Source organism: Colletes gigas, unplaced genomic scaffold (assembly GCF_013123115.1).
Source record: "Colletes gigas isolate AHSC1104 unplaced genomic scaffold, ASM1312311v1 Colletes_gigas_Sc00004, whole genome shotgun sequence".
In the NCBI taxonomy this organism is placed as follows: domain Eukaryota; kingdom Metazoa; phylum Arthropoda; class Insecta; order Hymenoptera; family Colletidae; genus Colletes; species Colletes gigas.
The window spans coordinates 2,686,916-2,805,010 of NW_025106633.1; the positions used below are offsets into that span (position 1 = coordinate 2,686,916).

At 43.7% G+C, this 118,095-nt stretch overlaps 5 protein-coding genes across 8 annotated transcripts; 1 reads left to right on the top strand and 4 right to left on the bottom strand.

Moving 5' to 3' along the window:
* Nucleotides 1-7,617: 7,617 nt before the first annotated feature.
* LOC122405207 lies at nucleotides 7,618-30,689 on the bottom strand. Of its 2 annotated transcripts, none has more exons than XM_043409757.1 (4): nucleotides 30,376-30,689; nucleotides 16,311-16,440; nucleotides 13,901-13,999; nucleotides 7,618-9,261 (listed from the first exon to the last, which is right to left on the bottom strand). In XM_043409757.1, exons 1-4 carry the CDS (start codon nucleotides 30,382-30,384, stop codon nucleotides 9,236-9,238), a joined length of 264 nt encoding a protein of 87 aa, XP_043265692.1. In that variant the 5' UTR covers nucleotides 30,385-30,689; the 3' UTR covers nucleotides 7,618-9,235. The 2 variants fall into 2 exon arrangements, with proteins under 2 accessions (XP_043265692.1, XP_043265691.1); XM_043409756.1 differs by lacking the exon at nucleotides 30,376-30,689 and adding an exon at nucleotides 29,993-30,073.
* Nucleotides 30,690-46,961: 16,272 nt separating this feature from the next.
* LOC122394838 (angiotensin-converting enzyme) lies at nucleotides 46,962-105,101 on the top strand. 3 transcript variants are annotated; one of them, XM_043391985.1, is made up of 13 exons: nucleotides 46,962-47,093; nucleotides 50,155-50,391; nucleotides 51,725-51,883; nucleotides 52,395-52,491; nucleotides 53,996-54,139; nucleotides 54,530-54,721; nucleotides 54,807-54,904; nucleotides 55,403-55,572; nucleotides 55,673-55,797; nucleotides 58,114-58,456; nucleotides 89,374-89,514; nucleotides 100,249-100,415; nucleotides 103,387-105,101. In XM_043391985.1, exons 2-13 carry the CDS (start codon nucleotides 50,158-50,160, stop codon nucleotides 103,530-103,532), a joined length of 2,016 nt encoding a protein of 671 aa, XP_043247920.1. In that variant the 5' UTR covers nucleotides 46,962-47,093; nucleotides 50,155-50,157; the 3' UTR covers nucleotides 103,533-105,101. The 3 variants fall into 3 exon arrangements, with proteins under 3 accessions (XP_043247920.1, XP_043247918.1, XP_043247919.1); XM_043391983.1 differs by lacking the exon at nucleotides 46,962-47,093 and adding an exon at nucleotides 48,749-48,878; XM_043391984.1 differs by lacking the exon at nucleotides 46,962-47,093 and adding an exon at nucleotides 48,754-48,961.
* On the bottom strand, nucleotides 60,000-61,421 carry LOC122405494 (proline-rich protein 4-like). Its single transcript, XM_043410290.1, has 2 exons — nucleotides 61,410-61,421; nucleotides 60,000-61,214 (listed from the first exon to the last, which is right to left on the bottom strand). The coding sequence occupies exons 1-2, from the start codon at nucleotides 61,419-61,421 to the stop codon at nucleotides 60,000-60,002; spliced, it is 1,227 nt and encodes a 408-aa protein (XP_043266225.1).
* Nucleotides 65,893-75,719, bottom strand: LOC122405094 (titin-like). Its single transcript, XM_043409595.1, has 4 exons — nucleotides 75,660-75,719; nucleotides 72,164-72,368; nucleotides 71,004-72,031; nucleotides 65,893-67,227 (listed from the first exon to the last, which is right to left on the bottom strand). The coding sequence occupies exons 1-4, from the start codon at nucleotides 75,717-75,719 to the stop codon at nucleotides 65,893-65,895; spliced, it is 2,628 nt and encodes an 875-aa protein (XP_043265530.1).
* Nucleotides 81,358-83,692, bottom strand: LOC122394839 (proline-rich protein 4-like). The gene is made up of 2 exons (XM_043391986.1): nucleotides 83,577-83,692; nucleotides 81,358-82,640 (listed from the first exon to the last, which is right to left on the bottom strand). Exons 1-2 carry the CDS (start codon nucleotides 83,586-83,588, stop codon nucleotides 81,540-81,542), a joined length of 1,113 nt encoding a protein of 370 aa, XP_043247921.1. The 5' UTR covers nucleotides 83,589-83,692; the 3' UTR covers nucleotides 81,358-81,539.
* Nucleotides 105,102-118,095: the final 12,994 nt, after the last annotated feature.

Below are 118,095 nucleotides of genomic sequence, written 5' to 3' on the forward strand. Positions count from 1 at the left end.
GCAATAAACGCAACGGTTACGTTGCTTGGATGGATAAAAAGAAAAAAAAGAACCCGTCAGACGGGCGAGGCGGCTACTCGAAGGCAGGATTGAAACACGGCCCGAGGTACCGACCATCAATATCAATTCCAATCGAATTACCTTTTCATCTCGTTCCTCGCGCGACACATTAATAACGATCTCGGACGACGGGGTACACGAGTAGCGGCTCGCGATCGGGAATGGAACGATCGACGAGATTCCGTGTTTCTTATCGCGACCGAGGGAAATAATTACAGTGTCGCGGGGGGGCGCGGGGGCCCAGGAGCCCGGGACATTTTTATCGGCCCGTAAACGTCTACTCGCGACGAGATGGGGTCGACAGCGTCGCGGGGAGATTAACGATTCGGAAAGATAATTTCGGTCCGTTCGACTGACTACGCGTAAAAAAAAGTGGCTCGAAAAAAAATGGCCCGATATCGGGTCTCTCCTCCTGCCTCGTCCCCTCCGTTCTTGTCGGCGTCTTCCAACCCCCCGTCGAAGGAGACGCAGCCGGGAGAAAAGTCTCGTGAACTTAATTCACGAGACAAATGGCGTCTCGCGGATTTGCCTGCAAAATTCTCAGAAGATGTCCGGAAATAAGCTGCAGTCTTTCTGCAACACGGTTTACCGAATTAATTATGATCGCCTCTTTGAGAGTTTTACGAGAGAAGGTAAGCAAGGGTGCTCGAAAACAGGAAATTTATTTATTTATATTATCGTATGGATTCATAAGAACTTGACAAAAATTATTCAAGTAAAAGTATGTGTAAGATGGAATGAAATATTCATTTTCTCGATTTATGAATCATGTTGCTAGCTGATTTCTGTGAAGATGGAGGAGCGAGAGATATTAAAAGGGCGTAGATTTACATGGACAGTCGATAGGTTACGAGGCGTTTAACGATAAAGTTTTCGGGACGTTTCGGAGTAATTACTTCTTTGGAGGTTCGTTCGTTAGGAACTGGCCCTTCGTCTAGACCCTAGAGACGATCGTCATCCGCGAGCACGAGTTCTCGTAAAAGCCTAAAGGAAGGTAATACACGGACACGGGCAGCAATAAAAATTCGTCGCGTCGAGGGAGAAGAGACGAGGCTCACGGCGCGGAAACTACGATAATGGCTACTAAAATTCAACTAAACGCTTGCGAGACGCTGCCGCGCTAATTGCCGTCGTAAATTTCTTTTCCTCCGATCGAGGCTCGTCGAAACGGGACCACGGACGAGTTCCTATCGATTTCCACCTTTACGACTAAAATTTTACTTCTAAAAAAGGCCGACGATAGAATAATTATTTGTTAAATAATGTATGAGAAGAATAGATTCGATTAATATAATTTACAGTGTAATAATTTCTCATTCTGAGCAAAAAGAAATATTTTCATTTTTAATTCCCGCCGCGTAACTTTGAGCAGTTTCGAGTTTCGAATCGGCCCCGAAACGGCCGTTAGATCGACGATGCAACGCGAATCCTTTGGATCGTTTCGAACCGCTCTTGCGAACTGCCTCGAAGTGCTCCTCGGAGGATTCGCCAGTCGATTCTCGTTTGCCGCGCAGAATCGAAACGTGAAATTTTCATAATGTCGCGCGGAAAAATATTCGACGACGGAGAAATCGCAGATTTACGCGTCTGCCCGTTCAACCGTAATACGAATCCTTTATCGCGGGATCCTCGAGAATGTGTAGCTGGAGAAAACTAGAATATGCATTTGTGAAAATTAGCAAATTTATTTCACTGTAACGATGGAAAAGGAATAGGTCTAAATAAAATTACTTCCCTTATTGTATCACGATTACTGAAAATATTCCAACAAATATATGTAATTGCATTCTGTAGGTGTTGCTTTTCATCGCCAACGAAGTATACTCCATTTAATGGCGGAGCAAAATAAACTGCGATTCTTCGTAAAGTGGATAAAAGTCGTCGGGGTATCTGGAACTTCCGGCGTTCTCAGTACGAAGAGTGGATGCAGGTACCCCGATGCAACTTCGCGGGAAGAGGAAAAAAAAGTGTTTGCAGCGGAGCGTGGAAATTTTCTCTTTCACGAGTGTCTCGTCGAATGAGCTCTCGTATAAAGTTTGTCAAAGGGTGATCCGCGCCCTTTATTCAAAGCGATCTATTTAGTCCGAGCTGGTAACGACGGTATACCGTGCACGCGACGGCTAAACTGCTAATTAGAGGGCCAGAAAATTGCCAGTTTTTAACGTTGTATTTATTTTCTGATTTTATATTTATTTTATCGCATTCTACGCGAAAGTGCTTCAAACGCGCGGGGGGGTCTCGACGACAAAAATCACCGCGTTTTAGTCGACGGAACGTGCTCTATGAAGTAATCCCGATTATCCTTCTCGCGTTCCCTTTCGAGGACTCCGCTTTGCGAATATTCAATTAGACTAGATTGCAGAGTGGATTCCCTTTCTTCGTCGAAACGGCAGCTGTAAACCGTTCTGACGTTCAAACTTCGAAATACTTTGCTTACTTCCGGCGCATCCGCGGAGTGCTCTTAACAGGCATTTGCATCTCGCTGGAATATATTTTTGTTCCAACCCCTCCCCATTGCGATACTCGGCAGGGATGAAAGTTTCCGACGAACGTCTCGATTGCCCTCGAATAATTATTTCCATAGTAAATTAACGATTGTCTGCGATACGAGCCCTAACGTCGTTTTATTCTATTATATTCTACTGAGAAGAATCCTAATATAAAATTTACACTTTACGAAGAAACTCGTATACTGTCCATCAACCTTGGGATGCTAGAGTAGTCGAAGTGCAATTAATTGGAAGGTAATTGAAACGGAATCCAATTTTCGATACTATAGGTGACAGCATCGATTCAACGAAAGATCTCGAAAGATTTCGACGGTGAAAAAGCGAAAGGGAAAGAACCGAATCTATATTTTCGCAGGCTCGCGCGGGAACCTTTGAATAGACGCGATAAGGATCTTATAACCATGCAAGGGGACGCCTGGATGGATGGCAGGGTGTTGTGAAATATAAAGTAAACTACCTGACATTGTCGCGATACGAAGAGGCGCATCGCCGCTTGAATATTGATGCACCCGGTTTCCGAAGGGAAGATGAAAGGGGCTGTTCTCGCTGGAAGGTTTTTTAATAATGAATTCGAACCTTCTTCCTCGCGGATTTTCTCCCGGACGCCCGAACGATGCCTCCGTTTCTCGGGCCAGCCCCCCTCCGTTTCCTTTGAATGCGCGGAACGGAGGCAAAAGGATTGGTATTTAAATTTTCTTCGGACGAAGTGCCCCTAAAAGACTAAATTTCGTCTTTTCCAGCGGGAGGAAGTCTCCCACTGCAAACAAGAGACGCCCGAAGTTTTCCTAAAATGGACGTAATCGCGTCAAGGGCTTAAATCGCCGAGACTAGAACCACACATCTGACCCCAGAACTGACTGATGGGCTTCGTCGTTTCGCTAACGTGATTTCATGTCGTCGACCTGACGGGTAGCTGTCGGTCTTCCAGAGCGGCCATTTTTAGAATTCAGGCTAATCAGAAGGAACACTGCTCCGCGATTCTAGCCCTCCTAGATATTTGAAATTCTTCGATCTCAAACAGTACGAGAATCCACCTAACCGGACGATTTAAAGTAAGATCGAGTCGATTTTTTGCCGCCAAAAATGATTCAGCACCTCCAGGGTTAATAAAATATTGCACAGCAAGCGGCACCTGTTGGCAAACAGCTAACAGTGCTCGTCGAGATCACGTTGGATCAATATTACGAGACGATGGTAAGAGAAAGGCTCGTGTATACTCGGTTCGAATCTCCGCTACGAACTCGCGCGATATTTCGCATGTATTTCAATCGAGATTACCCAGATTCCACACTGAAAATCGAGAAATTTTCAACGAACAAAAATAGCTATGGAATTTTTAAGCCACGTTAATATTTCTGATTGAATGTTTCAACGATAGCGTCGTTGCTCTTCGATCGGTATTTTCTTTCGGAAACGTTCCCAGCTGTCTGTTCTCTTTATTTTATAAATTTCACTTTAGATTACCCTTCAATCTGGCAGTCAGCCACCTGTCAGCGGCGCAAGGATATCTATCGACGTTTCCAGCGAGCAAAGTATTGGCAGCTTTCAAGCAATTTCGACACTCTTCCCGACGCGTCGATTCGCACGAAATGTCTAGACGAAATCCTCGCGATCTTCATAGTCGCAGTCGATCGATTTCTCGATCGACAGCTCATTGTCTGGCGAACAATGTAAAGGAACGAACGGCGGGCGTTTCTGGAAACGAGATCGTAACGAAATCACTTGGCTGTTCGATGCATCCTCGAGCGCTCGTTCTCCGAGCTCCAGCTACATTGAAATTCGCGTGACACTTTGTAAAAATAAAATTCAAATATTTTGAAGCTTTCCAGCTCTTTGAAGAGCGCAAACCTAAGAAGCAGACCGGATATTTCGACTCTCGCTGGTGCCAAGTTCACGGAAAACACGAATACTCGTTCTCTAAGGTCCCCGCTGACGTTGCAAATCTCTCGTAGATAGATAATAAATTGCGACACCGATTTATTCGTCGGTCAATATTTTCAACGGCTAGCAACACGCTCCGATAGCCATGTGGTTTGCGGTTTACGCTGGTCCACGTGCGATTAATTTCGTTACGTAACGATACTATGATGTGAGGTAATGAGGAAATAACAAGTTCGCCGCGATAAGAGACGAGTTTAGCGACGTGGGATTGCGGATCGATTCACGGCAATTTTGAAACTGGTTCCGCCGGTTCGCGGCAAAAAGTCCGCTTATTGCAAGGCGCTGCAACGGAGGTGAAAATAGAAAATGCTCGCCGATTTGTCCGGTAATTTAAAGGAGCAATAAACACAGACCGCGAGATGCAGCGCGGTAATTAAGTCCTAACCGGTACGGAAAAACAACTTGCTATTTCAAATAACGAGTGAGATTAATTTCACCCGAAATTAAAAACGTCTAAGCAACCAAATTAACGAAATCAGATATCGACAGGGAAGTCAAATGTTCCGCGCGTTAATCAAGCTTTTAACGAGGATCGGAAGTAAAAATATGATCCGTCGAAACGCCTTTCTAAAGCGAGTTAATTCCGTATTAATCTTTAAATTTCTTTACTAAACAGAGAATTGTTATTATTACCGAAGCGAAATCGTAGAGTCGAGGAGGAAGGCTGGGGAAAAATGTTAAACAGGACGATAACGAAGTTCCGATCGACGTTGCCGCACGAATTCGAGCAACGAACAGCGTCCTGACGTCGTTAGCTCTCGCATAATCCGATCGGCGAAGTTTGTCGGGGCCAAACCGGCTGTTTACTTATTCGACGGGCTTCCGATAAATTCGTTTCGCTGGAAACCACCAAAATGCACGCCGGGCGATAATCGATTGGGCATTTGTTCGGTAGACTGGAAGCTACCGATACCAATTGTAGAGCGCCTGTACGAAGTATGTGGCGATAGAGGGTGGCCCACGGAAAACGTTCCGACAGCTCGGGGAATTATGTGGGCTTTATAGTCGAGACACGAAACTGCCGCCTGTGATTGGGAATTGTTGCTTTCCCTCGCGCGCCTATCTTTCGTTATTAACCTCCTATTTTTCCAACTTTGTCTCGCTCTTACCAACGTAACCACGTCAATTTCGCGTAATTGTATCGACTTCCGGCGTATCGCCGTTCGGAACCTCCGTCGCCCAGGAATCGACGAAATCAAAGGGAAAGCAACGGATCTTACGTTATTTCACGGATATTTAACTTTTCAAATGCTAATTCGCCATTTTTCAATCCGCGATTCGACCTTAAAACGACGTCGCGTGTCCGTTGAGACCTCCGGGAAGCTTCCATTAAGGATTTAAGAACGAAGAGGGAGGAAGGTGAATAGTAATTTCCTATTTTTGCATTTGAAATAAAATCTGCGGAAATTTATGTCGAAATTGATCATTTGAACGACAAATAACGCGAGTGGTAATAGAAATAATTCTGTGTGGTTCGTTCTGAAAGAGACGAAGCGCGCGAGTCGATGGTCTCGAGATCGCAAGTAGATACAGACGTTGTTAGTCAGACGATCTAGCGCGGCGAGATCCCTCGCGAAGGAAAAACATTTATAATTAAGATCACGGTGGTTTCAGCCGAACAAAGTGGAGCTACGGTAAATCTTAATGATCCAACGAACGCCTCGTTAATCATTTACGAGAGAGATTAGCCCCGCTGACTCAGCCATTAGCTTTGTGTGACAGTCGGAGAACGGCGTGTATTTCGTTTCCCGCGGGACGGAACGACGTATTAACGTTCTCCGCACGCTTTCAAATCTCCTGCTAAGCCTTCTAATTCCGGACCCGTTACTTTTTGCGACGATAAGGGTGGAGTCGTGGCCACAGCTCCTCGAGAATCAAGGATCTTTGTTAACCTCGAGGCTGGCCAACGACAGATGCGCCAAATTGGAAACCAAAATTCGTCTAAAATATCAGGCCATTCAATAAGTCTGGGTGGACTTTTGTAACAAATACAATATTTTAAATCTTGATGGCCTGATGTTTTCAAATTTTTTACCCACTATGATGCAGTGCACGAAGTGATAACCAAATGGAGCAATAGCTGTAGAATAATGTATGTACGACGGGATTTATCACCAAGATTCGCGTAAAATTTTTTTGATATTTCTGACGCAATGAAAAATTATTTTGTTTGCATTTTGGACTTTCTAAATGACCGTAATATTTTCACCACGATACCACCCCCATTTTTCTTTATAAAGCAGAATTATTATTAATATTATTTACCTGCGTTGTAAGGCCTTGGTGGCACGGGCCCAGAAACTTGTTTGCAAACGTTTATGGAGGAATGCGATTGTGTATCCGCGCTATGCATAGATGGGAGATTCAAGGATCAGTTTTAGAAGGAATTGCGAGTCAGCCTGCGCAAGGCCTGCACGTCTCGCAGCACAAACGAAAACAGAGCGATTCTACATGCAAAAATGAACGAAAAACGTAGAATAATATTTTTTCGAACGAGTTATCCAGCCTACGAATCTCTGCATTTCCAGGTCGTGTTTCTATGCGTATAAATTTAATTATGCGAAAGTAATATTTCTGGTTATAAATTGTTGCTTAAAAAACATTTACAAGCGCAGTAGACATTTATAGCTGGACTTATTGCATGGACTTTCGACCGAAACAAGTTTTGAAATTTTCTCGTAAACAGAGACCCTTGTACGAAAAAATGTTATTCAATGGCTTAGATTTATTTTTAATACTTTAACGGCCGCCGTCACGAGTAAGTGACTTCACCGTTTCGGTCACTTATTTGTCGAGATTGTCGAGGGCTTAATAAAATTGATATTCGTATGTTTTCGTAATTCTAAGACTGAGTGGAGGTAAACATTTGCATATTTATAAAATGTCAGAAATTTAAACTGTTTTCGCGTGAAACTTGCGGTCATTAAAGTGTTAAATCGCCTGCCTTTCAGCTGCAAAACTTACTATGGGACAATCTTTTTCGGTAAATAATAGTACTGAATATGCACTACAAATACAACCACAAAGTAAAGTATGATACACGAGTTAAATAGAGAAGGAAATTGTAAACATCTTCTGTACCACCCTCGAAGTATTCATTCTGTATAAATAAATCGTATAATTTCTATCAATGTTATTATTACAACCTGTATTTAATATATTTAATTTTCTATTTGAGCCAGTCGAGAACCGCAGAATTAAAGGCGAAAGATCCTCTGTTAATCAACCGAGCATCGAAACGCAGACTCTAGATTAGAAATATCGACGCGCTCGGTTGCCAATGACTCGCTAACGATCATTATGCCCGATAATGCCTAACCCTCCCCCTCGTGTCGGATTCCGGTGTTTCCGATACACCCGTCGTATCAATTATCAAGCAGACTTCGCCGCGATCATGATTTCGCCGCGGAATTAATTTCCCCGTGGATCGTTGCGCCCGGATAATCCGCGCGTCGTTCGTAATTACGCTAACGAGATCGCCGCTCAGCGTCTTCGATAATCGGAGGCAATTACTTCACGAGCATAGTCACGATGGACGTCCGTTGTATTGCTAGGCATAGTTTCGCCTCGAACGAATCGAGAGCGGCCGTCGAAGCCGCATTAACGTCGAGAACTTTCGCAAGCGTCGCTGAAAATGTGAGCCGATCGCGGCTGCATCGATCTCCCGCCGATTTATTGGCCTGACCGTGTTTCTTATTGTAATTGCTTCTTACTGTTTTGCTTCTATTGTATCACGGATTTCCATTCCTATATTGTCCCAGAGAAAAGTAAAATCGTCAGAAAACATGACTAGACGTTACGTTTAATATTTCTTCTGTAACGTGTGTCTTCGCTAAATAAATTTACGAATTTATCTGCAAGACGTCGATAACTGACCAAAGTTTATCAAAATATCGAAGAACAAATGTTCCTTCCGGCGAAGCATTCGACGCTCGCATGTGTAATTTTCAAGTACAGCCGTAATTAAAACGGTTGGGCACGAGCTCGACCGAGATCTAAACGGCCGAGGCAGGCATGCGTGTCAATGCAAATCGTGATCGAATTACGGAAAATCAACCGACCGTCGAGGAAAAGTATCTTTCATCGCGATACGGCGTTCCATGATCGACGATCCCGTATCGCGATAATGCAACACGTATTTACAAGATTTTATATTCACTTTTGGGGATCGACGATCGACGTTAGGCTTCGCTGGCCTGTTCGTTTCGATAAAACGCTATTTCATCAACGTTGAGTAGCAAACACTGAACGACGGACCTTTTTAATCGATCGTGGCAAACTGGTTTGGATCGACATCGTTTCGTAAACAACGAGTGTCTGGAGGAAAATTCAACAACTTCTAACGACCCGAATTAATTGACGGATTGTAGAGAGAAGAGATAAAAATCGAAATTATACTGTACCAACGCTTTCGTGAACCGCTTCGTACTTAATGGCTACAATTACAGAAATATATTAGGTATATATATTAGCTTTGCATCTCTGTATACATAAATACTGTTAAAAGCGTCCTCGAGTACCATTAGAAACACGTTCTAGCACTCACACGCTAAAAATTCTTGAGCCACACACTGTATGCGAGCACAGAATTCTTTTCCCCTGAATTGCTCCATTCGAGGATCCTCGATAGCTTTCTGGGGACTCTTTGGATCTGTACTGCTTCCCATCGATGACGCTCGGTCCTCCACCTTTGTCATCGATTCCCTTGCGATGCCAGTTATCCGTTAATAATAGAAGTACCTGTAAAAGGCTGCAACAGAAAATTACACACATTTGTTTATTAGTTAAAATCTTTAGTACAAGGGCGAGGTTGGACAAATGTATTTTACACCGTCTTTATTAAAATCAGAGACATTTAAAATAGAGGTCCACTATTAAAATCTCGAAGCACTTTTTCTCGACATTCTACGTTGAGAAGCCTTTCCTTTCTAACAGAGTCTTCGTAGCCACGAAGATTCCCCGGTAAAGGCGAGATCCAGCACGATTTTCATCTACGATTGCTTGGCTAACTGGCAAACTCCCGTTTCCGCGAGTAATCGTCGGGACACCTGACCGCTGGTAATGAGAAGTCAGGCCCGGGACCACTTCAAAGCCGTTAATTACAGGACCCTCGTCACCGTGCCTCGACGCCCTTCCCTCTCGTCATCTCCCTTTGATTGGTAAGTGCTCGGTTTTCTGGCCGCTGGGCTCCGGGTGCTCTCGCCGCGCGCCAGCCCGTACGCGACGCTGACAATAAAGTTAACCGCGACGCAAAAGGGAGAACCGAGTAAGTTCCATTAGGGAGCCCAAGGGGCGTTCGTAAATTTAGGCCCCCTCGAGGGTGGCGGGCTCGCGAGAGTGCTCGTTCTCGAGAAGGGCTATTTGTTGCTCGCGTCTCTCGATGCTACGGTTGATTAATTTTTCAGGGGGCCAACTTTCCAAGATTATTGTTTTCCCTACTTTTGCATTTGCCCGACTCAAGAATTCCACGCCATTGTCTCATCGTTATTATCAGTCTTTCAAAGCACTCTTCGGATCAACTTTAAGAATATTCTTTAAACAAATGCAATTTTTACCAATCTGTTTGTACAGTTAAATTCCTCGCAAGGAAATACAAAATTCATCCCTTTATGCTTCTCCTATATTTCTAATAGTTCGCGAGATACTCGAGAATTCACACCTTCGACATGGACGATAAAGAAACAAGTACAGGACAAATATTTTTGGTAATTTTGCAGAATTTCACGTTCCTTTACGATTGGAAGCAGTACGCTTGGTACGATAGGTAAAACTCTGTCGTACTTTCTGTGCGTTTCGAGCTAATATCCCGTGAAGCACTTAGCAGAGATGCTCCCGAACGGCGGAGTTCTCTTCTTAGGGAGCATCCCTGGAAATGAAACTTCGTTTTTCACGCCCTCCTTTTCGACCCCAGAGAAATTTCCGGACAGGAACGTCCGGAGGGTAGCGGCTCTTTGCGCGTCGCCTAACTAAACGCGGATGGTCGAGCACGAGCCTCGTTCAAGGTTACCGTGAGCTTTGATTTCTGAAAGCTTGAACGCGTAGAAGAATCCATGGAAACCCTCCACAGGTTAAACATTAAAGCTTACAGCTTTATGTCAGAACTATTGCTACGATGGTCAGGAATTTCTAAAAGAACGGCAGTATTTGTTTGCTTGTATTTCATCGTTAACACGACGAACAAGATGGAATCTAAATACGTCTGAATATGTCTGAAAAATAGACGCGTTAACCCCGTGGTCTTCTAGTTCGAAAGATATTAAAAATATTAGCTAGCAGCAGGGAACAATGGCTACCATATGAAAGTATCTTCCAACGGATCAGTGGCCTGAGTTTAACGTGGCTTCTTAGTCCAAGATATTAAGATAAACGAGCGGCGAATTAAATAATGCTCCGTACTCGCGTTATCTGCCTAGCCAGCGAGCTAATCTCGCGAATTATCTCGATAAAGTAGCGGTCGTTTTCCAACGACTTTCGGCCCCGACGTGGGTTTTAACGCGGTTTCTTACCCTTAGAGCGCCGCGACGTTAATCACCGCCCGGTGGCCGAGATTTACGTTCCCTCGCGTTGCATTCGCGAGCATTAACGAGTATAAAACCGCCCAGAGAGATATACGATGTACGAGCTCATAACCGACGCGCCTCCAAGATTTATTTACGCCTCGATCGACTTCTGTGCTCGCCGCGATCGACTGAAAACGCCACGGTACCCGGCGGCCATTGTTCGCCGCAGTTCGAGCGAAATGCGACCGCAGCTACGAAAACTGGTTCCCGCCGGGAGAAATCGTCGATAAGAAACCGAAGAAGACATTTTTCTGGAGGGACCAGCAAGTCTTCTCTCTTATTTCGTTTCGTTCGTATCGAAAGTTTAATCCTGCGAACAGGTGTTCCGAAGTGAAACGGTCATTTATTTTGTTCGTGCGATTTTTTCCCCCCGAGAAAAACTGGAATATCGACCAACGCTCTTAATTGGCAATCCAACACGAAAAATCTGGGTACATTAAAACGAATTTGTACCTGTCGCATTTTTATAGAGATTTTTATGTCTCGGTGTTTGCGGTCCTTGAAAACCAGTTTCCTAAACGTTGCTACTTTCCCGAAAGGCTTTCAACTTTTGCTGTCAAAGGATCGAATGCATCTCGAAGGAATTTATTATCGAAAAATCCTACGAACGAAGCAAATATCCGGGACAAAGTCGTTCCGTCGGGAAAACGGTACAAAACGGTAATTTAATTTGCCGTTATTACTTATAATCACGGTGTGTGTCTCGTAATAATTCAAAGGGCAGCGGGTTTCGCGATCGGGGGCCTGTTTCTCTTAAATTATCTCTCGACCGCCTCGTTTGCGCGACTACGAACGGTCGGACGTTGGCAAAATTATGCGCGAAACGACCGTTAAAAATTCACGACGGATTAAATAACCGTTCGTTACGATTATTTTAAATTATATTACCGTTCCTCGTTACCAAAGTGTACGCGTACCGCGCGCCATATTATATCCTTTCGCGTGAAAGGCGCGGCGAAATGCGCGCAATGGATAATTCGTTAACGACGCTGACCCACGGTAAAGCGAGCAACGGTAGCCTAATGACGTGCAATCATGCATGCTCGCGATTATAAATCCTCAATTTACCTCCTACGTGGACCCTGGGACCGAACCCGCCTCGTCGTAAAAACCACGTAACATATTAAACGTTACCCGTTCGAGGCGGAGAAAAATGCAAATTGAATTTCACTCTTAATTTTACTCGGCGATCATTTTTTTTCGCTTAAGCGACTCGCAGATTTTTACGGCGGTATTTGGCGGAGAGTAATAATTATTTATGAAACGTTCGACGCGTTTGAGAAACGCTTTTCGCGACGGGTGAGAAAGTGCAAAGAAACACGGCGAAACAAAGAGTGGCGAACTTGACCGTGACAGTTCGGACGATGGAAGTCTATTGACCTCACCGGAAGTCCGATCTCAAGGTTCCGAAAAAGAGGCGACCTTGTCGTCGACCCGAGTGACCTCGGAGCACCTGTTACGCCACGCGAAGTGGTTCGAGTAAGGTTACGCGCGCAAACGAGTTTAAGTCACGAGGCCGACGAAAACACTTTCACCGACCCGCCATAAAGCGGTTTCGCCTAAGTGGATCCCGCCAAGGCTGACTCTTCTTCGAGGAAACCGGTATTCCCTGTTCGACACCGCGAACCATCTACCAGGAAATCGCGGCTGGACGAGGATCCAGAAACCGAGGCTACAAGGCCCGCCATTTCCACCAGGATTATTTTCTGACGCGATTTACGAGAGAAAATACTGCTATCTCGGACTTGGATCTGTTCGTTCGTCGATTATAAACCGTAAGATATAGTGATTGATATTCCAAAGAGGTTCTCGCGTACTCAACCTAACCTTCGTCTTACTTATTAACGACATTTCCGCATGCAGTGATTTTCCACGTTAATTTATCACGTGTAAATGCATAAAGCTAGTCTATGTACAATATATACAAAATTATTATAGTCACCAAGAAACTGGAAGCTCGTATAGTACCATAGCAAATGACTTACCTTTCTCATCTTCTCTGTCTTATGTACAAAATGTTAACAACACAAGTATACGAATTGGAGCAGACGTCCGGTCTATTCAACCGTACGCTTCTTAGCGCGGATTAGTACACATATGTACATCTTATTAGTAAGTACGCGACAGGTTAGCGTTAAACAAACACCCTCGTTCTTCACCAGTGACTTTTGAAATCTACGCGGAAGGTCGCTTTCGAGTGACAAGAAGGTTGCGTTACTCTTTCTCGTAGGCGTTCGTTAGAAGTTCGAGAGGATGGGGATCCTCGTCCTCGGCGGGTTCACGATCGCGAACAGGATGGGATCGTCTTTCGCGGAAACGATCCAAGGATCGAGCGTGTGGCCTCCGCTCGGATCCTGGAGGCGGTTGGATTCATTGACATTGTGTACGCGAACAGTTTATACCGATTAATCAAGAACGTGCATGCTCGACGGACATTTAAATTAAATGTCTTCGAAGCGTAAAAATGGCGAGATTCAGGATGAAATCGCGTGACGTTCGATCGACGCAATTGCGTGGCTTGTTTAACCAGCTACGAAGATACGATAGAGTAAACTGGGACAGGGACGGCTGGATGATTCGACGTGTGTGGCAACAAATAAATAGCGTTTTATTCACAAGTTAAGTGCACAGGGCTGCGAGAGGAGCCGCAGGGTTGCGCGACGGTGCTCGGGGTTAGTTCTCCGACCCACCCCCCAAAAGTTACTCGTCGCCTCAGTGAGTCTTTGGTGGTCTCTCCTCTCGTATCGCTCTTTTCGCCCGTTCTTTCCTCGCGCGAACGGAAAAAAGCGGTCGCTTATCCCGCCGCTCAGAATCCAAACGACGATTTACCTGGGTTGGGTGGCACGAAGCCGTATCCGCTCGCGCCTGCTACCACTCCGCTCGTGTCGGCGCTGTTCGGCGGCGGACCGGGCGGGAACAACACTGGACCTGGCAATGGGAACGATTATGTAGTTTAAAATCATTCGTTGGTCCATGATTTTCATGTAACGATACCATTTTGTCGAAGAAAAGGATGGGAATATGGATCGTTCTGGTCGATAGAGCAGTGCCTCCAACGAAAATATTTTTTTTCATGGTGGAGGAACTTTAGTACAAGTAGAAACAGCGATTAATGGACAGACGCGGCAGGGAAGCTATACTTTCTTTTCGACTTATTTTTGAACGCAGAATCACTTCCTTGTTTAATTGCAAAATAAGGTGCAACGATATTTCGCTTTGCAAGCGTCCCGCGGAACGGTGAAAAAATTAGTAGAATGATTAATACGCCTTGGCGAACGGAATCGGCTCGAGTTGCATCAGACGTCGCGCGAAATGTTAAACGTCATCCGTCAAACGGTCCAGCGAGCGGTCGGCGTCGTGTCGTGTTCGCGTTTCCGTCGGTCGGATTTCAATCTTCTCTGGAATTTTAATTAGAAGCAGTTCGTTCTTCCCACGAGCATTACCATTTATGAAAAAATCATAAACGTTAACGAGGTCTCGGTAACGACCTGTCAAATCGCGATCTTTTCAGCCACCGTTTCGCCGCTTGCGGAGATCGCGTATCGATGAGATCGCGCGTGAGTTTCAGCGACCTCGATGACCCGTCTAGATCGCGAGCACCGGCACTCACGCGGCCGATCTTTATCGAAACTTGCACGAGCAAATCGTAGATCTGCGCGGGACGAATCGTTCCGGGACTGCTGGATCGTTTACGCAAGGATCGCGAAGCCGGTGGCCTTCACGGTCGTTGCTCGAGCACGATCGACGATCGACGCGATCCGAGGACCCCCGCGACGACCTTTCCTTCCTCGATCTTTCGTTGCATCTCTCTTACGTTGCCTCTGCCGGTTCTGCTCGACGAAGAGGATCGTGGAAAGGAATCGCGATCCAAGTTTTCGAGACGAGGTTGAGTCACAGGGGAGAAAGATTGAAACGCCGTTGGAACGAATGACCTAACACGCACGCTGGTTACGAATCGCCCGGTTTCAGCCGCAACTCGCCGTTTTGTCAGCGCCACTTTCCCGGTGATATTTATTGTAGGTGAGTTTGAACTTGGCACCCATTCCGGCGCACGTACGCTCGCGCCGCATTCCGCTCGATCGCAAGGACCGCGTATCCTGGTTACGTGTGCATCGACACGTGGCACACAGTAAATGTCAGATCGACGGAACTAATTTTAGAATGCGAGAAAACCCGGGATAATTGTCGCATCCAGACGAAAAAAGTTTTGAACTTGGATAAATCGAGATACTCCCTGTTGATCTCTTCGAGCAAAACAAGTTTCAGAAAAGTATATGTGGCGGAGAAACGAGCAACCAGTTAGTTAATTGACCAATTAATTGAATCATTATACCGCGAACGGGGCATCAAAAATAAACTCAAAATATAAAATATATTATATGTTTTGGGAAAATTGATTTTCAAGCTGCTTCAATCTTGTATGTGAAAATAGAAAACTACTCTCATCTGACAGATGCATCTACGTTATTTAATAGACATTCAATTTGCTTTCTGACTGAAATGATCAAACTAATAAGGACTTTTCAGGTAGAGAAGCTGAAACTTCGTTCGGAGATTATGTTTCCTGGTTTCCACAAAGAAGAAAAATCTGAACCGATCATTACCCATATTCCTGGCAGGCCAATTAACCAGCGATTAACCGATTCGTAAAAGATCGAAGTCTCGAGCACGGTGGTTCACGTGTGCATCGAGAAATCGGGCCAGAATCGATCTCCCGCATCCGTAAGCATGAACTTTCTTCTCTAAACGAACGCGTTAGGTTAATCGCGAGTCCCCCACAAATCTCCACTGTGGCTACGGTAAACCTGTTCCGGTAAAAGTGTTCACGTGTTCGCGGAAACGCCATGGAACCGATATAGAGATTGTCATCGTTCCTTCTTCCTCCTTCGTCATAATTTCCGCCCTCGATTTCGCGATCACGAGATCCGGAGATAATCGGTCTCGTTTACAGTCGCGTCATGCTTCAGTGGGAACGCTCGCAGAATTTAATTACCGCGTAAATTCGCCGGGGGTCCGCTGCTCTATCAACTAGCAAACATAATCTATAACATTAATACTGGATTCGAAGATAACGCAGAATCTGGGCGTACCAACTTATTTGCAGACTCGAATGGTATCGTTTATCCTAAATTGGTGAGGTGAATTATTATGGGTGTGCCTTCCAAAGAAGTTTGTAAGTGGAAAGAAAAAATAATGGAGTATTCAGGGTATCGACGATCGAGGCGATGATTCTACGTACCCCTGTTCGATCGTGGATCCCGCATCCCGGCGGATTGCCTGAGATAAGGGCCGAATCCTGCGAAGAGTTGACTATAGTCCTGGGCTGAGGTCACCGCCAGGACAACTACAACGAAGGCCAGCAGAATTTTCTGAAACGGAAACATCGATTCTATTAATTCGAGGCAAACTGCACCTGCGACTCTCCAATTACAGCATCCTCCGCTCTCGCGAACGGTTCTCTCCTAATCTCCGAGCACAAAATGTTACCCCAAAAACGAAAGTCGAAATCGTTCCGCCCGTAATCACGCGTTCCCGTCCGACTTTAATTAAATCTCGAGGGAAAATCGCTACGGTTCACCGTGGAAACCGCTGGAAAGTAGTTCGAGCCCCGCTGAACCGGAAGCGCCGCCGCGATTAATGCGGCGAATTCCGCGCTGCGGCAGGGAAAAATGATTAACACGACGCTTCGTTAGGCGTGCTCGAAAACGCTCGTAACGGGGATACGGTAACCTCGATCGAATGATTGACGACCGACCAGCCTCGTACACAGGGTGTACCCGATCGAAAGGGCAACAGTTCTCGAAAATTCGACCCTTATTAAACAGAAATCTCAACACATATTCTAATTTTTGCTGTTGGATCAACACGTAACTAGGAGAATTTCTAATCAATCGCTTAAATCTAGAAATTATACAGACGATCGATGGTCGAAATATTTATATTAAATTATGCATGTTCGCAATATCTAATGTATTTTGTTCGTTGGAATTTGATGTTTCTATATATACGTTTGATACGAGTTTCGTTCAATTGCGAATGAAATTCCCTTCCGTTTGGTTCCACCCTGTATAGCCACCGGACGGGGTGCAGGACAATTTTTACGAGCGGTTCGTTCGTTGGTTAACAATGGACGAGGATTTATGGACCAATAACCGGGGAATAAAATCAGCGCTCGAAGTGCTCATTTAGAGGCTGTTAGTTCCCTCTAACGTTTCTATTCGATCGAAACCCGTCGCCCGGAATGCGAGCTCCTCGTAAAGAGTTACTTAATAAATTAACAGGGATGAATTACGGTGAACGTCGTATACAACTCGGAGCACGGAGAGGTTTACGAGCCACTGTCTCGTTGAAGTCTGTTAAATATTTCCATTTTTAATCGATTCTTCCGTCCAGCAATCGGAGTGTTTCTAATTTTCACACGGAGACCTTTCTCTCGAACTTAAAATTTGATTGCTAATTCGAAGACCGGTTACGAAGCCAATCCCCGAGATAAACAATAAGTTAAGAACGATATAATCTACTCTGTATCGTAAAATGTACTTCTCTACGTTTACTTTCTTCCGAACGTGAGAGAAATAAAATTTTAATTGCCTTCGAACGGAATCGAAATCGACGAAGAATTGCGACACGGCCCCAGTTTCTCGACGTTTCCATCGAAGGGGATACATTAAACATAAATGCCATAAAGACAGTTTAAACGCGTTTCTGTTCCTGTCTATCCGTATATAAAATAAAACAGTAATATAAAGAATTTTGTATTGCATTATTATTCTAGTTTCTAAAAGGGTCTAATTGTTTATAGTTCGAAGTATCGATAAGCAAATATCCCATTGCATTCGGAGGCGATGAAATATTCTCGAGGCGTTATCTGTCCCCGAAACGGCTAAAATGGAGGCTCAGACTCGTAAAGACGACGCCGGGTCGAGGATCGATTCGGAAAATCCGATTTCGAGCCGTAAATTTCAGCGCGTATTCGCGCTAAAGCCCGGAGCAAAGAAGGAAATCGAGAAAGGCGACTCGAGTCCCGTCACGCGCGAACGAGATCCTCTCGTTTTTCATCGAGTCGCTTCCCGTTACGTAAAACCTGATGAAATCGTTATGCCACTTTGCGATTCCCTCGTCGCGGATTCCAACGACGTTACGGTCTTGGGAACAGAGATCTCCGTGCCTAGGAATAATTGCGCGCTCAGATCACGCCGATTATTAACCACGCCAGAGCCAGTCGCACGCGCGTTCATTCTTCTATCGGTTTTCTGCATTGAAAGCAAGGTGAGCCACGTCATCGCCGCGCGATTTCTTTCGCCTGTCACACAATGTCAAGGCGATCAATTGCCGTGAATTACGAGCACCGCGATAACAACCGCAATAACAACGGAAGATATCGCGTAACTTTCGTTGTTCAAGTTTCATACATTATCGTAACATTTGAAAATGTTCCGAGAAGTCTCGAGTTCCGTTAGAGACTGGTCACGAGGTCGATGGAATTCTAAATGAAATTTGAATATTATGTCGACGGATAACACGGAGCTGACCGATTGTTTAATTTCGGTCTCTGTTAATAAATTCGTCCCTGGGATCCAATTAAAATACTGGGCGGGTTGCATAAAATGAATTCGCGTTACACGCCTGCTGCGCGAATCGAGTTACGGCATGGATTTGCTTGTCGCAACGGTAAAAGATGTTGTTCCGAGCGGCGGGAACGACAGCTTGATGATAAGTCTACGGCGAGCACGAGCGCGGATCGCCCCGTTGATTGGCACCGGCATTAATTAGCGATCCCACCACGGACAAATAAAGTTGTAACCGTGCAATTTGCGCCTCCGGATCGCGAGGGCGGGGAGAAGTTACCCTCGAAGCGCGAACGTTTTCTTCGAATCGCGAGAGGCCCCTTCGAAGGAAAATGCTAATCCGTTACCGGGAAATACTGAATTCCGGAGGCATTTTCTGGCAGCCACGGGAAGCACCGGAAGGCTGAATCGAGGCAACGATTCTAATTATTGATATTAGTGATAACAGAAAGAAGGAAGAGGCGATGACCACTAAAATATCACACGAAACAACTTTGCATCGAAACCCAAATGAAACCAATTCTACAACGACAATGTCAACTATCCCACGCAATGTTTGTAATATCAAGTTTGAAAGAAAAATCGATCCACGAAGCAAATTCGAAATTGCAGAGACAAGTATTTCCGACGTCTGGTTACGGCGGAGACGGAAACGATTAAAATTGTTTCGTGGGACCGTATTGTTCCCATTGGCTCGAAGGGTGAAAACGTGGAAGAAACCGATTCTCCGAAGCTGCTTTTGTGGAGAGTCGGTTCGATTGTGGGTACGAAGGCACGAGGTCGCCCACAAACCGCGGCACACATGTGCGTGCACCGTGACGATAGATCACGCCGCCGTGATATCCGAGCCAACGCGCGCCGATGATCGCTAGGAAAAACCGCGGCACGTAGATCCCTCGAGGTGTGCGTGTAATTTATGCCCCGTTGCGAAATAATTGTAAACAGTTGCATATTTGCCAGGGTGAAGCGCCTCGAAACGCAGCGGGGAACCCGAGCGGAGGTAACGAGAGAAGCGTAACTCGACCAACGTTTTCCACCGACGAATTAATGGACTTGTTCGAGATTGATCAGAGTCGTTTTATTAAGGGGTTGTTGTTGCCTTTCGGAGAAAGTTTTCGGTGAATGGATCGTTGCACCACGGGTGTGATTTTTAGCTCCGTGTCGAGCGATTGGCCAACGTTCGACCGGTTCAAGAGTCTACGAACACTTTTACCTTCTCCACGCCCACCCGGGCGAATATTTTTGGTGCAGTTCGAGGGGATATGGATCTACGAGTTCGCAATAAACTGGAGTCGTTGCGCAAATTTGATGTTTAGAGCGAAGGGGATGGAGAATAAGGATTATCGGTTATGTGAATTAAGGTTTCCACGCCTGGTTTTACTCTGTTTCCTTCTTATTTCCTGTTTCGATAATTATAGAGGCAAACGACTGGTGTTGCTTTTGAAATCATTGGTATCCCTGTAATAGATGCTTGATAACTATTTGGAAATATAGAGCAGTTCGATAATTGTCTTGTTATTTTTTACGGAAAAGTACGTTTCAGAACTTTTGCTTGTTTTCGAGGCGTCGAACTGTTTACTTTGCTTTCGTTTCGTTTTCCCTCAGCCGTCTCTCGATTTCCTTTCTATTTAATAATCAATGAACAACCGTACCGATCTGCCCAGCGCATAATTTTCCTTTCGTTTCGTGCAGAATCGCCCCAGGATGTTCGATTTCGCTCGTTTCCTGATAACTTTCGACATTCCTTGTTCGATACCGCGAACCATCGAAAGTGCACAAGTTTTGTTCCTACATTGTTCGGCTCGTGATAAGCATCGTAGCCTACTGAGCGTATCACGAAGCTTGAATAACGATTACTTTCTCTGATAATGATCTCGATTATAAGTTACGATGGTTAAGCGACCGAAACTACCGGAGCATCGTAACAGTTCCTCGCCGAACGAAATAAAGGAAAACGAGTTTAGCCCGAAAATATTCTTTCCCTCCGACGTTTTAGATTTATGAAATCGAACGGTAAAAGGTCCGACCCTTTAACCCTCCGTTGCGTAACGTGCTCGATCGAGGACCTAATCGAAGCAATCCGCGTAAAGTTCATCGAGGAAATTCTCCGCGATTCATGGTGTTCCTTATAGGGACACGTAATAGAGCAGGTTCGGTTGCTCGTTATCTAGTTTCAGTATTAATTGATTCCTCTCTCGAAAGGTGAAATGAAATTCACCCAACATATTAAAACATTATTTTAACTGAAGTTTATCCGTCTATTAACTCTTTTTCTTTTGGAAGTAGAAAGACGGAACCTAGTGTTGTGAAACAAAATTTTCAGAATAATAAATACGTATCTACCGTGCCAAACTTGGAAATGAAATTGGAATCGACTGAAATAGATATTTACTGATCAAATTTTGATCAATCCTGACGAATCCTTCACCCATCACGAGTTACGAAACGATCAACCGCCCAAGGGATAGGGATCTATCGAAGAGCCAATATCCCAGGTGACAACGAACGCGTTCAAGGGGCGTAATTCCATTAGATCCAAGAGAAAGGCAACTTCCCGTCGACGCAATGATCTCTCGATCGTTGCGTACGCAACGGGACCCCGTCGAGTTTCGAGTTTCGAGTTTCTCCCTCGACGTGTACACGCGTTGCTTCTCGTGCACATTACGCCCGATCCATTAGATCGCGTAGCGAAATATTCAGTCAAGTGCTTCCGCGTTTAAAGCCAAGAGAAACTGCCCATCCCTCCTGCTCCAACGTTCGCTCCAACGAGCATTCTACGTCATTAATAACAGTCGATGCAACACAGTTGCATCTGAAAACCGGACGCGGGTTGCGTAACGGGAAAACGCAAGCGTCGATGAACGGGAAGTCCAGCGATTTTCTAACGTGGAAATCTCGACGAGTTTCCGGTCGCGGCTAATTTCGCGACACCTCGAACGCAATGACGTTGCCCGAGGAAATTTTCGCGCGAAATCGACTCGTTAAATCGCTGCTGCGTCGGTTTCATAAGTTTCTCTTTTTTACGGCCACTTTGAGCCGCTATCGAAATCTCGAGGACGAAATAAACGAAAAATTCTCTGACTCGATCGGGGTTTCTTTTTTTTTTTAAGGATCGACAGGTTTCACGAAGGATTGCTTAACGAAAATAAAGGAGCAACGATTATTCAATACAGCATTTCTTCGTTACGTGTCGATTTCCATTTCGAGTATTTAATATTAATACGAGAAACTTCGGAGATTCTTGAGGTTCTTTCTCCTCCGGAGAATTCGCTCTACGAGACTGGACTCGTTTTTCACTGATAACAATAGTGCACAGAAGTCTCATGGTTCATTTGCATCCGTGTCTTTCGTCGCGCTAACTGGAATGCGAATACGAGCACTTGGGACGCCATTGTCACAACACGCCCACATCGTGTCGACGGAAAATGTTATCTGTTTGCTTTTACTTTTGCTGCCATGGTGGCCGCGTATGACGGTAGCCGTAAAACAGTAATCGTTTCGTCGTGAAACTCGTTTTTTTCTTTCAACGGTACGCATTATTAATCTTTCGAAGCGGTTACAAAATTGAAAACGTTAGGCAGGTTTCCGCAACTTTTCTTTTGCAGTCGAGTTACGAGACTATTAAAGTTGAGCTTGCACAACGCTATGCATCGGAGCTTCAACGTTGACGGATGATGATATAATAATAATTAAATTCAATTTTTAATTGATCTGGCAACGGGCAACTCTTCTTCGTTTCGACATTTTCGGATCTCTATCTATAACTGTACATTGTCAAAGTGTTCACTATTCATTAATATAAAGTGTATTTATTGTGTACAGTTTGCTTGTCAAATTATTCGAATAACTTCCAATCAAAGGTGTAATGTTTAAAAGTTGTATAGTGATTTTTAAAATACTTTTATTAGAGTGGTTGAGGCAAGTGGTTTTAAAGGACAATCGATAGTGTTTCCTATGGTGTTTCAAATAGCGAAGGAAATGATTTCTGGGGCCTCGCGGTGCGATTGTGCAAGATGAGCGATAATCGAGGTCGGTCGTTGAGAAAATTCGACGGAATGCGCTCTGGGAACGAAACGACGCCACTCGAACGAGGAGAAATCACTATCGGCGTTACGGAATTCGTTAATCGAGCCGGGGATACGAGAGTTTGCATAAATTCGTCATATTTCTTTTGCTTTTTTTATGTAACGGCTTTTATTCACCATATATTACCCCGGAGGATTTGTACAATGGCCGCGTAACAATTTCCGAGGGATATTAAGAAAATACAAAGAAACAAAGGGGCCATTGTGACGTCGACGATCCAAGGGTCCATTGTTCGACAGGAAGTACCTTAAAAGAACGCTTGTGGACGACGCGACGGAACGTTACTTTAAGTAAAGAAAATCCAGGGCCATTTTCTTGACCCTGTAAGAATCGGATTCGTGGTCTCTGTTTCTTCCGGCGATTGTTGGAATTTCTAAGACTTTTTAAAAACTCTTCTTTTCTTCTCGATAAGTGAGAAGTTATATAAAAAATCTACCAAAAATTTAGACTTTTTTTTAAATGACATATTCCACCAGTGGTCATAAATTACTTGATATCAATGATTACAGATAAAATAGTCAATAAATACTATGACTAACGTGCTGAAAGGTTAAAGGTAGCCAAGTGTGGAAATCACTTGGTACCAGATATGACAAATGGCTCTGACGTACACTAAGTATTCATACTCATTTGGCTATTAATTATCTCCATATACGTAAGTTCCATTAATACACTATTGCTTTGTCGTATAAAGAATAATATTAAAATACAACTTTATTCAGCTACTTGTTTCGAAAGAAAATCAAATGTTACAATAGCGAATCGTTCCGAAAGTGCGTTCAGTGAAAGTGCGCATCTCCGATTGCGATTTCATAGCGAGCGCGTGTCGCGGTTCGCGCAATTCTCGAGTGCTTAGAGATTTCGTGTTTGGCGACGAGCCAGTTATTACGAGAAAATAGGGCCAAAGGTGTTGGAAAACGAACCGTCTTCGTAATTAGAAAGTAGAACGACCAGCCACTGCACGTGACCATTGAATTTATATCGGTTCTATTCGTGCAACGCTTGTAAAATTATCGACCATTCAAGCACACGCAACAGGTATTGTGTTGAATACCTCGCAACACGAAACAGAATATCGTATCTGCGTGATAATTTGCACACACGGTTTGTAAAGAACGGCTTGCAAAAGTTTCGTGGATGCTTTGGCCAATCATCGACACTTGCGCAACGATCCACGCTGTTCGTTACAAAGTATACGAAGCTTTATTTTGAAATTGAAACATCGCGCGAAAGAAAGTCCTGTATAATTTTGCCTATGACTAATAAAAAAATCTTTTTTTTTTAAATGGAATTTTGTTTCTTGTAAATCGAAATATACAGAATTTTATATCTTAAAATATCGAGGAGCAAAATTTTAGCTAATATCAATCTCTGTTAAATTGTATAACTGGCGGGGAAAGTAGAAATAATCAATTTAAATCAGGCAAGCGCACATAACGTATTCTAGTGAGTATCTATTTAGACTCTCGACGCGTCTACTTAATGATTCATTTAACCTCGAACACGAGAACTTCCTTTTTTATCGACGCCACTTCCGATCCAATTCTATCGATATAGTAAAGAGTCCAGTCGGACAGGTTTCGTGGATCGATCGATACACTGCGAACTTGTCGATTGATCAACTTTTCTCACAGAGTCGAAACTCGTATAATCGTTGAAAACATTATGTCAGTCGCGTGAAAGGGGTAAGCTCGTTATCGAAAATCGAGAAAAAGGAACGACACTTCCGAACGTGTCGTCACGGTTCGACGATCGCCGGGAAAAGTAAAGCGCGGCATTTCTCCGTCGTCTAGGAACCGAGAGAGCGGATACAGAGCTGAAAATCGCCACCGTTCACCAGGGGATTTTTCTCGACCGATGGTTTCGAAAAGTCGCAACAAGTTTGCGGTAAACACGACCGAAAACCTGTCCTTTCGAGTCGAATTCGTTTGCCTGGCTGCGTTCGACCACCAGAGTAGATATCGGAGTAGAGACTGGTACCAGGAGCCTTCTAATCAGATTTCATTCAGATCGCAACGATAAAAGTTAGAAATGTCATTCACGATGCAAAAACTAATTGTCCACCTTTCGAACGCATTTCGACGTTGTTTCGAGGGGGGAAACAATAATACTCGAAGTTTGAAATTAGAAAATGTAGTAATTATTTTCTCTGATGGATAGAGACAGTGAAAGAGTCACTCTTGGCAAATATGGGTCAGACAGCAGACCATTGCACAGAAATTAATTGGTAGTTCGCGGCATGTTTCTCGGTGCAATAGAATCGTCGACCAACCGCGCACGATCTGAATCTGTGAGTTAGAAACAACGTTGGAAATATTCTTATACATAATTCGAACGCGATCTCATCAAACAAATCAAACGATTTTAGTTTCCTGTTTCGAAAACCATCTTCGAAACATGGATATTCTTGAGGAATAAAAAGTTACTTGCTAGACTTTCCAGAGTCTCGGTATTATCTAATAAACTAACATCGTTATATCGTATGAGGCAACGCAGAGGCTCTTGGAAAGTCCGACTAGCAATTTTTTATCATAACAATTTATCGATGAAAAAGTTTGCCCATTTCAACCATCATGTATTCGTAATTGATCACTGGCAGGTAAAGAGAGAGTAAATTGGGAGAGTAAATGAAAAATGTACGATGAAATTTGTTCGCGTAAGACTTCTAGTTGGAGAAAATTGGAATTTAAAAATTCGTCTGTTGCGCGTACACTTCGACTAACGCGTCTGTCTATTACTCGGCGTTTCCACTTGTCTTGATGTTTGCAGTCGTTAACGGCGCTATGGTATTATTCATGTGCCTGTCATAATCGGTTCTAACTTGTTACGAGATAGTAAGGTCAATGGAACGCAAATGATAGCGTACCACCATCAATGTTCACCAATACCGATACTAGTAGAAATATCGAGTAATGGACAGACGCATTAACGCGAGTCAGACTGAATCACGAATCGGGTGAATTCTCAAAAGATGTCAATTGCTGCAACTCTGGTTTCTTTAACGCGTTCACTGCTCAAGCAATTTTTAAATGCAGGGCTACATTTTAGCGCGATCTTGATCACGCGAGAAGATAAATGAGAAAATCGGGTATAACGATTTTGTACGATCCAATAAGATAGAGAACATGTGCAATAGATTTTCGAAGAATAGAAGGAAAGACGTTTCGAAAAACAAATTCCTGAGGTTGGTTATTTTTCTAACTCTATTAACTGATTAAAATTTTTAATAGAAGATTAAATATTCTCCGCCTTGTGACGAATGGCTCCTTGTGCTATCCTAGCGTGAAAAAAGCTTCGAAGACGGAAAGGTCGGCGAATATCGCGAACATAATCCCCGCCTACGGTTAGCATAGAGAGCCACGCGAAACAGAGCTTCCACACTGGCGTAACCGCGTGATTTACGGGTGGACAGAAGCGCAGTTACCGTTTTGCCGATGAGGAAAAACAAACGAATGATAAAACGGCGATGAAATCGGCCTTTCAACCGTATGACTAATCGGGCTCGGTACGCCGGCACGCGGCACTAAGCACGATTTATGTGTACCGATGAATCGTTCACGCACAACAAGCGGATTCCGTTATTTGGGGAAAACGCGCGAACCGCGTCAGACATCCGCGATTTATTCGCGAACGTTGCAATCACGTCGAAAGCTCAAAAACTCCAAGAGAAATACAAGCATCCGTGAATTACAGCGTCTGGAAAACTGAATTTTTGAATCGCGAGAAGACTTAACCACGTAATGCATTTATTTTTTACTTTGTTCCCAATTTTTTTTCTCTGCAATGGAGAGATTATTACCACGTACTGGCAAAGAAAAATAACGGGCTCGTGGAACGTTGTCGCGCGAAACCCAAGCCCGAGGAATTTTAATGCAAGAACTCCACGAGACGCCTTAAATCGCGAACGAAGGATACGACCGCAGAACTCGCGTGTCATTCACGCACCAGATCCCTCGAAATCGGTTAGAAATAGTAGAGGATTTTGCTGGTGGCACGTAATGCCTCCGCAATATCGACTGTCACTTATTACACACAACACCGAAGATTTTTTCATTGGTTCCCAGCAAAAGCCGATAAACGATCGATGTAAAAGGATCTCCGTTTTTATCAGAATGCATACTATCAGCTTTGCTACTCGCTTTACATTTTTTGTCGTCAATTTTCATCGCCTTCCGCATCTATTGCCAATTACATCAGAATTTTACGAAGAAAACTTGTTAAACAATCTCTCGAGACAGGATCAAGTTGCTATTTCTAGAACCAGAAACGACCACACGAGATTTCCCCGTGTTAAATTTGCTTTCAATATCGTGTCCTTTAATATTAAAGCATCGCAGCTTTAAAATTTCTTTCGATAAATTCTGACATATAATTATGTTGTACCAACAACCTACTGGAACGGTTGCTGCAATTCTGATCAGCTGATTACTTAAAGAAATATTATCTTTGGACTTTCACATCTGGTCTGCATAAAAAAAAAATCTTAGAAAAAGTTATGCATTTCGGGTTTCGAAAATAAATGAAGATTGATGGTGTTACTACGCGCACCTGACTCTTTGATACATGAAGCATATTCGTTAGAAATTGGCCAGCTCGACGGCGAGGCGCGACGTTTCGCGGTTGCAAAATGTCCGGCTAATACGTTTTACATAACCGGTCATCGTCGTTTCGAGTCGATCGGAGCGAGACGAATCCTTGGAAAATCTCGCGACGCGACTGTGTTCCCCGGGCGTCAGTGTTTTCGCCGCTTGCTCGGCACGCTCGCGAGATTAATATCCCCGCGAATCGTTTCGCAAGAGGCTATCGAATCCAGCGATCGCGTGACCAGAACCGGAGACCGAGTTTTCATTTTAGACGGCGGTTAATGGCGTTTTTCGTGCGTGACTCCGCGAATGCTGGGACGAAAAACGCGCCGAGAAGAAATTGAACGATGTCGTTTGCAGCCTCGTTGCACAATCCTCTTCTTCTCAAGCCATTTCCTTCGAACGACAATAGGCCAATAACATTTTATAAAACGTGAAATTAATCACGCTTGATTCTCTATCTATATAACTATTGGAAATTATGATTTTTTTTATCACCCTTAAGAATCAAGCGTTATAAACAGCTTTAATGCTAAATAAATAATTTGAACAAATGTTCAGGATAGCCCAGAACACCTGAACAATCAACGCGTTATGGAGGAAGAAAATGAATAACTATGCAATTACTGGCCATAAAAATGTCAGGTTCAGCAATGACGGAGACCATTTAACGACTCGAAAGGTGCAAGGTTCGGTTGGGGAGTTCGACCGGAGGAGAGTTTGCGGTGAGTCACGAGAAGGATTTTCTTCTATTAACTCAATCGGCTGGAAATCGTCTTCCTGACAGACGCGTTGCCACTCGATGGTTGCGTAACGGTCGAGCAATCCCGTATCAGACGGACGCGTTAGTTCAGCAGCGAACGTTACGACAGCCCGGGGCAAGGACGTGGACCTGTCTCGCCGACGGCTACGATCTCGTGAATGAACCCGACGAGTTCGCGGATTTACGCTACTGGCTCGCCCGCGTGCGTTCAACTTCTTCCTGTAACAGTACTCTGCCCTGCTTATTGCAAATTAGGGATTCTTGCGAATCACCCCCAATTGTTTAGATTTCTTGTGGACGACTGCCATGTGATTAAAAACCAGGGATTAATAGTAACAGGTATCCTAGAAACTGTGAAAAGAATTAAAAAAATATCAATTTCAATTATTCTAGAACCACCCTGTGCACTCCCCCTCTAATAATTGGCAAAATCATCTTGCACAGCTAAGAAAAAGAAATAATTTCAGTAGCACCGAGACAACTAGGTCTCTCGAAACGCGTATCGAAACTTTTACTTCGAAGAGTGCTTAGGCTCTCTCGAAACCATCGGACCAGAGAATACTTCCTGACACGCGTCGTTGCCGTACGAAAACTAACAATCACGGGCAGAATTGTTTTTTCACCGGCAGCGCGCAATTAGCCGGCGATTGTCGCGATTTCTTTCGGGATCCTAATTACGACGATGAATACAGATGAGCGTACGGATAAACGAGATGCTGGCGACCGTGTACCGTGCTTCGCGATCCGAGGCGAGGCACCGCGAACGAGAATGTAGAAAGTCGCGGCATAATGCCTGAATCTTGCGTTTTGCACGCTTTTACACGGTCACGAAGAGGAACCTAAACCAAGCCGCGCTACCGCTCTCCCTTTTCTAACGACGGATGTTTATCGCGGTCAGAGTCGCTCGTAGAAGGTGTCAGGCTCGCGTCGGATTAAAATTGATGCCGCAAAACAGACCAGCAATTACCAACACCGATAATTCGCGATTAACCGACAATCGTAGAAAGTTTGCGTGAAAGGTTCAGAGTCGCTTCTGACCGATTTTCGTGATTCGCGCCGACTCGAGTCCGGATTTCAGTCAAAGCTCACCCTGCGAAATATGATCATTTATCTCCTGTCACAGTCGTTCTTGGCTTTTTTTTTAAGTCGAGAAGGTAGTTAAAATTTTTAGTCCCCCTGAGAATGGTTCGCTAAGGACCCCTAAGGTGACGCTGTACTACAGTGGGAATGAGAATCTCTTCTGCTGTGTTTACATAGCTTCCGAAAGCAGTAACTTACATAAAAGATTTGTAATACGATTAGTCGAAGTTTTTTTATATTACAACTCATCGTTATATAACGCTGCGTTTCATTCATGCAGTAACAGTGAAGACGGTGATTATATTATATTAGGATTTATCGTGATTCAACAGAGAATGAAACTGTGATTGATATTCTACCACGGATACGAGTTCAAGTTTAACTTCGCCGAGTAGAGTTCTCTTAAATCTGATTTCCATGGTGAAACATGCACTTTTGCTTTTAATTTTATATAAAACGTCAAAAACTAGGGTTTCTTTATGAATAAATTGTTCGATTAATCTTTATAAGGGACTCGTATTAAAGATCGAAACGTTTACTAAATAGATCGACTATACTTGGATCATGTATGCGATACACAAATATATGTAAAACGTTACAATGTCAAAAATTGCATGGGAGATAATCTTAAAGCGAACATGGTTGTTTTTCACTAGATTTATAAACTCAGAGCACAAGACAATGATCAGAACGATAGATCCACAGTAACCAGTTACAGAGATGGGCAAAAAGAGAGACGTTCGATAAAAATTGCAATCTGAATTATTCGATCAAGATTCTGGCCATCTCGATAACCGGAAATTCGGAAGGAGAAATGTATGAAACGAAACCGTGTTCTCACTTGCAACAGCGACATTCTGTCTTCCCGGGTCGATCTTCCGTCCGTTCGACTGTCAATTCGTACGACTGCCAACGGGCCACATTTTCCGCTGGTCGGTGTAAATAGGATCGACGTATCACCAGTCGCGCGTCCACCGATCGAACGAGTCGCGCGCGTGCCGAAACACCAGCGTTAAAGTCTCCGGCACGATCGAACAGAGCCGCGAGCCGGTTCGCGCTATCTGCTCTCGCGAAAGTCTATCCCCCACCAATTTCACCGCCCCCTCCAATTAATCGTGGCTCGAAACCGACCGAGAAAAGCTTCCCTTTCCCATCGCGATTCTCTTCCGTGGCACCGTGGTCTCTCTCTCACTCTATTTGCATTTGCGCGGGAATATTACTTACGATTCTCATGGTGTGGCCGGTGGAATCCTAACCGTGGAGCAGGTGTTGTCACGTGGCGAGCGTTCTTGCACGTTGCACCAGTCGGGCGCGAACTGCAGTCGAGTTCTGCGTTCGATCTAAACGCGATCGACGAAGCCCAAGGTGGTGGTGCCAAGCGTTTCCTCTGTCAGGGAGGGTACGTTCTCGGGTGGCTGGAAAGGAGCAACGGAGGCCTCCTGCCGGCGGAAGGTCGACGAGTAGACTCGGTTAGTCCGAGAGCAGACCAAACGGTAGCGATAAAGGTGGATCGTAGGTGTATGAGCTACGCTTGCCGAGCACCGGGACCGTTTGACGCGAGGTGGGGGCTGTTCCTGGGACTTATATGTCGCCGTTGGAGGCCGCTGTGGCTCTTTTTCCCTGCCCCCTTCGCCCCCGTGGATCCGAGCCCCTCTATAGCGGCCCTTGACGATGGTCAAGGTGAACCCTGCCTGCCGGGGACACCACGCGACCGACTGATCGCCGTACGACAGAGATCGCTTCAGGGAAATCGTGACGACAAGCCGCCTTTTCAAACGCTCGACCGCGAAATACTGGGTTTCACGTTTACAGATCATCGACTATAATTCCGAATGGACATCGAAGACTAACTTTATAATTAGTTTCTTTGTAAATTCGATATATTTAACAGAGAAAATGAACTAGTCGAAGAGTCTGAAAGCTATGTTATTTGGAACTGTTTCAATTTTAATGGAAGCATAATTGTTTTAACAAATTAAATTTGAGTACAGTAGTTCTTATCGATATCTATTCTACACACTATGAATAGTGCTTCTAAAAATTCCGAAAAAGGCGTAAAAACGAATCTGTCGATATCCAAATAGTTTCCGACAAGCTATAATTCGACATTTGGTGACTTTTCCGAAGGTCTGGCGCTCCAACTTCCTGCAATCGATGCGATTCTCGCACCTTGATTTATTTACCTAATGAAATCCACGTGTCGCGACGATTCCAGAGTAAAAAAAAACCGATAAAATATTATGCGTCGTCGAGGAGCGTAAAATCCCAGACGACTAATGTCATTGCAAGATCGAATTATCGTCGATTACCCACGCGTTCTCAGTCACCGCGATATTCACGATATCCTGGTGACGTTTCTGAACGATTATAGCATCGTGCTCTGGATCGGAATCCGGATCTGTAACCGCAATTAATGACGTCAGGCGCGGTCGGAAGAACAACTGTCCGATCGGCGAGAAATTTCATAAGAACGGCCATTGTTTCCAGAGAAATTAACACGAATCGTCCATGCCTGGTTTTAAGGAGCTTTTTCGGTATATAATTGATTTATCGCGACGTTGTACAGGTGGTTTCGATCTAAAAATACATTTTGTCGATTAGAAATAGTATCGATCGTCACAGAAAAATGTTTCGACAGAAGAGCAATTATACAAGCACGGTCGAGTAATGAAACGTTCGAACTGTAGACTGTTTCGAAGATAATTTCAGCTTCCAAATAAGTAAGTCGTTGGTAAACGAGTGAAAGTTCTCGTGAAATGTGTTCTTGACCTTTAAGGAGAGGAACTTTTAAGAATCGTCCGTCCGTCCATCGAGGATCGTTTCGATTTTCACTCGAGGCCGGCCCTCGTGAGAAAGGGCTCGATAATGGACGACGTGAGACTCGTCGCGTCGGTTTCTTGACCTTCGTTAAAAATGGAATCGCCGACCTTAACCCGATAATTAGCGTGCTTTCAGCCGCGACACGGTGCAAGGCGACCGCCCGATGCTTTCCAATACCACGGGCAACGCGCGGAAGGTTGATCCTTGAACGATCGGCGCAACCTGGATCTCCTAAATTCGATTCGTTCGACGAGGACAAGAAATATATCAAAGCCGTTGCGCGATCGTTGATCTCACCGAAAGTTGCCTGCCCGAAACGTTCGAGAATTTCTTATTTCCTTATGGTTATTATGCAACGCTATTTTAGCAACAGTGTGAGATTCGAGGCAAACAATCTCCCAAGGAATTCATAAAAAGGACAATGTTTTCTTTGTACCTGATGCCTTGGCGTGACAATAGAGAGGCAGGACAATGAAATTGGGAAAGAGATTTCTCTTGGCATTGAGAGGAATATTATATTAATATTCCGATAGATCGCAGAACGACGTTAAACGCGCGCGAATAAGCGCGTAATCCACGCCGAGTTAATTAGGAATCTGGATCGATCAGCGAATTACGCGACCAATTACCTCTACAGCCTATTCGCGGCAATTATCGCGGCAGAATGCAAACTATCTCCGGATTTGTCTTTAATTAGTACGATTCAAGACTCCCAACTTTTATCGCTGTATCGACAGAATTGGGAGCAAAGAAACTCCCCGTTGGTAAACGTTCGATGATCATCGCGTCCGAGAAATACGGAGTCTGGCGGGGTTCGCGGGTTCAAACAGCGACCAGAAACTTTTAATTAGGTTCGATCCCCGCGAACGTAGCACAAAGGCTAACGCGAACGAATGCGATCTTGCACGGCTACGATCGAAACGAGTTATTTCGCTTACGCTTTATTACGGGTAATAAGCGAGCAATCCGAAACCCGAACGTACGGTAAATTGCATCGCGGGATACGATTCAACGATCCATGATCTTGAATCAACATCCAGCAACAAGAAATAGCGGTTTGTCTTTAGATCTCTCCTTGAAACGTGCATTTCTTTTCTCGTTCCAAAGCACGAACAACTTTTAAACACAACCACCAGCGATATAATTATCCTCCTTCGAAATATCAATTTCGTGCACGAGATATCGACCGTGGCCAACGGAGCACGAACGACGGGCCTTGATCGATCGGGATCGCCCTACAGAGACACCGTCCTTCGTTGCATTTTCGATCGTCGATCTCGCTTCCTCCGGTTATTAAATTGGCGCGTTGGAGCGGACGGCAGAAACGAGAGAGAGAGACGAACAGGGAACGGAATGAAAAAGAAGAAAAAAAAAAAGATGAAGGTCGACGGTGAACTGTGCAATTACCGTGGGACGTATCGTCGTAAAATTGGAAAATTAATTGTACGGACAGCGGCTGAGAATCCTTATGAAAGTCTAACGAAGGTTCCAGTTATTCCGCGACCAGCGCGATCGGAAAAAATGGAACCCACGGTGAAACGTTCCAACGACGCCGACCTTAATTAACGTCGCGATGGACAATTTGTGTGCCTCGCCAACGTCGTCGGGTAAACGTGGCCTAACCTTATCATTAGTTAATTACAGGGATGGGGGCTCTAATAGTCGTTGCTTCTCAAAAGTTCTGGAAAACCTTCTCGCATCTTCTATATATTAATTCCACCGACTGGACCCAAGTAAGTTATAAATTTGCAAATGTAAGGCACAAATATAAAAAAAGTGATTCGACCAATCCAATTACCTCTACTCTATTTACCTAATTTAAACTGGCAAGTCTTGTCAAGAACCTCGAAGATATGTAATTCGTTGCAGATTTATAACAAGGTGTCTGCACGTGAATGCATTGTGAGGATCCCAGGTGAAATGTAGCGAGTCACTCCCTTAAAATTATACCACTATTGTGACTTCAGACTCTCGTAACGAATAATGAACGGAATTGCGATTGAGTAACAAGAAGCTATGTACTCGAGTATTGTGGAATCCTTTTCCACTATCAGACGGTGCATTCAGGTTTGCGCAATGGTTTCTCACCGAGCGATCGTAGAATCCGGTGCATTCGAATTTCCGACCGCGGATCATATTCATAGACAGCTCATTTAATGGCATAATCGACCTCGTCGCGTCGTCGCCCCTGGACTAATTCGCTCGGAAGAAGCTATCACGGACGGATAATCTTTTCTTCGACAGAATTAAATTATTAACGAGATCGTCGGAGGCGTAAATGGTTATCGATTATCGGGAGGCCTCCAACGGCGCAGAAATCATTTGCGTTCAGCCGTCACGCGGAAGAATTTTGCCCGAGTTTTCCAGGCCATGCAGAAGGTGATCAGGAACACCTTGTACTCTGATTTTGTATGTACGGTCTCGCGTTCTACTTGTCGCGGCTTTAATTGCATCTTCGGACTGCAAACGATCTAATTATCCGTGAATTGGAAATCGACGACGAACGTCGCGCTCCATTAATTCCACGGGACAACGTCCACGGGAATCCCATTAAATCATTTTATCACTTTAGACGGCTACGCGCGTTCCAACCATGACCTTTCGTGGATTCATTCGAGACTGGGAAATTTATTAAACGATGCATCGATTCGACCGAAAATAATAAGTAAATTCAGCCTACGAGGAAAAGACAATTGAAGCACGACCGACCTTGAACCGCGCATTTCTGTGGTCCTTGATACGTCGGGACGGTCTGGTGATTTATAGAAACGTCCACCAGTGGCCAGGAACTGTAACAAGTCACGTTCAACGCTCGTAGCCGAATCGTTCCAAACGCTTCTGTTCCGGTTGCGAATCGTATACAGTGAGTCAGACGCCCAGACAACTTTCTATCTCTGGCTAGGAATTTCAACCGAACAATACATTCTGCAGACGTGTTTGCTTCTACCTTGTTCGTTACCAGAACCGCGAGTTATATTTAGATTTTCGCGGCGATTCGTCGGGAGTGCAGTCTGGCACTTTGATCCGAGAGTGAAATTGTTTATACAAGGAAGCAATTGGATCGGAATTAGAACACGCATACATTGTTTTTCTCAATTCAAGACCAAAATGTCGAGTGTGGACTTTGAGATCTCGCGTCTCTGATTTGAATCTCGAGTTTTGTAATTAGAAGCAAACGTCTAATGATGCGAAAGGTAAAAATCCCATATAGTTAACGGTACAGAAAAATTGCATAACATTGCAAGACACCGACCGCGCGTGCAGTACTCGTGTTCTGCAATGGCGACGCCCGACTGTAGAAAGACGCATACGAAATTATATCTAGAGCAACCACAAGTAACTGGTTATAAATACTCTAGACATCTATTTCAGAAACGGAGGAAATACTGCATAAAACTGACGTATCGACCGATAAAAGACTTTTATCAGCATCCGCAATTTTTATAGTAATAATAAATAACAAGTACGCAAAAAAGAACCGTAAAAGTATATTTTCGAAAAAACTTTTCGCTCTGCTTGAAATATAACTGGCGAAGATTTTACAATAAATTCCAAGCTGACGCGTCCGGTTCGCGAGATTCGCAAAATTCGCGAACTTCTCGCATCACCGCCGGAAGTGGACGTCTGGGTACTTCCGTTGCAGACGAATTCAGCTCATGGACGTTCGATGCGCGTGACGCAGCGAGTAAATTACAGGTCTGTTACTCGGAAGGCGGTGCAACCCACCGAAGACGCAATTAGCAATACGAATGCACCTTTTATGAGGTCACGACGTTGCCTTCGTGCAACGGGCTCGTTAGTCGATTTTTCTTCTCCTTCGTGCCGCGACTCCTTCCAGGAAAGCTTTCGATCTATTTAACCTTGAAAACGGTCTTTTTTACCATCGCGCCGTATGGTAATTTCGTTTTAAACGTCTCAAGCAATCGAAGAAAGCAGAACCGACGAGGAAGTCGTACGAGTCGGTGTTCGTGGTTTCTCGGTATTCAAATAAATTTCGTGAAACATCCGCGAAGAATTCGAATAATGCTCGCCAATCTTCGTTCCTGCGGCATGCCAAGAGCCGATGGGATTTGATATTAGATTTAGAAGCTATTTTTAGATTATCCTCGAGGGTTCCGCGTTACACCTGATGGGATTTTATCGCGTCTCCTGGCACAAGGACGTCGTTCCAGTGTAACAACCTAATTTCCTATTCGTTAACCGAACGGAACGACGCAGAGAAAAAGCTGTATCTGGACGCAAAATTGAAAGCTCGGGGAAAAGCAATATTATTCTGACTGTATGATACATCATGTATGTTATCCCATGGGAGCGGCGGAAAGGAAGACACCCCATTGATGCATCTTTCTCATTAATTTCGCAGCCGACGCTAAACGGGACTTGCTACGATCGAAGCTCTGACGTAACGTCATCTCAGGGCCCACGGGTAGGCCGAGCTGGCAGCGAATTAACCTGATTCCCGCGTGTTATGCGATCGTGTTTTCAGGCCGCGTGAACCACGTGCATCTGCGGAAACCAGTGACTTTCGATGCAACACACGCCGCCCAGAAGAATTTCATTCGTCCTGGTCGACGAGGGTAGCTTGTAAATTCGCCAATTCCCTTTTCTTTCTTTCGCGATATTACCGTTACGATTACGATTACGATTTGTTTCGATTTAGAAAGTCCACGACTCCCGCGGAAAATCATTTCGGAATTCTCGCCCGTAGGCGACTGGTTTATGACACGCAAATTGCGGACAGAGTCATAAAGCGAGGCGAAAAATGACGGCCAATCTGCGGGAAACATTAAATCAAGGCTCGTTTCGGAGAAGATTTTTGTTTGGCCGCGCACCTTGTGATTTTAATTTGCTAAAATTCCGACGATTCTTTATAATATTAGAAAGCTTTCGAAAGCAGCTGAGCGATAAATATATACACTGTGTGGAAATTGAGCAAACGCGAAATTAGTGGAACAACAATGCGAAAATGTAAAAATTATTTGTGACAACGAGGCTAACAACGCGCTGACACTTCACGCCGCAAAAACGTTATAGCGTTCCGATCGGTGAAATAATTTGCTCGAGGAAATCGAGAGGCCAGTCCAAACTGTCTAAATTTGCGTAATAGCAAATTCCATTAGGCGTACGCTCCACCTTTGATAGAATGATTACGACAGCCTCGCGGCGGTGCATGCAGATCGCTGCAATCAAGAAATCAGGCTAGTGGCTGCAATTCCGCGTTCGAGTAAATAAGTATCCTGTCAGCCGGTCGGTCATCATAATTCTATGAAGTACATCTAATAACTGAGGAAAATTGCAACTGAGAACGTGGCGACAACAGTTTTGAAATACGGCGCCACAGTTTGTGAACTGCGTGTTAGCAACTTGCGGTAAACTGAATTTCTACTCTATCGAGAACGCTCGGAAGGAGCAAAAGGGACTTAGGCTACTTTCATAATAGCCGCCATAAGTGGCACACCATACAGAAATTGGTGGTTCCATCTAGTGACAGAATGAAAATGATTTCTCCAGAAACTTCGATCACCTTATGGATTTTCGCGGACCAATCTGACTGCCATACCGACCTGAACATACGGAGGTGATTTTAGCGTCCTCTTCACATGGATGGCGGTCAGTTGAAAAACTATTCACTGAATTAGTATTGATAGGCAACAAATGTAGTGTTGCGTAAATACATGTGAGTTGACTATGGAAGAGATTAAAATTCATTTCTGAATCTGTTGGTATACCTCATCTGTGACAATACTCTAGAATCTTTGATGAATCAATGAGAATCAAAACTAATCTAGTAAAGAAGCTCTATATTTATGATGACCTATGCAAGGCGGATCGCAGCCAATTTGCTAATATTATTTAGTTTTTAATTAATAATTGCATTACCCAGCTAAACGTGACACGATTATTAATTAAACGCTAAATAATATTACCCAGGTCTCACCACGTGGAGGTTGCTGCGAATGGAGACCCGCCCTAACCGATTCCCAACCACCCTCCATTAGTATAGATCTTTTATGACCAGCGATCGTTGGTCAAAAAAGCAATAAACGAAAGTGCAACCAACGAAGGAAACAACCAACGAAGAAAAACAAACAACGAAAGAGTTTTTTGAGAAAGAATTTGTCTCCAAATTCTCATCAACAAAACAGAGAAATAACTTAATATAGAGAACCAAACTCCTGCCTAACTATAAATCTAAATTCGTTTACATCCTACCTATCTAATCATCTAAATACATAGAAAATAGATTCTTCCTTGTTGATCATTCGACGAAGATTTCCTGAAACATACTGTTACATTTTACCTAACTATAAATCTAAATTATTAAAACATAAACTAAGCAATCTGAAACAAAATACATGAAATACATTCTTCTTTCTTCTATCTTCTATTTATCCCACGATGATTTCCTGAAACACAAATAAAGCAATATCAAACAAAATTGTAACAATTCTTAATTGTTACCTGTATAAACCTGAAACTTCCATAGGAATATACTCTGTAACAGAAACTTGTTTAATAGATTCGTAAAAGAACAAACAAAACAAAACAAGTAAAACTACAAATACTACAACTACAGGCAAGTGCAGTGAGAAAATAAAAATAGTACATAATATACGAGGTTACTTTGACTCTAAAATGTATTCGTCGCGAAATATCTTCTTGCACGTCAATCTAATGATATATTTTAATAAGTAAAGAAAGACTTTGGGTATCTTTGATATCGAAGATACCCAAAGTCGTCAACTCAATTATGAAACTGAATTTAATTATTGGAGAATGTAAAGAACAATCGGAAGCTACTAATTTGACACTCATTCTAAAATGAATATAATTATAAGTATTATAAAGGATATTAAAATTATGACTCTACTTTCGATCGATATTACGATATTTGTCATATTAAAAATTGCGGCGTGTAAAAACATCGCACGCTTAAATAAAACGCGACGCGACACGTGCTCATAAGCGTGCAGTGAGTGTGGGTATCAGATTGATCCCCCCCGGCCTTGATTATCAGAAAAGCAAGTCGCGCCCCTGACCCACGTCGATCGGACCTCTCTACGTACAACCGCCGGGTCCTGGAGGACACAAGATCACAACAGGACCCGCTTAGTACTCGAGAACGGATATGGGTCAAGGACTCTCACCGGAGGTCATTCTCTTTTCCGTATAAAGAGGAGAATATATGCGCTCGGTGAGGCCCCACTTAAGCTGAACCAAGCTGCACCGGGGTTGAAGCGGTAAGAGCTATCACACCTAATACACAGGTGTCACATGTTTCATTCTATCAAACAGAGGTGATCGAGCAAAACTCTCCGGTCCTTTCGGTCGAGACATAATCTCGGAAAGCGAGAACCAGAGAACAAGCGGACGAAAGAAAGTGAACTACTCATATATGTATATGTACTCATTATATATTCATTTTAAAATTAGTGTCAAATTAAAAATGAATCTACTATGACATTTGTCATCTTAAAAATCGCGGTGTGCAAGAAGATTATAATTTTAAGCAAAAGATACTAACTACACTTGCCAAAGAAAGTACGTATAAAACCAGTTGTTTTACCCCTTTGCCTTACGATTTAATTTCCAACTGTGCGTGCCAAAAGCGTCATCAAGGTTTGGCCCGGCAGACTTATCACTTCTCTGAGACGTCTTGTTCATGTTTGGCCCGGTAAACTCATCATGTCTCTGAAACATCATTAAGCTAAGGGGTTAAAAATGAGGTTTTTAAACACTTAAAAATGACCTATCGCCTAGCTCAAAAATAAAAATTCATGATATTGTATAGAAACAAATATAGTATACGATTGAAAACAATGTTACATTAATATATTCTGCAATATTATACATATCGAAGCAACCACATAAATTCGAAGAACAATGTAAAAGTGGAAACACAGAAAAGGAACATTCATAGTAACCAAATAAAATCAGATAGATAAATGAAGTTGAATTTACATCAAACAAACAAATAAAAATAATAAAATATAAATAAGTGGAGTGGACTTACTACTTGTTGTCAGTACATAGGGTAGTTACCACTGGACCATCTGTAAAGTAAGAAAATATTCATATTATAGCAACGTCAGTTAGGCAAGCAAGGCAAAATCAGTTCATTGAAGCGAAATTGGTATCAAACGATAGAATAAAGGAGGGGAGAGAATTTTTAAACAGTTCTTACCGTAGTCATCACCGTCCGGCACTGGTCAGTAGTGGTCAGTAGTGGCAGGAACGCGAGTCAGCACTGGTCAGTAGTGGTCAGTATTGGTCAGTATTGGTCAGTAGTGGTCAGCCATGGTCAGCGCTGGCCAGTAGTGGGCAGCAGCGGCTAGCTGAGGTCAGCAGCGGTCCCCGGTTCTCTTCTGGCCACTTGTACACTCCCGAATTCGCGACGAGACTGAAGAATTCTTCGCAGTGACCCTGCTTATCTGTCTAAGGTGATGAACGGGTAGGGAGACCAATCAGAGCCAAAGTTAAAGTTAACAGGTAAGACTGTCTTGTCTACAAAGAAACTATTTCGATTGGTCCCACCTCTTGACCATTTCTTAATCTTCACTGGACCGCTGACCTTGATGTCAACCTCACTGTTGACCACCAGTGACCATAAGCTAGTCATTGTTGATCATCCACCCATTAAAACCATTACGAAGATGAAAGCCTTCTTACGAGAATCCCCTTACAATTTGATGCATGATCTTTTTAACATTTGGTTTCACTTTGGAAGGTTGTATATCGTTAATTTTTGTCTTTTTGTACGTCAGTTCGAACAATTGCCATACGTGAGCGAAAAATTCGGAGGTGATTTAGCGTCCTCTTCTCATGGATGGCGGTCAGTTGAGATACTATTCACTGAATTAGTATTGTTTTGCGTAAATCCATGTGAGTTGACTATGGAAGGGATTAAAATTCATTTCTGAATCTGTTGGTAACGTTGCGAATGACACGAAAATGGTAATGGGGTTTCGAGATCCCAGAGAAACGGGTCGAAAAAATACATTAGGTGAAAGGTGTACTCGTATACCACGTATGTGCTTCGATCTTTTGTCCATAATCGTCTGTGGTAACAGCACAAACGAGGTATAGTATCGACTGTGGTAAATCTCAGTGTAAAGTTACCGACAGTCGATACAGAAAGATAAATTTTATTTTTCTTAAAGGTAAGATACATAGATGATACCTGATTGAAATTCTGGACTTGAATTGTTTTGTAAAATCGAAATTTATTATTTTCTAAGTCGATACGTTGAACAACTCAGAAAATCGAAATAAGAACTGCTTTCAAAACGGATTACAAAGTAAAATAAAACACAAGCTACAGATACTTGGAATTTCTAGTAAGCCGAATCTATGGGTTCTCTACTATTTAACTATCTTTACTTCTCGCTAATGATAACGAGTCATGGCGCAAAGAAAGTTATTTTCCAGACTTTCTGTGCACTGTATACATTTACGTATTTTCACGTACTCGGAGGCAAGTAGCACACAATACATAAATATTCCGTTTGTTTTAGTTTCATCGAATGAAAATTGACTTCAACGATGCATGTGCTAATATACAAGTCGCCTTAACTTTCATTTTAATTTTTCTTAAAGAGAACCTGAATCGAGACCGAAAGGTGGGAACAATTACAAATGTAATTTAGATCTTCGAAATACGGAAAGACTCGCGTTGCTCTGAGCGTTCAAAAAATATGATTAATTACAGCCACTGAGTAATAAAGGAAATCACATTGTAAATAACAAGTTATTATTATTCATACCGTAACTGCCATACCCAGTGCGAAGTTTATTCCTGCAGCGTCCTTCGCTACACTTACGCATTTCGATCCCTGCACGCACGCATAACAGAAACGATGACACAAGTTCGTGCGATTATTCTGCCACGAATTTAATTAACCGCAATTGCGATACATTTAACGAACTCGTTAGAAGTTGTATAATTCCAAAATGAGGCAAGATGCCTCGTAACTCACCTCGAATCAGTAGAGAATAAACACCTATGTCTAATTGCGTCGATAGAGGATCGCCGAAATAGAGCAATCCAAAGGAAATTATACAAGAGATAGTAATCGTTTGTACACAATAGAACATTAATTAGCCGGCTAAGTGAAGGGCCATTTAGTTGTTTGGTAAACCGTATGTAGCAAGTACACCTATCTTCCTGTTAGCGATGGCATCTGTACAACGAGGAATGATACACCTATTTGCCTAGATAGTAGCAATATTCCTTACATCCAGTAATAGCGTAATTGCATATCCGTACGATTATTCAGAAAAGCTAATTCCATGTCTCGCGGGTACTAGAGTTTCTAATTATACCTATGCTCGCATGGATAATCCAGTGCCAGGGTAACATCCTCGTAATTGGTAGCTTAGATAATTGGTATTCGGGGAACTGGCGTTGCGTTATACTTTTAGTGTCAGGAGCAAAACGACTCGTCTTAGGAACGTCTTCGAATTCTAGAAAGAAACGAATCCTCGACCATAGAGACGTCTGATGTTCGAGGATGTCGAATAAAATTGCGTTTACCCGCGTCCTCGGTTCAACACGTTACGCAACGACCCCAGGATACGCAAAACTATTCGTTGTAACTAACGATCCTTCCTTTCCCGACGATTTTATCAGCAATTAATAATTATTCTAATTACATTAACAGGCCTCTGTATCGTCGACTTTAGATCGACGATAACGCTGATCCCGGAGGCTATCGCGCCGCGTTAGATGCTGCCGCGAACATAAACACTCGATTACGCGTGTACGGTTAACACTTGGACGGTAATAACGTCTTAATCACGGTTTAAACCTCGCCTCGGTACAATATATTTCATTTTATTAATGAAACTAAAGGCTGTAAAGGATTGTACGATACCATTCATTTATATCGTGGATTGTTTAATCCTTGGCGTCGACATTGGTTCTACCGTGTTAATAATTACTCGCAATCAGACCTCAGAGAATTTTAGCAAGTCAACTCGACGCCCGATAATATAATAATAATAAATCGAATTAGAAGCAACAAAGTGTCTTCTTTCTTTATCAGGACCATCGAGTTTCGTAGCTTTGCATCGACCTCGAGCAAGAGCACGAAGGTCTCGAGGCGATCGAAGGAAAAATCGGTTCGAATTTGCATAAGCGTCTATTTTCTTCAGCGTCGGTGGCACTCCACGCGTACAGAGAGAGGGAAAAAGAAGGTTGAACGGTTACTCAATCGACGCGATTCAGGTGGATCGTATGTACGCACGAGCGACAATGCGCAATCTCGTTAATGACTGCGTAATACGGAGAAAACCGCTTTAAGTACGGACCCGAAAAGTCGTGTGCGCCGTAGCGTTACGCGATACGCAGGATTGGAAAGATGTGTTCCCGTGGCTCCTTCAACACCGTACTTGCAATTAATATATCTTTTCCCACTTAGAGTTGCGCCACCTTGCTCCCATGCAAATCACTCGGAGCTCCTTCGTTGGATAATTGCTGCCACGTCCTTCCGTTTACGGTAAATCATTTTCCCAAATCTAGCAAGTTTCATATGCATGGAAACAGTGATAAAGGGTATCGATAAAAATAAGTGCAATCGATGTCCTGTAAATCTAGTGTTAAACTTGTCAAGTCTGAGACAACGAAGAGATTGCAAGGTCACGGTTCAGCATCGAGGGAACAAAGGATTGCGAGGTCATGGTTCAGCATCTGTTTCAAACATCAACGAAGATCCCGGTCGGTTAATTGTACGGATCGTGTTACGGATCGTCCGTAATGTGTCACGTTCTCCAGAAACAACGCAACCGGAGAGCATGCGTACGAAGGTACTTACGCGCTGCTTCCTCATTTAAATTTCAAACGACGACGAAAACGAAACCAGGGAGATTGCCTTGAGATTCGCGTTTCTGCATACGATTTGTCACTATGCCCAACACGACGCGGCGCCGGTCTTCTTATTATTTTATCTTTCCTCCGTTTTGGTGTCCGTTGTCGACATTCTTTTAGTTTTCAATCCGTCTATTATTTGTTTTTCCGAGCAACTTAACCCCCTGTTATAATTATTTTGGTACGATTGTTGATCGTCATCGAGGTCACTGGTGAAAAATTTTAATGGAAGATTCTGGAGGCCAAAATAAGACGAAAATCAGGAATATCAATTTCTTAATTGAGACTTCGTTAAAGAGTTATTAAAAAATTTCAAATCATTCTGAAAAAATTATTTTCGGATGCGGGTGTCAATTACAATCATTTTTGGTGAAGAGACATACCCCCGAAATTCTATCCACTTTCTAGAAAAAAATTCAAGGTGTACAATTTTTCGACAAAATTAAAAAATTACAAATCGTTCTAAAAAAATTATTTTTGATTGCAGGGGTCAATTATAATTACTTTTGGTCAATAGACATACCCCCGAAATCCTACACACTTTCTAGAAAAAAATTCGAGGTGTAAAATTTTTCGAAAAAATTAAAAAATTCAAATCGTTCTAAAAAAATTATTTTTTATTGCAGGGGTCAATTACACTCATTTTTGGTCAATAGACATATCCCCGAAATCCTACACACTTTCTAGAAAAAAATTCAAGGTGTACAATTTTTCGACAAAATTAAAAAATTTCCAATTGTTCTAAAAAAATTATTTTTGGTTGCAGGGGTTAATTATAATTATTTCTGGTGAATAGACATATCCCCGAAATCCTGCGCATTTTCGAGAAAAAAATTCAGTACAGGCGGAACTTGAAACGTTAATAACTTTTTAACGAAGCCTCTATCGACAAATTAGTATTCTTGATTTTCGTCCTATTTTGGCATCTAGAAACTCTCATTACAATTTTTTCTAGCAGTGGCCAAACACCCTGTATAAACCCCGGTGCTCGTAAACCTTTAAATGACTATCACTGGAAATGCTATAAAATAACAATTACCTCATTGAAATATTGATACTAAAAGTATCGAGGTCGTCGTAAAAAACTGGTGTGACAGTCATCAACGCGTTGAGAAGAAAAAGTGGTTTCCGATGATGCATCGTTCGTTTGAATAATGAACCATCAGCAGTCTATATATTTTATGTATGTAACATTAAACGCTGCCCTAGATAATTAAATTTTGTCTAAAAGGGCCTGAACCTGGAGAAATTGTTAGTGTCGGTAAAAAGATAAATTTTTAAATTCGACAGATACGAGATTATAATATCGCGTTTACCGATCTCGGACTTTTCGATCCGTTTTCCTCGTAGCTGACCTCCAAGGAGGAATCTCGTGTCGACTGTCAGGTTGACGAAAAGGTGTTCCTGTCGTTTAACGAATCGACCTTGTCTTTGCACACCACTCTGAATAATTCTTGAACGCGCTCGCGTAATACCGGTAACAGGTATCGTAGCTTTCCCACGTTTCATCGGCCGGTTTATAATAAGAACGACGATTGCCGGTTTCTGGCGTGCAATTACGATTGCATCGCGATTGTCTCTCGACGCTACGTGCGGATTTGCATAGCGACGTGCGTGCGCGAAGGAAGTTTGTCGGTAGGAAGTATTTTTTTCGTGCGTCACGCGGACGTCCAAGTACGTTTAAACACCTTCGACATTTTGTTTCTCCCAGTATTATGTCAGTTTCGTTCCATCGAAAGAACAGCGAAATAAATTTCAGACATCGACCCGTTTGCAATTTCAACGTTCTTTTTATTTCGGTTACGAAATCTCCCGCATAGAAATAAACAGTCCCTTTCGATTCATTATTCTTCCAACACACGTAGCATTGTATTTAAAATAGAAGCCTCGCGCTCTAAATTACTTCTTACGGCTCCTTCTCAGCGCATTAAAATCATAATTGCTCAATTGCTTCGTAAACAGAGTGTCGTTTTGTATCATCCGGCCTCAATGGCCGACAATACACGGGCGAAGACAGCCCGGGAAAGAAAGGCAGAAAACCGAAAAGAAGTAGGTCGATGTTTATTGTAAGAAGAAAAGAGTACACCAACGAACGAAGCAAAGGAACAAAGGGACAAAAATTTGGGCCGGATGTCCTAAGAGGATCAGTCAATTTTTAACCACCGGATCTTACGTAATTCCGGGTTGTTAAAAACGCGACACTCGAGTTCAGTGTGTTTTTTAGTCAATGGTATTCACCTCGATCGATAGGAATATAATTTAGACGGAGATGGCGGGCGAAAAAGTAGGTCGATACTTTTGAGGAGAACAATGTCTGGCGAGATGCAATACTCGCGAAGAGCTGTTAGCGGCTGGCAAAGAAGGCTGAAGAAACGCACGGCTGAGCCGCGTAAACGTTCGCGTACTTGAACCCAGAATTGCGGCCAGTACGTGGGACCGGTGCACCCATTATCTCCCGATGAGATTAGCATTGTCGAAGCGGCTCGCTGGGAGAACACGGGGCGCGCTTTCAAAACTAAAACCACCTGCCACGATTGCGTACACGAGCAGCTTCTGGCTTTTACGCGCGCGGCATTGAAACCTGAATTCGTCTTGTCCTTCTCGGAGTTAATTCAATTTCGTCGAGTCGACGACGGTAATTGCAGACGGGATCGCGAAATTTAAAATAGCTCCGTCCACGCAATTTACGACGGACCGTTTTTTAAAACTCGTTCCCGCGGGTCCGTCGCGATTCGAAAAGCCATTTTTCCCTGAGCGTCGCGCGCATAAAGAATCCGATGTTACGCAAACCTGAACGGTTCTCGTTATGTGGAATACATCGTTCAAAAAACGCGTGCACGCGGTAAAAGCTTCGCCGTATCGGCTCAAGGCCTGGCGAACTGGCCTAGACGATACACCTTAACCGCGTATACGCGCTCCTCGAGAGATCATCGTGAGACTATTCTCGTTCATAGCAGGGCGCGGTTGTTTATGATTTTCATGTCGATGAATGAGCCGAGTTTAGTCACCGTTATGCATCACGCGTGGACGCGTTTCACGATCTCTACCGCGATGAAAACGAGCGCAAACCGGTGGCCGCACCGACGATCGCCTTGGACGAGACTTCAACGCGGTGAATATTGATCGATGATTTCGCCTCGCATTGTTTCCCACGGCTAATTGTTTTCGAACGTTGGAAAATTGTATAATTGACGCGGGAGGCGATAAACTGACGGAATGATCGAAAGGTCCATAACGATCGATGTTGGGATAGTCGGTAAGAAAATTTCAAACATGTATTTTTAATCGAGAAAAGATGCTTTTTCTAATCTAATCTGCATAATGTGCTGCATAAATCTTTGATCAATATCCCATGAAAATTAATATACGATTACAAGATACGAAGAAGCTACTATTTATTGGATGGATCACCTAAAAGTTAGGAAAAATGACCGAAAATTGCTTAAAAATTGTATTGATTTTTTCTACGAACAAGCCAGAATCCACGACGTCCACGCCATTACATGAAAAGTCACTAAATTATGAATCATGGTGTTCGGTTAAAGGACACCGCATACAACGGAGGATGACGATTAATCGTCTCGAAAGCTTCCCCCCGAAGACTACAATCAACGCCGTGGACGGACCTGTAATTTTACCCCGACGGCTTCCCACGTCATTAAAACTTGCAAAATTATGAATCACGATTTGAATTAAAGGCTGATACGACGGTGACACAATGGCGCTTGAATTCTCAGGATAGGCAAGTAGCCGAGAGAAGCAGGAAGCGGTGTCGATGAGATTAGCTCTGGAAGATAATTACGCAATTAGATGAACCGTCGATGAATCATCACGCTAGTCATTTTTTTTTGCCTTCGCGGATTTCAATGATCGCTTTTTCATACGCAGATCGAACTGAACCTAGCACGAACGTATCGAGGCAAACGAATAACAGATAGCGCGTGGTCGAGTCGCCCATCAAATATTTTCCCGCCGCTTTTCGCTCCACTTCGTCGTAAACTTTATCTCTGCGCATTATTTCCCTCGATCCATCATCCGCCGAGTCTCGATTCATCTTTCGTCCGTCGTTATTTTGATCGATAGCCGACCGAAGTGCTTCGTCCAACCCTTTCGGTACAAATAAATCGAACCCCCGATTGAAACGTCCTTCAAGCTGCCAATGATCCCCAGTCCCTCGAGAGTTCGACAGATCTATCTTTTACGGTCAAAACAATATCGTTTCACTGTGTAATGAATACACCGATTTTTTAAACAAACCAGACAAGTCTCCATTGCTTAATTTCACGATCCACTTTTCGAGGCGATAAATTATTTTGGTAACTTTCGTAGACCTCGAAGAGGAGTCGCGAATTAAATATTCCTACTATTACTAGATGCAAAGGAGGCGCGTGGTCGTCGCGTAGACAATGAGGCTCATTGAGAGGGGCTTGACAAGCATGACAAGGCTCGTCAACGTGAGAGCTTCTGGGGCTTTCGCAATTGGCAAGTTGGCCCTCGATTCTGTTTCCTTTTTCGTGACCCATTTCGTCTCTTTTGCGTCCTCTCTTCGTTACTAATTTATTTCTTACTTCCACAAGGATAGATTTTAACAGTCCTTGATGATCGATAATTCTCTTAGACTCCACGATCGTTAGAAAATTTATATTTATAGATAGCTCCACGCGAGCTTCGGCTGTAACAAGTTGGCCCGAAGTTAAGTGTCTCTGGGTTAGAGTTCGGGCCTTTTCCCTCCATTTTCCCGGCGTTTCCAGACCCCCACGCGGCTCCAGAGGCGTCTTGGGAGCGACGACGACACCGAGGTGTGCACGGATCCCCACCTCTCGCTATGGTTGACCTCTCCGTGGTCGCGTTCGAACCGCCACGCAGGGATAAATGTACACTTGCCATCGGCCACGAGGCTTTTAGCAACTCCACGACGAAACAAACGCTCGTCACTCGTCGTCGCGTTTCATCCTTGTGTCGTCGCAACCCGTGATCGCCCGTGCCGATCTATCGAGGATCTACCAGACAGTTCGCACCGTACCGGGGGATGAGAGGACTAGTAAGTCTCTCCCACTTTCACACGCGACGATCGTCTTTCGAGGGTGACTTTTCAGCCTAACAGAGGGAAAGAGATATCTCCAGGTGAACGTCCTGCTCGAAAGGGTGAAAAACCGCGAAAAAAGTTTTGAGGGATTCGTGGATGTCTGTGTGTTCCTATCAGGGGGTAATAGTGTACAGGGGTTTCTGAAAGGTGCAAACATTTTACCCCCTTGTGCGATCACTGTGTCTTTGTTCCTTCTGGTGGTGAATGTGAGTGGCTACTGGAAGACGCGGAAAGGGTTGACAAACACGTAAAGGCGACGCTTCGGCTAATTTCTTAAAATTAGAATTACGACTTAAATCCCTGAAGCCCTACTGCCCCCTTTGTAATCACCACTGAGTTGATCTCGATTCCAATACTCTAAAATGACTTCAACTTTTGATAGCTTAGAACACTGGTAGTCGAATCTTCAAAGGGTTGGATGGGAACACCTTTTTCTTTATCAATTTAGAAGAATGCCGTGAGAATTTTTAATACTCAATATATTGCGAAGTATTAAAATGAATAGCAGATATCCAGTGGTAGTTCCCAAAATGGTTGCCTTATGAAACACTGGTGTTTAACCCTAATATAATCATACGCATAAAGGCACGAAGGAGCAGTGAAATCTTCGTCGTATTTTGAATTGTTCCGAAGGGAAAACCGCTGGGAAAATTGTAACAAAATGGTATCGAAATTCTGTCTCAAGCATCGCGAAAAGTCAAGTTTCCCACACGTTAGTTTCGCGTGTCACGATCAGATCCAGTTAAGCATCGAACGTTCAAGGTCGCTGGATCTCGATGCGATCGCGGATGACCTACTGGCGCGAGCGAGTAGTCTTTCATGCCGGGAGGAAATACGTAACGCGAAGACGTAACACGTGACCGTGAAGTCAACAAATGAATTGCATGTAAACGGTCCGCTCGTGACGCCGTCGTGGCATGATTTATGAAAACAATATAATTTCTTACGGTAGCGTAATAGTCTACAGTTAAATTGGCCGGTGTTCTCGTTACTTTAAATTGTGCGCGGCTTCTTCCATTACCTGCTCCACTACGCGAGCGACTTTACAAGAAAAAGCGAACTCGACGAGAGCAGTTCAAAATTAATGATTGCTGCGAATACGTATTTTTTTTTCCTTGTCAATCCGAATGATAAAAATGGCTCCTCTTCGAATCACTGTCTTCGATATAATCGACGACTTTTGGTTGAAGAGGGTTGAGAAGCAATTTTAATAGCAGTAATTTATTTGCAGATCATGTCCACTTGGGTCCTCCTCGCTCTGTTCTCCCTCATTTCCGGCCAGCTGGATTTACCCTCGCTGAGGGACGATTCACGAGACAATTTCGGTAGACGATTTCCTGCTACGGATACGGAGCTGCAAGATATTTTGGCGAGACTGGATTTCCTTGGCGCCGAAAGATGCAGCGCAAACGTCGCGGGACAGTGGGCGTACGAAACGGACGTCAACGAGTACACGCAGATACAAGCGGTAAATCTTCAATTACAATAATTATACCTTAAATTACTCGTGAAAAAGTTCCTTGTCACATTGGATAACAATAACATCGTAATTTCAGTTCTGCTCTTCATTCCGATTCATAGAAAAATGCATGTTTAGCGTTCGATATTATACTCTTCATCGACACTTTCGAAACTCCTGTAACTGGGTACAATAGCGTTTCGAGGTGAACTCGTGTCCGAAATGCCCGCATGGATTTCGATAGCCGAAAAAGCGGGCCCACAGATGCTCTCTTATCGTTCTATTTTCCTTTCCAAATTATGCGAACGGTACTTTCAAGTACAGTTAAACTGACTGTGTCAATTTCGACTGCATTCGAGTCGTTGGTTTTTTCTCATTTTTCCAATTCGAAACAAAAATTCGTTCCAACGGTCGTGTGTTCCAAGCTTGCAGCTTCGTTGCAGCCGAAGCATTCAAATTTTGTTGATCGTTTCCGCCTCCCCCGTTGGGAATCGATGATCCACGTTTACATACGTGCAGCGATCATTGGACGGTATCTCGATGGAACTGCCGCTGAAGACCTCGACCTCCTCTACGAATCGGCCCGTGAGAGACCGTCGAACGTCGTCGCGCTTCCACCGGGACGCGGGGGAATCTGCTGTTTTCGCGTGCACGGGGATTTCACCGTAGCGCGGGGCGTCCTTTATTGTCCGTCGAGGGGCCGAACACCTCCGCGGGAACGGTTCCCAGCCATTGTGACGACGTCTCGAACGGTTTCGCAACGACGCCGTCATCCAGCCGAACGACGGGAACAGAAATCCGCAGCCTTCGACGCGAAATCCGCTGCCACGAGCTCGCGTGATGCTAATGACAATCGTCGGTCACCGGTGGCCCCCTTCTTTTCGTTCCCTTTGCGAATCTCTGACTGCCAATTACGAGAATTTTGCGTTCGCGAACTACCATTGCCTCGAGGTGAATTGAAAAAGCGTTCGACTTTTCTTTCCTCTTCTACGTCGTCCTTTCATTAAAAAGGAAAATTTCTCGTCGTCGAGTATGCTGGTTTTCCTTTTTCCCCGACGGGTCTTTTATCGGTAATCTAGGAAAGGGTGGAGATAGCAGGTGTTTATCTCTAACGGTAAACTAGTTTCTCGGTGATTTGCGCTTCGAACCAGTTCCGCTCGAACGACGATTGCTATGTACTTGTCATTCATAGAGTGTCCAACCTGTACGCAACGAAATCACTGTTTTAGCTATCCAGTAAATAGATCGAGGCAAATCTCTTTCTGGTCTGCGCGATACGTCACTGTTTTATTTTTGAATAATTTTTTTTAAGCTCCCTTAACGATTCCATGTTTGATTATAGTTGGAAGCGCAACGAACATACGCGGATTTTCAGAACCAGGCCTGGTTCTTGATATCGAAGATCGATAAAAATAATATCAGAGATCCTACGATCGAGCGTCGCCTCAGGTATTTGGCCGTGGTCGGACCATCGGCCCTTCCACCGGATCAGCTGGACAGGGTAAGCTTTAGAAAACACATTTTCCTCTCTCTCGTCGACGGTACCGTAAGCAAAATAAATGTAATCGATGCAACTGTGCGAGAAAATTGCTCGTACAGAGTTCAATTAACGCAGAAAAATCAGAAAGCGACCGACGCTTGGAACAAGAAAAGAAATCGAAACCGAATCTCGAGCAAAACTATCATTCGCGTTAGATTACGGTTAAAATCAGCGAAGAATATCGATAAGGGATACCGAGAACGAGTAATTATTCAAATCGGCATTTCCGTCTCGCTTTCGACGCAACCGATTTGTTTCGAATATCCGAGAAGGTGAAACAAAGTAGGAAGTAAACGTTCGAGAATAGATTTCCTTCCTACACGTAATAAGCGAGAGTGCAACAAATGCTTACGGAAACCGTACGAGAGAAAGAAAAAGAAAACGAGGGTGCAGGAAACAACGAGCCGCGATCATTTTTTTGCACGGCGAGAAAACGTTCGCGGTAACGTCGACCGATCGTTTTATTTTTCAGTATAATCGTGTGATCAACGACATGCTGGCGGTGTACAACGGTGCCAGTATTTGCGCGTACAACGATCCCTTCCGGTGCGGTCTGCGCCTGTATCCAGGTAATGAATAACGCGTGTATGTCCACCACCTTAACGAGAAATAAAACGCGATACCGATTTTCACGGTTCCCGGGCGGCGAAATTGCCTACGGAACGCGTTTAAGTATTACGCGCAAGAAAGTGCCTCTCTAATCGTAAAAGCGCGATCGAACCGTTGAATATTTCACCGACTGCGTTTGGTACGCGTTCATGAAAATTCATCGTTAATTAGTTTACCATGGCTACTCTCTGTCCAGACACCCTTCCCCCCTCTTTCCACGTTACGTTGTTTTCTCTTTTGTTTCGCGATGAATTGCCGCCGCTTTAATTGCACCGTGGATTTTGGGACGCCAAACCAACCAACGTCGAAGAATAGAAATTTGATATTCCCACACGTTTCTCTTGAGCTGACTTAAACCTTAGATATCTCTGTTCTTTAATTTGGTCAACAACGAGATGGTTGGTGCGAAAGTTAAGTCCTACGATGTATCAATTCCAAGTAAAATTCCTCCTCGGACGCTAATCACCGGCGAATGCTCGAACAAATCAGAAACTAACCGGCTACGTCGCCATTACGCAGTCGAGCGCGTTGCTTTTCGAACGCCTAAACGACGATCGTAAACCGCACGAGCGCAATCAACACCGAAAGATCATGCACCGCCGCGGCAACACGGAAGTTTATGGTCTTTCGAACAGTCATGTACGGTTTATGGTACGTTTGCTCGCCACAGATCTCATCTGTAACAACGCGAACGCGTAACACATTGCCATCGAGTAACGCGTAATCGGTCGCTTAACCCAACGATGATTTCTCGAGCTTCTAATGCGTTTCTAAAACATTTCATGTCAACGTTTTATTACTTAGTGTAGAGTCACTTTCAAGTTCTTTTAAATTAAATCCAAGATAGAAAATTCAAGACAACCGAAACTTTTGCAGATATTGAGTGGATTCTGATTCACAGGATAAGGGAACGTTACGAATCACGATGAGTTTGCAAAATATCAATTCATAAATTAAGCAAAAATATACCGCAAAAAGGGGAAAGAATTTTGTTTACCTCCAAAACTGAACAGATCCTTTCGACCAAAATCTCAGAATTTCCCAGCTGGAAAACGCGTTTCCCGCGTCCATGAAGAGTGTCTGTCACGGATCGTCGCCGACAGAAGGACGACCACGTAACGCGATTTCATTGCTTCGAACGTAATGAACCGAGGAAGGAAAAAGAGGACGCGGGACTGGGGCCTTCCTCTCGGGAGACGTCGATATTGAAACAAGAAACGCTTCCAGCCGTTTGGCGCGGTCAATTTAGAGCGATCGATGCAGCCGTAATCGCTGCGGTAACTCTCGCTTTCCATTCGAGCTTAGATCACACGCGTGTCGCGAGAAACCATCTGAGACAAATTGATCGCGCGATTATCGTGAAAGCAGCTCGAGCGCGTGTCCCGTCCCAAGTGAAACTGCTGACCGGTCCTCGACCGACAGAAAATTGGTCTCGTTCGTTCAGAAATGATGTTCCTTTTGCAGATATATCGCAGATCATGGCTAGGAGCAGGAACTGGGACGAGTTACAGTACGTATGGACGGAGTGGAGGAGACGCAGTGGAATGAGGATCAAAGACCTTTATCAGCAGCTTGTTACCTTGAACAACGAGGCTGCGAGATTGAACAGTAGGTTGAATGATGATGGGAAATCGAGTAGGTCATGATATAAAGCTTAAACCTTCCCTTTGATCGAAAGCTTAGCATCGAAGACCTCTGGTGATGGGTCTGAGTGCAGTGATAAGCAGAAAATAACTTTTATTACAGAATTTGAAGTACTGTAAATCGGGACCACGTTGAGTCCCCAGTGAACCAAGACAAGAAACAGTAGCCTTCCTACAATTTTCATAAATATTTTTTACCCAGAGGTCTTTGATAAATAAATATATCTTCAGTGAGAAATCACTATCATGTGCTACCATTTGTACGCTAATATTGACCAAAGATTTAAGAATGTATACATATGTTACGTACTGAACGTTTAGTGAAAATAATTGAAATAATTATCTCTTTGTGCAGACTTCACCGACGCTGCCGAATATTGGATGTTCCCATACGAGTCACCTAATCTGCAGCAGGATATCGAAGGGGTTTGGGAAATGGTGCGACCACTCTACGAGGAACTGCACGCTTACGTGAGGAGGAAATTGAGGGACTTGTACGGACCGGAAAAAATCGGCGCTCATGCTCCCCTTCCGGCTCACATACTTGGTACGAAGCCAAAGTTGCAAATTAAACTTGACGTGAGAAATTAACTCTTTCCAAGGGGTTCGTTAACGATGTTTGAACTCGATAGGTAACATTTGGGCCCAATCTTGGAGCAACATCATCGACATCACGCTACCGTACCCCGGAAAAACTTACTTGGACGTTACTCAGGAAATGCAAGCCATGGTAAAAAGTTACATAATTCTTGTCAAGGGAATTAACTTCGATAGCATAATGAATTCAGCGCGACGGACCTATTGTTTCCCAAATGGAATCGAAAGTAACGCGTTATGTTAAGTTATTATTCGAAAGTAACGGTGAAGTAAGCGAAGACGCGAGAAATTCTGGAGTGTTTCGCTCGCCTATTTCCAACGCGATATTTTTCTTTCTCTTCATTGTCCATTGTGAGCGGAATTTATTGCGGGCGTTGCGGAACTTTGATCTCTCGGGGATATTAAATCACAGAAATGACAACTCGAAAGTCGATCTGTTCGAAATATCTTTCTTACCCGGTAAATTACCTTTTGCGAAGCATTTGACGCCTAGCTTAACGAGCTTTGACGACTACCAACAGAGAATTATTAATTTAACATACCGTCGTCGGTCCCCAAAAATTCCGTAGTCTTGTAGAATCGAAAACTTGCACAGTATATTAGAATTATTCTTTTCATTGCCATTTCTCAGGGTTACACGCCGATAGAGATGTTCCGAATCGCGGAGGAATTTTTCTTGTCCTTGAACCTGAGCGCCATGCCGCCAGAATTCTGGAGCGGTAGCATAATCGTCGACCCCGGGGACCGGCCTCTGATTTGCCAAGCCTCCGCATGGGACTTTTGCAATCGCTTGGATTACAGGTAATTCAATGGAATTCCTCTCGTTAAACTGTTCGCGAACAATCGAGAGGCAATCGGCTTTTCTGATCTTCGTCTTAATTGGTTTGTGCCGCGCGAGCAGAATCAAGATGTGTACCAAGGTCACCATGAAGGACTTGATCACGGTGCACCACGAGATGGCACACATTCAGTATTTCTTGCGATACAGCGGACTTCCTCGCGAATTCAGGGACGGTGCCAATCCAGGTACGCTAATCAAACACTATTTCTCGTTCAAACGCACATTTTCGTTTTCCTTACTACCATACGTTCTTCAACTCGTCTGGTTAACTGCTGGACCAAATCCATGAAATTTTCTGAAAGATGATCATTCTGTTTAGAACTATTCGGAATTTGTTTCAGCTTCGTAGTAGAAAGTCACTATGTTAAAAATATAAAAAAATACACACCAATATTCTGAGTTATTCTGCCATGGCTCTAAAAATGAAAAAGACACAAGATTCGTGTCACAATAGATTTACAAAGTTTCACAAAATGACAGAGCTACTTGGTACCACCGTTTTGGAGTACCTTTGGAAGTAACATTATTAAATAAATTTAACTGAAATTAAACTGAAGATAACGAATGAGAAGTCTAAATATATGCTCAATGGCTGCAATCGTGAACGATGCGAACCAATTTGTATTGCTATACGTTCTAGATAGTTTCATTTACAGTTGCGTAAATGAAATCAATCGAGTTTCGATTTTTAGTATACTAAGTTCTTCAACGTCGTTTACCTCGAATCGATAGACCAATGATCGTCCGTAAATAGAGCGCGAGCGAAATAAAAAGTCACAATGGCAGTTTCCTCGAGAAGGAAACACTTTGTATTTGCAAGAATCGAATTGCAAAGCGTCGCTACGATTCCGCCACGGAAAAGAAACGAAGAAGCGATGGCACCGATGGACGACACGCGTTGGTTACGTAAGCGGGCCGTTCGACTTCCGGTAGGCGGTCCACGCCGGGACTTTTACGAGTAATAACGCGAAAGCGAGAGCGAGCGCGATACGGTCAACGTGGATTTGCGCGAGCATGAGCGCGCGTTGTCCGAGTGGATGTGCGAGTACTCTCCACAGTCCGTACAGGAGATCGTTAAAATATTTTTATTATGGTATAATCGCGCTTTCACCGTTCCTACGGCCGGTCGTTCGCCCCGTTAGAATCGCACTATGAAAACAAATCTCCATCGATGCCTCCGACCTTGCTTTGCTCGATTCACGGGACCCCGTAAAACCTGAAATCGACATTTTGCTCCGTAACGATACTCCACGATGAGGAGAAACGAAAAATGGGACCGTGGATGTTCAAATTTTTAACAATCTCATCAAATAATTTCACTCCTTCTCGATAACTAAAATACATGAACGATCGTTGGCTATCTAGGCTGAAATAATTGTAAATTCTGTTGGAATACTTAGCAACAACTACGTTTCGATTTTTGATGGGAATACAAACAAAAATTAGATCAATCTGACTTCACGAGGGGATGAAAATGTCAATTCCCAAGGTAGAACGTTAAGGAAGCCTGGATAGAACTTACAAAATTTTATAAAACGATTCCGACATAATTCACGCGTATTTATGTGTACGTTTCCGCGTGTTTGTAAGTTTTTTTCCACCGCACATTGACAGAAGTTGTGTGATTTTAAAGTTACGAAATAGAAGAAAGAGAAAGGAACGATAATGACTTCGGTTCCAAGTTGATGATTTCGCGTATCGGTGCGAGTTGCAAAAATTTTTATATTTGGATCGTTAAATAATACGTGTTGATCGAAGCAGTAAACTGCAAGGACTAATAAAGAAACGAGAGAAATCTGTATTTCCCCTCGTAAAGTATAAATCGATTAATTTATATCGCACAATATAAAACCCTAACCAACGGTAAAATAATCGCTTCTAATAAAAGGTCTGGTCGATGAATCTGAATCCCATCCAGTGATAATCTTTCCGGTTCTTCAGTACGTATTCGACTCCAGGCGTATAATAACATTCCTTTTGTAGACATGAATATGCAACTGCCTGCTAAACTCGCTCGCAATCAATTTGAAAGGCAGACCAATTATCTGACTTATGAATCAAGCTGTCACGGACCTGCAAAAGTTTAGACTGTATCCTGATCGATTTCGTTTCGTAGCAGCATTAGTGTTACGTTACCGTTCGGCCCTGTGGCGGAAAGATAGTTCAAACGTTGGTTTCGTAAATCCGATAGGCCAAGAATCGATCCGATTAATTGCCAGCCACTTTCCCCAATGATTACAGCGTCTGAAAAATAAAAATATTACAATATTAGAAACGGTGAAAATAAGTTTATTACTATGATCGAATGAACCCCGAGACATTAAAGTCTCTATCTTTAATTTAAGACAAAGTGAGTACTGTACTTCCCTCCGCGAATACACTTTGGATATCAAACGACCTCACGTTTATTCGCAAAAATCACGACTTTCACCGACGCGGAATTTAATCTCGCAAACTTTGTCACCGACAATGATCGATGAGTAACAATTGCGTTGACACAGGTTTCCACGAAGCCGTGGGTCAAGCCGTGGGTCTTAGTATCGCGACCCCACATCATCTACAGACTCTGGGACTGGGCAACAAATACATCGACGAATCGACAGCGGACATTAACTACCTGTTTTCCCTGGCGATGGACACTCTGGTGATGCTGCCTTTCAGCATCGCGTTGGATACATGGAGATGGGACGTTTTTCGCGGTTACATCAACAGGGAAGACTATAATTGCCATTGGCATCGTCTCATGGAGCAATATGCCGGGATCAAGCCACCCGTTTTGAGGTCGGAGGACGACTTTGACCCCGGCTCCAAGTACCACGTTCCAGCGAACATCCCGTACATACGGTGAGTAATGCTGTTTTCTATTCTTCCATGAAGGAAGATTCTAAAGTTCACCGAAAGCGTGACATTTGTCGGGTGAAATACCGTCTTCGTTCGAAGATAAATACAATGCACGACGAAACAATCACCCGGACTTTAAAGGTTGATAAAAGAGTAATGAGGTTTTGCAAAATTCTTCCATGGATTTAAACTCATCGACAACCTTTAACGAACGCCATTGCATACAGTTTCACACCGTTCGAATAAGCTAAACTGATAATCAGCAATTTAGCCACCATATTTGTAACCCACCACTTCCTAAATCATGAATTATTTCGCTGCAACGTGAAACGATACGTTCCAGCGCGTTATATAATTTCCAATGGACAAGGAAGGTTGAAAAATAAAATAAAAAAAATTGCCAACTACCGTGTGCAGTTTCTTCGACCCACAATTCGACGAGCGTATTTAATTCCTCCACCTGTTGCGATCACGACAAACGATTTCACCGGTGATATGCCCGATTCTACGCCTACTCGTGATTGGATCATCCGCGATCCCGAGAGAAAGAAGCTTTCTCTGTGCACGATGGAGGCGCACGTGCGAGCGTTTAAGATCGAACGTCAAATGTATCAGGTAACGCGATTCCATCGAATTGGAAGCGTTACGCGATCGTCGATTCGTTCGTTATCTACGACGGGTGAATGAAAGTTTCCCTTTCTTCGACTCTGACCAACTAATTGCCGGTCAGTTTTTTTCGTTGCGCTAATTACACCAGGCCGCTTCCGCGTTAACGGATTCGCAGGACGAAACAATCGTTCGCGGGCTTTCGTTGCTTTCCAACTTTTCCGGGAAACGTTGCGTTACGCGCATCGTGGAAAGTGGAATCGAAGATGTTATCGCCGTGTTCCGCGTTCGTCGGCGCAATTCGACGTTACGAAACCCACGAAAAACTCACGATCGCGGCCTTGATACGATTCCGGAAACCAGCGAATCGGTGAAAACGCCCGCAACGCTACGATAATGGAACAGGATCGACGCGTCGGGGATACCAAGGTACTGACAAATCCTCGATTTTGCTCTTTGGTTTTATTAGAAAGAAGCGAAAGACACGGTACAGAGGCGTTGGTCGCGCCACCGACGATCGAGTCGCTCACGATCGCCGAACAATACAGAATCTTTGTACGATGCATCGTGTATACAAATGTGTATTCTTAGGTACTCAGGTATCAAAAAGTTATATCGAAACTCTACCGTCTAATAGAGTCGAGCAAATTCTATTCGCGAGCAACGTATGGGATTCTTCGCGAATAGAATTTGCTCAACTCCGCCCCGTCTAACTCGCTGACGGAAGAACCGGCCGCGCTAAATAACTGCCGCCCCCCGCTGTACAAAGAATTTCCTACGGCCGGTTCCGGGTCCAGCGATATGCTCTGAAAGGACCGATTATGCAATAAATATACATCCCCCTTGGTCGCGTCGTCGAACCCTCGGGGATGGTAAAGCAACGCGACGCGCGGCACAATCAGATCGCCGTCAGGCTTGGCTGACGACCTCTGGAAGCCCTTTAGTAGTGACCTCCGTAACTGGACTCGTAGTCGCCCTCGGAGCCTCCGCCGTATCCTCCGCCGTAGCCACCGCCGTAACCTCCTCCGCCGGAACCACCGCCGTAACCTCCTCCGCCGGAACCACCGCCGTAACCGTGGACGGATACGGCGACCGGTACCTTAACCGGGTAGGGCACGGGTTTGGCCACAGGCACAGCCACGGGCTTCGAGACTTCGACGGGCACGGGTCGCTCGACGGGTACCTTGACCGCGTAGGGCACTGGTTTCTCCACCGGTACAGCAACGGGCTTCTCGACGGGGTACGGCGCAGGAACGGGCACCTTGACTTCGTAGGGCACCGGTTTCTCGACGGGCACTCCTACTGGTCTGTCGACGTGAACCTTGACCGGGTAGGGTACCGTCTTCACGACTGGCACTGGAACATGCTTCTCGACGGGGACCGGGTACGGTTTGGGTACGTGGACCGGGTACGGTCGGTCGATGGGCACGTTCACCGGATAGGGCACCGGTTTGTCGACTGGGAACGGTTGCGGCACGTGTTCGATGACCTTCACCGGGTACGGGACAGGCTTCTCGACCGGGTACGGTTGTGGTACCGGTACCTTGACCGGGTACGGGACGTTCTTCTCCACCGGGTAGGGCTGAGGGATGTAGACCTTGTAGGGCACCGGCCTCTCTACCGGGACCTGGACCGGATACGGCACTTTCTTCTCCACCGGATAGGGCTGGGGTATGTGCACGGGAACTTTGACGAGAACCTTCACCGGGACCGGTACCTTCTTCTCGACAGGGTAGGGCTGTGGTACCGGTACCTTAACGGGGTAGAGTACTTGCTTCTCCACGGGGTAGTGGACCTTCTTCTCGACCGGGTACGGGACCTTGACGCTCTTCACGATTGTGATCTCTTTTACTTTGCTACCCTCGTCGTAGCCGCCGCCGCCGCCGCCGCCGCCGCCACCGCCTCCGTAACCACCTCCGTAACCACCCCCGTAATCAGAGTATCCGCCGCCATAACCGGACGAGTAACCGCCACCGTCTCCTCCGGATAGCTCGTGTCCTCCGCCGTAGTCGCCGCCATCGTAGCCACCTTCGAGATGACTGAGTCCCCGTTTGTCTTGTTTCTTCTCTACGTTGGACTCCTGAGGCTCGGCGTCCTTTTTCTTCTCCTCCTTGCTGATCGCCGTGGCCAGCAGGCCCAGAAATATCGTCAGCAGCTGCAATCAGTAGGGTCGATTGGGGAAAACTAGCTCGAAGTTCTTTCTTACGAGACAACGGCAATAACTTTGACTGTTCTGAATAGGCAAACGTCGAGATATCAGAATATATAAAGTATAGAAATAGAGTAGTTCGGGATTTCTACGTTGTACAGAGTTCTCGGTCTACGGAGGATAGACGTTCCGTGTACTCACCAAAATTTTCATGTCTCGGAGGCACTTCGATAACTGGTCGAAGTCCAGACTTTACTGGATACTTCCCCCCAAGACTCCACCGTCTTTATAGTCCGCTTTCCCCCGACGCGCATCGCGAGCGAGCGAGCCCCCCTTGCGTGTAAGTTCCGCGGAAAAGTGAAACACGCGCGTCTGGCGCGCGAGCGGTCGCCCGTTCGACGCGCGCGACGTTATAGAATTTTTCTAAATCCTAGGTGGCCGCGACGCTGGTTCCATAACCGAGCGCACTGGCGTAGGCCTGAATCCTCTTCCAGGGTGAAAGGAACGCTCGCCGCGGAAGAGGCGTCCGCGCGGTGCATCAGAAACGCGAAAAAGTGGTTAAAAATAAGAAAGTTAGGGCCTCGAGGACGGGCGTTAAACGGGGAAAATTAATATGGAGAACGGAGGCTTAAATTTTCCAACGCCTCTCTTCAAAATGAACTTTCGTATAATTATCGAGTTACAGATTACGGATACGAAATTTAAATCGTATCGTAAATTGCCTATCGAGTAAGGTACTTCGTGCAATACGATTTCATTTTAATAGCTCTAATAAATATGTCAACTATAATTGGTTATTAATCGTTATCCCTTGAGGGGATGATTCTGCAGGTTGAAATGAAACGAAACTTTCACTCACTGCTAGTTCGAATCGATGCAATATAAAAGTAAGATTATTGCCTATTAACACTTCTTACCATTTACTATCAAGTAGTAAACAGAAAAGTAAGAGTGTTATTATAGTGCAAATTTACTCGTGACTTTTGACCGCTTGGTATTTCTGGTGTACCATGAACCAAGCACGGTAGCCTAATTGATCTATCAACCGCACCTTAACAAAATTGGATAACGTAAGTGCGACGCAATGCCATGACTGTGATTGATCGTGTGGTCTAACCGTAAAATAGCTGAAAAACAACATGCAAGGTCAGAATGACACCGTAGAAAGGAAAACGAACGTGTCATGGGGAAGATCTATGTTCGTGGATCTGAATTTCATGCTAACAGATCCATCACAATATCATATATTTTACAATAAGGTCGCCTTAGTGTGACAAATCGTATAAAGTCATTATAAAATTTAATACTACGATGAATTGCAACTGTGAAGGAATCCCCAATTTATTTTTATTCAACCCAAATACAAATATTTCAGTGATTTATACTAATGGTACAAGTGGGTTGAAGAAATCACCAAAATAGGATACAGACGCCATACTCGTTGCATCTCGTAGATCGTATTGACATGGATCACTAATTTGGAATCGTGCCAAACGTTCGGATCGAACCGAAAACGTCACGAGTCTTACGCCACTGGGGTTTCGTGAATTTGTATTTGCAACTCCCCAAACCTCTCCGCTCTAACCAGCCAGGGGCCCCGTATAGGGGGCTCGGGGTTCCTCTCTCTCTTGCTCCGGCTCCTTCCATATTTCAAAGTTTCTCGGCGGGACTACTGGGCCCCCTCCGTATCCGGTCCCCACGGAAAGACGCGTGCGCGGCTGCGACGTTTCCAGTCCCGTGGGGCCCGAGTTCTCTCGTCCGCGACGAGGTCGTTTGGTCGGACGAAGAGAGCTAGAGGAAGGAAGAGACCCTGGTGGGAGGGTAGCAGAAAATGAAAACCGACCAGAGAGGGAGAACCTAGCAGGAGGAGGGGGGCCAGCTGGATATACAATCAGACGTGTTGGTAGCTACGGATGAAATCCACGCGAGACTCGAGATCAATCGAGTAGATCCTTGTAGATCTATCGCTACGCGTCGACGATCGTTAATAACGCGTTTGCTTCGAGTCGCGTTTCCGCGTGCGCGAAACACGTTCCAATCATTGAAAATGTTTATTTAATAATAGCCCCGTGGAGAATTAAATTGTCCACGATGCCAACTCATTGCTCCGAATTGTAATCGTTTACGTATGAGAGAAATTATGCCAACCTCGGATACTAACCGTGCCCGAACCATGTCAATTTTGTTTTACCAGGACAGTTTTGTTGCTAAATTTATTTCGAGGAAAATGAGAATTACAAAACTTGCTAGTTGCTAATTAAAATTTAATAAAGTGATAGTTTGACAAACATTCCACTCTCCTGTTCGAGGATTATGTCGCTTTGTAAAAGCAACAAGTATCGAAAAGGCGGAAACGTGGTTTCGAGTAACCGAACAAGCATGATTTAACACGCGTTATACGTAATCATGGATATTGTAAGGATATCATAAAAAGCTCCACGATCAGGAACCGCGTATTTATGAGATTGAATCGCAAGTTTAGTTCAAATTAGGCTCCCGATTATGAAAGTGTAACAGCGGAAGAGACCGAGGAATGCACCTAGGCTCGGTAAATCAAGTGAAACTGCTCTAGCTGATTGCTTTGTAAAGATTGGAATTCCTGTCAAGAATCCAGCGTTTCGTTTCGACCACTATTACAGAAGAAATTTATTACTAGTATCGAACGTGGGAAAGCAGTATTATCAACGGTGAGAGCGTATTTAGTGGCAATCATCCTGTCAAAGTCCAACGTTCCCGTGTCTTTCCGATACTTCAATCGGTATTGAGAGGAAACTAGAAACTTCAAGACCATCGAGTTTCGATTAAAACGTGCAAGTTCCATAAATTATTGAACCAAGGAATGCCAGGATAAAAAGAGGATAGAAATTCCGAGCCTCTAAAATTGTTAACCCGCGTTGTAGGAATTCAGCGTTAGGGCCAGTGCGTACCAATTCATACATCACTTTACAAACCTGTATTTAATATTTACTTTTTAAAAATATTAAGGCATCAAGGTATGGTTGGATTTATTGTTGCGTAGCTACCAACTCGAAATGCAGCTGTAAGATTTTTATTTATAGGGAAACAGAGCGAAAATGATATAATTGTTACAGTTATATCTGCAACTATTACAATCTTTTGTAACGTGAAAAATTTACGACCATAATAAATTTCGAATAATTAGAAGCCCTTTCACCTTCCTGCTGGACGCGCCAGTGACCGGAAGAAGAGTATCTGGCTGTTATGAATGCAATTAAATGAGTGTTTACGATACGTGATCGACGGATAATCTCTTTTCCGCGAGACTCGTTGCTCCTCTCACGATCAGCGAAAGGCAATAGCCAGAGTTTGCTCGATTTTACCGCAGCATTTCGTATTCCATCGAGTACGCAACGGAACGCGTGAAGAATTCGCGATCGCGATGGTAATGGGATGCGGCAGAGCACTTCCTCGCGAAGAATTTCTCGAGAAAAAAGGCCGATCAAAGGTTTATGCATACGAGCTCGTGAGAAATCCACGCGATAGTCGCTCGAACGGTTATTTGCCATGCGGGAGTTAATAAATACGAAGGACATTCCAGACAGGTTGAAAACATACGCTCCTGTACGACCCTACATTTTTATTTCCATCGAATAGAAAACATCTATTTCTGTCCATAAGAATTATCATCGATACAACCTTCTACAGACATACTTAGGATTAGGTTGCAAAATAGTCATTCTGATGTTAACATTCATGCAATCGACTTTCTGTATAGTTTCTGTTGCAATATTACTGTAATAGTTCGATCTATACGATACAATTTAGCAATTTTCACAGTGTGAATAAATTGATAGAATTATAGATGAGATTCGATCATGAGGCTACGAGACGCATCGCGAAGATTTCGAATACGCGTTTAGAAAGTTGAAGCGATTAAAGAAAATTGCGCGTACTGTTTGATCTATCGACCGAGCACGATAAAGTTATCATGACATTTTTTTGTATCCAAAGAAATAACATCAGAGAAGAAAATCATTAATTAAATAGAATGTAGAAAATTGTAATCTAACATGTTCGTCAAGTAATAAGATGTAGCAGAGATAAGAGAAAACAGAATTTATATTTACCATGAAACTATGAGTAACTAAAACGAAAGTAATGCCGACTATTCGTACTCTTCTAAATTAAGAATGTGAAGCTTAATTAATATTTAGTATCCCGAACGTTGATAAATAATGTGCTTCAGGAAGAATGCAAAAGAGAAGTCTTTAACACGAAGGAACATTTCTGTGGAAATATATCGTGTTCGCTCGATGAAACCAAATAATACACCATTATCAAGTTCATCTTGTACACTAATAGGAGCAAGAGAAAGTAAAATAAGTCTGATCGTTAAATTAATTCGATCGTTATACCAAATCGTTCTTGTTTCAAATAACTAACACTACGCTTACGATTATTAGGTAACAAAAGTAGTTCAAAGTTCGTGATCTATGCCGAATAACGGTGCACAGAATTTCTACGAGGCTACAAAAATAATCAAATAATATCCAATTATTTGAAATTTCGTTATCAAGACTCTGGCACCTCCTGTTCTCCACTACTCTACCCGCGCCGGAGTGTCACAAAAAGAAACCTCATCTTAAACATTCCACGTCGTTAAAAATAAATAAAAACAAACTCTAAACACAATCGAAAATTGTCTCTGTCGATGCAAGAAGACTCAGTGACGAAACCTTCTGCGAGGTCTACCGGGCCTCGTGGATCCGTTACCGGTTCCCGATCGCTTTTCTTTCCCGGCGGAGCCGTCTCTGTCGTGGAACCCGTGACCTCCGCCTCCGTTCCAGTCAGAGTTCACCGGTACCGGCACCTGCACCCAATAGGGAAAAGGTTTCTCCACCGGGACGGGTACCGGTTTCGACACGTACACCTCGTAGGGCCTGTCCACCGGCACTTTGACCGGCACGGCGTAGGGTTTCTTCACTTCCACCTGGACAGGTTTCTCCACGACGTAGGGTTCGGGGGCTGGGACTTTGACTGGAACGGGTACGGGGCTCTCTACGGGCACCGGGTAAGGTGCATCGACCGGCACCTTGACCTTGACGGGATAAGGTTTGGCCACGTGTACTGGGTAAGGTTTGGCGACGAGCACGGGGTACGGTTTGGGCACTGGCACTGGATAAGGTCGATCGATGAGGACCTTAACCGGCACAGGCACCTTCTTCTCCACCTCGTACGGTTCCGGGACTTTGACGGGCACCTTCACCTCGTAGGGTGCTGCCTTATCGACCAGGTATGGCTGCGGCACCGCCACCTTCACCTCCACCGGTATCTTTTTCTCGACGGTGTACGGTTGCGGGACGGGAACCTCGACTTTGTACGGTACCGGTCGATCGACCTTCACCTCGTACGGCACTTTCTTCTCCACGATGTAGGGCTCCGGCACCTCGACCGGTACGTTCACGAACACCTTCACGGGAAACGGTACCTTCTTCTCCACCGTGTACGGTTGGGGCACCGGGACCTTCACCTCGTAGGGGACGGGTTTGTACAGAGGATAGGGCACCTTATTCTCGACGGTAACCGGCACCGGAACCTTCTTCTCTATCGTTATCACTTTGGGCTTCACCCACGGAGAGGCCTCGGGAGCCCATTCGCTTCTGGGGAATCTCTTCCAATCCATTCGGCTGGACCAGCCCTCGAAAGGACTCGACTTGAGTCTCCTCGAGAACTTCGTCCAGTCTTCGGTGTCATCCCGCGTGTCCTCTTTGTCTTCCTCGCAGGAGTGTCGAAGAGACTCGTTCTTGCCTCTGAATTCTTCGGAGGTAGTGGATTCTTCGTAGTACGGTGTCTTCCTGATGCTCGTGTGGGTGTCTTTCACGGTTTTCGACTCCGTGGTAGTGTTCCCGCTCTCCAGGGCTTTCTCCACTGCCCTTTCAGCGGCCCTTTCGGCTGCCTTCTCCACCGCCAACTCCGCGGCCCTCTCCAAGTCCTCTTTTCGAGTGGCCGAACACGTCAGAGCTATCGACAGGCACAGGATCGCGACGACGACGCTTTGCTACTCGTGAAAAGAGTACGACAGAAAAGTTAGCAGAAGTTCGGGAAGGATTTCGAGGAATTAATTCAAATTGTAATAACTTTATTCGAGAAAAAATTCGTCAAGAATTGTATCTCTCGCGATGAAGATTAAAATTCATTACGAGAAGGGTTTAAAAAGGCCAGGCTACCAACCATGACGAGACGTTTCCAGCCGAGTCGATGGATCAAGGTGCACTGAATCCAAACGGAACGGAGTTCCAGTATTATTTATATACCGTGAACGACTTTCGCCCGTTCGACCAGCTTTTGCACCTTTATAGGCTCGCGTTAACTCCTTCGCGACAATTATCCACGGTCAAGCGGCCATTGTCTTCCGTGTAAATTAGTTAACCGGAGCCTGACACACCGCGGAAGCGACGCCGCGACGCTGAACGTGCAGGCATTCGTTATTGGTGCTCGTAAAACGGTTGTGCGCGCCGAGAAAAGAAATTTCGAGAATCGTACAGCGACCGAATTATCGTCGCGGAAGAACTTATGGCTTCCGTTCGCTCAAAGTGACAAATTTATCTCCCAACAACTGGGTGTGTATACAATCTATTTCTCGAACTCTGAAAAATCGGACGATCGATGCCAAACTTATGTTAATAACCAACACTGAGTGGTGGAAATGTTTCTGTTTACTTCTGAAAAGAATAGCAAAGATATTTTTTATTTTTAGTTAGACTACGAATTGGAAACTGTTATCCTGCTAAATAAAAAATTCCTTCTACGATTTTCACCCCGATGATTGGGTTTGTCTGTACGAAACAAGCTACTGTATAATTAATATATTTTCCTAAGTTAGTTCTTACTCTATTTTCCACGCTTGAGTACTGTGGGGCACACGCAGTTTCCCATTCGCAAAATTTTGTTACAAGTTTCTAGTACTGAAAAGAATCAGGAACGTCTTGCGTTACCGTGTATTTACGAGGCAGGTTCATTGGCTACCGGGTTCTGGCTCATTAATCTCATGAAAAGCACGCCAGAATGGCGACGCTGTGTACGTTTGACAGATGAAAGCGAATGTTCACTTTCTATGGACAATCGTAAAACTGGACGAAGCTTGTACCAACGGGAAGACGCGTTTCCTCGAGCAGTTAGTCCGCGAAATACTTCGAACCCTTTTCGTAAACAATGACCGATTGTCCCCTGCGATTCCGCAGCGTTGAATTTATATTCGACAAGATTGATCGTACAGTCGTCTCACGTCTATTCCTTCGTTCTTGATCTTCGTCGATCGCCCGCCCCGTCGAGTTTCTCGTGCAAGTTCAGTGAAACCGAAACCGGTATAAAACTTCTCTCCGACAGCTTTGCCATTTTAAACCATGCTACTTTCTTCGTACGCTTTGTCAGGCGAATTAGAAACCGTTGTGCGCAGTTCGTCATTTTCTATTTGCGATGCGAGGACACGGTTTAAGGAGAAACAAGTGGAAGAAGTCAAATTTCGAACAAATGTGAATCGATTTCATTGAGAAGAGATTACTTCGTCTTGAAAGTGAACCAGCTAGGAGAGTTCGACCGTGTTTGGGAAGTTAATGTGGTTGTATTTGTGACGCGAAGTTTAAAAAACTGGACGACAGAAGACAGATTTAATAACCTTGTTAACTGTAAAATGTAAATAGGGTTCTTGAAAGCTTGTACAATTACAGGGGAAAATCGTGAGTCGTATAGTGAAAAGTTCAGATCAATAATGCTGCAATATTTCATATTCTAAGACCATAAACGTATTATAATTCTCATAGATCGCTGCAGTGACTTCAATGCGTGATAAGTGCCAACCCCGACACTTATTATAATAAAGGAGCCTTTCTGTGATAAATAATTCCAGACCAGAGATCGACAAAATTTAATCACAAAATTTATCAGACTTATCTCATTAAATAGATAAATTTTTATTTACTCATTCTGAAATATTTCCTATCATAAATAAAATTTGTATTGTCATCCAACAGATGATTTTTTGAACAAGCATCGTAAACTTTTTAAATCAAGTTTAATAATTTGCATCGACCACGTACGATAATTTAATTTAATTATACTTAAAGTAGGTCGTTCCGTGCCAGTTGATATTAACATCGATTACGTAGAACGCATCGATCAATGTTGGAAGTTATGTGCTCGTCGCGGCGATTCGTTTGTTTTACGGGAATCAATTACAGCACGATCAGCCGCGATGCAATTTCATCGAGGCGAGGAAGATACGTGACTGGAATGGAACTGGCGACTTTTAGATTCCACTGTGTTTACGGAGAAAAGGTCTCGCGTCGTCGATCTAAATTGCACGTTCGTGGAAGTACTGGTTTCCAGGTTGACTCGCAATTTTATAACGGAATATTACTGCACTCGTACGGAATTAAAACCGAGTTACGCTTTCACGTCGCGGTAGCCGATCAAACGAATTGAAAAGGGTAAAAGTGTCCCCAAACCAAATTGAACGGGGTTAATACCACTCGATAGATGGTTCAAAAATACTTCTTTTCACAGAGTTTCAACCCGGTATCTCTACTATAGTGGTAATTACGGGATGAAAATCATTTTTTGGTTTATCCTTAATATCTCCCGTTTTGCTCAATTAAAAATTATGAAAAAAATCATGGTTACTCTATCGATTGATGTACATATTCGAGAATTTTTTCAGAATTTTTGGATGCAAATACGATTTTCAAAAAATTCGAAAACCGGCAATTTTTTGTCGAAGTTATCAAGTGACTTTTCGAATTTTTTGACAATCGAATTTGCAACCAAAAATTCTGAAAAAATTCTTGAATATGTACATCAATCTATAGAATAACTATGATTTTTTTCATAATTTTTAATTGAGCAGAACGGGAAATATTAAGGTTAAACCAAAAAATGATTTTCACCCCGTAATTACCCCTGTAGTAGATAGGGTTAAAACTCTGTGAAAAGGAGTTTTTTCGAACCAGCTATCGAGTGGTATTAACCTTAACCCTGTTCAATTTGGTTTGGGGGTACTTTTACCATGCTTATTCTGCTAGACCCTTTCAGCGATGGAAGTTAATTTAGCAGGCAGGTTCAGTTTTATTTCTACAAAAATTCGTTTATTTTTAAATCGTACAACCTCTCGTGGAATGCACCGGCACTAAAATAGATACGATACCGTCGATACGCGCTGCATTCTCCTGCACTTTTTAGTAGAAATGCATTTTATAGTGAGTAGCAGCGCGTCAAAGATGGCGTCGCTGGTTTACTTATGCTCTTATCGAGCAAACTGCAACGTTTGAAATCTGGGAATAAATATACACCTCCTTCTTCGAGAATATTTCAAATATTGTGCCTCTAACATTCATCGGTAATAATAATAAAATCGATATAAAAAACCTTGTGGGAAATGTACAATAAATCAATATGATAGTACAAATTACAATGTTGATACTTTATTAACAGTAAACGCATGTAAACCCATGTAAACGCAATGGAACATTTAATTTCGTCCTGTTCGTTAACTAACGATCTATAAAAATAAATACACAAGCTTTTTTTTAATTCAAACGTAAGAAATTTAACTTGCATGTCGGATAAGTGTCTCTGTACAAGTCAACGAAAATTTCTTTGGTCAGTCGTAAAGATAAACTGCACTTAACGAAACAACTATTTATGAGGTATGTATTCGTAAAAGAAAAATCTCTTCTTTCTCTGGGCATTGTACGAACAAATTTAAACAAAATTCAATACCATATGTGTAAAAGATTGCAATTAAATCTGTTTCTTATTTTCTCCCCAAGAGAAATTTACCCAAGGTCTGTTATCGATTCTCCGCTTCCAAGAGTGATGCTCGTAGGCGGAGGACTCGATGACGCCTTCGTCGTGGTGATTCGGTATCTCGACCGGTATTTTGATAGGATAAGGTACCGGTTTCTCGACGGGATAAGCCACAGGTTTGGCCACCTGTACGGGTATGGGTCTGTCGACCAGCACCCTCACGGGTACTGGCACAGGTTTCTCCACAGCGTACGGTACGTGTTTCTCGACTGGATAGGGTGCCGGTACCTTGACCTTCACCCTGACGAGAACCGGTTTATCGACTGGTACCGGCACCGGTCGAGGCACTTCGATCCTTACTGGAACTGGCACAGGCTTCTCGACCGGATAAGGTACGGGTTTCTCCACTGGTACGGGATAAGGTTTGGGTACAGGCACTGGGATCGGTCGTTCCACTTCGATCTTCAAAGGATAATGGACCACCTTATCGACTGGGTACGGTTGTGCCACGTGTATTGGAACCTTGATCGGTACCGGTATTTTACGTTCGATAGGGAATGGTTCCGGCACAGGCACCTTCACCCCATAGTGGACCTTCCTCTCGACCGGATACGGTTCTGGGATATAAACCTTGACCGGTACTGGACGATCTACCGGTACCTGGACCGGATACGGTACTTCCTTGATCACTGGTACCGGTTTGGGAATCCTCACCGGTACCTTCACGAAAACCTTCACGGGATATGGTATTTGTTTCTCCACCGGATAGGGTTGCGGTACCGGAACCTTGACGGGGTAAGGGATGTTCTTGACGACCGGGTAAGGAACGTTCTTCACCACCGGGAACGGTACCGCCACCTTCTTTATTACCGTCACCATCTTGTGCACGTCCTCGAGCACGTCGTGACCGAGAACCTGCTCCTTTGAAGGATCATCTTGGTCCGAATGGAACGACTCGCCGGAGAAGGCCTTACCCTCGTCCAGATGCTCGGCGTGCAGGGACTCGTCTAGGTGTTCAGCGTCCGTTTGCGTTGTCTCCGCGGGTTCGTTGTAAGGATCGACTGCGATCATTTAAACCGATTAATTTCTAAAATGCTTAAGGGGATGCTTCGTTCTTAGATAATGAATTTTCAAGGGTGTTAGGCTTTAGGATTAACTGGAGGAGCAGTTTCGTCTACTCTGAGTTTACGCACAACGTTTTCCTATCGATTTCGCTGAATCTGACCCTCGAACGTTCCTCTGCAAGGTGTCGTTTGTCTTCTCGTCCGAATCCTGGACACGTTTTCCCCGATCGAGGGACTTTTCTGTAGTCGTGGTGGTTGTTTGATCGTCCTTGCGACATATAGCGAGGCTCGCCGACGTCGCGACGAAGAGTAACAGGACGATCGCGATATTGCTCTACAAAACGATTAAACATCTCTGCTGTAATAATCTAAAAATGTTTCGACAGATCGAACCGGGACGCGTTACCCCGTTAGAAAGTAAAAAATTTCACTCTCGGATATGCGAATGCCACTGTCACAATGTGCGCCCAATAACCGGTCACTTCGATCCGATTCTGTCGTCGAACCTGTCACCCACGAAACGTACCGTGCGATCCATCCTCGAGGATACGTTCGACAGATTTCTTCAAAGGTTAAATCCGATAGCGAGCGTTTCGAATTAGCAGCGAGTAAAATCAGTAGCGTGGACTTGCCAGCTTTTATATACGCGTCTCTCGATGCCAATACGGAGGCTGCACGCGAACCCGAACTTTTCTAAAGTGGGGTGGATCGCTTTCGCGTCTCGCGAGCCTGTCGATAGTGAAACTATTCCCAACAACAATGTCTTTCTAGTAGATCTGGCACTGGTTCGTTCATTTTTTCAGCGATTTAAATAAACCGTGAACTCGTTTAATCATATTTAATACAAATATTTTGTGGACTAATCAAGCGTCCAATCCATATTTTCATTGATGATATAAAAAATTTTCAGTTTCTTTTATGGTCTCCACTGATTCAATCAATGTTTATTTCCAATTATTACACATTTTGTTGTCGATTTTCTTTTCTTTTTCTGTCCGTTTGAGATACGTAGTGATACACTCCATCGATCTAGCAAACAAAAAGACACCAGACCCCGATGAACATGTTCCGCGAAATCCACGTCGTTCTTTCACGCCTTTTGCGACACGGATTTTTCTTCCTGGTAGCGACCTTGAAATGCATTCTGTGGAGAACTCGCGATCGTTCGCGATGCGAGTCACGCAGAAATCGAAAGCGAATGATAACGATCCTTGGTTAACGGCGGGGTAATTGTTCCAACGATTTCTATTCAACGGATCAGTGTGCCTGATCCTTTGAACTCCGTTGGCGACATAATAAAATTTTATTTATGGTAACAGAAACTTAAAAAACGAAATAAAGGAATGAGATTTAACGTTCAGATAGTGCAACGTGGATCAAACCTTTCTATTCACTTTAAAAACATGTGATATTTAATATTCATTTTCACAAAGTCTATGATTTTTAAATCGAAGCTACCTACTTCAATTTTTAAAGGTGTTAAAATTGCCAATCGCTCATATTAAATAAGAAAAAAATCAGAAAGACGTAAAACTTACGCAATAAGAGACAGTAGAAATTACTAACGTGGAATTATACAACTAAATAGCAAAATATTCCTATATAAGGTTCACAGTAAAGCTCATAAATTGCATCGCGTTTCACTTTTATCAGAGCAATTAAACTCATTTTCATCGCTTTTCATTTTTGTCTCCCTCAAATCTGAATTTCTTAATGTATACGTCGTTGCTACGACAAAGATTTATTATCATTATCGTTACTAATGGATTAATGGAGTGTGACACGGGAAAGAAATGGTATCTGTACAAGTTGCAAATACTCGCGTCATTAAAAACGATGTTTGCAGCCTTCCGGGGTAAGGACCGGAAAGGCATAAAGCAAAAACTCGTCGAGAACTTTCACGGCCGCGTATTCTGTCGACAGAAACTGTGTCGCCATCGCAGCCATAATCGCAGAACGCTGTGGACAGTTCGCGATGGTAGACGTAACAGGAGTAGTCGACGCTCCGGCCGCGGAGAAAACGACGATCGCAGTAACAGAAATCGTTTTGCCAGGATTTCACAACGAACACGCGATGATTACGAACCATGCTTAATATCGTTTGTTTTTAACCATCATTTTTTTTTATCGAACGAGAGATATTTTAATGCGCCGAGGATTGCACACCGCCTCATTATGCTTAATTCTATTTAAGGAGAAGAGAGCAATTTCTTTTCGAAACAAATCAGAGTAATTTTGTAAAAGAAGTGGAATAATTTTCATTTTATTATCCTTTAACGACCTAATGCCTCTGCTCTAAGACGAATATTAGCGGACGTTTAGGAATATTTCAGCGTGTAATATTCAGACAGAAAAAGAATTTTGAAAGGAATCGAAACGCGTAATCTTGAATTCGCAAAAGCAACTTTCTGACAAATTGAATCCGTTTTCTCTTTAATTTAATTCGAATACAACTGTGGCGCGTAGAAGTGCATCGGTGTTAACGACGTCTGCGATAATGCATTCTTGTCTTTTTGTGATTTTAAGGATTACAGACGATGTTGGCAGAAGCTTAATAACCTTCTTTTCGCGAACCATTTAACAGGTCTCGCGATAGAAAATAATAAGAACGCGAGATTTCGAAATTGGCGAGACGCAATATCAATTTGTTACACTACCCGATGGATTGTTAGTACGAGCAATGGCCCGAGGACACGCGATACGTTTCAGATACACGTGCCGATAGTCGAAGGTACTGATATACATAGAAACGCAGTATAATTTTACGGTGTCTCGTTCGTTCCACGTCTTTAACATGCTTTCCCGCCTTCACTTTCGATGGATGCATACTAAACGAGTTTTCAGAAACGCGCGCGTAATCCAAGACGACTCGTTCTACCTCGAACAGTGTTATTATGGAAATTATTTTAAGATCTAATTGCAACAGAAATCCGAACAATGCACTTCCGGTTATACATATATCGATAGCACGTAACTTGCATTTGTATTTCAATTAAAGCCAGTAACAGTAATAAAATGCTGATTTAAAGCAAATGGTAGATGTACGCGTATTATAATTAAAGGACAATTAAACACGAAATATATTACAGATTGTAGTTTAGTTGGAACAGACAGAAAATCGATTCAATTTTACATGCGACGTGGATTGAATTTATAAAAAAAATATATTAATATTAAATTAGAAGTTGAATTCGTGAATTTTCTGTAGAATTTAACCCAGACAAACTGAAATACCGACTTGGTAAAAAACCAGTGGTTTTCGAGCGACCTCTCCGTTTAAAGAACGGTGATCTTGGGAACTATAGTCACTTGAACTACTGAATTGGTAAAGCTAGCAAACGAAGGAAGCAGCAGAAATTATAATTGAATTTAGCAATCGTCGATTATTTTAATCACAGACGTAACAATCAGGAAATTAAAAAACAAAAAAAAAAATGAGAAACTTTACTTTAGACTGTTACTATTTCGGTGTCAAGTCCAACATTATTGATTCAGAATGAAATTAATCTATAACGCCATCAAGTATGAGAATTAAAACTAAACATGGCGAGAAATACGATTTGATAAACGATCTAACAAAAATCATATAAGACTCACCGATCGTTGACTGCGATGGAGAATATACCTTTGTGTTGATGACGAAGCTTTGCTGCCCAGTAGAAGTCATCCACGAAGTCGTCTGCATGGTCCTGCTGAATTCCTACTTACAAAGGATGAGATCTAGAATCTGAAAAAACAAGGAAACAATTATAATGGCGTGTTAAAATTATAGAGATTTTTAATTTAATACAAAAGTCTCTACATATTAAAAATTGAGCGATACTTACATCTTTTGCTCGTGGAGCATCGCCCAAAACTCCTCTTCAGTGATGCACTGATTCTAATACCGGTAACGAGTAAGTCTACTTTTCAAAAAAATAATTGACAAAAATATTAAAGAAAATAGTAAATCAACGCGATGGAAACTTAAGATCGACGAACAAGTGACTCTACTGTCGCGATTTAGAAACCAAAGAGTTTTGGAAAAAAATTTACAACTGCGCAAAAGACACTGATTCTACCTTCGCGTGTGCCTAAACTATAAACGAAACACTACTCGAAGCCATTATGCTTCGAAAAACAATAAACTGTCTACGCAATGCACACTGACTCTATTAACCGCATTGCGCGCGGTCATCAAAATTCCTGAAAGAAAAACTGTAAACTGGGAAGGGAAATAATAAATATTACACAAGCACCGTGTGCTTTCCTATTTTTCTTATTTTTTTATCAATGGAAATACTGTTTGTTTAGAACCATAAATTTCTTTACTTAAAAATATTATATTGCAGCCTTTTGATATTAAAATTTTGTTATTTAATCTTTGTCGTTTAAATCTTGTTTAATCTTAAGACGGAACTGTCACGTAATTATATTTTGTACTTACGAAGTGTAGAAATTCAATAAGCAGACAATAATATATAAACAAGTATGGATATGTTATTTAATTTACCAAGTTAGAGTTTGCCAATAATCGATGATTCGTTCGATTCGATACTTCTGTCATGGCGTTCACGATAGGTGGCGTCCTCAAAATCAGAAAGAGCTCAACTTCTGTCCCGAGAAGCTTTTATTAAACCGACTCGATGTTTAAACAATTTCCGTTAAAATGAATCCTAGCAATGAACAAAACGTTAATTCAAACTCTTCTAACATTCGAAAACCTAGATTCTATCCTACTGGCGGTAATGTAGAGCGCCGCTGTCGCCACAGAAGCTGTAACAGAAATAAAATACAAATTTTGATTGAATGCGTTAATATAAATGCACCTATATCGCAATTAAACAAGGATCGAACTTGAAATACGTTGTACGAGATTGTATACGATTCCATTTACAGAAAAATAACGACGATCAATACCAGTTAGATGTCGGAAAAAATGCGCGAAGCCGGTTCAACTTTCTTCACGATTCTCATTCAATTCGTAATAAAAATGTATTAATTTTATACAAGGCAACATTAGAGAGTGACCGAAAGACGTATTAATTAGATGAGAAGCAATTAGATGTAGATATGTAAAACATACGTATCTTATTATGTGTGAAATTGTTGACACGTCCTACCGCACCAATTTCCAGACAAAGAATGACAACAGTGACGACACCGTTGACCGTCCCATTAGCAGCGACATCGCGAATTAGGTGGCAGGAGGGGGAAGGTCTAGTATCTCCTATGCTCGATGTTTTTCCGAAACTAAGGTTAAGCGTCGAGTCTCGAATAATATTGTTGACCCTTACGCTCGAGGGTGCCTCAGGTAGAAATTACAGCTGTAGAAGAATTCAAACCAAAATTTAATTACCTAAACGTGACCGGTTTCACCAAGCGTTCCTATCGATCTGTTTATATTCGTGTTATATCGTTCGTCTCTTATTACCGTAAACACGATGCCAATGTCTCGAAACAGAAACGTTCTGAACGACTGTGAATATTTCTATCCCCTTATAGTAAAATATTACCCATAGATACAAAATAACTCTCCTAATGTTCTGTGCTTGTTGTTCGATTGGAATTTTACTAAATAAACTTTAAAGAGGAATAGATAAATAAATTTTGAGATCGATACACGTCCTACGTATCTGGGTTTGTTTAGAGTCGACACTGAGATCTAATTTTAATTGCTTCCGAAGCAATTCAATTCTCCTAATATTTAGTTTTGACTCCAAACACTAGGAGCGCTGGTAAAGTGCATCACGAGCGCTCAATCTGTGCGGTGGCTGAAAGAAGCATTGCATGCAAAGTTTCTTCTATAGGTTGCATATGATAATAATGATACTGATATTTTGAAACAATACAACGTGATCGTCCTTACGTGTGTTAGATTTTATTTCAACCAATAAAATCGTAAGAATAGCGAAACAGTAACATCGTTTCTAGTATGTACCTGTTACTACAAATATCATGTGCTACCTTATCGACGATCGACGGTGTTTCTTAAAGACAGTTCTTAAAGGCGGCCGCTAGACCAAGAAATGCGCGGTAACTAATTCAAGCGTGATAAATAAACATAAACGTTATTTATTATTACATAAGAATATTTTAAAACTATTCAAGTATGCAATAGGTAGCACATGTGTTCTGTGGCTTTAATACAAAGCATCTATAGAGATGCGCCATTTTTTTTACAACTTTATTCGCTAAATAAAATAAAAGTGACGTATATAGGAGAACTATACCAAGCAGGGTGAAATAGCGAGGTTGTACAACTGCTATACAAGACGAAACAAAGATGAGAAAAGAGGGGCTCATTGTCCTCTTCCAGTTTAGACAAAAGTATGATCTTGAGTACTTGGTTCCACATATTGTAATACCGCTGCGATATTTTCTCATGATTGCTGTTCGCGTTGCTAGCTGTGAGAGAAGCTTTCCTAAACTATAACCGATAAAGAATTACCCAAGATCCACTATAAACACCTTACAATTGAGAAATCTTGCGTTTTACAAAACTGGTAGCATATCTACTGGGTAGAAAAGAACACATGTATCTAATATATCTCGATGGAGAGTAGAAACTTGTAAGTTCAAGTAGATGCGAGAACAAGTTATTAGATACGGTCAGTACTTCTCTTAACCTGGGTCTAATCAACTTTCCTTCAATACCCATCATCTTCTACATTACCACATTGACTTATAAGCTCGATAGAAATTGAAAGTGCCAATGTTGGTTCGCTAAGAATCATCGAAAGGGAAAGGTACCAGTTTCTCTCTGAACACTTGCAGAATACCAAATTTAAGGGAGTCTGCAGGACCTGACGCTTCAGTCAGTTTTCGTGAAAACCTTGAACAAAATTGCTCGGATAGAATTAACCTAGGTTTAATCTCCGTTTCTTTCTACACTGGCCATTGTCCTCCGCGTTGCCGCATCGGGACGCAACGCCGACAGAAATTGAAAGTGTCAAAGTCCAACGGTGAAAGAGAAACAGGAACGTTGGCCCGTAAAGAATCATCGAAAGGGAAAGGGACCGTTTCGCGTAGCCATAAAAAAAACGCACGAGTTTCTCACGCGGCGATCTTTTCGTCGAAGGCGAAGGGAGGTCTCTCACTTTCAGCCTCGGACGGAGTCGCGTGCGGCAACGGGTCGGTTGCATAACAACACGGTTGGCTCGTCCAATGGACAAGCACGTAAGTCGTTCGCGAGTCAAGTGGCCGGTTGGGCACGGCCAAAGTGGGTCGATAGCGCGGAACTTAACCGTGGACGAATTAAACGAGAAGGCGCGATCTTCCGACATGCACCGCCGCCTTCCGTTACGGAAACCCCCGCCGGAACTAACGAAGTCAATCGAAGGATCTGGCCACCGCGCCGTTCGATCGCTCGATAATTAATCCCTCGAGAGACTTTCTTCTCTCGAGGACTCCGGCCTATGTGGTCGGTTCTTCTACCATCGTTAGGAAGTTTCGTACGCGAACGAATACGAAATCGAGTACCTTGCCGCCGACGCATCCACGCGGTTGCTTAACAAACGCGCAACGAAGGTAATTGAATGTTCCGTGTAGGCTGTTGCTAAACTTTCCGGTGGCTCGTTCCAAGTTCCGGAGGACGGACTTCGATGTTAATAACAATAATCTACGATCGTTTCCAGTAATCATTTCGAACACGTTTATCGTTAGGATTTACAATATTTTGCGGTTTTACGAGCGTTCCGTCGTGCAACCGATATACACGCCTAACGTTCGAACGTTTCGAAAGATTCGCAGACCCTATTGCGTAGACGGAAGTCGGTTGGTCGTAGGATCGAAGCCGTCCCGGGTAATTTCCATTGGCCGGGGTCGGGCTCGGCGAGGTTCCCGCAGAAAATAGAAGCGAGTTGAGAAGCAACGAGCTGTCGGGCGCCACGTCGGTGCAAATTACGAGGGTACGTGGACGCGAGGGGTGATCAAGAGCATCGATTTGGCAGGGGCGTGTTGGCAGCGAGCGAACTGGGTCGCGGCTGCACCGTGCGATCTCGCGTCGTCGATAAAACCATCTCGACCGTGCACGCGTGACCAACCACCCTGAGAAACTTCCGTACGGGGGCCCGACGACCACTTATTCCGTGCGACGTTTACGCTGGATCGTCGGTCAACCGCGAACTGATCAAAGTAAACTCGCGAAACCAGCGAAAAGCGCACGCTCGATCGTGACCCGGCTCGACGAATGTATCCCCCGGCCCTATAAATTACCCAGCACTGTCATAAGTTCTGTTGCAAGCGTTTAGCCGTTGTTCCGGGCATGGCCTATTTGTAGAAAAATAAATTAGAAACGATTTGTATCCGAGACCCAGAGCTGGCCGATTTTATAATGATTCTAGATTCGCTCGGAATACCTGGATGTGGAGTTAAAAGATCCAGGAAGGGACAATTTAATAATCAGTTCAATGGTTTTTCCAAACACTGTTATTAATAAATATACAACGGAGCAAAAATGTTTACTTTTTTAAAGAATGTGACAGTGTTTTACTTTGCCTGCATGTATGTATATTTTACGTCCATAAATGTCATACGCTCTTTGCATAACTTACGTGCATAAACCACTGTCTACTTATTACCAAACGATCCAACGTCACCGGCGTACCTCACGCGTTATCTTGCATACTTATGCGAGCAAAGGATTTCAACCGTAGTTCAAACTACAAAATAAGAAGGGAGAACAGCTTAAGCTGTTAAGTCTGCAATTCAGCGTAACATTTTCATTTCACCTATGACCTACGAGAAGTAACTATTTGGACACGAGAATTCCTGCTGTAACAAAGTCAAAGACAAACCGCCACTCCTTTCCGTCTTTCTTGTTCGCTTGCAACCTAACTCGAAATAAAAATCAGATTGGTCACAATGGAAAGCCTTGCACCAACGATCGGAATTATTCGATACGAGCGTACCCCTCGGAGGAATTCTTCTCGATTGCGAACAGGATGTGCCTGTACCGAGGTGGAAACGTTCTACGACGTAGTTTCTGACGAGCGTCGTTACGGACCGGTTAACGATCAGGCTCGCGAAGGCGGAGGGTCGTCATGCGCGCGGAAAATGAAAGTGGAAATCGTCGAGTCGTCGAGGAATACGAGGAAACGGTGGAAGGTCGGATCGTACGATCGACGAGACGGGATCAAACACACCGATCAGGGTAATCATTTTATATCACTAACATTTATATTTCGTAAAAAAATACATACTCTGCTATATCGGTAAAAAATGTGAGACAAGCGAGCTGTTTGCGAGCGGAGGTCACCGAAGGCAGGTTCCAACAACGAGTATCTCTCCTACGTGACGCGCGTCGGCCGAGAGAGGCGTCTTTGATCCAACCGAAAGTCCTCGCCCGTGGCGACCCGGTTATCGAAAGAAAGACGCGATGCGGATCGACGCGCGCCACGGCGACGTTCTAATCGGTATCGTTCTTCTCCCTGTGCGATCGTTAATTCGTCGATTACTCCGGTCGCTGTCCACCGTCCGATCGGCGGTTCTAGCTACTCAATATCGACGCCATTTTCGTATAACCTTAATGATAACCGTGGCCGCCCGCCCAGTCGTTGCTGTAACCGTGACTGTAACCGTGCTCGTGGTGTACGGGTACGGCTACTGGTACCTTAACCGGGTAAGGAACAGGCTTCTCGACCGCGTACGGGACTGGTTTCTCGATATGGACCGGGTACGGTCTGTCCACCGGTACTTTGACTTCGACTGGCACGGGCCTCTCGACCGGGTAGGGCACAGGCTTCTCGACCGGGTACGGCTGAGGGACGGGCACCTTCACCGCAACGGGGTACGGCTTCTCGACCGGTACTGGGTACGGTCTGTCAACCGGAACTTTGATGTGCACCGGTACATGCTTCTCGACTGGTACCGGGTACGGTCTGTCGACGTGCACGGGGTAAGGCTTGGGTACCGGCACGTGGACCGGACGGTCGACCGGGACCTTGACGTGGACTATTCTCTCGACTGGATAGGGTATGTGGACCGGAACTTTGACTGGCACTGGGTAGGGTTTCTCGACCGGGTACGGCTGAGGCACTGGTACCTGAACTGGGACGTGCACGGTCTTCTCCACGGGGTACGGTTGCGGGACTGCTACTTTCACGGGGTACGGACGGTCGACTGGCACCTGAACCGGATACGGAACCTTCTTCTCCACTGGGTAGGGTTGCGGAACCGGGACTGGAACCTTCACGTAAACCTTGACTGGATAGGGCTTCTCCACCGGGTAGGGCTGAGGTACCGGGACCTTCACGGCGACCGGATACGGCTTCTCGACGGGATAAGGCACGTGCTTCTCCACCGGGTACGGGACGGCGACGTTCTTCACGACGGTCAGGGTCTTGACGTGTTCGCCGTAGCCGCCATAACCGCCATAACCGCCATAACCGCCATAACCGCCGTAGCCGCCGCCCACCTCCAAACCGCCGTGGCCACCGCCGCCGATGTCGTAGCCGCCTTCGTAGCCGTGGCCATAACCGTAGCCGTAGCCACCGCCGTAACCCAGACCCAACAGACCCCGCTTCTCTTGCTTCTTCGTCGACTTCTCCGCTGCGGGTGTCTCCGACTTCTCGGCCTCCGTGGCCCAAATGGACGAGACCAGAACGGCGAACGCCGTCGCGTAGATCTGCAAACCACACGGACGTCAGTGTCTCGCGGTTAGGAGACTGGTCGCCAACGAGAACGAAAGCGACTCGAGAAACCGGTCGAAAACGGATCCGGACGATTTCGATTTCGATTTTGGGTTATGGACCCTTGCGCTCGAAAACGATCGAGATTTATCGGAGACCTGCAGATTTTTCCCCTTCTGTAATCCTCTACGCGTATCAGCTGTTTCAACCCATGCTCGATAGAGGTTTACCGAAGGTTTACCCTCGTGAAAGGGTTGGTCGCCCCCGCGGGGGCAAACCCCCGATAATTCTCTGCCTGCACAGGGCTGTTTGAAGCTGCTCGTACGCGGATTATCTACGAACTCGATAGACCGTCTCTCATGCGTAAAACACTAGCAAGAAAGATGATCCATCGAACCTGCGGTTAAGTCTCCGATAATCCTCTCCGTCTATAAACGGTTTTAAGTTGTCCATATACCAGGTTTACCGGATATTTATCTGCAAGTTTGATCGATCGTCCTTCTCCCGAGGAAGATCGACCGAACCCGCGGACAAATCGGTAAATCTCCGTGCGTGGAACATCGAGCGGGTTTCAAACGGATATCCAACGTTTAAAAACGACGATCCTCCGTTCGAGACCCACCGAAACTGTCGGTGGTAGAACGCGTTAATGCAAACGGGCCCTGGACGAGAGAGACACGACGCCTCGGTCGATTGGGAAACGACGGATCTCGAATTTCACCGATCTTCCAATTAAACCGAGACCGTTTTAACGGGAATTTCACTGGTCCCGATTTGCCAGGCACTCCATCGTGGAAACCGTTCACTGCGACGAACGCGTGCGTGTCTCTCTTGTGCCTATCCCCCGTTTCTGATCACTGGTTTCTCGAACCCCCTTTCCGGTTCCCGGATTTTGAACACGACGGTCGGATCCGGTGTGCGCGGCGACGTACCAGGACTCTCATTTTTGCTCTCGAGATATTCCAGGTGCGTCCAGAAGTGAACTGGATGCTGATTGCCGGCGGTTCGTCGCCTTATATACGCGACATGCTTTCGCCTTCGCCACCCGGGCCCAACTCGCATACCCCCCACGTTACACCTCTTTGTTCGCATAGAACGACCACGATCGACTCTACCACTCCCCTTTGGGGCACACGGCTCGCCTCCCCCACGCCTCTCGAAAACCGTCCCTCTCCTACGGCGACGGTTTCGTTTTCTTCTTCCTTCGCGGGATCCCCACTGTGTTCCGCCTCCGAGGTCCGCTGTTATGCGGATACCGACAATACCCTGACGCCGTGAGTCGTTTCATGCGACGGACGCCTCAAGCTTGACCCTATTTTTTTACTTTCCGTGGCCGCTGGACCCGCTCCTGAGCGACACTACGTCTTTGCCGGAAGCGATACGACTCTGGGACCGACTGCTGGCTCGCGATCGAAATTGTTTCATAATATTTTTATATACACTGGCGATCGTTTGCTTACGTGCATATTTTCATTTCTGAACTGCCTGTATTGTCGTGGGAGCTTGAAAAAATTACCGTAGAACCTTCTGTTATGAAGTTTCAGTAAGGGTTTTTGACGTTCCCAGAATTTAATAACGATTTTATTTACTTCTTTTTGAATCAGTTGTGGAGCATACTTACATACGTACGGAGTGATGGTAAAGATTTGAATAAGATTGAAGTATTTTTTAAAATTTAATTTTGTTAATTTATTAAATTTCGTACCATTGGTTACTTGTGACTGGCGTGACCTGGATAGCAAGTATATCGTCAGTTACCAGTAACTGACGTGGCCTGAACGGAAAGTATATCGTCAGTCACCAGTAAATGACACGGCGCTTAACGCGTTAAGGGACATCGCGACGATTATCGTGTCAAGATAAGTGGAGTTTATTTATTTACTCGGGGGAATTAACTCTCTGGATGCAAAAAGAAACAAAGAACGAGAGTGACTCGAGATCAAGCATGTACCCCCGTTTGGAACTAATTAAAATTTCATGTTCGAATCACGTACATATTGCGATACAAGGCCTTTATCTCATTACGGTTCTTGCGATCCAATTAATCGCATTATTGTATCTGTAAATTACTGAGATGATCTCGTAGATTGTTTTTCTGGATCGTTCAATTAGAATTAGAAACTCCGAAGAGTTAAGTTCGACCATTACGACAAGCATTACGAGTCTGCTTTTCAAATTCTCTACCATTATATTTCTATTTTATGTTGTACCTTTGTACTAATTGTACAACGCAAATAGGTCGTAAGTGGGCAAATATTGTGCGTAAAAATATTTGCCAGTCACAATATCGGAATTCCGACGTATCAATAGCTTTGCGATTCTTTTTGTAAGTCTTGAACGAGACCGAAAAATAACTGTATCATTCCAATGTTTTGTGTTTCGGTAAAAAAACGAGCGAGAAAAATCTTTCCGCATACTGAAAAACAATGCAACCGACAGCGAACCCGAGCAAACAAACTGGACACCATCTTTAATGGGTAGATTTTTTGGGACTTAGTTTTCATATCTTCTGCGTTTTAAAAATGTTGCAGGAGGTCAAAGTTGCATTCGAAACGTCACTATTCTCTTGATCGAGTCAACAAGTTGAACGTATGAAAAACGTTGTCGATCATTTTGAAAATATAATCTATCTGGATCGTCGACTTTAATTAAGGAACTTTGCATATACAGCAACAGGCATAATTATAGTAAATACAGGTGGTTGACGTACCAATACCGAAATTAATTAATATCAAAATCGAGCGAGTGGAAATACAATTTGCGTGGATACAGAAAATTAATTTGACAGGGCAACCGACCAGGTTGATAGTTCCAAAGCACTCGTAACGTGAAAATTTCCATAATTATATACATAATTAGGATATACATATTTATATTTTATGCATTTATAATACGCTAAACGTATGCAGAATGTATGCACTCGCGCAAAGTGAAATAATATCGTCGAGTGCTCGAGCGAAAGGTTCGTTTCTTTGAAAAAGCAAACGAACGAACGATTGTAAAATTTGTAAAGGAGAAAATTCCTGGATCGCGTGATGCAACCTTCCGAAAATCGTGGCGACAGGAATTCTTTAATGGCGGATGGCGTTATAACTCGCCCTGGGCTCGCGTCTCCGGCAACTTCGCACGGTTCTCCGACGATGCGCGTAATTTGCATTCCACGGCGACAACGCGTGAAATATCTCTCTTAATTACGATTCCCTCCGCGCGGCCCCGTTTCCCGCTCGGAGTGAGTTCCTCGTCGTCGATCATCGTCGTCCGGAGCGATTATGCGCGAAAGGGAAAGGTCCACAGTCTTTCGAAAGCGAACATCCACGGCGTCGGTCCTCCTCCGTAATTTTCGCAACCAGTTCGCGTTTTTTTATATATATTTTTTTTAATTTTTTACATCGACTATTAAGGGAGACACGAAAACACTCGAGACGCAAAAAAATGGTTAGGAAAGACAGGATCAGGATCAGGATCAGGATCAGGCCCGTGGCTAACCCCAAAAGGCTCCCTGGGACAGCCTTTCCTTCTCGAGCGATCGAACCGGTGCAATTGCGAACTCGATCCTCTTCCCTTTCTCCGTGGCGGCGTGTTCCGTTCTCGTCCTTCTCCTCGAGGCAACCTCGACGGTTACGTGTGCACGTAGCGTAAGACTCTCTCGTAGGATTTATCTGCCCGCCAATCTCGTGGGTGCAACCATTTGCTCCCTTTCATGAGACACGCGGTCCCTGCGTCACGATTTCCCTCGCCTCGCCCCGTCCTCGATCGGCCCGGTTCCGTTTTCTTCCACGCGTACACACCACCTACACGAACCGAGTCGACGAAGCTTGCTGCAAATATGAAATAATGATTGCCTTTCGGGGCGCTCCGAACGACATCATTACGTAACAGGTGCATCGCGGTGCGTGTTCTCCGCGTGCATATGGCTATCAAAACGAGTCACTGGCATCTCCACGCTTTCTCATGCTTGTTTATCCCGAGCAATTTTAACGCTACGTTTACGGATCGGTTTGACGGGCGTCGGATTCCGTACTCCAAGTTCCACGACTCGTAATTATTATTTATCGCCGATTTATGCCCAGTTTGATTAATGCAACGATACGGATATGGTAATAATAATAATTGTACGGTTAGCCCCATTTATACAGATGATACAGTATGGAAAAAATGAATCAATAAACATTACAAATGGCATCTTCCTAGTTAAAAGAAAACCTGCATATTAGTGTAACTGTCAACGTAAAAAGGAAAAATGAGGTTGCTGGGTTCAAAGAGTAGTGACGATAATAATAATTACAAAAATTCAGTAATAATAATAATAGTAATAATAACTGTACAAATATATTTATATATAGTTTTTAATATCGGATTTTGTGCTTTGAAGATTTCTCGCGCTTCTTTTTATTTTTTATCGAAAGATACCCGATATCGTGTGTCTTATAAAAACATAAATAATCGTTTTACATTCTTGAATTGATAATGTGAAAGCGATCGTCGTGACCCCGACTGTATCGCCGCGACTCGCACTCCGATTGTCCTGACCCCGCGCAAGAAAATCACCACCGATCGTTCTTAATCTCTTGTTTTATTCAAGAACAAATGCAAAAGTAACACTTTCCAAACAGATGCCAATAATTGAGTTTAACGATCGAGCAAATCGCGATTCGACCTAGGCCAACGAAGCCCTTAATTTCTATTTCGAAAGATGCTGTGTTCCTCTCGAAATTCGAAAGTCGTTTCCACTTGTGTCAGGTTTGCTGGAAATATTATCTAATATCGGAAGACGTGCCCTTCGCGATTCCTGTGTTTCGCATAGCGTCGAGATAAATTGGAGTGAAAAAGCGAAACGTATAGCTGAACGCGGATCCATGAATCACGAGCCACGCCATTCGCAGAGAAGGTCTTACCTTGGATCCAATTATTGTCAATGGTGTTTTCCTTTCCTTGAATATCGATGGATGTACCGAGAAACCGCCTAGAACGGAATCCACCGGGTTTCGCGCTGCCACGTGGGCAGAATCCAAAGGTCACTCGATAAAAATTGGCCGTACGAACGTTCTCTAGCTACGTAATCGCTTTTTTTCTCGCCCGTTCAATTTCACCTTCGTTGGACACGTTCGATCGTTCCGATCGGCCGACTTGCTTTTTCTAGTTCCTCGAACGGTGAATCATTGAAAACGAAACGCAATGAATTCGATGGAAAGCAGCTTTTCTTCGCGCGATTAACGATAGGTCTGCAGACATTAAGATCGAGATAAAATTGGGGTAAAAGATGAGAGATTATTTACACGAACCACAACTTTTCTCGCGAAGGTTCGTTCGTAGATCCGCCTATTATGCGAGCACTTTTATAATGCATGTATGCAGAAGACTATAACGAACAATGTCGCTACTGCAACAATCTCGATAACGACTCGAACGATCTGATAAAAGTGGAGTGCAGTAAAACGATGGTAATTGCGAACCTGTATAAATGTACACTCGTTAAAAATATCGATACTGCTTGTACGTTAGACGCTTGCAACAAACAAGTCTTTCGACTACCCTAAGAGTAAAATTACAAAATCCTCGAAGAGAACTTGGACCAGAATTCGAGCAGAGTCCCGTGAAAGCTGGTCGAAGGATCGGCCAATAAAACATTCCCGACTCGGTAATTACTTAATCTAGACCTAAGTCGTACTTAATCCAGACAAGTTGAGCTCCACGGAACTTCTATCGATCTGAGATCCATCCTTCGAGACGGCGAAATTAGCCGTGCGAAAGCGAGCTGAAAGATCCCGACCAATAAAGTATCTCCGCAATTACGACGATCATTATGAAACGATCATCTGGCCAGGCATCCTCGTTCCTCGCTTTCGATCTCGGTCGTAAGCGTTTTCGGGACACGGCGTTCCGATGGAAAGCGGACGCGGACGTCGTAACTTCGAGCCACGAAGAAGCGTAATCCCGCGGTATTACGTAAAGGTCGTCGCCGATGAAGAGCCTGGGTGAAATGGCACAACGCGTATCGCCTCGTTCGCTCTCTCTTTCTCTGTTAGAGGGAAGAGCAGCCCGAGATCACCGCGCCAAAGGCATCCTAGCTGACTGATCGACCTCGTTGACACTGGCCTTGAGGAGGGGTCGCGATTCCTTCAAGGTTCGACTAAAAAGTTCCCGCTGCGAGGGTCATTAAACGCTCCGGCGATTAATTGCCTCTCTGGTCACGTTTGCGTTCCCACCAGTATCGGTTCTAGAGAATCGACACAGTCGGGCGAAATTTATCTCCAAACTGCAAATTAAAACGCGAGGGATCTTTGTACTAATTTCAATCCACCCCCCAAGGTACCATCGCCAAGTTCTGTGTAAATAATTATTTATTTTAGACAGTGAAGAAATAATCCACTAAAGGGAAAAGAATTTACCACAATTCCACAGTAAAATTAGATTCTACGAATGACGAAGAGTTGGATTAGCGAATAAGAAGGATTAAGTTGAATTTTATTTGGAAATAATTTCTTTTATATGTCTCGTCAAGGCGAGGAGAACCTTTTACGATTTGAAACGCTAGGATAAGAGTTTAAGAATTCTATGAGACTCCCTAATTTATGTAATTCGTTGCTCTTCTCTCTGTGAATCGTTTGACCGTGAACCCAATATTTATGGGTGATGGAAGCAAAGTTATCGACGTTTCGATACATATGTACGTGTACGTGTGTTCGTTATGGGGAAATCGTCTAATTCGCTTTCTCCTATATTTTACAGGAATTTCGTGGCAGGAGTTCTACAGTTCCAGCTTTATCGAGCGATGTGCCAGGCGGCTGGACAGAGGAACGTGGACGATCCTAGGAGACCTCTACACAGATGCGACTACTATAGGAGCCCGGAAGCCGGCAGGATTTTAGGGTAAGTGTTTTAGCTTCTGCGTGTCTCGCGGTAGTTGTGGTATTATCGCGATGCTTGGGACAATGCGGATTAATCTACAATAAATACTCTATGCCAGGAATTTATGTTCCATCTATTAGGTCTACAAATTAATTCCAGACCCTTAAACTAGTTTGAAACCATAATATTTAACTCTGCAATCGAGATAGCCACAAGAATTCGCTTGTTGCATTCGAAAGAAACGTCAACGAGGGATAACGACCTTCGCTTTGGAAAATATTTCAAGATCTCGTATTTCGTCTCTGTAGAGTAGCGAACGACGTTCCGAACGAGGCGAGTGATAAATGCATCGAATCGAACAGTTCTTTATCGGTGATCCGAGGCAAAGTCAGCGGAACGGCTGGCGTTTATCACGGCGATCCTGCAAAAAGAGCCGCGAGTGCTTTGCCAACAAAGGCTGCATTAAAGTGTCGTAAAGCGTGAACGAGAAGGTGAACCCTGGCTAACAAGATTGACGATAGAACGGCACGAAAGGCGCCACTCGCAAAAGGCAGCGACCATTTCTTCTGGACGATCCCAATTGCCGAATAATCGTATTGTCGGGCGGCAACATCGTCCGTAGAAATACGAACGATCGAACAATCAACAGGAAACGGGCTCTTCTCGCGAAAACGATACCTTCCAACTGCTATCGATCTCGCCTGGAATTACCGAGGCCCAGGAAAATTGGACGCATTGTTCCAAATGTGCTACGGCGAGCTAGAAAATCATTGGCGCGGGCAAAAATGTTACGATCACGTGGAAAATTCACGCTACGTTTAGCTATTTTTCACACTAAATTTACGGTGCTTGTTAATTTGACGGATTGAAAGGAAAACAGCACTTTGTTTTAATAAAAATTTAGCGACAAATGCCTGGCGTGTTTTTCGTGTTTCGAAGCCACATGAAATCCGTGAAACGATTAAGCCAGATCGAAGATATCTTTTAATTATAGATCGTAATTACGTATTCAAGGTGACAAGCAAATGACAAACACGTTCTTAGCTTCTGTCGCGGACACATTAACGATTATGAATATTCAATGCCTCGTCGACGCTTCCCCAGGAATTTTACTATAATTTGTAAAATACGTAACATTTCGATGATCGAATCTCGATCCCGTTTTTTTCTTTCTTTTTTTTTCTGGCTGGTTAACGCAATCTGCAGGTATCCGGTCCGGTTTCTCTAAACGTTCACCGATCCAAAAGCCGCGCGACGTAAAGGTTCTGACATTCTGAGTTGGTTAAAATTCAAGGCTGGGCCGGCGAGTTTTCGCCAAACTTTCGGTTTTAATGCCCGACTGGGACCGTGAAAGTCCGAGAATTGCATTCCGTGGAATGGAAACTGTCCGAAAAAATAAGTTCACCGCTTCTTCTGTTTTCGTCCCGATGTCGGACAAATAACGTGTTTGCCTTAACGCGTGCACTTGCAGTATATTTATTTTGAAAATATGAAAAAAATTAAACGAGAATCTTGTTCGTTTTTACAGACACGCGTTTTACGAGATTCCGAGGCCAACCACGTTTTTTTGGCGGAATAATATATTATGCAAAATTAATAAGCTTCTTCTTTCGGCCGAAAAATTCTCAAGTAAAAAAGTAGGGATATAGATTATCCTCCTGGTCGATGGGACGGGTCTATGTCGAGGACCTTCTTCGGGAACTTTATTTATTCAAAAATAGTACATACGCGAGTAACATACTTCGACATCTCTTCGATAGATCAAGATACAAACGGTAATAGTGTCAAGTCCTGCTATTTATATGTTATACGTAGCGTGAAATTCCTTGGAGAAAAAGGATGTACACAAGGTCTAGAATTTTTTATCAGTATAGCATGCATTACCGTTTATATCTTGATCTGCCCTAGAAATTTCACTCGTTAAGCATCTTGAATGAATAATATTCTGCTTTATTGAATAATGTCTCTGAAGAAGATCCTTAACATAGATCGAAAGAACTTGTGTTCGAAGAATTGCTCTATCGATCAGAAAGATGATTCATGCTCCTACTTTTTCATTTTGAAATTAATATAGAACTCGATGTTTATAATATAATTCATATAAAATTCAGAGTCCTGACGAACAGAAGAGAAATTCTCAGCCATCGTAGAGAGACCGCAGTGATTGTAACCGTAGAAGAAACACGATCGATTGCGATAAATAATCGTGCTACTCGAGCACAGACAACCCATTACGAAACAACAAAAAATTAATATCCACAGTGTTTTTGACATTGTCGATCAGCTCTCCAATTTCTTCGGGCTATATTTAGTACACGCGAGGAACTGGAATCTGAAACGATGTCGTAACGAGCTACGTTAATTTCGAATAAATGTCGACACATATTTGGACGGTTTATGGGCTTGAAAAAATCGCGAAACACTTTTATACGATGTCTAATAGACGCGAGAACGAGGATCAAAACTAGGCGAAACCAATCTACCTCGAGAGATCGTTATTTCATCTGGTGTTTTTAACGAGTATCTTCTTGTTTCGTTTTATAGTCATCGTAAAATCGCGGAGACCAGAGAACGTCTGAATCTATAAGCATGTACAATTCTTTTTACTCGTACAAATGTTACGTGAAAGTAAGAGAGTAAAGTATCCTGGTAGGTGGAAAAATTAAAAAGATTCCATGCCATCAATTTTAATATCGAATTACAGTTAACATTTACTTTCGATTTAAAGCTAGTATATACACCTGTTTTCGCCACTTTTACGACACAATGAAATACATTCGATCTGTTACTCCATCTTACTTTAAACAGAGTGTTCCACCTAACTCGATCACCTTCGATATGTAGGTCCTTTTTCATGATAGGAAAAAAATAACGGAGGAAAATATTATTCCGAGAATGATGAGGAAAAAGTGTTATATTTATCGAGATTTCGGCATCATCGATATTTTTTTAAGCCTTCAGTTTTGAATTAATAAAAGTGCTACCATCAATTTGGGTATGTCCCCTGGCTTCCTCTATCAAAAACAAGTTAGGTGGGACGTCCTGCATAATTTTGTCAGGTTCCTCGTTTGCGCATTTTTAGATGTAACGAGGAAGATCCGAAAGACAAGGTCGAAATTCTTTTAAAGATATTTTTAGCGATTACAAGCCATGCATGCATTTAATCCATTTCGTTTACTCTCTTAAAATGATTGACGTTTGAATTAAAGTGTAACATGGTTTCTGTCGAGAAGGAACGGTGTTAAATTGGTTCTTACGTAAAATGGCGTAAAAAGAGACGTGTGGAACAGTCGTTGACCACAAAGTGTTACACTTGCGAGGGTTTCGCGACGCCGGAGAGGAGACCTCGATGCGTGGGGTCCAAGGAAATCGAGATATATACGCGTAACGCAATGGCCATCGTTCGTAAATCAATTCGCGATTTGCAACGTGTTCGCGACGGAGACGATCCGTGGGCGTCGCACAGAAGACTATACCGTGTTCGTCATGAATTCTTTATTCGCGTCGTTGACGAACAGGCCGCCGCAAAACTCGGTTCTTTAATTTTGGAAGGTATAATTCCCTCCTCTTAATCTTTCTCGTCTCTCTTTTGTTCGCATTAACATACGAGAGAGTTTTGAAACATGGAACGTCACTTGCTTATCGGTAGCATCAACATTTTTGCAATTTCTTTTCGAAAAAGGAAAGAGCGGTAACTCCTACCCGAAGAGAAACTCGCGGAATTATTCAGGAGCATAATTTTCCTTCTTTCGGTTTGTAAATATTATGTATCCAAAGATAAGTGGAAATGGAAACGTCCTGGAAATATGACAGAAATTAAAAATAGTCCGGATTTCGAATTTGATGACGGAATATTAAAATTGGGACTAAATTATTGAAAACTTAAATAAATAAATATAGAACAAGGATCTCTACTGGTAGTGCTTTTCCTTGGACGGTTTTATGAATGTTATAGAGATTGGGGATCCCGATTACAGAATCTGGAAGGTTTGATCAACGATTAGAAAATGCGAGTCGCGTCTAGAGGAAAGCTAGTGTCCGCTGCGGATTGTGTGCCAACAAAAGGGACTTTCCAAGGTTCGACGAGGAACGAGCTGACCCTACTGCGGATATTTTCGAAGGAGGATTCTTGGACGAGCATTGAGCTGAATGCAAGCCAAACGATACCCGTGGCCGATTGAAAATATCGTGCGCACGATTGACTCGAGAGAGGTCGGTCCGGGACGCATTATATCGATCTTGCCGCGATCCGATCGCCTCCCTTGACAATCTCCGGTAGTCGGCGTTATCTGGGTCAACGAGAGGGAAACCTTTATTCGGTTCCGCAATTTCTCTGCCAATCTGGCATCCGTCTCTTGATTCTCCGACGACGCGTTCCACCGATGGATAACATCGATATCATCGGTTCTATTCGGTTTCGTTTAATTAAAATCGCCACTCGACCGAGAAATATCGATCAATTAAGGATTTTGTCTCGCGAGGCAACGGGAGCTCGATTCGTTTGCAATTTATTATATCACTTTCTGTGCAACTTTCGTGAAGCAGAAAGCGAGAGTAAATTTTTATATTGATAGTTAAATACTCTCCTGTTCAATTTTTCTGTATATTTAGTGATAAGCCCACCTCGGTGCTGCCAAGTCCATGCTATTGTTATCATAGTTATATTTATAGAGGCCTCGTTGAATTATAGAGGCCTCTTGCAACAATGGCTCCCCCGGTTGTGACATATTTCCCTTTTCTATGCAAGCATAGTACACAACCCCGGTTTAAGTAGGCTAAAATCGTATTATGCTCGATGTTCGACGGTAGGCGCGGTACTCGACGTGTTAAATCGCGCCACGCGGAAGACGCTTCCCACAAGACGGACAAAGAAATCGCGACGAACAGGCAATTAAAGGCATTAGAGCTGTCAGGGTGCAGAGCACCGTGATAATTAATTGCTTCCAAGTAAATTCCTGAACCGCAGAAATCGCCTGCCCCGTATCGCGTGGAATACGCTCGTGCGATTATGAAATTACACCGGTGAAACGGTCGAGCGTGACTATACGGAATTTTCCACGGGAAATTGGAGACTTTTTTTCGTTAAATTTCTTACCTTCTGCTCGTTGACGTCGCTCACAACGTTTAGTTTCGCATCGTTGATGGGGGGGTTGGAACCGGCGTGCGACCGTGAAAGGTGATCCACTTGATCCGAGAAATTTTATTCTTGGACGATTGGAAATTCACGAGACCTATTTCAATTTGTTTGCGTTAATATTTTGACGAAGAATTAAATTTTTATTTATCAACCGGTATACCCCCAACATTTTGAAGAACGTGTACGAAATACGGTGCATCTAGGTCTACGAAAGTTTTAAATAGTTTCGTAACACTCGAAACATGGCCCAGTTTACCCGTATTCGTATTAGGATGCCACTTTAAACGATCGATAAAACTATAATCTTTTATCTATTCTGCGGTCTGCCTTGTTCGTATACATACGTCACAATCGATGTTTATACATTCGATACGAAACTTTCCCTTTTAATCGACACGCTGAGTCACTCTTTCTCCGACGTAAACAATTTCCACTGAAACGTTAAAGTTAACGCGCGTTTGAATTTCGCCACGTTTCCGAGAGAAATTAATTTTTGCGTTCGCACGCGATGGAGAAACCGAAGAGTCGTTTCGATTTCGAGGTTTGTCGTCGATTTTTCCTCGTGCCGTGATCATGAATCGATCGATCGAATCAGAGATAGGCTATATTTCAAACGTTTCTACCATGCAGATTTTATCGATAAACGTTTTTTTAATCGCCGAGTAAATTTCAGATTTAACTACCGACCGTTTTTCGGTTAATAGCTATTGGATTTTGCCCATGTTTGGATGGAGACCTGACGGGGCAGGCGTCCGAATGGCTCCATCCCGACTTCCTGTAATCGAAGGACGATCTCGAGCTCTCTCGCCACGCTGTTTGCGGACGCATTACGAAAGCGATTGCGGCTCGCGCGTAAAAAGGCGCGTGTGTCGCGTACACGCAGTTACGAGAAGAAACTCGCGCGGCTTGTTACGCGTTGCACTTCCGTTTTACGGGCCGTGTAACTTTACTTGCAAACAGGGTGAGGAAAACAGGGAACGAGAAACAGTATATTCAGGGAAAAGACTTCTATCGATACGATTTCAGCTTCCTGGAACACGCTGGTCCATTAGCGATTCGACGAACACCGGTAATTCGATTTGCATTTTGCTCTCGTTTGTCCCTTTTACCTCTTTTTTCAATTCCGTTTCTCGGTCCCCCGCGATCCCATTACGTAGGTTGATTCGCGTGTTTAAATAATGGGTATGTTGACTTGTTACGGTGCGCGATGATCGATCGCCTATCATTACGCGCGCGGCAAGAATTTGGCCCGATACTGGCATTCCTGGATAAATAGTTTCTCCACAATAATTTCGGGCATATTTTATTTTTTATTAATTACTTGGTCGATCTTTTATCGATCTTTTTCGTAACATTTCTGGCCACAGATTATATTTTCGGTAATGAATTTTTTTCTCGAAATTACGTAGGATTTCAGGGGTATGTGTTTTCACCAAAAATGATTGTAATTGACCCCCGTAACTAAAAATAATTTTTCCAGAACAATTTGAAATTTTATAATTTTGTTGAAAAAAGTACCTACTCGAATTTTTTTCTCGAAAATGCGTAGGATTTCGGGGGTATGTGTATTCACAAAAAATGATTGTAATTGACCCCTGCAACCGAAAATAATTTTTCCAGAATGATTTGAAATTTTATAATTTTGTTGAAAAAAGCACCTACTCGAATTTTTTTCTCGAAAATGCGTAGGATTTCGGGGGTATGTCTATTAACCAAAAATGATTGTAATTGACCCCCGCAACCAAAAATAATTTTTTCAAAATGATTTGAAATTTTTGAATTTAATTAATAACTTTGTAACGAAGCCTCAATCAAGAAATTGATATTCTTGATTTTTGTCTTATTTTAGCCTCTAGAATCTCCCATTAAAATTTTTCCTAGGGGTGGCCGAACAGCCTGTACATTGCAACGAGCAATTCTAAAGTCTATCGAGTCAACTTTCAACCCAAAATTGCACATCAAACTTGGAATAATCTAGTTATTTATCGGAGGATGTGCTTCTAAACGTGATAAAACCTCTGTCGAGACTATCAAGTTTGCCTTGGTTTATTATACTGGAGGACTCAAACCAAAACCGAAGATTTATAGGTACGGGCGACATTTCGACGCCTCCGGTCAAACAATCGATAAACAGATCCTCGGGGATTTCTGGTATCTGATCAACGTTTAATAGCCGAGATTAGTTGGAATCGGCCGAGATTCATGCAAATCGGGGATCCGTCCTTGAACGCGATGGATCGATCGCACGAGCGCGTTACGAAAGTCCCTTCGACGAAATTAACCCTTTTATTCCCATTGCAATACGGTTTCACCCCCACGTATTATTTTATCCCACGATAATCGAGAGATGCCACTAACATTTACATTACAGAGTGAAAAATAGACATATTTAACGATTCAATCGGTGTATGTGTTATCTTACTAATATTAGAATTTTGAAACGCGTTCGAAGTGTCGGTCACCAGTGACCATCGTGTTAACGAAAGGGTAGAGCCACGGTACCGGCGCGAGAAAACGTCTACGCGCCGCTTTTCCAGCAATAATAGCAACAATCGGGCCCGTCGAGATCCCATTGTGGGCCTGCCAAGGTCTCTATCGGTTAACGAGCAAATAACAAGGGGGCACCTATCGTGCAAAACCGTACCCCATCGGTGAAATGACACGCGTTTCCCACAGTAGACACGGGGACGAGAGCTTCGGTAATGAGTCAGAGATCACCCTTAAAACGTAGATCCGAATGCGAGGGCCTCGTAAACGCGCTCGTGACTCCGATCTACGTGCTGGCGAATGTAAATCATTCGACACGGATTTTGCTAAGAACCTGGCCGACTCGTGATTCGTCGGCGGAGACAATGGAATCGAGCCTCGACCGTGCTAAGTTGGCCAACACGAAAGTGTGTTTCCTGGCGAATCGAAAACGCGTGGGAGGAGCTAGGAAGAAAGGTTTTCGACTATGGATCCTCGAAATAACGATATTGTTAGGCCACTCAGGTCTGAATACGCTTGATCGGTGATAAGAGTGCACAGTCGTAAAATATTTTATTCTATAATCGTAATGTTCATTTTTATTTTTTAAAAATAAACAAGTTAAATTATTCTCGTACTGCTAGGGTGATTCGTATGACTCGAAAGATCGAAGATGTTGGGAACTGCGGCAGCCTTGATCGACGTCGCGACGACACGCTTTCCCATAAATAGTTAGGGTCAGTCGGAGCAGGGCAACGTGTTAGGTACGCAGAATCGGGCAGCCAGCATCCCGTGTTGCGAAACGTCGATGCTCGGGGCAGGAAAGTGGCGATTTCGCCCGACGCCGGAAATTGTGAGATATTACTTACACCCGAAGACATACCGAAATGTTTTTGCCCGTCCAGTCGATTCCCACGAAACGCGGACTCCGGGCTTGGGAGCTGGTAGGAACCGGAAACGACCAGCACCCAACTACCTGCTCCAGAATCACTTTCCAAAAAATTGGACCGTTGCATCACGTTTAATGGGCACTCGCTGTTTACTTTCGCCTCAACGACACCCCTTTCCTCCATATATTCACACGTTCGCTGTTAAATACCATCAATGATAAACGAAAAGAACAATTAGCTTTATTCTCGATAGATGTCGAAGCGAAAGAAAGCGTCGACAAGAAAAATTCTTATTTAAAATAGCACCGAGAAAGCTCATTTGCTTGGAAAAACGATCTCGTTGTAGGAATAATGTATGGCCCAGTTACTAAAATCAGCCTCCGTCGGGAAGCCTCGAGCGGCGTCGACTGTCAAAATTCAAGCCGCGAAAGCCTCTCGAATCTCACAAGGATAAATCCCTATCGGAGATTAAATTCGCCCCACGTAATGGGCAACGACAACGTATCGGGATTACCGACATAACATGCGACACGTCGCTCGATTCGGTGCCCGCGATCGCAGATGAAACGAACGAGAAATGAGTTACATCGCGATGAAAGAAAGCCTCGAATATAGGTGAAACGAGCCCGGTCTCGAACACGCAAACCGAATCATGTAACGGGTCTGGCTTACGAATTTTTCTTTACGATTTTCTTCACGATCGGCAAACAACTCACGGGTGACTCAACGATTCATCGCGACTGAATAACGAATTTCTTTATCGCGTGGCGGCCGGCTGCGACCATTGTATTTAAATGGCCGACACATCGACGCGCTAAATCCCCGAGATCGTCTCTTTTCAATCGGTTCCCCGACGATGGATTATACACGGCGAGTCGTCGATCGGTTTACCGTGTCGACGACACGTTGAGTTCGCTCGCGATCCGTTACGATCGACTCCGTCCGTGATCGAAATTAATCGACTCGACCCGATCGGTCGGCTGATACCTGTTTCAGCAGTTCGTTTGTTTTCAATCACGGCGGATGAAATTTCCTCGCGAAAGGTACGATTGTTTGATACGATATTAATTAACACGTACGCAGTTTATTATTTTAACCATCGGAAAAGTTTAATTTTACTCTACATAAGTCTTTTATAAATAATCGTTCGCAATGGACTTAACTTTTGATACGAAAAGTATAGAGATTCAGTAAATACTTACATTTTGGTTTACTCAATAAAACCTATATGATATGGGCCACGTAAAAAATGGCGAATGGAGATCTCGTTTCTGGAATATTGATAACGCAAATTGGAGTTGTGGAACATTATTATCGATAACTCGGTTAATAATAATTGGACCAATGATAGAAAAAAGCTCAAATTACTCCAGGACGACAGTGGTGGTGATAATAACTGGGATCCAACCACGCAAACCACCGTCCTCGCGTGGGAGTAGCTATTCGGAATCAAAGCGTGCATTATCTGGGAGCTGAACAAGATTATTGCTGGAAGCTGTTACGGCCGAGTTGCGAGTGGCTGCGATGGAATTATCCAGCGATGCGTGTGGATGCGCGAATTAGGGCGAGGGCGAGCGACTTGGCCGCCGAAAGTGAGCCCGGAAGGACCATGGTTAAGATTTACCCTACGAGAACCCTCCGAATGGATTTTCGCTCACTGACTCGATAATTGAATACTGCCTCTAATTCTATATACATTGAGCCCCGAAAATAATTCTCGATCCTTTCCGAAGGAAAAATTTTCTCAAAATAAGAAAGTAAAAAAAAATCGTCCACCCTTTCGTCGACTTCGCGAAGGACACCGTCGCGAGAATTTCGATATGCATAATTTGTGGACGCGAATGAATAATTAATGGAGTTTTCCGGCCTGCATCTTGAAGCCAGAATTATAATTCAACGTCGAGAACAGAGGTTGTGACAGGGGCCGCACTCGACCGCCTTCGAGGCAGCGGCCGATTGCCAAAGATAGCCTAATTAGTATCCAGAGTGTGGAAGAAAAGGCTCGTTACCGCGTCTTTAATTTTCTCTCGTTCCACTTATTCCCGGCCACGGTTTTCCGCCGGATAATTTCGCGGTTTTTCATTGTGCGAGGAAAGACCACTGTCGCAATCCCGCGCGTAATCTCGTTAGCCCTAACAACGCGCTCGAATTGCGGAGCTTCCAACCCGTAGCAATTTGAATACTCAATTACCGCGTTTTCTTTTTCCTTGGCGTTGCGTGCTCGCGGAAAATGTGCAAGCCTTTTGTTCTTATCGTTCGCAGACAACTAATGGAGAGGGGATCGTCGGTGCCGTGGCAGCAGACGCTTCGAGAAGCCATCGGCGAAGACAGATTGGACGCGTCCGCGTTGAGGGAGTACTTCAGGCCTCTCGAAGATTGGCTGAGAACGGAAAACCTGAGAACCGGCGACGTGGTCGGTTGGTCTTACGGTGAGAAAACCACTTTTCCTTATTTAGTCTTTTAACACCGATCCATTATATTAAGGGCGTGCAAAATTTTCCATCGTTTGAATCTTTAAGAAACATCGAATATTAAAGCAGACATTTCTTTTACGTATTACGTGGCGGACTCGATTCAAATCGGAACTACTAGACACAGTTTAACCGTTTATCGATCAAAGGACGATCACCGTAGAGAACAACTTAAGAATTTTAGTATCGTTTCGAACGTAATGGTAACCAAGCAACAAAGCCATAACGATTCTAACGCGATCGAACGGCGGCCCGTGATTTCTCACTTTCGTTTCTTTGTATCGCGATCGGTTGACTTTCCAATTCCGCGTCCGAGTGCCATTCCAGGCGTGCGATTCTTATTCCAGACAAGCGATTTTTTTCCTCGGCAATTAAACGCAAACAAGGAACCGATTCACGTGACACCGCGCGATCAGTACGAACTCCCGGTGCGCCTTTCATCGTAACTTGTTACAAATTATGCAACTTCCTACCGTAACAGATTGAAGGTTGCAGTTCCCACGTGCCAGTTACCGTCGAGCGCTACAAATATTCATTGTGTGACGACATTCGGCTGAATTACGATCCCGTTGTACGAAGAAATTATCGGGATTGCCGCGCCGCGGCTTCCCCCGCGGACTGTCCCGGTTCTTGCCAAATTCGCGCGGAAAATTCGCAACGGCCGTTACGTAAAGCCACTGTGACGCGATGCGGATGGAAAAAGAGGGGTCAGATAGTGTGTGTCAGCCAGAAGTTGACTAGCGGGACAGCCAGGGGTCAGTGGAGTGCTACGTTTGCTCCGCCCATCCCCACTTTCGTCGTACGTCAGCCAATAGGGACGATACGCGTGATGGGACCTTGGGCCCCGTCAAACTCTAGAGTGGGGATCCAGGCGCCAATCGAAACCGCATTCCTTTCGCTAGTCAACTTCTTGTGGACGTACAGTACTTAGATACTGAAAAGAACTCGGTTCGTTGAGATCAAGGGTGTAGTCAGGGTGGGTGAAACGAGTTAATTTTTATTTGATTTGCTTTGGAAATAAATGACCGAGGAGCGTGTAATATAAAAGAAACCAGTGAATTATCTTCGATACGTTTCGATTTCTCTAAATAGCTGATATAGTACCGAATTGTTTCATAATCGTGTAAAGGTAGTAAATCGACCCCGGTCGCTGGTAAACGATCGTTCAAAAATGCACTTCGTCGCCCCGGAGTCGCGCACGGCACGAGTCGACGTTACTTCCGCGATAAAACGCAAAGGCGGGATCGGGGCCCAGGCCGCGTGAAGTTCTGGCCCCGTGGGACTGGCGAATTGCGAAATCGGAGTGGAACGGACGCGAGCATGTAAGAATAAGAGGAAGGCAGAGGGCGTCGAAGCAGAGCGAGAAGCCCAGAATCGTGAGACACGTTCGGCGATTCGACTCTCGTTTTCCATTGCACGTTGCACACCTTGAGGCCCGTCGCTCAAATTTTCCCTCTCTAATCGCGCGCGAGCGACAATCAGAAACAAAGAAAATCGGTACCCGAATAAAAATTTCTACCAATCAGTAAAGGGTATACAAATTTTATGTCGTTATTCCTTCTATGAAATTCGCAATCTGAATCGGATTTTAGCGATAGTATCTATCGACTGAAAAGGCACGATCTATTCGACCCGTCTATTAAATTCAGGAACGCTGCTGATACGTAAGATTAGCAGAAATTAGATTCCCTGTGATAACATCTATTGGCTGAAAGGGTACATTCTATTCAATCTAACAAATTCACAAATTTATTCCAAGAATGTCGATAAAAGAATATTTTCTCGAGAAGACTACTTGGCTGTCCAATGTAAAAGCAAATCTGTTGCTCCGATAAAAGTGTGCCTATCGTTGAGAATCCGGCAGCTTTGTTGCGTATCGTTTGGCGACGTTTTACAATCGACAAAAGGAAGAAATCGGTTCAGGTGACAACGGCCAATGGGCCTCTTCTGAGAAGCAATCGCGATGGAAAGCGGAGATGTACGTGACTCGCGCGTTACGCAGTGGAGAAAGAAATTACGAGTAGCCGGTTGTATAATTTCTCTTTCGATCGCGATACCTGCGTGCCCGTGTTCCTTTTTCTTTTCGGTCGAAAGGCGGCCTCGCTCGATCCATAGCGAGTGCCGACAAGTTTTGCTTTCGATACATCGATAACGGAAGTAGCTTTGCCCTCGTTAATTCGCGACCCTTCCTGCACCGTTCCGAGCGCCATTTCGGGATCTCCCACCGTAAGACTTTTTTGTGCTCCGCGAATTCCTTGCCGGCTTGTAAAATACTTCTTCCTTGTCATTTAGACTTTATCCAAAAATCTCTAACGCGCGAATGCATAAATGTTTAACTCCTAATTTCCCCCGGAGAAAGAGGAGAAATACTCGTAAGCGCCGCTCGGAAGGATCGAGAGGGAAAACGACCTCTTTCCGTTCCCCTCGATCGGTGGACCCACTTTTTTGTTTCTGTCAATCTCGATCACGGGATTTCAGAATGGTTCGTTTCCTCTCGTTCGCCCTGCAGCGTGAACGATCTCTCGATTTCTGCGGCACGTTCTCCTTGCCCGCTCGCAATTTAACTATTCGGAGCCAGGCAAACGGGGAACGATTATCGAAACAAGTTCTGCTTTATCGAATCTCCCCCTTTTCCTAGGAATGTTTCCCCCGTACCTTTCTTATTTTTTTCCTCCCATCACCGTTCTGCTATTTCAATTCACCGACTTCGATATCATCGATTTATAGACAGGGAAAAGTGAACCGTACGAACAACTTCATCGTGTTATATAAATTTTCAATGAGACTTTGCACAATACTAGAGCTTGTAAACCTGAAATCAATGGTGCCTCGGTATAGAAGATATTTAACGAAGTTATGGTAATAATTGTAAGGAGTACACGATGTAGGTTGTTTATTTTTACGAAATTGTGAATTGCTTGGATTGCAGATGGAGACTACTGCAAACGCAGCATCGAGACAGCGGGCCTGCAGGTCTACGGAAGCGGATTTTACAATGGCGGCGGATCGACGCGTTCCGCGACGATCCTGACTGGTATCACGACGATCCTCCTAACGGTAATTGCGCTTCATTAAGAGAGACGGACACGTGAATCGAGCGTCCATATCCCGGAGCGTTTTATTCGACACTTTCCCTTCTCTGGAACGTCGGGGACCGGAAACCGATCGACGTTTCTCGATCCTGCCAAAGCCACGAACCAAATAGATCACCAGATATATGTATAGACGGTCACCGTCACGGACGTCCGACGAGCCGTCGACGTCGCTTTCCGGGCAAAGATGGGCGGAATTCTTATCTAAATAGATACAAACTTCGAGCACCGTTACCTTTTTATTTGTCGCGCGAACGAAATACGAACAGCTCTCTTTGTTACACGTAAAATGAAATATCTCTACAATGTTCGAATAAAAATTTTTAATGTATGAAATGCTCCACGTTACATTATATTATCGAATGTTCAATGGCTAAAATCATGAATATCGCTTCGAGCAAAATTGGTGATTAAATTACTCGCGAAATCGAGGCGTGAAAGAGCTAATAAAGTTTAATAGATTCGTAATTTAATAGGTACTTTGAGATAATAAATAGACATTCGATGAAATTACGGTGCTCGCGTGGAGAAAAATTTCCAAAAGCCAGCTCGTTTTCCAGTCTGTCGCCCTAGATGCTAGCGCCATTAAACGGCGCGTGCGTTATCGTTGCGTGTAAGTACTCGTTATTAATTTAATCACCACCCATCGGTGCAGTGGACGTAGCAATAGAACAGCTATAATTAGGAAGCTCGCGTGCGAATCGTACGGGACGAGCTGCTCGCGCCTCGTAATTGTTGGCTCTGCAATTCGGTGGGAAGAACAGATTCACGGTTCGTAGCAAATAATGTTGCCCGTTGTTTCGAATCGACGGTAACGAGTTATGCTCGACGCGTCCATAGTGTAAATACAATTGTTTATCTGTTATGTGCATCGAAAGACGAGCAGATCTTTCGAAATTACGCGCCTGCTTAGGCTACCTTTTATCCTGATTGTCGTAAATGTAGATTAGATCCATCGTAATCGATAGAATCGTTTTTCGACATCAGCTCTTAAAAATGTTATTCCAATCGCAGTCTTTGAATTTATTTCAAACGTTTCGAAAGCACAGACGGCTTCAAAAGCGTGAAAAAATTAATTATATGCCTCTTAACGCAAGCATTATACAATTTCATAAAGGAAGATGAATCGTATAACATTGTAAAGCTATAGAAATGAAATTTAAATTTAAATGCCCGAGAGGAATATTTGTTGGAAGACAGAAATTTTTGTAGACAAACGTGCACGATTTTACACAACAATGAGCAAGCACTTGCCGGAAGATATAAAACATTCAGCTTGGTGGAACGATGAATCGCGTCACTGCTGTAAATTCAAAGAAAGTTTGGAATTACATTTTTCGAGAGAAATTTCTCATCAAACGATCCAAATTGTCATTCGATGTCGTTGCAAATTTCATTCGACGCGAGAAAGGAAATATATTCTGCGTTACTACCGATACATTTTATAGCGTAAACTCGACGTGCGTTACCTTTTAATTATATTGTCTTGTTCGTTGTTAAAGTGAATTTTTATTGTAAGAGGAAAACAGAAAAATAAACGAATGAAATAATTTTGCCCAAATATATATTTCTTGTTACCACTGACTGCTGGGACCATCGATCATTGGTACTATTACTCTTTGTTGAGAATGAAAGTTGCCCAACCCCGAGCAGAGGAAACGCAAGACTTCGATTTTTCTAAGCCGATCTCTGGCACGCGTTGCTTGCGAAATTTGACGAAGAGGATGGCCGTTCGAACTTTCGTTCGAGCCGACAACGCGTAGGACGACAGCTTTCACGACAGGCCACGACAGGGGACGTTATTGTTGTTACGGGACGGCCGCTCGAGCATAATTACACAAAGGTGGTCTGTCCAGAAACTGGTTCACCCACTTGCGTAACGCGAAGATGCGGAAACCGGAGTTCGAAAGACCGGGAGCGGTTGCATCATTGGACGTGCCGCGATATTTTTATTGGAACCGTCTCAAACGTGTCCGATCTTATCGTCTCTTCCCTTTACCGCTCGATGCGGCTCGAATATTATGATTGACCCACGGCATTTTTAATATCCAAGTGTCGACGCGTCGAAGAACAGGTTTGGCTAACGCTGGCCTGGAACAGCGTCGAGTCGAGATTCGACTAATCCGTAGTGATGGGCATAATACCGAATCGATAATCCGTAAATTATGATTTAGTGTCGAAGGGTACCGAACAGAATCGATAACCACTTGATCCTTCGCCAAAACAATGATGATAATTGAATCGAGAGTATATTATATTATATTTGAACGCAATCATTATTTGAGATTTTTACGGATGGTCAACAGTATTTGTGGCGATAGAAAAATATTTGTATTCGTAGATTAGTATGTATAAACTATTTAACGTTTTCGACCCTCGCATCAGACCCATCACTATCGATGCATACCAAAATTAAATTTAATTATTAGCTAATGCAGTCGAGCTCGAGACCTCACCGGGGTCGGCCATAGTTCAACCAAAACCTAGTCTACGTCAGCTCTGACTTCAGCGAATTTAACTACTACGTGACTAGGGTCAAACGCAGGTATAACTTTTACTTAACCCACGTCTGCTCGATACAGCTAAACTCTGACTTAACACATCATCGATTTACCTACATCTCGCTACATGGTGGTCCAATCGCCAGTATTTATTGGATTTTTCCATACTCGAGATCTGCAACCAGTACCGTGGCAAGATAGAGCCAGAAGGGACATGAATGCCATTTTATAAAGCTGCAGACGGTCTTGAAAGTAACAAAAATTAATTATATACTTTGTAATCGAATCTCAGCGAACTATTATCGCGAGATTGTAGCGATAGTCCGTGGAGACTTTCGCGGAGTCTGCGATTCTAGCAAAACTAACCACCGATCACCTACGATTTTCTTCCTTACGTAATCGTAAACGAACTTCCTAATTAACTCTCGTTAACGTATGGTACTAGATTCCGCGATTTTTTCACAGCGAGTTGTTTAATTAGCAACATCGCCGCGATTCAGCGGCCAGTGGTCGCGTGTTAATCGGCGTAAATTAATCGTGAAGATCAATTTACGTACTCGAGTAAAGTTCAGAAGAAGAGAGAGAAGTAAAATGAAGAAACGAAAAAGTACGAGAAGTCACGCCTCGGTCGTCGATCTCGATCTACAAGTCGGTTTTCGTGGCCTCGGGCTACGTGAATGGGTTAAAACAGTGACTCTTAAACTCAACAAGAAATCTAAGAAATCGTTACTTCTCTAAAAATTGTTTAAATTCTATCATAGTTAACCCGACGACTAAAGGTGGTTACTGATAACTGGGCACGTTTTGTGTGCGTATAAAAGTTAGAAAGGTCAGGTGTCATCGTGGTATCCCAATGTTCAGCATTAATTGGTACATAAACGTTCTCATGCATAATAATCAATTACATCATTATTTTAATACGTTTCGCATCGTTCGTAATTTTCATTAAAACTTGATACTAATTAAAATTAAATATAGCTCGTGGAATGTCAAAATTAATAAGTGTTCGGTGTACTCGAGCAATCTTTTGGTTCCACAATATGTTTCATATTGCTTTTCAGCAAATTTAAATTAAGCCCAGAAAATATGACTGTGATATAATATATTGTATAAAGTCGTTTGTAAAATAATTACCGTAGCTCTGTTGAAAACTAACTACCGAATATACGTTCGCCTAAGTAGATAGTAACGTAATACGGATATTTCTGATCTCTTGAAACTTCGCAGTGGAAGAAAACAAAGAGGTTGCTCACAAGTGTATTGAAAAATATGTGAAAGTAAGGAAGTGAATATGTAGAGGTTAAAACCTGCCCATAATTGTCATAAAACCGTATGGCGGATATGCGTGCCATTGGAGTCGCTGGTACGAAATCAATGGCGATCGGGACGTGCAATTGGAATGTAAGAAGTTAATGGCACGAAGCCAGTAAACGATAAGACAATATGTCTTATGGAAACATCAACAGACAATTGTAATACAACATTCTAACTTTAAAGATGGTCAAAAGAGTTTATTAAGAATGAAGTATTTGAAATGTTCTGTCGATGAACACCGCTAACGCGTCGATGAAACCAAACCTGGTAAATGTTTGGTAATTTCAACGTATTCGTGAGGTTAAAAAGGTTAAGAACCACTGGGTCAGGGGGTCATTCTTTTCCCCGATCGATGCGTGCGTCCAATGCGGGAATGCAACCTCGATCGGACCCCTTTCGCTTTCGATTTCGTGCGGTCCTCCAGGTTCTACCTGCCAAAAACTGGTCCGTCCAGTTGCGTAATAGGAAGACCGGGAAGTCCTGTCTTTCCTCGAAACGTCTGAACGATGACTCGACGATCGCCTCGTCCACTTTCACCGTCTCGAATGCACGCGTTCGCCATTGCGCTGAAATTCGATCGAGAAAAAATTCGGCGAAAATTCCGTGTCCGTCATCGAACGAGATCGTTTTCCACCGGTAGGGACGCGTTCGACTTAGCAAATAATTCACGTATCGTAAACCAAGATAATTCGATTTCAACCCTTTCGCTCCAAAAATAGTAAAAAGGTCACGGGAAGAAATGTTTTGTCGATACTTTTGTGCTAATTTCAAAGGATTATCTTCGCCTTATTTCTATTAGAGACACGTACGATAACTTGCAATTGCTTAAGTCCGCCAGAAATGTCAACTGCTTGCCGATTATCAGCAGCATCGCGACGAAACGACTTTGCAGTCGACTTTAACCAGAAATCGAAGGATCTAGCGTGACCTTCGAACGACCTTGAACTCGGATATCGTGTTCGAGCCTATTCCAACCATCCTTGAAGGCGACAATAGATAAGAGGATTCGCGATAAGCAACCGTCACGTGTCTACTCTATTAATTTCTGTAATTATAAAGAACACGTAGGAAACATGGCGGCCGCCGGCAACTCGGTACGTTTCTCGGGGCGACGAACGAACGTCTCGGTAATCGATAGGTTCTGCTCCCTTAGATTTACGTCATAGACCATCCAGCAAGAAATTTTACGAGACTGCAGTGTTTTATTACCCGTTCCGCACACATCTGCGATTTACAGAAAAACGAAATAGAAACTTATTGTAAACGACGTTCAACAAACATGTTGCAAAGCCAAGTATTTTCGGAGCTAATATATTTATTAAATTCTTTTGTTATATTTATACTTCTTCGATAAGAAAAACGAAAAAATTTGCAAACCACCCTTGCAATAATGGACGGCAGAACACGCGAGGGCTGCGGTCACTATCGGATCCGGGTGAAAGCAAAAAGAAACGGAAGCGGGAGACTAAGATCGAGTGACGAGGAAACGGGTGACGCAAGAATCGAGCATAATCAACCTGGATGCGATCAGGAATTTCCGTAAGCTGGTTCTTGGACTTCCAAGGAAATTTCGATTCGAACGCGTCGTCGAGAGAAAGGACTCGAGATCGATCGATCGCAAGATTCGTGAATTCGAAGAAAACCCTATAGGTACGGGTTGCGATTGGAAAGGTAATCCGTGAAAAGGAAAATTCCTTTTACTTTCGCCCGTAAAAGGAATTCCACGAGTGTCCTTTCGGACATGGTGCAACGGTTTTCCAGGTTGCTCGTCGGCTGTCGACAGAGATCGCGAAGAACCGTGTCGCATGAAACGAAACGAGGGGTCAACGGTACTCGAGAATAATATCTGGCCCGGCTGTAATGACGGTAATTAGGATCAGCTCGGAACAATGGGCTCCTTGCGTAACAGACAGTATAAAACTGAATCCAATGTCACTGTCTTGTGAAATTGCCTAGGTCCGTGCAACCCGTTGCCTTTTAATCGATACATTTTTATCCGATTAAAGAGCAACAGTGGGATTTAACGAGTTTCCGTAAATTACAGAATACTCTCTCACGGTTTTGCTCGATCGAAAGGTAACCGAAACGATACGCGTGTACGCTAGGGCGGGCAAGAAACTTATCGAGCCTCATGAATGAAAACGCCTGTAAAGCTTACGTAATGAAGCGAGGTACCGGCCGTTTTTCTATAAATAAAAAAAAGAAAAATGGGGAAAAGAAAGGAGCGTACATTGCACAACGACGAGGGGCGACGTAATAATACACAGCTTTCGACGTGGACTTTTAAGGACACGCTCCAACGATAATCGAACGGACAAAGCGTCGAGACGTATCCACTGTTTTTTTGCCGAAACGGCTAACAGGGATGAGCACGATTTTAATCGAATAATAGGCTATAAATAAAAAAAAATGTAATTACGGTGTACAGCAGGCAACGAAAAATAATTGGATTTACAGAATCGGAAACGGCCCAAATAAAATGATTCGAAAGCAAAGAATCCAAAGCGAGAGTATTAAATTTTTTTGTAAATAAAATATTCTTCGAAAGCAGGCCGAGTACTGGTCAACGAAATAGCTGTATTTTATTTAATACGAACAGTAAGTATGGACGTGAAATTGGAAAAAGGAAATGTGAACAACGGTTAGAAAATATTGGAAATCGATAGGGTAGAGCACAATGAATATTAAATTAGACCGCGACTAATTTATTCATGTCACGCTTCAAAGTGTACAGTTAGGAACGAAGTCGACACTTTTGCAGTGGTATTTAGCACTATTGCATATCGTAGTTATAGGCTCATTGTTGTCATATTCAGTCTTGCGAAGCGGAACAGCGGAAAGTTGGGTTTTCCTCGGATGTCGAGCAGCCGTTCTGAATCGAATGAGCCGTACTAGAGGCGTGTAATTTACTTGTCTGTTTACAGTTTGAATAGGGAGCTAAGAACTACTATTGTTCTACGCTGCTTAACTTCTTGACGCGTGGCAAATTTGTTAGCAAGCACAAATTATCCGAAGCAGTTTTTTAGAATACGAAATGGATACGTCAACAAAAAAAGTGTGACGGGTTAATCTAAGAAATGATACAAGTCTGTTAATTTAGAGTTTAATACGTTCTAACGATTGTATCTATCCGAAGTTGTTTTCGAAATAATAAAACGTAATAATAGATTTTTGCAAGCTCTACACTTTAGAGATCCAAATAAAAAAAGTTCACTGCGACTCTAAATCGTCTAGTACTATCAGTTGGACGCCGGTTCTCGTCAGGGTTAAACATGGCCGTCGAAAAAGGTGTCGAATTTATGCAACCCTGTACGCTTTCTATTCTCTATGTCCAAATCGTACGTCCCGTGACGCACGGGGGACATTAATTGAACGTTCCTCGATGTTCATGCCGACGGTAAACAACGCGACGTACGTTAGCGCAATCATTATGCAACGTCTCTTGTACTTCCACGTTCCGTTGATTCGAGGGGCTCGTAATCTTATGATCCGGCCGGATTACAAAGCCTTGCGTAATTTTGGAAAAAACGAGAATCGGAGTCGGGACTTCACCCGGCGACACTCGATCCGTTCTCTGTTGCAATTACGAATTTCCCCCATTGTGCGTCGACGAGCTTTTCAACTAATTGCAAAAAACTCTCCACTCGATTACGATACGTCGAATTTTAATCTGGGTGTCAGGTGATCTTTAAATTGGAGACAAAAATCCTTTACCCTTAGTAATTAATTAGCAAGATATCATAATATTTTCGAGGCGTATAAAATTATAAATAACGCTATTTCGATTGGGAATCCTCCATCGAGCAATTGAATATTTCTCATGTATCCCACGACAGTAGTAGATAGGGTAATATGGTGTTTCAATGAACGTGTAAAATGTGATAAAAGTTGCATGACACCGTGTAAACAACGGCAAGCATTTTTCGAGGCGGAACAGAGACTTTTTCCAGGTCTCTCGAAACAGGAAGGCCGGAACTTTCACGTTGGCGCAGTCTTACGTCGCGGAGAATTTATGGACGAACGTAACACAACCAGAACCAAACGCGCGGAGCCGGTTTCGTCGATGCAGCGACCGTTCGGAGCTATTTAGGGCAACCTTGCTATCGTTGTAAAACTGCAGACATCGGTCGTGATCATACTAATTGGCCTAATCGCGCGTATCCATGATCCGGATAATTTTTGCAAGCCGTCCCGACCCGAGACAAGTCGCACGCCACGCGAACGCTATTTTCAGACCGGTCCCCGAGCGAAAACGAAAACGCGTACCACCCGTCGAGGCTCTTGCATCGATTAACGCTTAACTGGCGTAACCAACCTCTCTGCCGTCGAGAACAATAGACCGTGAATAAGTGGCCGTTGCTTGCAGAAGCTAATAACGTCGGGGCAACATTAGCGCGTATTTCCTCGGTCCCGACTCCCCCGCGCCGTGGAATACGCGAGAGAATTATTTTTCGCGCCACGTCGCCTGGATATTGCGACCGATCGCTCCGGAGATTACCATCGCGATCAATTATTTTTCTCTTGGTTGTTCCTGATAGGCAACCGTAAATTACATTAGTATAATAGTTTCTTTGACTCAGGTATGCCCATTATTTACATTTCTGAAGCTTTGAACGTCGAGGGGAAACCTTGTCTTAAAAGAATATGTATAATATTTGGGCGTCGTTCCGTTTAAAACAGTGATAACATTTTCGATTCACAAATTACACATTTGTGTAATTAAAATGTATAGAAAAAGGTCTTTGTCTTTCGATCATTGAAGATCGCTGGTATCGACAGGAGACTTCGTTGAATACCATCGACTTACGGTTGGAATATTCAGATTCGCGAAGACAAGTTCGGATTTATTCGAACGTTTCAGAGGGGACAAAGACCCTATTAAGGTCTGTTTCAAAGTTGCTGGTTCGACGGGTCGTTGAGATTCAGTAGCGGCAGGCTTTGCTTCGCGAAATGAGACCCAATCTAAAATAGAGATGCTATCCGAAAGAAAGACCGTGTACGTAACTGTAAGAAAGACGCAAGAGTGTACCCACTGTAGAGAGAAGGCTGTTTATCGGCATCGAATCTTGCGGAGGACAGCTAAATCACAGTTTGCCTCTTGTCCCAGTTTCTCGTCTCGGTTGCTTCGATACCGACAGATCGCAGTAATTAGAAGGCTTTCGGTAAGAGGCTTCTACGAATCGATATTGTCGATAACCGGCCAATAAAATCATTTGGAATACGAGTTTCCTCGTTTCGATGCTCGAAAGAATCCATTTCTTCGCGCTTTGAAGTATTGAAGTTGAAATTCGAACGGTTGTAGATACAATTTTTTCAGTGCGTATTGTCTGAAAATTCCAACGCTTCGAAACGAATTATCTTATTTCGAGAATTCTCCGCGCTCTAAGCCAAGCGTCATCCCGCGAAAAAAGACGAGGTCGCGATAAATCACGCCGCCCAACGTTGAACGAGAATATTTCCTCGCGCAAATGCGATTCGAAATCAAGCCTGGGGAACGACGTGTCTACGTGGGATGACGATGGTAACAACCGTGCGAACCGGTGCAATTATTCGCGATACCATTACGACTAGCGGCAGGTCAATCTAGAGCAGAATTGCCTCTCCGCGGACCTAGAGTTTTGCATTTCCTCCGTCGCTGTTGCATTATTTCACGTGGAACTATGAAGCATATTAATTGACGTACCGAGACGGGGAATTGCGACGGCGTTCCCGTACGGCCATTAAAAGCGTTTGTATTAATTAACTTGTCGCGATGGCAACAGCCATTTTTCCCTCCCGCGGTAATTGTTAATTACTCGATTCCATCGGATGTTGTTCGTCGAGAGATTAAACGTCCGATGCCCGGTCCAACGAGTCCGGCTCCGTTGCGTGCTGGGTGAACAAGAGGAAACGCGGTGAATTGCCCTTCCAATCATCCCATTATACCAGCCTGCTTAGTTCTAGTCGCACCGCCAACTACCCGTAGAACACTGTCTTCCATTTACGCGAATTTCGTTCCAAGATCTTATCTCTCCGATCCGCTCGTTCGAACGTTCCACAAGACAAACTCGTTCAAAGTTCGCGAAGTAAAGAAATACGTTTTACAAGAAAATGTGAAAGAAAAGAATTTTTAAGAGATAAAAAAAGAATTTGAGAAACACTGACGAGGCCAGTTTACGGACACGCACCGCCTAAGCCGAGATACTTTCTCCCCAATTAGACTCGTTGCCACGAATTTACGAATCGCGTCGGTTGACCCACGGACCTTCCCCGTACGAATGAAATTCTTGAACAGACCCACGGAGTAAATCCTCGGTAAATCCTCGACGGTCGACGGTCGGTCGGACGAACCGCCAAAAGCAACGTGAACGTAGGTCACGAACTTCGTCACGCTTCGACGACGGTTTCCAGCGAGCAATGTCAATGTCTCCTCAGGATATCCTCGGTGGGTCAGAAGCCAGAGAGCCAGTCAGCCGTCGTCCGTTCTCTCTGTCCATCCAGAAGAACGAGGACCCAGAACCCGCGCACCGCCCCCTCTGGGATCTCCTGGCCCCACCTTCTTCCCGTTGTAGTTGTCGTTGTCGGTTGGGGTCGGAGTTCATTGTGCCACAAGTACATTCCGAGTGCCGGCGACGCCAATTGCTCGTTACGAACGTGAGGCCAGTTGCGAGTCGTCGGTCTGTGAAAGCGACGGTGACGTTCTCCCTTCGACTTTCGTGGATCCCTTTCCCGTCCGTTCGAGGATCGGAGGATCCTTCCTTCGTCCTTGCGCAACGATCGATACGTCCGAAGATCCGTCCGTCGCCAGGGGACTGCAGTGTTGTGGTGAAAAGGGAAAGTGTACGAGCACTTTTTTCGAGATTGCAGTTTCGGTGTGACCGACGGGGCGAGACGCTCGACGAGGCTCGCGGGTTCTTTGTATATCGCGGGACGTCTACGTTGGATCGTTGAGGGACGCTTTGTGCTCGTCTCCGCGGCGGATTGGGCTAATTGCAGAATCTCTTTCTGCGAGGACAGGTTCGTTCAAGGGGGATAAAAAGAAGCACGGGGTCGTCCCAACGGGTCACCGTTCCCGGCGCGACGGTTTCTTCCTAATTATTACGCTCGCTCGTGTGATTTTAACCCTTTGAGTGCTGAACGCTCCTGGGCCCAAGTGCTCGTTGGAGACGAAATACCGTACGTTGGTGTGAACTCTGTTGATCGATTATACAGGCGACTAAGTTATAAATTAATTATTTTACGTCAAAATTTAAAACGTCTTCAATAATAAAATTTATTTTTTAAATATTAATAATTGCTGTAAGTGAGCTTTCGTAGGACGCGTTCATAGTACTCAAAGGGTTAATCGACGGACTGGCTTGTGCAACGCCCAGGGCATTGAAAGTTCGCGGTAAGCGGTCATCGGCGTCGCGACGCTGCACGGTGGGACAGATCCCATTCGTAGCGCGACCAAAATCATTAGATAATCAGAATTCTTACATACATGAAAATTTCGAGTATCTAATGAATGATAATTAAATTTTTATTGAAAGTTTAAAGTGATATTATGCAACTATAATTCAATTGGTGTTATGTTAATCCTTAGACGACCACGCGATTTATTGTTTCGTAAATAGATAGCCAAAGATAAACATATTTAAAGATACAATTCTTAATTTCGCTCGACTACTTCGCCTCTAGGGCAAATTATTTAATTGCGGTTGATTCAAGATATCTTGGAAACATGCCACCACAGCGTAAGATTAAAGAGATTACTAAGGCAGATTACCTAAAATGGCAAGTATTAATTCAATTCAGTCAATGAGTCATTAACGAAATAATGAGGGTCCCCTGATGGGCCCCGAGCGGTCATCCAAGGGTTAATGCGGTGTTTAAACGAATTCGTCGGTCCCCGGAGAAAGTCAACGTTGGAAATTTTTTGGTCTGAAAAACACAACAAATCTAACTGATCTCGAATGTGCGTAGAAATTCTTCTTAATTTAAACGCGAACGTTGACATAAATATCGAACAGTGAGTTGACATTATATGGCTGGATCCAAAAAGGTTAAATAAGACGATTAGATCCGAGGCTGTTCGGAATTTCCCAAGGCTCTCTCGAAACCACGTACGAAAGCGAGTTAATGGTCAGCAAGTTACTTGCCAGGTGCCATAATTGCAGATTCCTTAACAGAAATTAGCCGACTAACACGTTCAACCTCAATAATTACTATTTTTCTATCTAGTGTACGTGGAAAACCGTGAGAACGAATTTTTAGTTAAGAGGTTCCACTCGTTGGAGGTCGGAACATTGCAAAGATTATCATTTTTGTGGGAAAAACACATGTCGTAATTGAATTATTATTAAACCAGATTTTACTTCGTTCGAAGAACTCATTTTTAAGATTCGAATCGCTGGGAAAAATTTTTAGAAGCGTTCTATCGCGAACAGAGCCTTCCTCTAAGATGAAATTAATACTAAAATAACTTTCCCTCGTGACTTTTCAATTTATTTCCAATACACACTAAATAGTAAAATTGAAACATCGCTACTCTTCCACTTTCCCTGTTCAATCTCGTTTAGGACCTCCATTGCTTAACATATTCATTAACGATATTACTGACATGTTTGTTCATAGTGGATTTCTTCTCTACGCCGACGATCTGAAAGTCTTTCGTAACCCAGCATATTACGGCGATGCGCTCTTTCAACAAGATATATTATGCAGACTGAACGCACGATGTATCATTAGCAATCTTCAACTTAATCTCTCTAAGCACCGAGTTATCCTTTTTCCAAAAAAAATAGAGCAAGATAGTTCATCATAGTTACGTTCTGGATTCTACGTTTCTAATCGGTGTAAATCGTATAAGAGACCGCTCGGCGTTTCAATTGCAAATAGAGCAAGAGGAGAGCACTTAATCTTAAGCTAATATGGTAAAGGGAGCAATCGTAAACTCCTCACTTTGTGCAAAAAACTGCGTATCAAAGCATAGAAACATAATAAATAAATTTAATCAAGTTCTAAGGTTATCGTAGAATCGATTTTTTAATTCTAGAATGGCTACATCTCTTCTAAATTGTCTTAATATCGTTCCGAAATTTTGGCAGTATTTAAAAATTGCTTCTATACTACAGTATAATATATTCTATAATACCTCAATTAAAAATTACTAAATGAAATATCGACGAGTTGATCGTTCGGATGACAGTAATCGGGTGTTTTAACCTGGTACGACCTAATAACCTCCCGACGAACGGTTCGATTTTCCATTCCTGGACCGGCTCATGCACGATAATAACCATCGTGCAACGAATTTCCCTCGATCAAAACGCAAAAATTACTCGTCTTGTAGTAAAAACCGTGTACCGTACTTTTCGCCAGAGCGTCGTTCGCGTAACTTGTAGAGTCCTCGGCTTTGTTTGTCAACCGTTTCGAGAGAAATGCAAAATGAAGTCATACCGCGTCGTAACTGGTTTACAACGGGACGAAAGTAATTGCACCTGGGGATTTGCATTCTGCGGGTAACGAGCGACCGTTCCAAACGTCGCTCGCTTCCGTCGCAACGGCCATCAATTTTCCCATTCACGGTAGACACGCGAAGAATCTACAGGCCAGGGCGATCCCAATCTCTCGGTATCGGTGTTATCCTTCGATCTAATGCGCTCTAATTTGAATTCGAGGCGTACGGCGATTCACCGTGCAATACTTCTATTTGGCAAACGGAGTTTCGAAATTGGCGATGTTGGTCTGTCGTAAAAGTTTGTCTATCGTGCGACACATGCGAGGGATATTCTACAAATTTTGTACACGAATTAGGTAGGTCATGGTGAACGAGGATCGTCGTGTATAGTATAGGACAGGGTCGGTTCGTTAGGCAATTATAATGAAAATAAAACTGATCCTCCAGAAATCTACGAGCTCTCGGAAGAAAAGCCATGTTAGATCGTGGAATAAAATAACGTTGCGTTATGCGAAAATGCCTTCAATGCCAAGTTTGTTGGCACAATCGGGGCTATTACGAAGTCAAAACACTGTCTCTATCGGTCGATCTATGTTAATTCGAGATCCAGCTTCGAAACTGGTATGTTTCAGCGAGAAAAATTCCAGCCAGATGTTATCTCGTTTCGAGTAAGTAATAAACATTCCTGGCAACCAGTTCATTCACAAGGCGGTCGTGTGTTTGAGATAATGTACGAGGAGTTGCGTAAAGGGCGACGGAAATTTCTCATGACAGAAACGGTTGCTCGGTGGATCCGAAAGTGTCTCTCGCGAATGGATGAAAAAATAGAAAGAAATTGAACTATAAACCGCACGCGACGGTCGATGCTACTCGACCCAGAACGGCTTGAAGCGTCGGTTGGTGACAGAACTGGATGCATTCTGATGGAAGCTTGCGGGTTATCGGTGCTATTATCGATTTCACGGTACGTTCGGATTCGAAACGTCGAGCAGCGGTCAATTTGTCTAATTTAAATAAAGAGGAAACCTCGGTCTCCCGCGAGCGGACTTCTATTTCGTCGTTTCGACTCTACAGGACGTCCAACGTTGGATAAGGATCACGTTTTCCACGATAAAATCATACGCAATAAAATAATAAAGTATCTAATTAAATGGCAAACGATATTTAAACAATATTAAAACCACACGAACTTTCTGTCGACGTTGACTAACTTCGATTGATGGACTTTTCTAAACACCAGAAAATATTTTGGAAATGCAATGACCCGATAACCGTTACGATGGCTTTTGCCAAATTTTCCAGCGCTTCTT

Excerpts from the sequence above, each read along its gene's own strand:
- LOC122405094 (XM_043409595.1), bottom strand. The coding sequence starts at position 75,719 with ATGCAGACGACTTCGTGGATGACTTCTACTGGGCAGCAAAGCTTCGTC. Across the intron at positions 72,369-75,659 it reads GCTTCGTCATCAACACAAAG|AGCAATATCGCGATCGTCCT; the intron begins GTATATTCTCCA and ends ATCGTTTTGTAG. Across the intron at positions 72,032-72,163 it reads GAAATCGATAGGAAAACGTT|TCGATCCTTACAACGAACCC; the intron begins GTGCGTAAACTC and ends AAATGATCGCAG.
- LOC122394838 (XM_043391983.1), top strand. Across the intron at positions 52,492-53,995 it reads CGGTCTGCGCCTGTATCCAG|ATATATCGCAGATCATGGCT; the intron begins GTAATGAATAAC and ends TTCCTTTTGCAG. Across the intron at positions 54,722-54,806 it reads CCTTCCGGCTCACATACTTG|GTAACATTTGGGCCCAATCT; the intron begins GTACGAAGCCAA and ends TGAACTCGATAG.
- LOC122405207 (XM_043409756.1), bottom strand. Across the intron at positions 14,000-16,310 it reads GGATCCACGATCGAACAGGG|GTCCAGTGTTGTTCCCGCCC; the intron begins GTACGTAGAATC and ends TCCCATTGCCAG. Across the intron at positions 9,262-13,900 it reads CTTCGTGCCACCCAACCCAG|CCTTTTACAGGTACTTCTAT; the intron begins GTAAATCGTCGT and ends TTTCTGTTGCAG.